At 39.1% G+C, this 144179-nt stretch overlaps 2 protein-coding genes, 1 long non-coding RNA gene, 1 other non-coding gene and 2 pseudogenes across 25 annotated transcripts in view; 4 read left to right on the top strand and 2 right to left on the bottom strand.

The window, feature by feature from the left end:
• Positions 1 to 4023, bottom strand: part of LOC102553826 (uncharacterized) — a 9788-nt gene extending 5765 nt beyond the window's left edge. Inside the window, exons 1-2 of one of the 3 annotated variants that reach the window (XR_015622189.1) lie at positions 3211 to 4023; positions 2999 to 3066 (exon numbers count right to left, since the gene is read on the bottom strand). This is a non-coding gene — a long non-coding RNA (uncharacterized LOC102553826). The remainder of the gene's footprint in view (positions 1 to 2998; positions 3067 to 3210) is intronic. The other 2 variants (XR_015622190.1, XR_015622191.1) reach the window with 2 other exon arrangements.
• Positions 4024 to 4440: 417 nt separating this feature from the next.
• On the top strand, positions 4441 to 22371 carry Mtm1 (myotubularin 1). Of its 2 annotated transcripts, none has more exon segments than NM_001399293.1 (15): positions 4441 to 4537; positions 8246 to 8316; positions 8782 to 8854; positions 9171 to 9265; positions 9656 to 9766; positions 12375 to 12476; positions 13836 to 13919; positions 14433 to 14582; positions 15674 to 15862; positions 16730 to 16915; positions 18378 to 18584; positions 18875 to 18967; positions 20038 to 20151; positions 20550 to 20726; positions 21284 to 22371. In NM_001399293.1, coding segments are annotated over 14 exon segments (1809 nt in total). In that variant the 5' UTR covers positions 4441 to 4537; positions 8246 to 8253; the 3' UTR covers positions 21449 to 22371.
• Positions 22372 to 41251: 18880 nt separating this feature from the next.
• Positions 41252 to 44658, bottom strand: LOC134479298 (uncharacterized). The gene is made up of 2 exons (XR_015622187.1): positions 44355 to 44658; positions 41252 to 42259 (listed from the first exon to the last, which is right to left on the bottom strand). It is a non-coding gene; the product is annotated as an uncharacterized LOC134479298 (transcript).
• A 14386-nt stretch (positions 44659 to 59044) lies between these two features.
• Alkbh8 (alkB homolog 8, tRNA methyltransferase) lies at positions 59045 to 137279 on the top strand. Of its 19 annotated transcripts, XM_087554133.1 has the most exons (13): positions 59187 to 59294; positions 59593 to 59650; positions 61873 to 62008; positions 64546 to 64783; positions 65908 to 66039; positions 72717 to 72812; positions 74029 to 74133; positions 82515 to 82585; positions 95562 to 95668; positions 102593 to 102744; positions 113136 to 113392; positions 121982 to 122131; positions 131469 to 137279. In XM_087554133.1, exons 1-13 carry the CDS (start codon positions 59198 to 59200, stop codon positions 132024 to 132026), a joined length of 2157 nt encoding a protein of 718 aa, XP_087410259.1. In that variant the 5' UTR covers positions 59187 to 59197; the 3' UTR covers positions 132027 to 137279.
• LOC148005013 (pantothenate kinase 3 pseudogene) lies at positions 105479 to 106244 on the top strand (annotated as a pseudogene).
• Positions 137280 to 139471: 2192 nt separating the features above from the next.
• Positions 139472 to 139566, top strand: LOC148005012 (U6 spliceosomal RNA; annotated as a pseudogene).
• The last annotated feature ends 4613 nt before the right edge of the window (positions 139567 to 144179 follow it).

Here is a 144179-nt window from a genome sequence, read left to right as displayed (position 1 = left end):
TGTTCTTGTGTTTTTAAAAGGGTAATTAGGCTCTGGACACATTTCAGAGTCATATGGATTAGGTTTGATAGAGGGAGACTGCTTGGAGAACTAAATTCAAGAGAATCATACAAAAAGATATCTCAATTCTAAACATTTGTCTTGAGAATTATATTTTGGAGAACATACCTACTTGGATTCCTGATCTCTAGGACTTTCAGCTGGGTCCAATCAAGAAAGACACATCCAGCTACAACATCTGCTCCAATTCCCTACCACCACCACCACCCCCTGCCCAAGGATGTATCAATGCACAGGTACAACTTGAAGAAGTTATTGATGTGTCATTGCCCTGATTCCCTGGATTTGGATGGGGCTGAAAGTGGTTATTCTAAGTTTGTTTCTATGAGGAATTTAGAAATGGTCATAATTTAACAAGGAGCAATTAGCTAGATGGATTTTTAAAGCCATAAACTCATTTGATAACTAGAGTAAAATCATATCTTTACTTTGGTATAGAATTTATTGTTTACAAAATTTTAAAAATACAAGGTTTGGACCCTTCTATTGATGCCATACCAAATTTCTGAATTGATTAAACATGTGAATTAAGGGCCAAATAGCAAATTTATGGCTCTACGTTTATTGATAGAGTGCTTTCAAGATAATAGATTGGGATAGTTAATGGACAACAGTCCAAATTACTTTATATAAATAGATGGTTTTCAAAAACATGAGAAATCCTCAAATATGACATTTAAAGTTATTTACTTTTGTTGAGACACATCTGCTCCTAACAGATCTCCTTTGGTGGATTTAATGAAGAAGTTGAGCATCTCTACCTTTAGGTGAGGTAGTACTTTGTGGCTAGGTAGCCACTGGGCAGAAACTGCTTATTTCATCTACAAACTAAAACTGTCCAAAAAGGAACACATGCATAATACTTGACTGATAGACTTTGCCAAGCCAGAATTATCAGGCCTTCAAGATTTCGGCATTTCAAGGGTCTGTCAGTTGATCCTAGACCAGAAGGCTGAAGACTTGTGCTCACATGTATCTAGCAGAAGACTGTGCTAGTGGAGATTTGTCTCTACAACCTTTTTCTTTTCTGCAAGTCATGTTAGGCTTCCTATGTTTTTAGATATTTGGTCATTCACAGGTTTCTGACGGGGTTGGAGACTAATTATAGTCTCATAGCCTACTCAGGCTGCTTAACCTTGAAAATACATATTAAGTTGAATAGTTATCAGAGAGTATTCAAGCTAGCCAGGATATAACATAGATATTAAGCCTTTCTTAAGCTGGAATAGATAACTAAATGTTCTGTTTAACTGATAAAATGTAGGACTAGGTGTTAGGTATATTTTATGCTTTTAAATTACAAAATGAGAATAGTTATGCTCAGCTTATATTTTTAAGAAATGTTTTTTCTTTTTTTTTCAATTAGACAGAAAGGGTGAAATATAGGTTGATGTCATTATGCAGATGAAGGCAGTTATAGAATAGATCGAAGCCTGTCATGGGATGAGAAGAAAGGATGGGTGGGAGAAAAGTTTTAGAGGAGGAGGAGACAGGAGTGAGAGGGGGAGCATCTAAGAGAACATGGAGGCAAATGTTAAGATTCTCTCTGCATGTTTACAGGTTGGTATGACTATTCTTAAGGGATGGATATGTACAGGATTTGTATGTCTAGATGAATAAACTATATCTTTACTAGGTGGACAGTTTATATCCTTATCAATTGTCTGTAAGTTAATTGTGTGGATGTATTGCACATTGAGCATGGAACACATAAATCTGGTTGTTGGGCTCCAGTTTGCTGAGTAATGATTGCACAGGGTGTTGGGAGTGTGAGCAGACTCTGTGACAGGAAGCTGTGCTAGGCTATAGAATGCTTAGAGATAGTGTGGTGTGGGGCCATGCTATCACCATCCATGGTAACAGGTGTGGTAACAACTGTCCATGGGGACAGTGTCCATGGGGACAGCTGACAGAGAAACAGAAAGAATGTGCAGATTCATGTGAAATGGGAACTCATGGGATCAGGATGTACAAGCTCTTTTAATTTTACTGCAACATCCAACCACTCCCAGGAAGCTAGTTAGTGTGCAGCTCTATCCTAGTTGGACTGTATGTGTGTGTATATGTATATACTCGTCTTTCTCTCCCAGCGGCCATCGCTGTACCTCTCATCACAAAGGGGGAAAGGCTAATGGAAGGTTGCAGAATGGAACACTTGGAGTCCTATGTGCACTGAGAACTCATTTTAAAGAGAGGTGAATCCACATAGCATAGGATGAACCGTTTAAATGTATGCGATTTGGTGTCATTTACAACAAATATGGCACCGCACTACAAACACGCCCACTCAGGTGTAAAACAGTACTGTCACCCAGAAGGACACCCTGCACCCACTCAGTAGTTACCCCTCACCCTCCAGCTCTTGGCAACCACTCATCTGCCTTCTGCTTCTATAGATTTCCCATTCTGGACATTTCCAATATAATATATATATATGATATATATAAATAATATAAGTATAAATATAAATATATATAATATAAATATAAATATAATATACAAAAATAAATATAAATAAATATATCATATAAATATGTAAATATATAAATATCTGTATAAATATATATTTAAATATAAATTATATGAACAAAATAAACATAAATACAAATATAAATATATATAAATAATATAAATACAAATATATAAAACTATATATAAAATGTATAAATATATTATATAAATATGTAAATATATAAATATATGTATAAATATATTTCTATATAATATATAAATATAAATACAAATACAAATATATAAATAATATAAATATATACAAATATATAATACATAAATAAATATAAAAATATATAAACACATTGTATAAATATGTAAATATATAAATATGTGTAAATATATGTATATATAAAAATATAAATATAAATATATACAAATAATACAAATAATATAAATATATAAATAAATATAAATATATATATACGTTTTGTATCTCGATTCTGTTAGATGGAACCCTGTTCGGAGCATCATCCATTGTCCTGCTTTGGTTTTCTGTGGAAATAAAAAAACACCAAAGCAACTCAAAAAAAAGCATTTAATTATTTATTTAGCACACACTCGTAGATCATGGCACAGGGCTGAAGAAAGCCAAGGCAGGAAGTCGGAAAAGGAACCCAGAGACAGGAAGTGACTTACAGGCCGTGAAGCAACAGTGTTTTCCTGGCTAGATCACCACAGCTTTCTTTCTTGTGCTACTCGGGATCATGTGCCCCTGGGGTGACACCATTCATGGTGCACTCCTGCATCCATCCTTCATTCGGGAAAAGCGTACAACATATTCTACAATACGGACTCTGCGCTGTGTATTGTATTCTATATATTCTATAATATGGACATTGATGTTTTCAACTGAACCTGTGCCTCAATGCTTTGGGTTTAAACTTAGGGGTGCAATTTTTAGCCCGTGCACTATTTTTATGCCTTGCTTTTAAGAAAACAGTAAAACCAATGCCTGTGACTGATTCCTTCAAGCGCTAAGGCCATGTGCAATCGACGCCAAATGACAGAAGCTACATCCGGACCGACCAGGCTGTGTAGGTGGGTGGGTGGCGTTTCCCAACAGGCTTCCAGGAGGAGAACGAAGTAGGACTTGAAATCAGGCATTGGTCTAAGTTCCTTGCATTGGCTGGTGGTAGGGTTTTCAAATACAGGATACCCAAGTTCAATTTGCTAAACAAATATTTTTTCAAACATAAGTAGGCTCCGCGAAACCTTTCATCACTTTGTGAAATTTAAACTCTCTTCTTAAATTCTCACCCGCTCCCGGCTTCGGGTTTCCACTTCCTGTTTCCAGGGTCACCTGACCCAAACCTCACAAACCAGAAGACATTTTGACCCCTTTATTTTAATCTGGAATAGTTTTCCCCTCGACGTTTCTCCCTTTTGTACACCGATGTCCGGACTTGCCTATCTGCCCGACCCGTTCCCAGCACCTCGTTGTGAAACTACAATTCCCAGAGGCCTCTGCGCTCCGGACGCGGCCAACGGACTTTCCCAAAAGCCTTAGGGGTGGCCTACTGAGGTCACCGTGTGCCTAAAATACAATTCCCAGAGGCCTCTACGCTCCGGACGGACGCTGCCCTGGAGGTTTCCCAGCAGCTTCCGGGGTGAAGCGCTGAAAGAGGTTATTACGTCATCCAGCACGCACCTCCCATCACGTGTCCAGGTCCAGCCAATCAGAACCGAGAGCAGGGGAGGCAATGGTAGCCTGCAGTCCTGAAGGGCTCAGAGGCAGGGCGAATATGTCAGGGGCGTGGCCAGCCTGTCGGGGGCGGGGCGAGCGTGGCGAGCGTCTGGGGGACCGCAAGGAGCGTGTCGGGGACCGGACGAGCGTGGCGGGGGCGGGGCGAGCGTGGCGGGGGCGCGGCGAGCGTGGCGGGGGCTCGGCGATCGTGGCGGGGGCGCGGCGATCGTGGCGGGGGCGTGGCGAGCGCGTTGGCACCAGCGGCCCCCGGAGTCTCAGGTGGGTTCTCTTTTTCAGTGGCCCTGGCGTTGCGGGGACCCGGATGGGAGAAGTGGAGACCCCCGATCCCCTGCCGGGCAGCGCGAAGGCCCCGTAGCTGTAGGCAGGCTACTCCTTGTGGGCTCGCTCTGCTCTGCTTTTCACCATTGCGTGCGCTTTGCTTCCCTGCGTGAGGTTTCCCAGTGCGTGGCGCAGCAGAGGTCAAGTATCAGTCGGAGGCCGAGCCTGACCCCGCATTGCGTGCGCTGTGCTTCCCTGCGTGAGGTTGCCCAGTGCGTGGCGCAGCAGAGGTCAAGTATCAGTCGGAGGCCGAGCCTGACCCCGCATTGCGTGCGCTGTGCTTCCTTGTCTGAGGTTGCCCAGTGCGTGGCGCAGCAGAGGTCAAGTTATCAGTCCGAGGCCAAGCCCCCAGGGGCGTTTCCTGAGTTCGGGTGTGTAAATAGACCCGACCGAAAGTGTGCATGGTCAGTAAGAAGCTCTGTTGGGTGAGCTGCACTGTCTTTGGAGCTCAGGAAGTGAAAACTAATTTTAGTAAAATTAGCAAGAAATAAAGCCACTCTCGTGTGAAAAATATACATTATGGGCTCGTGAAAAATATACATTATGGGTTTGATGGACACGTGAGGGACACGAGGCAAGCTGGTTGCAGCTGGTTTCTAAACCAGATCCATCTTAGCCACAGTGCAATCAGAGCCTTTTGCAAATGACCGGGCATTGACAGGGTAGTTCAGTGGTTTCCTCAATGGGGAAACTGAGGCGCGGGAAAGGCTGACTGGACACAGGCTTCAGGCAACTTAAGGACAAAACTGACGTCACAAGTCAGGTCTCTGGGGGTTTCCCGGCATCCGTCAGGCCTGGATCCCTCTTATCACAGGTCATTTAGGGTCACTGTGAAGTGTCCACCCTCAGTACTGACCCAGAAGTTTTACCGCAGTTCAGGCCATGTTGGATCACCCACCCCAAAGGAACCACCCACTTTACTACCGGGCTTTTTATTCCTCATATGCACTGGGAAGGATCTGAGCATTCCTCAGATTCGATGACAGAGGAGTTGAAGCCATTTCTCAGGGTCACAGCGAGGTTTTGGGAGCCTCCGTGTGCGGAGGACGTGGAGACTGGCAGCGGTGCAGCAGGTTTGCGACGTGTGCAAAAGTGTGCAAAAGCAGCTATTTGTTCTTTGGGGTTATAATTGCTCTCATTATATACGATTGGTCTCTTTATGTTAAAGGCCTAACTTATCTCTCTCCAGTCATCAGAGATGCCATGTGTTCCTTAAACGTGGCCTATGCGTGCACCAGGAAGACAAGGAAGCACATCATCAAGGCATAAATACGATGTGATGTGATATTTGACATATATTATATATATTTGATATAAGGGGTGGAGTTGATATAGGGTGTGTCGAACATAAAACAAAAAACCCAACGTCACGTTTACAGGTAGAGGAGCCAACGTTTTAGTTCTTATTCCGGTCAAACTCGCACATTACAAAACAAAACAAAACAAATCTGAGTCCCAGACGCTCACCCTGCGGAGGCTCCATTGGTCCAGCCCGTGCGTACGGTGCTTACATGGTGCTTACATGCTTACAAGCTGCTTACATGGGCGGCTCATTGCTTTTATCTGAAAAATCAGAATAATAAATGATAATAACAAATAACAAACAGTAAATAAATAAGTGATAAACAAATGAATAATAAATATATGATAACAAATTATAACAAATAATAAATAAATAATAAAAAATAAATAAATAATCAAAGGGTTTCCTCTCAGCGCTTCAGACAGTGTTGCGTTCAGTGAGGACTAGAAAATCCTAAATAATTTCTACGAATTGGATGTCAGTCAAATCTGCTTCTCGTTAAATTCCTTAATGCGGAAAATAATTCTCAAAGGGGAATTGTGTGAGGGATATGATATAATTACAATATATATTGTATAACTCCTTTCATAGTTCAGCTTCAGTGCCTGTACATTGTGTATACACTGTCTTTCCATTAAGTGGTGTAGAAATTTCATGCCTGTTGTATGTATAAAATATATTATATATATTATATAATTATATGAGCGATATAATTCTTCCATAGTTCTGCTTCAATGCCTATATATTGTCTATATATTGCATGTATATATCATTTACCTGAGTAAATATATAATAATTATACAATATGTAATATATAATTATATGAGTGATATAATTCTTCCATAGTTCTACTTCAATGCCTATACATTGCCTATACATTAAATGGCGTAGAAACTACATTCATGTTGTACATGGTAAATATTACAGGGTTTTTGTTTATTTGTTTGTTTTCTTTAAGATGGCAACTCGAGCGCCGTGCATACAATTTTTCTAGAATAATCTGATGTCTTCTGCGGGATCTGCCATTTAATATATAAATATTAAATATTTAATATTAATATAAACCAGAGTGAAATGCATAGCCTTGGAGTGATTGCTGTAACTGTCACCTATAGATTACAGAGAAATTGTCGCGACTGTGACCTTTACATTATGGAAGGATCGTTGCAACTGTGACCTGTAGATTATAGAGTACCCTGACCTATAGTTTACACAATAATTGCGGTGACCATAACTTATAGATTATACAGCAATGGCCACGACTGTGACATATAGATTATGGAGTACCCTGACCTATAGATTATGCAGTAATTGCCGTGACTGTAACCTATAGATTATGCAGTAATGGCCGTGACCGTGACCTATATAGATTTTGGAGTGCCCTGACCTATAGGTTATGCAGCAACTGCCGTAACTGTAACCTATAGATTATGGAGTGCCCTGACCTATAGGTTGTGCAGTAATTGCTGTGATCATAACCTATAGATTATGCAGCAATGGCCGCGACTGTGACATATAGATTATGGAGTGCCCTGACCTATAGATTATGCAGTAATTGTCGTGACTGTAACCTATAGATTATGCAGTAATGGCCGTGATCGTGACCTATATAGATTATGGAGTGCCCTGACCTATAGGTTATGCAGCAATTGCCGTGACTGTGACCTATAGATTATGGAGTACCCTAACCTATAGGTTATTAATTAATTATCATGACTGCTACCTATAGACTATGTAGTGGCCTCAAACGCCTTTCTCTTATGGACGTTTCCCGCCTGTGCACATCTGGCCAGATGTTTGTGCTGTTTGCTGTGTTGGCCACGGGATACAAGCAGGGCCTGCGACATCAAGTGCTGTGTGTTCTCGTGAAATAATTAACTCTTTGATGATATAATGATAAATAATAAACAATAAATAATGAATAATAAGTGATAAATAATAAATAATATAATTTAATAATATAATAATAACTGACAGTATAATGATATAATAATTGACTCTCTGGTGATATAATAATAAATAATAATAAACAATAAACAATAAGTAATAAGTAATATAATAATAACTTTTTGATGATATAATAATATAATAGCTTTTCGATGATATAGAAATATAATAACAAAAAACCAGCAATAAATAATAGATAGATAATATAATTTAATAATAACTCTTTGACAATATAATAATAACTCTTGGATGTCGCATGCCTGAAATAGTGATGCAAGTTGATAATAAATAACAAACAATAATAAATAATATAATATAATATAATAATTAACTCTCTGATGTCATGTGTCTAAAATCATGGTGCACGTTTGGCTCATGGAGAATTTTGTTTCCCTTAGGTTCCAGGATGGCGTCCTCGTCAGCCTCTGACTGTGATGCACACCCCGTGGAGCGTGAGTCCATGAGGAAGGTGAGTTTGCGTTTGTGTTTTTCACGCTTCTCTGAATCTTTCCACGTCTCTCTCTCTCTCTCCCAGTATTTGTGTTACGTGGTCATCTGGGTCACATGGAACCGTGAATTTCGTTGCGCGTTCGTACAGCATGAGGCGATAGAGATGCGATTTTATTTATTTTTTATTTTATTTTTATTTCATTTATTTTTATTTTATTTATTTTATTTTTTATTTTATGATTTTATTTTTTTATTTTTTATTTTATCGATTTTTTTATTGTTCATCCCATGATTTTATTGATCACCCAACCTTGTTTTTATTTAATTATCTTTTATTTTATTTAGGAAAGATTTAAATAGAATATTTGTAAAATGGCATTCGCTTTTGCAAACGCTCACCCCAAGCCTTGTTTATACTCTGTTGTCAGCCCTCACACTCAGGTGTGAAGCAGCCACCTCCATCCCATGCTCCTTTCACTTGCAGGTGTCTCAAGATGGAGTCCGTCAGGATATGAGCAAGAGTGGGCCTCGCCTCCCAGGGGAATCAGCCATCACTGGTAAGGAGCTTCTATGCCTGGGGCCACACACCTTTCCTGACCATAGAGTTCTTCGAGAGCGCGCTGCTCAGCAGGCTACCTGTGCACCAAAGTGAGTGAGTGAGCGAGAGCTCAGTGTAAGGAATGTCCTCAGTGTAAGGAAATGACCTCTGTAGCCTAGTGGTTGGTCACGTGTGGTTGGTGGTTGCTAGCCTAGTGGTTAGTGATGCGTGGTTGGTGGTTGTCGACTGTAACACCCAGCCTAGTGGTTAGTCACTCTGTCGTGTATCTCGGTGTCCATTTCCCTTATTTTAGGGCACTTTTCTTATCTTCTCAGACAAGGAAGTCATCTACATTTGTCCCTTCAGCGGCCCCGTAAAGGGACGACTTTACATCACCAATTACCGTCTCTACCTGAGAAGTCTGGAGACGGTGAGTAGATCATGAGAGAGATGGTTAGAGTACAGTGGTTAGCACACATTAGTACAGGACAGTATAGTGGTTAGCGCACATTGTTGCAGGACAGTGGTTCTTAACCAGCCGCACAGATAAACAAACAACTTAGAGATGTTTACCAAGCTACACAGATGCTTCCTCAGAATAAAGGAGAGGTGGTTAGAGTACAGTGGTTAGCGCACATTTTGGGGATGCATTTTGATGATCTATTTGCCTATTTTAATACTCAAACCCTTCCACCCTGAAGTGGTGAATGCACCGATGCAAGGAAAGATACCTTGAAAGCTGATGGTTATTTTTACACATCTTTGATGTGCCCATTACATTGACAGAAATACTGAGTTTTGTGATTTTTATTCACTGCAGGACTTGGCTCCGATTCTTGATGTCCCCCTAGGCGTGATATCGAGAATAGAGAAAATGGGAGGCGTGACGAGTCGAGGAGAGAATTCCTACGGCCTTGATATCACCTGCAAAGTAAGGGATTCAATACATCCTTCCACAAAGAAAAATATACATTAGCATTATATACATTAGCATTGTGTATATTAGCATTGAACGATAGAGAGTCATCTATAGGTAGAGAGTTATCTATGGTTTCAAATCATCAGAATCTCTTATTAATAATGTAAAGTTGTGGACTCATAGTTGGGAGAGAGACTTTGTCAGAGACATAGTCAACCCATGAGCTGGCTGGGGTGGAAAAGAGACATATACATGTTTAGATAATGTATAGATAACATTTTATAAACCTTCATTTTGTTCTCCTCCTCCTCCTCCCCAGACTGTCAGGGCACCATAATCACGGTAGCTTGGTGGTCAGGGTGGCTTTATGGGTCTTTATGTCCTGCACGTCACCGCCTTGACACCCTCGTGTGACGCAAGGAAGGAGACGTAGAGGAGATTTTGCCCTCTGTGAACAGGGTGCATCCTTACTACAGCAAACATTCCAGTGGCAGTGGCTGAGATATTATATATATATTATTTGGGTTGGTGAGCCAGTGGCTTAATAGTTTATTTGGGAGTGGCAGTGGCTAAAATATAATAAAAATAATAATAATTTTATACACACACACACACACACATATATATATATAAAATTTGGGATGGTGAGTGGGAAAACCAGTCGCAAACTTCTCGGACACAACATAGAAGCCTCTGGGAAGGGTCAGGGAGCTTGGCTGCTATGGTGCCATGAGTGCCCAAGCCACACTCCAAATGCGAGGACGCTAACCATTGTGCAAACAGCACAGTTAGCTCGCCCGTCAGACATCTTGGCAGTACACGACTCATCATGCTTATTTCAGAACACACTTGTCCATATAGCAGATGTTTTAGGGTCACAGAAGGGTCACGGAAGGCATCTGCTACGTGTTCTCCTGCTGCCAATCAAAGTGATTTGAGACTTGCCCAGATGTGTATAGTTTTCATAACTAGATGTGCTCAGATTTACGTTGACGAAGGGTCTTTGTGTTTCGTGTCAAATGGTTTACGGAAAAAGTCACTGGAGACAGTATAGCTCACAGGTTGGCGACATGGAAGTGACTGTCATACCAGTAAGGAACCTGCCGCCCCATCCATAGGAAAATTTACATTTATATTTATTTATTTATATTCTCATATCAGTTAATGTTTACTACATTGTCAAACATAGTGTTTTTAATATGTTCTATAGTGCTTGCTTCGGCAGCACATATACTAAAATTAATATGTTCTATATATTCTATATTACATATATTGTATTATATATCATACATATTATAAACTATATTATATTCTGATATTCTATATTATACATACTATATTATATATTATATATTATATACTATATTATATTCTATCCTCTCTTCCTCACCCCTATGTTTGACAGGGCCACCGTGGTCACCATTGGTAGACAGAAATCACCCGTGCAAAGTATGGATGTTGTCGTGTGTAAGAATAGCAGGAAGTGAAAAACTCCCACACAACCTATAAATATTCTTAAAAATAAGGTAGAACCCTATGTTTAATGCAAACAGATGTTTGAGGACCCTATGTCATTTAGATTCGGTTTAAAAGTCCTTCTTGCCTATTAAAGACCCGCCATTAAGATCCAGTTCTGACCATTAATTCACAGCTCCTGAGGGTAAAATGATATCCAACGTGGAAGACATTAATGAGGTTTATATAGAACCCTCTGAACATAAAATCGCCAGTAAAAGTTTATCCCTTGTGTGAGAATAAAATAAATAAATAAATAAACAAACAAACAAACAAACCAACCAACCAACCAACCATTTAGGGGGTGGGCATTTGCGTGTTGCAACGACAAGATTATGTTTGGTAGCAGATAGCGCTGTGAGGTGGTATATGATGGCTATTTAATAACTAAGAACTTCGTGCAAAGCAGTGCACATAGAGGTGGGCAGAGAATAAGCTACGATGGTTCTGTATCTGCCTCTCCTTCAAATATGTTATGTCAAGATAGCATATAGAAATATAGTTTAAAATAATTTACCCTTGTACGTAGGTGAATCTTCTCACTTTATTGAAAAGTTTTTTTTGGTTGGGTTTTTTTTTTTTTTTTTTTTTTTTGTTTATTTGTATTTTTTGCTATTTTTCTCTTTTTTTTTTTTTTTTCCGGAGCTGGGGACCGAACCCAGGGCCTTGAGCTTGCTAGGCAAGCACTCTACCACTGAGCTAAATCCCCAGCGCCTGCTATTTTTCATGAAAAGGTTTTTTCTTTTCTTTTTTCTTTTTTTTTTTTTTTTTTCCCGGAGCTGGGGACTGAACCCAGGGCCTTGCGCTTCCTAGGCAAGCACTCTACCACTGAGCTAAATCCCCAACCCCGAAAAGGTTTTTTCTTTTTTGGTAATTTTCATGTTTGTCACTTAATTGAAAAGTTTTTTATTTTTTATTTTTCATTATTATTATTTAATATTTATTTTTATTATTTATCATTCGTTATTTTTATTACTTACTATTTATTTTTTATTAATTCATTTATTATTTATTTTTTTTGTTGTTGTTTGTTTGCTAATTTACACGTTGCTGATTCTCATGTTTATCCCCAAAGACTCAGCCTTGCCTTCTTCTTCACCTCTAGGACCTGAGGAACCTGAGGTTCGCTCTGAAGCAGGAAGGACACAGCAGGAGGGACATCTTTGACGTCCTCACCAGACACGCCTTCCCCCTGGCTTACAACCTGGTAATGTTCTGGACTCGCCTGAGCATTGGTGTGGCCTGCAACATCTTCTCTAGAACTACATTTGCCCAGGCTAACCCAAAACTCATGATCCTGTCATCACCCCGACCTCCTGAGCGAAAGACACATGTCGCCCAGCATGGCGGACATCCTCTCACCCCCAGCTCTCAACACATACGAGGTCAACACCCACGAGTAGGAGGACAAGGGAAAGAAATCGCTATTGAAAAATCATAAAAAAATCTATAAATCTATAATAAACATATAAATATCAATTATATGTATAATATATTAATATTATAACATAATATAATAATAATAATAATAATAATAATAATAATAATAATAATAATAAAATATATATATAATGGTCTCGAAGTAGCTAAGGCTGGCCTAGAATTCACCATTTAGCCAAGGATGACTTGGAATTTCCAATCCTCATGCTTCCACCTCTGCAGTGTAGGGGTCAGTGTCTAGTTGGTGTGGCAATGAGGATCAAACTCAGGGCTGAATGGAAGCCAGCTTTGGGGTTGAGCACTCCCAAAGGAGCTGTGTCCCAAACCCAGGGCTGAATGGAAGCCGGCGCTGGGGTTGAACCCTCCCAAAGGAGCTGCATACCAAAATGTCAGCAGGGTGAACAGACTGAGGAAGAAGGGTCGCACCCCAAAACCACCCTCCATTTTCTCTCTCTGGCGTTTTGGGTTTTTGCTGTAGTAGGTGGTTGTAGTTCTCATTTTAATGAGGAAGTTAGAGGGTTTTTGGGGTGTGTGGCTTTATCGGTTTTTAGGAGGGGTTCATGAGCGCTTCCTGCCCCGTAGTGACACCGAAGGAAGCTTTTGGAAGAATTGGCTCCAAACCCAGCCCATCAAATAGATTCTATAGATTTTAAAAATCTATATAAATATTTTCTACGTTACTAGGATCAGGCCACATTATTTGTCACACACATAAGTGCAACCTGCTAAGCCCATATACCTATATGTATATACATATGTATGTATGTGTATGGTGTGTGTGTGTGTTTGTGTGTGTGTGTGTACCATCATTTTGGGGGAAAAAAGCACAAAGGTGACTTTCATAGCCATAGGAAAATCAAAGTTTTAAAAGTAATGATTCCTGAAGACGGAAGTTAACATGAGACTCGTCTTAATTTTCCACACTTGTTTTTTGTTGTGACTTTCAGTGTGAGTTGCAATTTCACAGTTAATGAATCTATGGAATCTATTTGTGAAAAATTAAAACAAATTTATTTGTGAAAAATGTGAAAAATTAAAGCATAAATGATTTATATACACCAGAGAATAATTTATAGACTGTCATGGACCACATGGAATTGACTCTCTTGTCTCTGGCCTCTCCTAGCCGTTGTTTGCATTCGTGAACGAGGAGAAGTTTAAAGTGGATGGATGGGCGATTTACAACCCGGTTGAAGAGTACAGAAGGCAGGTGAGTCGGTGAACACATCGTGTGGTGTGCGTTGAGTCGCAAACATGTAACAGGAAATGATAAATAAATCATTAATATTGTTATTAAATGCAAATTGTTGGTAAATAGCTAGGCTGCCAATCATTGACATCCTTGATTGATTGACATCCTCATAGTAATTAGCCAGGCTGCCAATCATTAACATCCATGATTGACATCCCCATCGTGAATAGCTAGACTGTCGATCACGCTGAGGTCAGCACTCGTGTTGTCTGGATTGTTGATTGACATCCTTGATTGATTGGCATCCTCATCGTGAATAGCCAGGCTGCTAATCATGCTGTGGTTAGTACTCATGTTGTCTGGATTCTTGATCGACATCCTTGATTGACATCCCCATTGTAAACAGCCAGGCTGCCAATCACGCTGTGCTCACACACACATGCGCCTGTCATGGCAGAAGGAAATCACACCCTGGACACTGCACACACTGAGTCACTTCCTGCCGACTCCAGGCCTCTCTCTGCCCCGCAGGGCCTCCCCGATCGCCATTGGCGGATAAGTTTCGTCAATCAGCGCTACGAGCTCTGTGACACCTACCCTGCCCTCCTGGTCGTCCCCTACCGTGCGTCCGATGATGACCTCAGAAGAGTTGCAACCTTTAGGTCCAGAAACCGGATTCCCGTGAGTACCATGTCCCAGTTCCCTCAGATGATACCTTAGCGGTTAGAGTACTGAGATGGCTCAGTGGTTAGAGCACTGGCTATGTGCTTCCTGAGGTCCCGAGTTCAGTTCCCCGCAACTGCTTGGTGGTTCACAACCGTGTTTCATGGAATCCGACGCCCTCTTTTGGCGTGCGTGAAAAGAGAACAATCCTATACATAAAATGAATAAATAAATAAATCTTTTTTTTAAAAAAAAAAAGCGGGTTGGGGATTTAGCTCAGTGGTAGAGTGCTTGCCTAGCAAGCGAAAGGCCCTGGATTCGGTCCTTAGCTCCGACAAAAAAAAAAAAAAAATAGCTTCGGTCAGGGACTGGAGAGATGGCACAGTAGTTAGAGCACTGACTGCCCTTCCTGAGGTCCTGTCACAGTTCACAGCCCACCTTGGTGATGGAGGAAGGAAGGGCAGGACAGTGGTTGCCGTCTGCACCGTGGTGCAACACCCGGTGTGGTGCAGGATCTCACTTGACGTTGATTAAGCCATGCTGCAAAGAGGAGACGGGATTTGGAGGACGTGTGTGTGCACAGGGTTTTCTGCAAACCCTCGGCCCATTCACAACCTGCTCAATGAATGAATGAATGAATGAATGAATGAATGTATATTCTGAAAGTAAAAGGTATGACAAACATTTTTAATTTTTTAATTTTTTTTTTAATTGCTTTGGGAAACTGAGAAGCTCAGCACCACTCACTGGGCTTCCCAGCCAATTGCAAACAGTGTCTAAGGATGAGCCACATCAGGAAAGCAGACTGTTTTTCTCTTCGCTTCCTTTGCGTCTTCTTCCTCGTATGTTGCATTGAGGAAGAGCAAAGAATTTTTATTTATTTATTATATATAAGTTTACTTATTTAATGTATATGAGGACACTGTAACTGTCTTCAGACACACCAAAAGAGGGCATCAGATCCCATCACAGATAGTTGTGAGCCACCATGTGGTTGCTGGTATTTGAACTCGGGACCTCTGAGAGGATAGCCCATGCTCTAACCATTGGGCCACCCCCTCAGCCCTCCTAGAGACTCTCCACAGACTGAACTGTCTGACCCGCCTCAGGTGCTGTCGTGGATCCACCCAGAGAACAGGGCGGCGATCATGCGGTGCAGTCAGCCTCTGGTTGGTGTGGGCGGGAAGAGAAGCAGAGATGATGAGAGATACCTGGACATCATCCGGGAAACCAATAAGCAGACCTCGAAGCTCACAATTTACGATGCGCGGCCCGGCGTCAATGCGGTGGCCAACAAGGTGAGCGTGGCCCGTGAACCTCAAGTAGGAACTGCCATGTTAGCCATGACACGCGGATTTATTTTGAATTTTCGTGTCATTATTTTCGAAGTCTCATTGGTTCGAATCCCAGCAATGGGCAGATGGAAGAATAAATAAAAGAATAAATGAACGATAAAATACTGATGCGGTCATCTACAACTGTCAGTCACCTCATGCAAAACACAGTCCCTGGAGCCCGAGCCATCCTGCACGCCCACCCCTGTCCTGTAATGCAGTGGGGCCTCCTCAGGGAATTGTGGGAAGCTGCTGCCATTTAACCTGAAATCTATCGTTTTATCCAAAGATTCCTTTGTACACATTTGTACTCGTAAATGGCCATTGTATAGGATGGTGTGAAAATGAGTGTGAGTATGGAAATGAGTGTGAGCGTGAAAATGAGTGTGAGTGTGAAATGAGTGAGTAGGAAATGAGTGTGAAAATGAGTTTGAGTAGGAAATGGGTGTGAGTGTGAAAATGAGTGTGAGCGTGAAAATTAGTGTAAATAGGAAATGAGTGAATAGGAAATGAGTGTGAGTAGGAAATGAGCGTGAGCGGGTCCACGTATATATTTTATGATCATAGACACGGATCTTGATTTTTTTTTTGAGTAATTTACATTTAATTTACATTAACTACTTTTTTAAATTTTTAAAAAATTTTCACATTAATTGTTCTAAATTTTTAGAAATTTTTTCACATTAACTATTTTTTCTAAATTTTTTTAAAATTTTAATTTTTTTAGAGGTTAGAGATAAAATTTTGAAAATTTTAAAATGAGACGGTGTGGCTCAGTGAGTGACAGATGAACCAGAAAACCCATGTGACTGTAACCTTGTCATCTCCCAGGCAACGGGAGGCGGCTATGAGGGCGAGGACGCGTACCCTCACGCGGAGCTCTCCTTCCTGGACATCCACAACATCCACGTGATGCGGGAATCCTTACGGAGGGTGAGGGACATCGTGTACCCCCACGTGGAGGAAGCTCATTGGCTGTCCAGCTTGGAGTCCACCCATTGGTTAGAGCACATCAAGGTAAGTAAACCTTAAAGGTATAGAATGGTAACTATTTCAGAGGTGATGTTATCATATTATTATTATATATTATTATGTCTTTTAGAGCCTGTAGAGATGTGTCTTCCAGTCTCATCGGTGGTAAATAAGTCTCATGTGGGTTTATTTAGGATTCACCAATTTATTGAATAATGAATAATAATAATAATAATAATAATAGTAAATAATAGTAATAAAAATAATAATAAATAATGATGAGAATAATAGTAAATGATAATAAAAGTGACAATAAGTAATAATAATAAAAATAATACAGTATAATATATATTTTGGAGGTGATATTTTCCCTTAAATATTTAAAAGTTTTGAGTCCTGGGAGAGGCTATAGCGGAAGATTCTACATTCAACAGCTTTACGTTTCTTATAATTGATGGGCCTGAATTGAAGATTCCATACCATCATTGTATCTTATTTTTAGATATTATGTATTATTGTTATTATATTATTATATATTATTATGTCTTATTTTTAGAGCCTGTAGAGATGTGTCTTCCAGTCTCATTAGTGGTAAATAAGTCTCATGTGGGTTTATTTAGGATTCGCCAATTTATTGAATAATGAGCAATAATAATAATAAGTAGTTAATAATAGTAATAATAAATAAGAATAACAATTAATAAATAATAAGTAATAATAATAGAAAACTGTTACCTAGGCTCCTTGTATTGTATTATATTATATATTTTCTATTATATGCTTTTTGGGCTCCTGAGCGCTTCTTCCCATCATCGCCAACAGTAGTACCTGTCTTGTTTTCGGGGATGTGATTTAAAAATAATAATAATAATAACAATAATAATAATATAATAATAATAATATTGCAGGGATATAATCGGAAAGCACAGGATACGTGATATATAATATATAATATAATATTTTCCAAAATAGTCGCCTTTTTGTTGTAAGCAGGCACTGGGACCCGAGCTTTGCTAAACTGGGCTGCGGTGACCCAGGAAGTCAGTGACTCCTCTCAGAGGTGCCTCAGGTCAGACCTGCAGACAGAACGGCAGGGAGGCCTCTCAGGAGCGCTGACCACTGCACATACCTGCCTGCCATGTATGGATCCCCCAACTTTCTTCCTGTTTGTCTCTGGGATTTATGTGAAAAGATGACCTTTCATATGTGTCACACGGTTCACATACAACAAAAGAGTCCACACATGCACCATGCTATGCGCACGTGGGTGAAGTTATGTACAAATATGCACACATGCAGCACAGTATGCACACGTGTGTGAAGTTATGTACAAATATGCACACAAACACTGCATTGTGCACTTGTGTGTGAAGTTGTGTACAAATATGCACACATGCACCATGGTATGCACACGTGTGTAAAGTTAGGTACAAATGTGCACACATGCACCATGGTGTGCACACGTGCGTGAAGTTATGCACACACCTTGCATGTCTTTCCCCACCAGCTTCTCCTCACTGGTGCCATCCGGGTCGCAGACAAGGTGGCATCGGGGCTGAGTTCAGTCCTCGTGCACTGCAGTGACGGCTGGGACCGGACGGCTCAACTGACCACGCTGGCCATGCTGATGCTCGATGGCTTCTACCGCAGCATCGAGGGCTTTGAGATCCTGGTGCAGAAGGAGTGGATCAGCTTCGGACACAAGTTTTCATCTGTGAGTACACGCAAAGAGTGCCGCCCTTTCAATGTTCTAACCATTGGGCCACCCCTCTGGCCCAGTGCTCAGGCAGAAACTGATGGATCTCAATGAGTTCTAAGCCAGCCCAGTGTAAATAGTAACTTCCAAGCGGTGCTCTAACCACTGAACCAGTCGGGATTTTAAAAAGAATTAGTTTCTGTGCTGCATAAGAGGTTGCGGAGCAAGGCGGTGTTGGCCTTTAATCCCAAAACTGACGAGTGAGCCACCTCTCCAGCCTTTAAATTTTCCTCACCCATTTATTTCAGAGAATTGGCCACGGTGACAAGAACCACGCGGATGCCGACCGCTCCCCGATTTTCCTGCAGTTCATCGACTGCGTGTGGCAGATGACGAAGCAGGTGAGGACATACGGGGCTGTCATATGTTACTTGTTTACATAGCGCCATAACATCTGGGGTTCGTGTGCAGAACACAGCAGTGCATAAATAAATAAAGAGGCTCGGGCATGACCAGGAATGAACACGCATTGAATCCGAGTAATGGGTACATAGGATATTATTTCTTTAATTAGCACTGCGTTATTTCACGTCACATGTGACATATCACTATGTTACTTTGCATCATATGTGAACTTATGTCACTGCATTATTTTACGTGACCTTTGACCTTATATCACTACGTTATTTTACTTCATGTCTGCTGACTCACAACATTTTAAAAAGTCAACGTGGCCACTGGTTCTTCTTTATTCCTGGACCTGACAAGCATGCACGTCCGTCTCATAAAATACACAGGAATGAACCGAACCAAAAACAAATCCTCCAGGGTCTGTGCTGATGGCCTATAATTTGCATATTTACATATTCACTGCAAGTAGCCTTCATTTGCATAATATTCACATATGCACAGTGAATCACCCATATTTACATTTTTTCTGTGAATAACTGATATTTACATAATATTTGCATGCTCTCGCCGAATAACCCACATGTGTAATATTTACATATTTGCAGTGAATAACCTACATTTGCATAATATTTGCATACTCACCCTTAACCCACATGTATATAATATTTACATATTAACAGTGAATAATTCACATCTGCAGAATATTTACATATTCGTAGTGAATAGCCAACATTTATATATTTATATATTCACAGTGAATAACCCACATTTACGTAATATTTACATACATGTATCTCCCACATCTACATAATGTTTACATACTCACAGTGAATCACCCATATTTGTATAATTTTTACATATTCTCAGGGAACAGCCCACATTTACATGATATTTACATATTCACCATGAGTAACTAGGGTTGCAGTGCTGCGGATGCACATGTCCTTTCCAGCCATGGTGAGCATGCGTGTCTGTGTGTTTCTCTTAATGTAATGACGCTCATGGTGTACATGCGAGTTTGATTTCCCATGTCCTTCTCACTTGCGTGTTTCCGATCCAGTTCCCCACAGCTTTCGAGTTCAACGAGTGCTTCCTGGTTGCCATCTTGGATCACCTGTACAGCTGCCGGTTCGGGACTTTCTTACTAAACTGTGAGGCGGCACGGGAGAGACAGGTGAGCAGAGCACAGCTACTGTCGTTAGGAGGGTAGGGAAGTTCATGAGATGGCACGGGAGGGACAGGTGAGCAGAACACAGCTGCTGACATAGAAGGTTAGGGAAGTTCATGAAGCTTTTGCGCTCCACAAATAGTGATTTTTTTAAAGTGCACAGGTTCTCCCGTGTGAAGCTCCGTGGAAAGCGACGTGAGGGGGGATTTTAAAATTTAATCTCTGAGAATTTTATTGATTTTATAGGAATTTTAAAATTTATTAGTAACCACTGAGCTATTCCTCTAGCCCCGGTTCAAATATTTCCCACGAACAGAAAATGAATCGGAAACCAGGTATAGTTCAGTGTTCTAACCATGGAGCTGTCTCATCAGCGATGTTTTTTCCGCTCTCTCCCGGCACAGAGACTCGCAGAAAGGACGGTGTCTGTGTGGTCCCTGATCAACAGCAACAAAGACGAATTCACAAACCCGTTCTACGCAAGGGAGAGCAACCGCGTGATCTACCCGGTCACCAGCGTGCGCCACCTGGAACTGTGGGTGAATTACTACATCCGGTGGAACCCCAGGATCCGGCAGCAGGTGAGTGCGAAGACGACCCTCTCACGCGACTACTTGTTTCCCGAGCAGTGTGGTGCAGTGGTATATGTCTAACGATTAGGAGGCGAAGGGTAGGAGAGTCAGGAGTTCGATGCCAGCCTGTGCCACGTGGTCAATCTGAGGCTTGCATGAGACCCTCTCTCAAAAGAAAAGAAAAAGTTCTAGAAGATAGCAGCGTATACCTGTGGTTAGTGAATTTTTTGTGTCATTGATAAGTCAAATCTGAGACTGGGTCTGTATCAGCTGATAAATCCTTAAAGATGCAATGCACATGCGCAGAAGAACTATGTGCACTCCATGTCCGGGCAGCACTCAATGCGCTGTGTATTTTAGGACGGTGGCTGTTTCCCCACCGTGTATGCACACATCGTGGTGTATAAGGAAAGAAGATGCATGTGTCAGTCCTTAGGGGCTTCTTCTGAAGGCAGTGGGCGGATGGATAGCTAGCATCAAACACGGCTCCCATAAAACAACATGGCCACCATAAAACATGGCTACCATCAAACATGGCGACCTGTGTCTGTGATTCTCCCCAGCAGCCCCACCCCATGGAGCAGCGATATAATGAGCTCCTGGCCCTGCGTGACGATTACATCAAGAAGCTGGAGGAGCTGCAGCTGGCCACGCCCACCAAGCTCACTGACTCCTCCACCCCGCCTTCCGGTTCCGCACAGATAGCTCCCCGCATGCAAACTCACTTCTGAGGGGGTTCCGGGCCCCAAACCCTGAATAAGTGACGTCACCAACTTCCGTTCTGTGCGCTTGTGCAAAGGGGATATAAAGTCTCCGCCTCTGTGTAGAAGTCGAACTAACACCCTAGAACCTTGTGTGACACGTGTGAGTGTGCGCCTTTTGTGACGTGTGAGTGTGCGATTTGTGTGACATGTGTGAATGTGTACCCTGTGTGATACGTGCAAGTGTGCGCCTTGTGTAAAGTTCGTGAGTGTGCACCTCCTGTAACATGTTTTGCAAGGAATCTACTGCGCTTGTGTGCCAGTCGTGAGTACAGAGTAGGGGGGGTCCCGGAAAAATCCTCACACTTTTTTACAAAGCGCTTGTGCAAAGATTAAAATTAAATTATATCAATAATTATATAAATTATTATAATTATATTGCAAAGATTAAAAAGTTAAATTTAGTTTACCTCTATATAAATCCAGACATACATAATATGTACTCTGTGCGCTTAATTGAAACGTTATTTTAAATCCAGAGGGGAGATTTTTTTTGTAAAATGGATTTTTCCTCCAGCCACTTATTTTGCAAAGATAAAAAAGTTAAAATAAAAGTTAAATTTAATTATACAAATGATTATATACATTATATAGTTATATTTAATTAAATAAATTCTACGTATATAATGTGTATTTCGTGGGCTTAGTTGAAATGTTATTTTTAAATCCAGAGGGGTTGCTTTGCATTCTCTAAAATCAGTGCAAACATCAGAGATGGGCATGGCTGCCAAAGCTGAGTTGTGCCCGGTGTCCTCCCCAGTGGATCCCAAGAACAGGGCATGGATAAGGAGAAAAAGTAAAGACGAGCTTTGAATTTTCGAAAATAAAAGATTCTCCAATCGTTTCTAAAGAGAAGCGGATTTTTATATTAAAGATATTTTTATATCGAAAAAGCAGCGAGGTTTGATTTTTTTTTTCTTCCCCATCATTCTCAGCCTTGCTTCCTAAATCATCCCCTGAGCGTCTCTTTCTTTACATTAAGGCCCCGGGTGCATGTTTAAATGGTGTTGGGTTCTTTGCCCCACACGAGGGCATAAAACTAGTCCTGCGCATTATTACGTGAAGTACAGGGCAATTTGCTTTTTCGGGTTTTTTTCATTCTGTTTTACGGTGTGAAGTAAAAAATTTTTTTTTCTTTTTTTCGGAGCTGGGGACCAAACCCAGGGCCTTGTGCTGAGCTAAATCCCCAACCCCATGAAGTAAAATTTTTAAATGCGCAGTTCTGTTTGATATCTGAACTGATTTGTTTAGTGAATATATCTTTATTTTAATATATCTATATGATATATTAATCTAGATTATATAATTATCATATGATATATATTAATATATCATATAATATGATATAACATATCATATAGAAATATTAATCTAGATTAATATATCTAGATATATCTATACATCTGTAAAAGCTAAAGTTGAATCAATGTTTCACAGCGATTTGTCAAGGGTTAGTTATGGCTGATGTAGTTTTGTTTTCAGGGAATTAAGAGAGATTAAATTTATCTTTGTAAATTTTTTTATTTCATAGCTTAATGACCCACCAAATAAGACCCACCAAATACTCAGATATAGTAGGATAATGTATGGATTTTGTAAGTATAAAAAAATCATTAGATACTCTTTTGCTTTTTGTAGATGCTGTAAATGCTTCATAAGTTAAAAAGTGTCACTGCGGGGTTGGGGATTTAGCTCAGTGGTAGAGCGCTTGCCTAGGAAGCGCAAGGCCCTGGGTTCGGTCCCCAGCTCCGAAAAAAAGAACCACAAAAAAAAAAAAAAAAAAAAAAAGTGTCACTGCATAAGAGGGAAAAAAACTAACACTGACAGTTCACAGGCATTTGTGAAAACATTTCCATGGTAGTAAATATTAAAAAATAATAAATAAATATAATAATAACAATAATAATAATAATAATAATGAAAATATTTTCATCACAGGAATTTGTGAAAATATCTCCACTGTAATAAATATTAAAAGACCTGCTGTAATAAATGAAATTTCATGAAAATATTTTCATGGTAATAGTAAAAATGATAAATGAATTAATGATAATATAATAATAATAATAATATAATAATAGTAATAAATTAACTAAAACTTGACAGTGTTTCCACGGACACAACTGTGCATGTTTAAGACGCGCACAGCGTCCATCTTATTTGCTTACCTGCTTTTCCAGCTTTTCTTCACTCTTACTCTGTCCGGAGTAGTATCTGTCTTCTTTTGTTATATCTGTTGTTTGACCTGAAGTCTCATGTAGCCCAGGTTAGCTCTCAGCACACTGTGTCACCGAAGCTGGCCTGGAACATCTGATCCTCCTGCACCGGTCTCTCAGTCGTATCCTGCCACACCCTAAGTTAATAATGGAAAGATCTAGAAACATCCTTGGAAGTACACCCTAAACACTCCTTGACGGGTTGGTGCAAAAAAGCCCAAAACAACAACATAGACAACATGTAAATTATTGCACAGGAAAAAGATTCAAGGTCTACATAAAATGCAATAGTGTTGCCCCAAACACGCATTCAAAGGGTGAGAAGGTAAAGAATTTAAAATTAAAAAAAGGAGTCTCAAGTTTCCAGGGTGTCCTCCATGTAGTCGATGACCTTTGGATTCCCGGTCCTCCTCCATCTACTTCCCAAACACTATAATATAAATATATATTTTATATATAAAGATAGGATGACAGTTTGACATATATATTATATTAAGATAGGATGACAGTGTTCTATTTATATATAATTTAAATATAAAGATAAGATGACAGTTTTCTATATTTATGTACATATTTTATATATAAAAATAGGATAACAGTTTTATATATATAAAGATAGGATGACAGTTTTCTAATATTAATATTCTAATATTTTTTTGCATTATTTTTATGCAATGCTGGGGTCGAATGTAGAGCTTCATGCATTCACAGCCTCTACAGAGCAAGGCGCATCCCCTACCAGCAGAGAACTTAGTGACGTGTGTGTGATACATAATCATTCGTGGTGATTAGAAAATAAAAATAGAGGTGCTGGAGAGATTGCTCATTGGTTAGAGCACTGACTACTCTTCCAGAGGTCCTGAGTTCAAATCTCAGCTACCACATGGTGGCTCACAACCATCTGTAATGGAATCTGATGCCCTGTTCTGGTGTGTCTGAAGACAGCTACAGTGTACACACATATATAATAAATAAATTTTAAAAAATAAAATAAACGTGTTGGAGCAAAAAGAAATTAATTCGTAGTGGCCTCTGTGTGATTCATATTCATTCATGGTGATTAAAAAATAAAAATAAAAATAACCAGCCGTGAAGGCCAACATCTAGAGTTTGAAATTAGTTTGCATTCCCACTGCACTAAAGATCCGTAAACAAGTGGAGTGGAGAAATTAAAAAATTAAAAAAACCTCAAGGAACCTCAGTTCAACCTGAGGGCAGTTCAACCTGCCCTGCCCTGCCCTGCCCTGCCCTGCCCCACCCTGCCACCATTTTTTCGATGCAGCTCCTTTGGGTGGGTTCAACCACAGCGCAGGCTTCCATTCAACTATTAAAACATAGTCTGTTTTCTAGCAAAAATCTCGGCTGCTCCATATTTGTTTCTTGAGGGGTTTTTTTGTTTGGTTGGGTTTTTTTTTTTTTTTTTTGGTCTCCTTTGTTTTTTGTTTGTTTGTTTATTTTCGTTGTCTTTTCTAATTTCAGGATTATTTTCACAAATATCTTGAATATTTCCTTAAATATTTTCGTTGTCTTTAATATTTTGAGGATTATTTTCTATAAGAAATCTTCAAATTTTTCCTGAACTATTTTCTGTCTTTTCTATTTTCAGGATTATTTTCCCAATAATCTTGAAATTTTCTGATATACTTTCTGTGTCTTTTATATATTTAGCATTGTTATCTAAAAAGAAAAAATGTTGAATTTTTCTGAAATATTTTCTGTGTTTTTTATATTTTCAGAAATATTTTTCAAAATCTCATCACGTTTATTCCTTAAATGTTGTCTGTGTCTTTAGTATTTTGAAGATTATTTTCCCAAAAAATCTTCATATTTTTTTCTGAAATATTTTCTGTGTCTTTCTATTCTCAGGACAATTCTTCCAAAACTTTTGAATTTTTCTGAAACATTTACTGCGTTTTTTTTTTTAATTTTCAGATTATTATGTAAAGAATCTTGAATTTTTTGAAATATTTTGTCTGTATTCCATGTTTTGAGGATAGTTTTCAAAAAAGTCTTAAAGTATTTTCCAGAAATATTTCCTGCGTCTTTTATAATTTCTGGATTATTAATCTAACAAATCTTGAATTTTTCTGAAATATTATATGTCTTGATATTTTCTAAATTAATTTCCTTAAATATTTTCTGTGACTTTAATATTTTGAGGACTACTTACCAAAAAAATCTTGATTTTTTTCTTAAATATTTTCTGTTTCTTCTATATTTTGAGCATTATTTTCCAAAAATATTGTCAATTTTTTTCCAGAAATATTTTTGGTGTCTTTTATATCTTCATGATTATTTTTTCAAAATTCTTGTGTTTAACTATAAATACTTTCTGAATTTTAATATTTTGAGTATTTTTTCTAAAAAAATGTCAAAATTTTTCAGATATATTTGAAGTATCCTTTCAATTTTTAGGATAATTTTCCCAAAACAACCTTGAATTTTACTGAAATATTTTCTGTGTCTTATATTTTCAGAATTATTATCTATCAATTCTCATTTTTCATTAAATATTTTCAGTGTCTTTATGAGGACTATTTTCCTAAACCATGTTTGATTTTTCTGAAATATATTCTGTGTCTTCTATATTTTAAGGATTATTTTCTAAAGATCATCAATTATTTTTCCAGAAATATTTTTGTTGTCTCTTTTTTTTGGTCAGGATTATTTTCCAAATATCTTGTATTTTTCCTTAAATATTTTCTGTCCTTACTATTTTGAGGATTATTTCCCAAAACAACTTCAAATTTTTCCTGAAATATTTTCTGTGTCTTTTGTCTTATCAGGATTATTTTCCCAAAAATCTTGAAGTATTCTGAAATATTTTCTCTGTCTTTTCTATTTTCAAGATTATTGTCTAAAAGATTTTGAATTTTTTGAATATTTTGTCATATATGTATATATATAATATTATATTTTGGTTCTTTTTTTTTTTTCGGAGCTGGGGACCAAACCCAGGGCCTTGCGCTTCCTAGGCAAGCACTCTACCACTGAGCTAAATCCCCAACCCAGCTTTTATATTTTAAGGGTTATTACTTGGTTTTTTTTTTTTTTCCTTAAATGTTTGCGGTTTCTTTAATACTTTTAGGACTATTTTCCAAAAATTTTTCAAACGTTTTCTTAAATATTTCTTTGTCTTTTATATTTTCAGAATTATTTTACAAAAGATCCTCAGTTTTTCCTTAAAAGTTTTCTGTCTTTAATAGTTTGAGGATTATCTTCCAAACAAAAAATTTTTGAATTTTTTCTGAAATATTTTCTGTGTATTTTCTATTTTCAGAATTATTTCCCAAAAGCCTTGAATATTTTCTGAAATATTTTCTGTGTCTGTTACATTTTCAGGATTATCATCTAAAAACTTTTGAAATTTTCTGAAATATTTTTGTGTCTTTTCTAATTTAAGGATCATTATCTAAACAATTTTTTTCCATCCATCAATTTTTTTCCTTAAATGATTTTGGTTTCTTTAATTTTGAGGATTATTTTCCAAAAAGAAATCTTCAAATGTTTTCATAAATATTTTCTGTCTTTTATATTTTCAGAATTATTTTCCAAAAAATCCTCACTTTAAGCCTTTAAATGTTTTCTGGTTCTTTAATACATTGAGGGTTATCTTACAAAAAGATTTTTGAATTTTTTCTGAAATATTTTCTGTGTATTTTTTGTTTTCAGGATTATTTTCCCAAAACTCTTGAACGTTTTCTGAAATCTTTTCTGTGTCTTTTATTTTTTCCACATTATTATCCAAAAAATCTTGAATTTTTCTGAATCATTTTCTGTGTCTTTTATATTTGCAGAATTATTTTCCAAAAAAATCATCAATTTTATTTCTTAAATGCTTTCTGTGTCTTTAATAGTTTGAGGGATATTTTTTTTTAAATATCTTCAAATTTTTTCTGAAATAATTTCTGTCTGTTCTATGATAAGGATTACTTTGGAAAAATCTTGAATTGTTACTGAAATCTTTTCTGTACATTTTATACTTTCAGAACTATTATCTAAATATCTTGAATTTTTCTGAAATTTTTTTGCATCTTTTATAATTTCAGGATTATTTTCAAAATTTTTTTTTCCGTTAATGTTTTGTGTGTCTTTAAAACTTTTAGGATTAATTTCCAAAAACTTCTTGAGTTTTGTTAAAATATTTCTGTGTCTTCTATATATTGAGGATTATGCAAAAAATGTCAAATTTTTTTCATAAATATATTTTGTGTGTTTTATATTTTCAGGATTATTATCTAAATCACCATCTTTTATTAAACATTTTCGGTATCTTTAATATTTTGAAGATTATTTTTCCAAAATCGCTTGAATTTTTCTGACATATTTTCTTTGTCTTTTATATTTTCAGGATTATTATCTAAAAAAATTCTCATCTATTTCATTAATATTTTCAGTATTTTTAATACATTGAGGACTAATTTCCAAAAAAAAGATCTTGAATTTTTCTGAAATATTGTCTGTGTCTTCTATATTTTAATCAATGTTTTCCAAAAATTCTCAATTTCCTTCAAGAAATATTTTCATTGTCTTTTATTTTTCAGGATTATTTTCACAAAAACATTTATTTTTTCTTTAAATATTTTCTGTATCTTTAATATTCTGACTATTATTATGAAAAAATCTTCAAATTATTTATGAAATATTTTCTGAATTTTTTTCTATTTTCAGAATCATTTTCCCAAAAATGTGGAATATTTTCTGAAATTTTTTTATTTTCTTTTGTATTTTCAGGATTATTAACTAAAGAATCTTGAATTCTTCTGAACCAATCTATGTGTCTTTTGTATTGTCAGGATTATTTTTAAAAAAAAAATCATTTTTTTTTTCTTAAATTTTCCTGTGTCATTAATTACTTGATGATTATTTTCCAAAAAAATCTGAGATTTTTCTGAAATACTTTCTGAGTCTTTTCTATATTCAGGATTATTTCCTAAATATTTTCTGTCTTATATTTTCAGGATTATTATCTAAAAAATTTTGAATTTTTCAGAAATATTTTGTGTCTTTTTTATTTTAAGGATTATTATCTAAATAATTATCAATTTTTTCCTTAAATGTTTTCCATTTCTTTAATACTTTGAAAATTATTTTCCAAAAAAAATTTTTGAGTCTTCATTTTCATGATTAATTTCATAAAAATCTTGTATTTTTCCTTAAATATTTTCCCTGTCTTTAATATCTTCAGGATTATTTACCAAAAAAGTCAATGTTTTTTGTACACATTTTGTGCATCTTTAATATTTTGAGGACTATTTTCCAAAAAAAATTTTAATTTCTCTGAAATATTTTCTGTTTCTCTAATATTGTCAGGATTATTTTTCAAAAATTCGACAATTTTTTCCAGATACTTTCGTCGTCTTTTCTATTTTCAAACTTATTTTTACAAAAATATTTATTTTTTCTTAATTATTTTCTGTGTCTTTAATATTTTGAGGATCATTTTCCAAAAAATTTTTCCTTCAAATTTTTGTGAGATGTTTTCTTTGTCTTCCTCTTTCCAGGATTGTTTTCACAAAAATCCTATATTTTTCCTTCAACATTTTTCTGTGTCTTTAATATGTTGAATATTATTTTCCAAAAAAAATCTTCAAATTTTTTCTAAAATATTTGCTGTGTCTTTTATATTTTAAAGATTATTACCTAAAAGTCCTTGTTTTTTTTCTGAAATATTATCTATGGCTTTTATGTTTTCAGGATTATTTTCGAAATAATTGTCAATGTTTTTCCTTAAATGTTTTCCGTGTGCTTAATATTTGAGGAATATTTTCCAAAAAATTTTAAATTTGCTGAGAGATGTTCTGTGTCTTCTACATTTTGAGGATTATTTTCCAGAATTTCATCAATGTTTTCCAGAAACATGTTTGGTATCTTTTCTATTTTCATGAGTGTTTTCATAAAAATCTTGTAATTTTCCTTAAATATTTCCTGTTTCTTTAATTATTTGAGGATTATTTTCCAAAAAAACATCAAATCTTTTTCTGAAACATTTTCTGTGTCTTCTCTATTTTCAGGATGATTTTCTCAAAAATCTTGAAGATTTTCTGAAATGTTTTCTGTCTTATAAATGTCTAGGATAATTAACTCAAAATTCGTGTATTTTTTCCATAACTATTTTTGCTGTCTTTACCATTTTGAGGATTAATTTCCAAAGAAATCTTGAACTTTTTCTGAAATATTTCCTGTCTTCTATACTTCGGTATTATTTATAAAAAAAAATCGTCAATTTTTTCCAGAAATAATTTCGTTTTTTCTCTGTTTTCAAGATTATTTCCACAAAAAACTTTTATTTTTTTCATTAAATATTTTATGTGTTTTTAATATGCTGAGGATTATTTTCAAAATAATTCTTCAAGATTTTCTGAAATATTTTTGTTGTCTTTTCTATTTTCAGGATTATTTTCTCAAAAATCTTGATTTTTTTCTGAAATATTTTATTGTCTGTCTTTTACATTTTCAGGATTATTATCTAAAAACAATCTTGAATTGGTCTGAAATATTTTCTGTGTCTTCTGTATTTTGAGTAATATTTTTAAAAAAATCATCAATTTTTTTCCTGATATATTTTCCGTGTCTTTTCTATTTTCAGGATTATTTTCACAAGCATCTTGTAGTTTTTTAAAATGTTTTCTGTGTCTTTAATATTTTGAAGATTTTCTTCAAAAAAAATCTTCAAATTTTTTCTGAAATATTTTGTATCTTTTATATTTTGAGGATTATTTTCCAACATTTCGTCAAATTTTTTCCAGAAATCTATTTGGTGGCTTTTCTATTTTCAATATTATTTTTAAACAATCTTGTAATTTTCCTTAAATATTTTTGTGTCTTTAATTATTTGAGGATTATTTTCCCAAAAAAATCTTCAAGTATTTTCTGTGTCTTTTCTATTTTCAGTATTGTTTTGAAAGACCCCTGAAGCTGGGAGACCCTCACTCAAATCTCGGGATGACACGACTCCACAAGAACTCATGTAAGGCGAAAGCTCCCTGCACCCAAATCCTGTGGGAGGGAGAGCTAAACCTTCAGAGGGTAGACACACCTGGGAAGCCAGAAGAGACTACACTCTGCTCACATTTCTGACTGCAGAGGAAAACACCTAATGCCATCTGGGACCCTGGTGCAGGGGTTCGGGGGCCAGGAAAAGGCTACGCAAGCCCTCTAGGTTGCAACCTTCATGGAGAGCTCAAAAGCAGCTCCCCAGGAGCAACTTCAGCCACAGGACCACAAGTAAGACCAACTTTTCTGCTTCAAGCAACCTTCCTGGTGGACTCAGGTCACAGGCCCACAGGAACAGCTGAAGACAAGTAGACAGGAAAGACTACACACCCGAAAGCAGAACACTCTGACCCGTAACTGACTGAAAGAAAACAAGAAAATAGGTCTACAGCACTCCTGACACACAGGCCTATAGGAGGGTCTAACCACTGTCAGAAATAGCAGAACAATGTAACACCAGAGACAACCTGATGGTGAGAGGCAAGGGCAGGAACCCAAGCAACAGAAACCAAGGCTACATGGCATCATTGCAGCCAAATTCTCCCACCAAAACAAACACTGAATATCCAAACACACCAGAAAAGCAAGATCTAGATTTAAAATCACATTTGATCATGATGATGGAGGACTTCAAGAAAGACATGAAGAACTCCGTTAGAGAAACGCAGGAAAACATAAATAAACAAATAGAAGCCTATAGAGAGGAAGCACAAAAATCCCTGAAAGAATTCCAGGCAAACACAATCAAACAGGTGAAGGAAATAAAAATGGAAACAGAAGCAATAAAGAGAGCACAAAGGGAGACAACTCTGGATGTAGAAAACCAAAGGAAGAGACAAGGAGCCATAGATACAAGCATCACCAACAGAATGCAAGAGATAGAAGAGAGACTCTCAGGAGAAGAAGATTCCATAGAAATCATTGACACAACTGTCAAAGATAATGTAAAATGGATAAGCTACTGGTCCAAAATATACAGGAAATCCAGGACTCAATGAGAAGATCAAACCTAAGAATAATAGGTATAGAAGAGAGTGAAGACTCCCAGCACAAAGGACCAGTAATATCTTCAACAAAATCATAGAAGAAAACTTCCCTAACCTAAAGAAAGAGATACCCATAGACATACAAGAAGCCTACAGCACTCCAAATAGATTGGACCAGAAAAGAAACTCTTCCCGTCACATAATAATCAAAACACCAAATGCACAAAACAAAGAAAGAATATTAAAAGCAGTAAGGGAAAAAGGTCAAGTAACATATAAAGGCAGACCTATCAGACTTACAGCAGATTTCTCACCAGAGACTATGAAAGCCAGAAAATCCTGGACAGATGTCATATAGACCCTAACAGAACACAAATGCCAACCCAGGTTACTGTATCCTGCAAAACTCTCAATATAGATGAAGAAACCAAGATATTCCATGACAAAACCAAATTTACACAATATCTTTCTAAAAAACCAGCACTACAAAGAGTAATAAATGGCAATACCCAACATAAGGAGGCAAGCTACACCCTAGAAAAAGCAAGAAACAAATTGTCTTGACAACAAAACAAAGAGAAGAAAAGCACACAAACATAACCTCACATCCAAATGTGAATATACCAGGAAGCAACAATCACTATTCCTTAGTATCTCTCAACATCAATGGACTCAACTCCCCAATAAAAAGACATAGATTAACAAACTGGATACGCAATGAGACCCTGCATTCTGCTGCCTACAGGAAACACACCTCAGAGACAAAGACAGACACTACCTCAGAGTGAAAGGCTGGAAAACAACTTTCCAAGCAAATGGTCTGAAGAAGCAAGCTAGAGTAGACATTCTAATATCTAATAAATTCGATTTTCAACTAAAAGTCATTAAAAAAAGATAAGGAAGGACACTTCATAATCATCAAAGGAAAAATCCACCAAGATGAACTCTCAGCCGTAAATATCTATGCTCCAAATACAAAGGCACCTACAAAAATAAAAGAATCCTTACTAAAGCACAAATCACACGTTGCACCTCACACAATAGTAGTAGGAGAATTCAACGCCCCACTCTCATCAATGGACAGATAATGGAAACAGAAATTAAACAGAGACATAGACAGACTAAGAGAAGTCATGAACCAAATGGACTTAACAGATATTTATAGAACATTCTATCCTAAAACCAAAGGATATACCTTCTTCTCACCACCTCATAGTATTTTCTCCAAAATTGACCATATAATTGGTCATAAAACAGGCCTCAATAGATACAGAAAGATAGAAATAATGCCATGTGTCCAATCAGACCACCACACGCTAAAGCTGATCTTCAACAACAATAAGGAAAGAACGCCCACATATACATGGAAGTTGAACAATGCTCTACTCAGTGATAACCTGGTCAAGGAAGAAATAAAGAAATTAAAGACTTCTTAGAATATAATGAAAATGAAGGTACAACATACCCAAAATTAGGGGACACAATGAAAGCCATGCTAAGATGAAAACTCATAGCTCTGTGTACCTGCAGAAAGAAACAAGAGAGAGCATATGTCAGCAGCTTGACAGCACACCTAAAAGCTCTAGAACAAAAAGAAGCAAATACACCCAGGAGGAATAGAAGGCAGGAAATAATCAAATTCAGAGCTGAAATCAAACAAGTAGAAACAAAAAGGAGCATACAAAGAATCAACAGAACCAAAAGTTGGTTCTTTGAGAAAATCAAGATAGATAAACCCTTAGCCAGACTATCGAGAGGACAGAAATTAACAAAATCAGAAATGGAAAGGGAGATATAACTACAGAATCAGAGCAAATACAAAAAATCATCAGATCCTACTACAAAAACCTATATTCAACAAAATTTGAAAATCTTCAGGAAATGGACAATTTCCTACACAGATACCAGGTACCGAAGTTAAATCAGGAACAGATAAACCAGTTAAACAACCCCATAACTCCTAAGGAAATAGAAGCAGTCATTAAAGGTCTCCCAACAAAAAAGAGCCCAGGTCCAGATGGGTTCAGTGCAGAATTCTATCAGACCTTCATAGAAGACCTCATACGAATACGATCCAAACTATTCCACAAAATTGAAACAGATGGAGTGCTACCAAATTCCTTCTATGAAGCCACAATTACACTTATATCTAAACCACACAAAGACCCAACAAAGGGGAGTTGGGGATTTATCTCAGTGGTGGAGCGCTTGCCTAGCAAGTGCAAGGCCCTGGGTTCAGTCCCCAGCTCTGGGAAAAAAAAAAAAAAGACCCAACAAAGAAAGAGAACTTCAGACTAATTTCTCTTATGAATATCGATGCAAAGATAATAAAATTCTGGCAAACTGAATCCAAGAGCACATCAAAAGAATCATCCACCGTGATCAATTAGGCTTCATCCCAGCCATGCAGGGATTGTTTAATATATGGAAAACCATCAACATAATCCATTATATAAACAAACTGAAAGATTAAAAACTACATGATCATTTCATTAGATGCTGAGAAAGCATTTGACAAAATTCAACACCCCTTCATGATAAAAGTCCTGGAAAGAAGAGGAATTCAAGGCCCATACCTTAACATAGTAAAAGCCATATACAGCAAACCAGTAGCTAACATTAAACTAAATGGAGAGAAAATTGAAGCAATCCCACTAAAATCAGGGACTAGACAAGGCTGCCCATTCTCTCCCTACTTATTCAATATACTTCTTGAAGTTCTAGCCAGAGCAATCAGACAACAAAAGGAGATGAAAGGGACACAGATTGGAAAAAAAGAAGTCAAAATATCACTATTTCCAGATGATATGATAGTATATTTAAGTGATCCCAAAAGTTCCACCAGAGAACTACTAAACCTGATAAACACCTTCAGCAAAATGTCTGGGTATAAAACTCAAATCAGTAGCCTTCCTCTACATAAAAGAGAAAAAAGCCGAGAAAGAAATTAGGGAAAGGACACCCTTCATAATAGTCCCAAATAATATAAAACATCTCGATGTGACTTTAACCAAGCAAGTGAAAGATCTGTATGATAAGAACTTCAATCCTCTGAAGAAAGTAAAGAAGAGCTCAGAAGATGGAAAGATCTCCCATGCTCATGGATTGGCAAAATTAATATAGTAAAAATGGCCATTTTACCAAAAGCGATCCACAGATTTAATGCAATCCCCATCAAAATACCAATCTAATTCTTCATAGAGTTAGACAGAACAATTTGCAAATTCATCTGGAATAACAAAAAACCCAGAATAGGTAAATAAAAGGACTTCCGGGGTAATCACTATCCCACTATCCCTAAACTCAAGCAGTATTACAGAGGAATAGTGATAAATACTGTATGGTATTGGTCCTGGGACAGTCAGATAGACCAGTAGAATAGAATTTAAGACCCAGAAATGAACCCACACACCTATGGTCACTTGATTTTTGACAAAGGAGCCAAAACCATCCAATGGAAAAAAGATAGCATTTTCAGCAAATGGTGCTGGTTCAACTGGAGGTCAGCATGTAGAAGAATGCAGATCAATCCATTTTTATGACCCTGTACAAAGCTTAAGTCCAAGTGGATCAAGGACCTCCACATCAAACCAGATACACTCAAACTAATAGAAGAAAAAGTGGGGAAGAATCTAGATCACATGGGCATTGGAGAAAATTTCCTGAACAAAACACCAATGGCTTATGCTTTAAGATCAAGAATCGAACAATGGGATCTCATAAAACTACAAGCTTCTGTAAGGCAAAGGACACTGTTGTTAGGACAAATGGCAACCAACAGATTGGGAAAAGATCTTTACCAATCCTACAACTGATAGAGGGCTCATTTCCAAAATATACAAAGGACTCATGAAGTTAGACTGGAGGGAGACAAATAGCCCTATTAAAAAATGGGGTTTAGAGCTAAACAAAGAATTCATAGCTCAGGAATGCGGAATGGCTGAGAAGCACCTAAAGAAATGTTCAACATCTAGACAAATATCAGGTACCGAAGTTAAATCAGGAACAGATAAACCAGTTAAACAACCCCATAACTCCTAAGGAAATAGAAGCAGTCATTAAAGGTCTCCCAACCAAAAAGAGCCCAGGTCCAGACGGGTTTAGTGCAGAATTCTATCAAACCTTCATAGAAGACCTCATACCAATATTATCCAAACTATTCCACAAAATTGAAACAGATGGATCACTCCCGAATTCCTTCTATGAAGCCACAATTACTCTTATACCTAAACCACACAAAGACCCAACAAAGAAAGAGAACTTCAGACCAATTTCCCTTATGAATATCGATGCAAAAATACTCAATAAAATTCTGGCAAACCGAATCCAAGAGCACATCAAAACAATCATCCACCATGATCAAGTAGGTTTCATCCCAGGCATGCAGGGATGGTTTAATATACGGAAAACCATCAACGTGATCCATTATATAAACAAACTGAAAGAACAAAACCACATGATCATTTCATTAGATGCTGAGAAAGCATTTGACAAAATTCAACACCCCTCCATGATAAAAGTCCTGGAAAGAATAGGAATTCAAGGCCCATACCTAAACATAGTAAAAGCCATATACAGCAAACCAGTAGCTAACATTAAACTAAATGGAGAGAAACTCGAAGCAATCCCACTAAAATCAGGGACTAGACAAGGCTGCCCACTCTCTCCCTACTTATTCAATATAGTTCTTGAAGTTCTAGCCAGAGCAATCAGACAACAAAAGGAGGTCAAGGGGATACAGATCGGAAAAGAAGAAGTCAAAATATCACTATTTGCAGATGATATGATAGTTTATTTAACTGATCCCAAAAGTTCCACCAGAGAACTACTAAAGCTGATAAACAACTTCAGCAAAGTGGCTGGGTATAAAATTAACTCAAATAAATCAGTAGCCTTCCTCTACACAAAAGAGAAACAAGCCGAGAAAGAAATTAGGGAAACGACACCCTTCATAATAGACCCAAATAATATAAAGTACCTCGGTGTGACTTTAACCAAGCAAGTAAAAGATCTGTACAATAAGAACTTCAAGACACTGAAGAAAGAAATTGAAGAAGACCTCAGAAGATGGAAAGATCTCCCATGCTCATGGATTGGCAGGATTAATATAGTAAAAATGGCCATTTTACCAAAAGCGATCTACAGATTCAATGCAATCCCCATCAAAATACCAATCCAATTCTTCAAAGAGTTAGACAGAACAATTTGCAAATTCATCTGGAATAACAAAAAACCCAGGATAGCTAAAACTATCCTCAACAATAAAAGGACTTCAGGGGGAATCGCTATCCCTGAACTCAAGCAGTATTACAGAGCAATAGTGATAAAAACTGCATGGTATTGGTACAGAGACAGACAGATAGACCAATGGAATAGAATTGAAGACCCAGAAATGAACCCACACACCTATGGTCACTTGATTTTTGACAAAGGAGCCAAAACCATCCAATGGAAAAAAGATAGCATTTTCAGCAAATGGTGCTGGTTCAACTGGAGGTCAACATGTAGAAGAATGCAGATCGATCCATGCTTATCACCCTGTACAAAGCTTAAGTCCAAGTGGATCAAGGACCTCCACATCAAACCTGATACACTCAAACTTATAGAAGAAAAACTAGGGAAGCATCTGGAACACATGGGCACTGGAAAAAATTTCCTGAACAAAACACCAATGGCTTATGCTCTAAGATCAAGAATCGACAAATGGGATCTCATAAAACTGCAAAGCTTCTGTAAGGCAAAGGACACCGTGGTTAGGACAAATCGGCAACCAACAGATTGGGAAAAGATCTTTACCAATCCTACAACAGATAGAGGCCTTATATCCAAAATATACAAAGAACTCAAGAAGTTAGACCGCAGGGAGACAAATAACCCTATTAAAAAATGGGGTTCAGAGCTGAACAAAGAATTCACAGCTGAGGAATGCCGAATGGCTGAGAAACACCTAAAGAAATGTTCAACATCTTTAGTCATAAGGGAAATGCAAATCAAAACAACCCTGAGATTTCACCTCACACCAGTGAGAATGGCTAAGATCAAAAACTCAGGTGACAGCAGATGCTGGCGAGGATGCGGAGAAAGAGGAACACTCCTCCATTGTTGGTGGGATTGCAGACTGGTACAACCATTCTGGAAATCAGTCTGGAGGTTCCTCAGAAAATTGGACATTGAACTGCCTGAGGATCCAGCTATACCTCTCTTGGGCATATACCCAAAAGATGCCCCAACATATACAAAAGGCACGTGCTCCACTATGTTCATCGCAGCCTTATTTATAATAGCCAGAAGCTGGAAAGAACCCAGATGCCCTTCAACAGAGGAATGGATACAGAAAATATGGTACATCTACACAATGGAATATTACTCAGCTATCAAAAACAACGGCTTTATGAAATTCGTAGGCAAATGGTTGGAACTGGAAAATATCATCCTGAGTGAGCTAACCCAAACACAGAAAGACATACATGGTATGCACTCACTGATAAGTGGCTATTAGCCCAAATGCTTGAATTACCCTAGATGCCTAGAACAAATGAAACTCGAGACGGATGATCAAAATGTGAATGCTTCACTCCTTCTCTAAAAGGGGAACAAGAATACCCTTGGCAGGGAAGAGAGAGGCAAAGATTAAAACAGAGACTGAAGGAACTCCCATTCAGAGCCTGCCCCACATGTGGCCCATACATATACAGCCACCCAATTAGACAAGATGGATGAAGCAAAGAAGTGCAGACCGACAGGAGACGGATGTAGATCTCTCCTGAGAGACACAGCCAGAATACAGCAAATACAGAGGCGAATGCCAGCAGCAAACCACTAAACTGAGAATAGGACCCCCGTTGAAGGAATCAGAGAAAGAACTGGAAGAGCTTGAAGGGGCTCGAGACCCCATATGTACAACAATGCCAAGCAACCAGAGCTTCCAGGGACTAAGCCACTACCTAAAGACTATGCATGGACTGATCCTGGACTCTGACCTCATAGGTAGCAATGAATATCCTAGTAAGAGCACCAGTGGAAGGGGAAGCCCTGGGTCCTGCTAAGACTGAACCCCCAGTGAACTAGACTGTTGGGGGGAGGGCGGCAATGGGGGGATGGTTGGGAGGGGAAGACCCATAAGGAAGGGGGGGAGGGGGATGTTTACCAGGAAACCAAAGAATTATTATTACGTATTAAATAAATTAAAAAAAATTTTTAAAAAAATTAAAATATAATAAAAGAAAAATGAAATGAAATGAAACAATAAAATTATAAAATAAGCAAGAAAAAAAAAAGAAATGTTCAACATCCTTAGTCATAAGGGAAATGCAAATCAAAACAACCCTGAGATTTCACCTCACACTAGTTAGAATGGCTAAGATCAAAAACTCAGGTGACAGCAGATGCTGGCGAGGATGTGGAGAAAGAGAAACACTCCTCCATCATTGGTGGGATTGCAGACTGATACAACCATTCTGGAAATCAGTCTGGAGGCTCCTCAGAAAATTGGACATTGAACTACCTGAGGACCCAGCCATACCTCTCTTGGGCATATACCCAAAAGATGCCCCAATATGTAACAAAGACACATGCTCCACTATGTTCATAGCAGCCTTATTTATAATAGCCAGAAGCTGGAAAGAACCCAGATGCCCTTCAACAGAGGAATGGATACAGAAAATGTGGTACATCTACACAATGGAATACTACTCAGCTATCAAAAACAATGACTTTATGAAATTTATAGGCAAATGGATGGAACTGGAAAATATCATCCTGAGGTAACCCAATCACAGAAAAACACACATGGTATGCACTCATTGATAAGTGGCTATTAGCCCAAATGCTTGAATTACCCTAAATGCACAGATCACATGAAACTCAAGAAGGATGACCAAAATGCGGATGCTTCACTCCTTCTTTAAAAGGGGAACAAGAATACCCTTGGCAGGGAATAGGGAGGCAAAGTTTAGAGCAGAGGCTGAAGGAACACCCATTCAGAGCCTGCCTCACATGTGGCCCATACATATTCAGCCACCAAAGTAGATAAGATGAATAAAGCAAAGAAGTGCAGGCTGACAGAAACCAGATGTAGATATCACCTGAGAGATGCAGCCAAACAAAGGAACTGAGAACGGGACCCCAGTTGAAGGAATCTTAGGACTGAAAGAGCTTGAAGGGGCTTGAGACCCCATATGAACAACAATGACAACCAACCAGAGCTTCCAGGGACTAAGCCACTACCCAAAGCATGGACTGACCCTGAAGTCCAACTGCATACATAGCAATGAATAGCCTAGTAAGAGCCCCAGTGGAAGGGGAAGCCCTTGTTCCTGCCAAGACTGAACCCCCAGTGAATGTGATTGTTGGGGGAGGGCGGTAATGGGGGGAGGATGGGAAGGGGAACACCCATATAGAAGGGGAGGTGTAGGGGTTAGGGGGATGTTGGCCTGGAAACGGGGAAGGGTAATAACAATCGAAATGTAAATAAGAAATACTCAAGTTAATAAAGATGAGAAAAAGAAAAAAAACTCACATAAGACTGTCCTTGTTGGGGCTGGAGAGATGGCTCAGTGATTAAGAGCATGGACTGCTCTTCCAGAGGTCCTGAGTTCAATTCCCAGCAAGCATATGGTGGCTCACAACCGTCTGTAATGAGATCTGACACCCTCTTCTGGTACGTCTGAAAACAATGACAATGTACTTATATATAATAAATAAATCTTTAAAAAAAAAAAAAGACTGTCCTTGTTGTAATTTACATGAGGTTTATTGATAGTAACCAGTGCACTGGGGTTGAGGCTCGTATCCCACTAGGGGCAGAGGAGTTCGACCACCAGTAGCTAAGAGGAGGGGAATTTAAAGGAAGAAACCACAACCCAAGGGTGTAGGGAGGGTGTCATTGGAAAACATCGAGAATACCAGTGAAAAGTCACAAGGAGGAGCTTCCTGTTTCTCAAGATTGTTTAACTTTATGGTCCACCAGTTCCTGGGAGAAGCTTCCTGCTTCTCAAGATTGTTCTTTAAGATTTTAATTTAACTTTATTGTCAGCTAGTTCCTGGGAGAGAGTTGTCGAACCGGCTGGAGTAATCGCAGTTCCAGGGCTCAACCAGTTTCTTCTTCTGCTCTAAACTTTTGTCTAGGGGGCAACCTTAAAACTTCTACCTTTCAATTTCCTCAAAATTCTTGAAGTTTTTCTGAACTATGTTCTGAGTCTCATGTATTTTCAGGATTGTTATGTAAAAAATTGTCAGTTTTTTTTCCTCAGATATTTTTGGTGTCTTTAAGATTCTGAGGTTTATTTTCCAAAAACTCTTGATCTTTTTCAGAAATATTTTCTGTGTCTTTTATATTTTGAGTATTGTTGCTGTAAAGATAATAAAAAATAAAATGCTGTCTTTTATCCTCCACTACGTCCGTCGCAGTACCCCAAAATACCTGCTAGATATCTTGCCAGAAGCAAACATCCTAATTCACAATGACAGCCCAGTGTTTCTGCCGCCACACACTCTCCCTGAAAAGCTCTCAGGGAGAACTTTCCCTCAGGATGGAGACCCTCCAACTCCAAAGACCAGACCGAGACACCACAGGATGCAATCAGCAAGAGGATTTGGTTTATTGTCGGGATACACAGGCACAGGCACCTGCGGGCGCTTCAGTCACTCGGGGGACTGGCGCGCCCCACGGAACCAAGGATGGGCTTTTATAGGATTTTGGGGAGCAGAAGCAAGCATACAGAAGCAGATGCATGGTTACAGGGATATAATTGGTGGATTCTAATATGGCAAGGGTTTAGCCCGGGGGCAAGTTTCCTAGCTACCTTCCTGAAACATAACGACTGACTCGGCCCCCCCAAGGGTTCAGCCCGGGGGCAAGTTTCTTAGCTACCTTCTTGGAACATAACGACTGACTCGGCCCCCCACCAGGGTGTGGGACCTCTCCCGGGGCTTTTTTTCATTGTCAGGTGCTCAACTGCAGTCGTCCTGTTGCCAGGCCTTCAACCAAACACATCTTGCTTGGCAGCCGCTGTGTACTCAGTGTTCTAACCTTTCTCTGAACCAGTCATCTTAAGTACAGCCTTGTAAAATGGCGTTACTGCTGCTAAGCTGGGGTCTTTCATTTCCCCATTTTTTTTTTGTTAACTTTGAGTGAAATCTTTCACTCGACTTGGTCAAGAAATTTCTGTCTGGTGGGGGCTTATTCCCCCACTGACTCTAAGCCACAAAAGGGCTAGGAGGAGCCACGTAGGAGTTTTAACTTTAAGGGGTTTGGAGTACACTGAACTCTCCATGTCTGGGGTGTAGTGTTGTGATTAGTCAATTCCTCAGACCGGACTGCCTTGACGTGTGGTGCGTGGATCTAAGCCGCGACTCCGTCTACCTTTAGGGCGGTCGGGGTAGTCAGGAGGATGGTGTAGGGTCCTTTCTACCGTGGCTCGAGATTCTTGGTCTGGTGTCTGCGCACCCACACGGTGTCTCCAATCTGGAACGGGTGTGGCACCACCAGATGTTCAAGCTTGTCCTGGTAAGCAGCGGCCAAAGGTCTCCAGACGTCTCTCTGCACAATCTGTAGGGCCTGTAAATGGGCCCTCAGAGAAGGGCTGTCAGCAAAATCAGCAATGTTTGAATCAAAGAAATGGACAAATGGGGGTGGTGTTCCATATATTATTTCAAAAGGAGTTAGACCATGGGGGCCCGGGGTATTCCGGGCCCGATATAGAACTAGGGGAAGGAGGGCCACCCAATCCTTTGAGCCAGTTGCAAGCGTAAGTTTAGATAAAGTCTCCTTAATTGTTTTATTCATGTGTTCTACCTGACCTGAACTCTGGGGTCTATAGGCACAATGTAATTTCCAATCAATCCCCAGCAATTTGGCCACCAACTGACTTACTTGGGAGACGAAAGCGGGCCCGTTGTCCGACCCCAACGCTTGAGGCATGTCATACCTGGGAAAGATTTCCTCGAGGAGCTTCTTGGTGACCATTTTTGTAGTCTCGTGCTTTGTGGGGAAGGCTTCGACCCATCCTGAGAAGGTGTCTATAAACACTAGGAGATACTTGTATCCATATATACCTGGTTTAATTTCAGTAAAATCAATTTCTCAATGGATGTCGGGACGGTGTCCCCTAGGACGAACTCCTTGTCCAATCATGGTCCTTCCCAGGTTAACCTGAGCGCACGCTTTGTAACTCTCAGTCACCTTTTGTATCGCTTTGTCCCAATTAAAAAAAAACACAGATTTATCTCTTCCCAATCTAGTAAGGTTTTTATCTTCTTATGTAAAAAGGAGATCAATTCAAAAGTCCTTTGTAGACCCACTGTTTTAGTTGAGGGTGGTAGATGGCCCCCATTTTTTTAGGAGCTCTATGTCCTCATGGGCATAAACCCAACTAGTTTGTCCCACTGGTGGGGGCGTGGGTTGGTCTGGGCTATTTAAGGTCAAGATTTGTTTGCTCATGGCCGCTTCTCGCGCCGTGGCATCGGCCAGCCGGTTTCTTCGTGCCTCTGGGTTGTGCCCTTTTTGGTGTCCTGGACAATGTATAATACTCAGTCTTTTGGGCAAGAATAGGGCTTCTAAGAGGGCCAGAATTTCAGCCTTATTTTTACCCTCAGATGTGAGCAGCCCCCGCCTCCGGTAGATCTCCCTGTGGATGTGTGCCGTGGCAAAGGCATAACGGCTGTCTGTATATATATTTAGCCTCTTACCTTTTGCCATCTTGAGCGCCTGAGTCAAGGCGATGAGTTCAGCCCGTTGTGCAGAGGTACCAGCAGGCAGGGCTTTCGCCCAAATCACTTTGTCCTCCGTAGTGACCGCAGCTCCAGCCTTTCGCTCTCCCTCTGCCAAGAAGCTGTTGTCATCCGTGTTTTGTCTCCTCTGGTAGAGGAAGCAAGGTGGCAGGATTGAGGGCGACTACGGGCCCAAACTGAACCCGTTCTGCAACAAGGCTTGGTGTGAGAATTAGAGAGCCAGCGGTCTGGGGGCTGCTTTACCAAGGCCTCCACTGCGTGGGGTGCTAGGATGGTGAGTGGCTGTCCCAAAGTCAATTTTCCAGCGTCCTTGATCAGGACAGCAATAGCAGCCACCATCTTTAGGCACGGTGGCCAGCCGGAGGCCACAGGGTCCAATTTCTTAGACAGGTAGGCCACAGGGCGTTTTCAGAGTCCCAACCTTTGTGTTAGGACCCCTTTAGCATACCCCTGTTTCTCATCGATGAACAGTTACTGAGCAAATTGTAAGGGTTTGGAACAGTCGGATGAATATCTTCTATCCTCTTGTTGACCTTTCTCAAGTCTTGTACTGGCCTATAATCTCCAGTGCCGGGTTTCTTAACAGGCAGAAGAGGCGTATTCCAAGGCGACCGGCAGGGGACTAGGATGCCTTGATCCAGAAGCCTCATAATGTGAGGCCTTATACCTTGATAAGCTTCATGTGACAGGGGGTATTGTTTTATGGAGACTGGAGTTGTAATTAAGGGGGGCTGTTGGAGCGCCAACCCCATCCCACCAGTCTCTGCCCAAGCCAGTGTCCTGTCCCGGTTCATAGGGTTAGAACTTGAAGGGGAGTTCCGTGGGGGCCAGTTATTTGGGCCCCTCTTTCTTCAAAATGAATTTGTGCTTTTAGTTTGGTGAGCAGGTCACGGCCCAGCAGAGGGTACGGGCAGTCCAGAACATGTAAGAAGGAATGGGTCACCTTACCGGTAGCCAGCTGAACCCGGCGGTCCGTAGTCCATCGGTATTGTTTCTCACCAGTAGCTCTTTGTACCCAGGCCATCCGGTCGCTGAGTTGTCCTGAAGCTTGGGTGAGGACTGAATGCTGGGCTCCTGTGTCTACCAGGAAAGTAACCAGCTGCCCCCCAACTTTAAGCATTACCCTGGGCTCAGGGGGGGCTCCTGGCCCTGACCTCCCTAATCTTTATCTAGAGCCAAGAGGGAGGTTCGTGGTCGAGGCTTTCGGGGTCCGCCAGGCTTCTTGGGGCACTCTCTGGCCCAGTGCCCTTTCTCTTTGTAATAAGCACATTGATCTTTATCCAGCTTCAGCCCCTTTCGAGCTCCCCCCTATCTCTCTTCTTTTCTTGGCCCTGAACTACGGCGGCCAAGATTCGACTCAATTCTTTGTTTTTTTTTTTTTTATCTCTCTCTTATTAAAAATCTTTTCAGCTTCTTTAAGTAAATCCTGTAATGTATAGCTCTGTAAATTTTCTAACCTCTGTAACTTAGTCCTGATATCTGGAGCAGCCTGCCAGATGAAGGACATAGAGACACTCGTCATTTGTCCTGGGTCATCTGGGTCATAGGGAGTGTACATACGGTAGGCCTCCTTAAGTCTCTCTAGAAAGGCGGAGGGAGTTTCCCCTGCTTCCTGTAATACCTGTTTTACCTGAGCCAAATTAGTAGGGCGTCGTATAGCCCCTCGGAGACCCGCTAGAAGCAACTGGCGATAAAGGCGTAGGTGTCCCTTACCTTCGGCTGTATTAAAATCCCAGTTTGGTCTCTTAAGTGGGAATGCAGCATCAATTTCCTCAGGCAGCTGGGTGGGACGCCCATCATCTCCCAGAACATGCTTTCTGGCCTCTAGGAACACTCTTTGTTTTTCTTCTGAGGTTAAGAGAGCCTGTAAGAGCTGTTGGCAGTCATCCCAAGTAGGCTGGTGGGTAAGTAAAACAGATTCTATTAGGTCGGTGAGTGCCACCGGATCTTTGGAGAAAGAAGGGTTGTGTTGTTTCCAATTGTAAATGTCAGCTGCTGAAAACAGCCAGTATTGGGTCTGGCCACCGGTTCCCTGTCTAAGTGGAAAAGCCTGGGAGGTTGTATCTGGCATCACCTCGCGCTTATTGCGCAATCTCCCTGCGACAGGGGAGAAACCCTTATCAGACTGTGGCCCGGCAACTGATCTGGCCGGCAGCTCTGCCTCCTCCGTTTCAGCCGGGCCTGTAGGTAAACGATATGGGGGAGGAGGATCTTCAGAGAGAAGATCTATGAGAGGGGAGTTTGAGTCTGCCGGGAGGACAGGTTTCTTAGAAGGCTCTGATTTAATTAGAGTGGGGTAGAGAGAGGAAGACGGGGCCAGCAAACCGGGCGGGGCCGAGGGGACAAGCTGGGGGTTGAGGGGAGGCCAATTCGGGTCCACGAAGGGTTCCGCCCAAGGGGGGGGGGGGGTATAAGGCAAGACTCTCCCAAGTGATAATATAAGGAACCTGGTCAGGATGTCCGTGGACGACCCGATCTTTAACCTGTAAAATAATGATCTTATTAAATGTGCCATTCACTGGCCATCCGGCTCCGAAGGTGGGCCACTCGGATGTGCAGAGAGTCTGCCATTTTCCTTTTTTAACCTCGACGGACTGGTTGTGTGCCCGGTCGTGGACGTCTTTCCAATGATCAAGAGTGAGACTTAGGGGCGTTGTTAGGGACTGTCCCATGTTAGTTCTAAGGAAGATTAGAACACAGAGAAAACAAACAACACCAACAGTCAAACAAACAACAGACAGGCGTGCTGCACGGCTTTGGTACCAAACTGAAAGCAAAAAGTCAGATAGAGGTGGCAAAAGTCCGGGGCCCTCTGAAAGCCAAAAATACAGACAGAGGTGCCGTTAGTCCGGATCTTTCTCCTCTCCCAGATTGGGGCCCGAAAAGTCGGGCCCCTAGCACCCTTGGAACGTCTTCCAGGGCTGCGGGGCGAGAAGTCCGAGCTCGTCAGCTCCTTCTTCGTCCCGCCCAAATTCCAAACAACCTGGCTGAGCGCTCACAGAACAGACCTGGCTGAGCGCTCACAGAACAGACCTGGCTGAGCGCTCACAGAACCTGGCTGAGCGCTCACAGAACAGACCTGGCTGAGCGCTCACAGAACAGACAGAATAAGGCAGAACGAGACAAAATCAGACAGACAGACAGACGCCGGCCGGCTTACCTCCCAGTGGGTGGTCGGTGGTCCCTGGGTGGAGGATCTCCTTTCCCGGCCAATGCACCAAATGAAAAGCTCTCAGGGAGAACTTTCCCTCGGGATGGAGACCCTCCAACTCCAAAGACCAGACCGAGACACCACAGGATGCAATCAGCAAGAGGATTTGGTTTATTGTCGGGATACACAGGCACAGGCACCTGCGGGCGCTTCAGTCACTCGGGGGACTGGCGCGCCCCACGGAACCAAGGATGGGCTTTTATAGGATTTTGGGGAGCAGAAGCAAGCATACAGAAGCAGATGCATGGTTACAGGGATATAATTGGTGGATTCTAATATGGCAAGGGTTTAGCCCGGGGGCAAGTTTCCTAGCTACCTTCCTGAAACATAACGACTGACTCGGCCCCCCCAAGGGTTCAGCCCGGGGGCAAGTTTCTTAGCTACCTTCTTGGAACATAACGACTGACTCGGCCCCCCACCAGGGTGTGGGACCTCTCCCGGGGCTTTTTTTCATTGTCAGGTGCTCAACTGCAGTCGTCCTGTTGCCAGGCCTTCAACCAAACACATCTTGCTTGGCAGCCGCTGTGTACTCAGTGTTCTAACCTTTCTCTGAACCAGTCATCTTAAGTACAGCCTTGTAAAATGGCGTTACTGCTGCTAAGCTGGGGTCTTTCATCCCAAACTAAATTCTCCACAAGACAGAACACACAGCCCAGTAACCTCTGATCCAATTGATAAGATACAATGCCTGGTACACATCCATCCTTTAAGAACAGTCATAACAACCTGTAAAGATACAGCATGGAATCTTCCATGTTGTCCCGTGACTACTCTCTTTCTCCTCCCCTCTTCCATTTCTGTCTCCTCCTCTTCCTTCAAACTTTTCTCCCACCCATCCTTCTCATCCAATGACAGGCTTCATTCTATCTTTTACCTGCCTCACCTGTGACATCATCCCACATTTCACCCTATTTGTTAATTAAAAAAAAAAAACTTTTCTCTCACGTCTAAGCTGAGTACAACTATTGTCATTTTGTTATTAAAAGCATAAAATATATCTAACACCCAGTCCAACACTTTATCAGTTAAACAGAACATTTTGTTATCCATTCTAGCTTAAGAAAAGCTTAAAATGTATGTTATATCCTGGCTAGCTTGTATACTATCTGATAACTAATAAAATATGTATTTTCAGAGTTAATCAGCCTGATGGGCTATGAGACTACAATCAGTCTTCAACCCCATCAGAAATCTGAGAATGATCAAATATCTATAGACATAGGAAGCCTAACATGGCTTCTAGAACTAAGAGGTTGTAGAGACAAATCTCCACTAGCATAGTCCTCTGTTAGCAACATGTGAGTGCAAGTCTTCAGCCTTCTGACCCAAAATCAACTGACAGATTCTTGAAATGCAGATTTTGACGGGCTGATCACCCTTGGCAGGTCTTATCAGTCAACTATTCTGCATAATTTGTCCTTTTCTGGACAGTATTAGTCTGCAGATGAAACAGACAGTTTTGTCCAGTGGCTGCCTAGCCACAAAGTACTGCCTCACCTGGAGGTAGAGATGTTTAAATTCTTCATTAAATCTGCCAAAGGGGAACTGTTAGGAGCCGATATGTCTCAACAAAAGATAAATAACCTTAAATCTCATATTCTGTAGTTTTTGAAAACTACCTATATAAGGTAAGCTGGACTTATTATCTTGAAAGTATTCTAACAAACTCAGAGCTATGAATTTGCTATTTGGCCCTTAACTCACATGTGTAATAAACTCAGAAGTTTGTAATGATATCAATAGAAGGACTTGTACTTTTAAACTTTTTTGAAAAATAAATTCTAACCAAAGCAAAGATATGAACCTAGTCTAGCTACCAAATGAGATTATGACTGTACAACTCAATCTAGCTAATTCCTCCCTGCTAAATTACAACCATTTCTAAATTCCTTATAAAAACAACTTTAGAATAACCACTTTCAGCCCCCCAAAAGTCCAAGGAATTGGGGCAACAACTCTGAGAGGCTTTGCTGACTGAGAATTAAGATATCTAGCAGATATCTTGGAACACCGCAGTGCCAGACGAAGAGCAGATAAGAAGACTTTTATTTTTTATAATTTTACAACAACATAAGCATAACCCTAATGAGAAAGGGACATTATTTTAGTAAAATTCTTGTTATTTAAAAAAAACACTTTTAATGCTCATATAAAACCTAACCATAACCATAACTGTAAGTGTAACCCTAACCCTAACCCTAACCCTAATCCTAACCCTAATTAGAAACAATATGTGTGCACTTTTAAGTGTTGCTTGCCAAACATTGATAGTTCAGTCATTTCCTGTCACAGAATAAATACTGACTTAACCTTAACCCTTACCGTAACCCTAATGAGGAACACTAAGTATGCTCTTCTAAGTGTTGTTTGAGAATCGTTGACTTTATAGTCATTTACTGTCACAAAGATACTGCTTTGGTTTCTGAAAATGTTTGTGAAAACTCAAAGAGTAATGATTTTCTTTATTCTTCTACTTGAATAAAGGAGTGCTGAGAGAACTTACAGATTTCATTGAGAAAGTGACATTATTTTAGTAAAATTCTTGTTATTTAAAAAAAACACTTTTAATGCTCATCTAAAACCTAACCCAAGCCCTAACCCTAACCCTAACCCTAACTCTAACCCTTAACCTGACCCTAACCATAATCCTAACCCTAATGAGAAACAATAAGTATGCACTTTTAATTTTTGTTTGCAAATCATTGATTTTATAGTCATTAACTGTCATGGAAAAGATACTGCCTTGGTTTGGGAAAAATATTTGTGGATACTCAAAAGAGTAATGATTTCCTTTGTTGTTCTACTAGAATCAAGCAAGGCCAAGACAGAACTTACAAATTTCACTGAGAAAGTGACATTATTTTTGAAAAATTCGTGTTATTTTCTCTAAAAATCACATTTAATGCTCATATAAAACCTAACCCTAACCCTAACCCTAACCTTAACCCTAATGAGAAACATCAAGTATGCACTACTAAGTGTTCTTTGTGATTCTTTGATTTTACAGTCTTTCACTGTCTCAGAATAGATACTGGCATGCTTTGGGAAAGTATGGGTGAAAACTCAAAACAGTAATGATTTCCTGTGTTGTTCTACTTGAATCAAGGAATGTCAAGAACTTAGAGAATTCATTGAGAAAGTGTCATAATTTTTATAAAATTCTTGTTATTTTTTAAAAATCCACTTTTAATGCTTATATAATACCTAACCCTAACCCTAACCCTAATGAGAAACACTAAGTATGCACTTGTAAGTGTTGTTTTCTTATCATGGATTTTACAGTCATTTACTGTGATGGAAAAGATACTGCCTAATAAACAAGTTCAGTAAAAAGGCTGGGTATAAAATTAACTCAAACAATTCAGTAGGCTTCCTCTACTCAAAGGATAAACAGGCTGAGAAAGAAATGAGGGAAATGACACCCTTCACAATAGTCCTAAATAACATAAAACACCTCATTGTGACACTAACCAAGCAAGTGAAAGATCTGTATGACAAGAACTTCAATTTTCTGAAGAAAGAAATTGAAGAATTCAGAAGATGGAAAGACCGCCCATGCTCATAGATTGGCAGGATTAATATAGTTAAAATGGCCATTTTGCCCAATGTAATCTACAGATTCAATGCAATGCCCATCAAAATTCCAACTCAATTCTTCAAGGAGTTAAAAAGAGCAATTTGCAATTCATTTGGAATAAGAAAAACCCCAGGGTATTTACAGTAAACTATCCTCAACAATAAAAGAACTTCTGGGGGAATCACCATCCCTGCCCTCAAGCAGTATTATAGAGCAATAGTAATAAAACCTGTATGGTCTTGGTACAGAGACAGGCAGATAGATCAATGAATTGAAGTAATGAACATACACACCTATGGTCACTTGACAAAGGAGCTAAAATCGTCCAATGGAAAAAAGATAGCATTTTCAACAAATGGTGCTGGGACAACTGGAGGTCATCATGTAGAAGAGTGCAAATTGATCCATTCTTATCACCCTGTACAAAGTTTAAATCCAAGTGGATCAAGGACCTCCACACAAAACCAAATATACTCAAACTAAAAAAGTGGGAAAGAGCCTCAAACATGGGCACTGGGGAAATTTTCCTGAACAGAACACCAGTAGCTTATGCTTTAAGATCAAGAATTGACAAGTGGGACCTCATAAAACTGCAAAGCTTCTGTCAGGGAAAGGAGACTGTCGTTAAGACAGAATGCCACCCACCAGATTGGGAAAATATCTTTACCAATCCTACATCCAATAGAGGGCTAATATCCAATATATACAAGATCTCAAAAAGTTAGACTCCAGAGAACCAAATAACCCTATTAAGATATGGGGTACAGAGTTAAACAAGGAATTCTCATCTGAGGAATATCGAATGACTGACAAGTACCTAAAGAAATGTTCAACATCCTTAGTCATCAGGGAAATGCAAATCAAAAAAAAACCCCAGAGATTCTCAGAATGGTTAAGATCAAAAACTCAGGTGACAGCAGATGCTGGCAAGAATGGGGAGGAAGAGGAACACTCCTTCATTGTCAGTGCTATTGTAAGCTGGTACAACCACTCTGGAAATCAGTGTGGAGGTTTCTCAGAAAATTGGACAGAGTACTTCCTAAGGACTGAGCTATACCACGCCTGGGTATATACCCAATGATACTGCAACATATAACAAAGACACCTGCTCCACTATGTTCATAGCAGCCTTATTTATAATAGCCAGAAGCTGGAAAGAACCCAGATGCCCTTCAACAGAGGAATGGATACAGAAAATGTGGTACATCTACACAATGGAATACTACTCAGCTATCAAAAACAATGACTTTATGAAATTCATAGGCAAATGGATGGAACTAGAAAATATCATCCTGAGTGAGGTATCCCAATCACAAAAGGACACAAGGCACACACAGATAAGTATACATTAGCCCCAAAGCTCAGAATACTCCAGCTACACTCCACATCCCACATGAAGCTCAAGAAGAAGAAAAACCAAAGTGGGGATGGTCCAGTCCTTCTTAAAAGGGGGAACAAAAATATTCATAGGAGGAGATTTGGAGACAAAGTTGGGAGCAGAGACTGAAGGAATGGCCATTCAGAGCCTGCCCCACCTGTGTATCCAACTCATATATATACAGCCACCAAACCTAGACAATATTGATGAAGCCAAGAAGTGCATACTGATAGGAACCTGATATAGCTGTCTCCTGAGAGGCTCAGCCAGAGCATGACAAATACAGAGGGGAATGCTAACAGCAAACCATTGAACTGAAAATGGGGTCCCCAAAGGAGGAATTCAAGAAAGGATTGAAGGAGCTGAAGGGGCATGCATCACCATAAGAACAACAATACCAACCAACCAGAGCTCCCAGGGACTAAACCACTACCCAAAGAGTACACATGGACAGACCCATGGCTCCAGCTGCATATGTAGCAGAGGATGGCCTTGTTGGGCACCAATGGAAGGAGAAGCCCTTGGTCCTGCCAAGGCTGGAGACCCCAGTTTAGGAGAATGTCAAGGCTGGGAGGTGGGACATAGGGGTAGTTTGGGAGGGGGAGCACCCTTGTAGATGTAGGGGGTTTGGTATATTGTGCTTATGGACAGGGAACTGGAAAATGGAATACTATTTGAAATGTAAATAAAAATATTTATGGTAGCTATTCCTGGTTGTCAACTTGACTATATCTGGAATGAAATACAATCCAGAATTGGAAGGCTCGCCTTTGACCTGATCTTGAGGCTGCAAGATACAAGTTTCTGACCTGGATCTTGGTATGGAGATCTTGAGGCAAAGTGGCTATGAATCCCAGGAGCTTAAGGCAAAGAAATCTCTGAGTTCAACGTCATCTGGAACAAAGCAAGTCCCAGACCCAGGCACAGTGGTACATACCTTTAGTATGGGACACACCTTCTGCTGGAGATTTACATAAGAACATTGGAAGAAGGAAGAGTCTCTCTCTTTTTCGCCTGCCTGCCTTATGGAACAGAGTCACTGTTAGATGCTTGGATTTCCATTCGTAGCTGCTACTGATCATTGTTGGAGAGTTGAACTACAGACTGTAAGTCATCAACCAATTCTCTTACTATATAGAGACTACCCATAAGTTCTGTGACTCTAGAGAACCCCCACTGAGACAAGTTGGTACCAGAAGTGGTTTTAGAGAAGCAGAAGTATAAGAATGAATCTTTTAGGAATCTAGAGTTGGTTTAATAATTCACCAGCACCTTCAACTACTGAAACCTCTCCCAGTGCTCTCTTTCCTGGGAGCTCAGAGAATATTGAAGATCCATGGTTGAAACTATTCTTCAAGCTTAAAGAAGCTAGTGGCTTTGATTATCTTCATGAATTAGATGACATGATGTACAAAACTTTCCATAAGTTGGGGGGGGAGATCGGAAAATGATCTTGGTATCTCTGGAAAAATTGATGAAGGAAAAGAATGAGCTATTTGATAAAATTGAATGGCTTCAGAAGCAAGTAAACAATCTACAGATTTCTAAGTGTGCCCTTGAAGAGAATCTTCTTTCCAGCAGCTAGAGCTGCTAAAAATCAAACTAAAGCCCTCATTATGAGGTTGGCTGAATTGCAGCAAAAATTCAAGTCTCAGCCTCAGACGGTGTCAGCAGTTAAAGTAAGGGCATTAATTGGCAAAGAATGGGATCCTATAATTTGGGATGGGGATATGTGGGAGAACCCTGTTGAAGTTGAGAATTTTTAATCTTCAGTTTCTCAATGGTTTGCCCCACCTGAGGAAGTAGTACCGTCAGCCCCACCCCTTGAAATAATTCCTCTTTCACATTAGAAAATTAATCCCTCAGAGTCTGATAAACGAGCAGTGACTTTTGATGAAGAAAATACCAGACAAGACAATGTTGATGTTTCTCAAGGCCCACCAATAGTTTCTTCTAGACCCATAACCAGACTCAAGGCAAAACAGGCCCCAAGAGGGGAGGTAGAAAGTGTTGTCTGTGAGGAAATGTGCTACACTACTAAGGAGCTTAATGAGTTTGCTAATTCATTCAAACAGTAGTCTAAGAAATATGTGTGGGAATGGATTTTAAGGGTGTGGGATAATGGTAGAAGGAACATAAAACTAGATCAGGCTGAGTTTATTGACATGGGCCCTCTAAGTGGAGAGATTCTAGGTTTAATATGGAAACTCGCACAGTTAAAAAGGTCTCAGAAGGGGTTGGGGATTTAGCTCAGTGGTAGAGCACTTGCCTAGCAAGCGCAAGGCCCTGGGTTCGGTCCCCAGCTCCGAAAAAAAGAAAAGAAAAAAAAAACCAAAAAACAAAAAAAGGTCTCAGAAGTTTGTTTGAATGGTTGGCTGACGCATTTATCAAATGATGCTCTACTGAAAAGGAGTTGGATATGCCTAATATCCCTCAGCTTAGTGTTGAGGAGGGATTTTAAGGCTCAGAGAAATTGCAATGCTAGAGTGGATACGTTGTGTAAATAATCCTCCACAATGGGAAGGCCCAGAAGATATGCCCTTCATGAATCCTATTAGATGCAAACTGGTGAGAGGGGCACCAGCACATTTGAAGGGTTTTGTTGTTACCATTTTCCTTGTGCCAGACCTTAGAGTTGGAGATGCTGCTGCTCCATTAGATGAATTAAATGCAATGGGTTTAATTGGGCCCCCAGATAACAAGAGACAGGTGGCAGGATTGAATCACCAGAGAAAACGTGATCATAGTTATTATAATGGACAGTGTAAACAAAATGTTTATAATGACATAGCCTGTAGTGGCCAGCACAGGAGAGGTGAAATTTATAATGACTGGTTTGGACCTTTGATACTGGCTAATCAGTCCTGGTGTTTCCAGACATGAAACAGAAAGGAAGACAACTGCTTCTCTGTTTAATCTGTATAAGCAGAAAAATTCTCAAACAAATGAAAGAAAGACTACATTGGATCATGGCAAAAGGCAATCTCATTGAATCAGTTTCCAAACTTGAGCCAGTTTGCAGACCTAGAACCCCTTGACTGAAGAGGTGGCTAGGTTCCCCTGACAAAGGATCTTAATAAGACACCTAAAAGTTTTGCTGTTAGCCTTTCTCCAGTTCTTTCCCAGAGGTACCTATGCCCTTTTACAAGGGTAACTGTACACTGGGGGAAAGGAAATAATCAGACTTTCCAGGGTTTATTGGATACTGGTTCTGAATTGACGCTAATCCCAGGAGACTCCAAGAAACACTGTGGCCTTCCAGTTAAAGTAGGCATTTATGGAGGACAGGTGATTAATGGAGTTTTGACTGATGTCCGGCTCACAGGAGGTCCAGGAGGTCCCCAAATACATCCTGTGGACATTTCCTCGGTTCCAGAATGTATATCTATCTTGGGATAGATATGAAAGACCTCCGGGGTGGGGAAGACCCCCACTCAAATCTCGAGACGACGCAACCCCCAAGAACTCACGAGTCTTGATGTAATGAGCAAGAGGTGCATTTGAGGAACCAGAGCTCTGGGGACGACACGTATCTCACGCAGGAGGGAGAGAGGAGTCAACCCCAAGCCCAATTAGGGGAAGGTATTTATAGGGAAAATTACATAGGTAGTTGGCAACAGTTACACAAAGCAAAGCAATTTCACTAGTTTGTTTACATTGGCACACATGATCTAACTTGGGCTCAGTTCAACTCCAGGCCACCCTGCATCTGGGGCGAGCTGACCCCAAATCTTGTTTTTTTCAGGACTGTTGAGTCAGGCCTTATCGAGGATGAATGTTTTATGCTGAGCCAGGCCTTATCGAGGCCAGGTGATCTATGGCTGGACTACTTCCCCATAACATGTGATATTATTCTTTTGTGAGGTGCACTGGCCCTCACAGCAGGGTCAGTAGGGGGTAATTTAAAAATCTTTATTCTTGCACATATACTTAGAAGATGGCAGAATTGTCACATTGGTTCCCTGACCTGTGGAATAAACGCTATTATGGCTGGAAAGGCTAAATGGAAGCCTTTAGAGCTGCCTTTGCCAAAGAAAATAGTGAATCAAAACCAGTATCGTATTCCTGGAGGAACTGCAGAAATTACTGTCACTATCAAGGACTTGAAAGATGCAGGTGTGGTGGTTCCCACATCTCCATTTAACTCTCCTATCTGGCCAGTGCAGAAGACAGATGGATCACAGAGAATGGCAGTTGACTATTGAAAACTAAATCAGGTAGTATCTCCAAATGCAGCTGCTGTACCAGATGTAGTTTCACTACTTGAGCAAATTAACACATCTCTTGGTACCTAGTATGCAGCTATTGAGCTAGCAAATGTTTTCTTCTCAGTTCCCTTCCCTAAGGACCACCAGAAACAATTTGCTTTCAGTTGGCAAGGTCAGCAGTATACTTTTACAGTTTTGCCTCAAGGATATATTAACTCTCCTGCACTGGGTCATAACTAAGTTAGAAGGGATCTTGATCGTTTGTCTCTTCCACAAAATATCACATTTTTGTACTATATTGATGACATGATGCTGATTGGACCACGTAAGCAGGATGTAGTAACTAACCACTTTGGACTCATTGGTAACACATATGTGTATCGGAGGATGGGAAATAAATCCAACCAAAATTCAAGGATCATCTATATCAGTGAAATTCTTATCAGTCCAGTGGGGTGGGGCATGCAGAGATATTCCTTCTAAGGTGGTCCCTCCCACCACCAAGAAAGAAGCACAACCTTTAGTGGATCTATTTGGATTCTGGCACTAGCACATTCCTCACTTGGGTGTGCTACTCAGGCCCATTTACCAAGTGACTGGGAAAGCTGCTAGCTTTGTGTGGGTCCTGGAACAGGAGAAGGCTCTTCATCAGGTCCAGGCTGCTGTGCTGGCTGCTCTACCACTTGGACCATATGATCCAGCCAACCCCATGATACTTGAGGTGTCAGTGGCAGATAGAGATACTGTTTGGAGCCTCTGGCAGGCCCCTGTAGGTGAATCGCAGAAGAGAATTTTAGGATTTAGGAGCAAAGCTCTACCATCCTCTGCAGACAACTATTCTCCCTTTGAAAAGCAGCTCTTGGCCTGCTATTGGGCCTTAGTAGAAACTGAATGTTTGACAAAAGGACACCAAGTTACCATGCAACGTGAACTGCCCATCATGAGCTGGGTGTTATCAGACTCTCCAAGTCATAAAGTAGGACATGCATAGCAGCAGTCTATTATCAAATGGAAGTGGTATATATGTGATCGGGCCCAGGGAGGTCCTGAGGGCACAAGCAAGTTACATGAAGATGCTGCTCAAATGCCTATGGTCTCCACTCCTGTTACGGTGCCATCTGCTGCCAAGCATGCACCTACAGCCTCATGGGGTGTTCCTTATGATTGGCTGACTGAAGAAGAGAAGACTAGGACCTGGTTTACTGATTGCTCTGCATGTTATGCTGGCACCATTTGGAAGTGGACAGCTACAGCTTTACAATCCCTTTCCAGGACAACCCTGAAAGACACAGGTGAAGGAAAATCTTCACAGTGGGCAGAACTTTGGGTAGTACACATGGTATTACAGTTTGTTTGGATGAAGAAATGGCCAGATGCATGATTGTTCACTGACTCATGGGCTGCAGCCAATGTATTGGCTGGATGGTCAGGGACTTGGAAAGATAATGATTGGAAAATTGGTAAGAAAGACATCTGGAGAAGAAGTATGTGGATAGAGCTCTCCAAATGGGCAGAGGATGTGAAGATATTTGTGTCCCTCTTTCTTTGAGACCTAACAATATGGAATTGAGTAAAACCTATGGAAGACTCCCAGAGTGGGGAGACCCTCACTCAAGTCTCAGGATGACACAACCCCCCAAGAACTCACACAAGACCGTCCTTGCGGTAATCACATGAGGTTTATCGATAGGAACCAGTGCACTGGGGTCGAGACTCATATCCCACGCAGGGGCACAGGAGTTCGACGACCAGTAGCTGGGAGAAGGGGTATTTAAAGGAAGAAGCCACAACCCAAGAGGGTAGGGATGGTGTCATGTGAAAAATCACAAGGAGAAGCTTCCTGTCTCTCAAGATTGCTTTTAAGATTGTAATCTAACTTTATAGTCAGCTAGTTCCTGGGAGAAGCTTCCTCTTATCTTTGGATCACCTATCTAAGGGCCTTATCTTAAACTCTTTTACCTGGATCCTGGAAGAGCAGGCTTAAGAAATGTGACCTTTTACTTATGGGGAGAGAGCTGGAATTTGAGGTACTTAGGGCTCCTTAGGGGTAAGATAGCATTTCTAAACTTCTGACTTTTTTTTTTTAAAGATTTATTTACTTAATTTATAAGAAAACACTGTGGCTGTCTTCAGACACACCAGAAGGCATTGGATCCCATTACAGATGGTCTTGAGCCACCATGTGGTTGCTGGGATTTGAACTCAGGACCTCTGGAAAAGCAGTCAGTGCTCTTAACCGCTGAGCCATCTCTCCAGCCCCAACTTCTGACTTTTTGGCTGTATTTTTTATTCTTTCAACTACAAATTTAAAACAATACTGTTACTGTTTTTTTTTTGTTGTTGTTGTTCTGAGTCAACCTCATAATGTACAATTATTGTCTCTAATTTTTCTGCCATTTAAACTTTACTTTGAAATATCTTTGCTGAAGCAGATCTAGTTTCTTCTGTTTTAGAATTTCTACTCTTTCTGGTTTTTTAGATTATATAATTTACTTATTGCATTTCCTCCCTCTAAACCCTCTCCTATACCTATCTTCGTTGCTCTTTCAAATTCATCACCTCTTTTATTATTAATTGTACATATATACATAAATACAAACTGCACAGATTGTATTATAATGTTACTTGTATTTAAGTGTTTTCAGTCTGACCATTCGTTATTGGATAAACAATTGGCTTGCTCTTCCCTGGAGAGGAGTATTTCTCTTGCTCTCAGAATTCCTTATTTGCATATTGTTCTTCTAGTAGGTTTAGGCCTTCTCTATTTTTTGCCTGACCACACACGCATAGCTGTTTTCATTGTCTTTGTTCAAATTAGTTTAGGCAGTCATGCTTCTGATGTTCCCAGGAGACACAATCCATTGTCAGCTTCAATTGCTCCGCCTCCATTTTCTCTGCAATGTTCTGAGCTTTATGGGTAGGAGTTGTGCTGTAAATGTCAGTTGAGACTGGGCTCTACACCTCTGTATTTCGATTGGTAGTGGTTTACAAAGATAAGTTTCCTTAATAAAGGGTGAATGCTACAGTTATCTTTGAGTAAAAGATCAAATGTTTACCATGTAGTTAAGGAGTGTGCTGCTTAGTAACGTGACAATTGTAGGTCCTACTCCGATGATCACTATTCACCCACAAAAAGCAGCCGAATTTTCTGTTTCACGCAACAGTTTACAGACACTTGGTGGAGAAAGGGTTAACAAAGAATCTGAGAGTCGGAGGGGTTTGTGGTAGCCCCGTGGGCTCATGGGAAATGTAGTACGATTGTCCGCAATATGGCGGCGATCAGGTGTGGGTGAGGGGTTGTGAGAGTACTTGCATCACTCGCTAGGCTGCATCGGGGAAGGCTGGCGATTTACAAAGCAGCTAGAAGGTGGAAATTTCTGGTGAGAAGAAAGAAAAGTGTACGCCACCGATTGGGGGATGGGTGTATGGAGGATCGCAAACCATGGCTTACTTCTTTCAGCTCCCTGTCTGCTCTGCCTTGACCACCAGCATGGGCCGACTCAGACCGCGAATGGTGCAGTTTTTGGGCCGGGGATTTGAGGGTGTTGGGAGCCCTGGTAGGATCTAGTGTCCTTATGTTTGGCATATGATGGGTACCCAGCGGTGTCTGTGTTAGCAGGCATAGTAGTCGGGGACTGGCCCTTGCCTTTAGTCGTTTATCAGCCAGCATCAATTCTGTGAAGCACGGATTTGCAAGGGACTCTTGACCCACAGATGGGTCCTTATATTCTTTCTTGATCGGTCCTTCTGCTTCTGGAGTGGAATAGTCACCCTGTGGTTTTGATCGATTTCCTTTTAACGTTTGTCTCCAGCTATATGTCAGGTACCCAAGACTGTAGATGGGAGTCTTTCTAACTCCAACACATGCAGGTAATTGGGGTTAACACTCGGTGAGTTATCGCTGAAGATGGCTGCCAAAGTTAGAGAAATTTAGTAGCTAAAATGGCAAATTCTACTTTGGTTTATTTAAATATATACATTTAATGAGTCACTACTTTATATCACATCCTGTTTAAGTGCTGTGTGCTACTTGGTGAATAATACAGACAAAATCACTGCTTCATATACTTAACTTCTATTCACTTCTAGAAGAAGATAAACAATGAGTGTAAGAAAAAAAATAGATGTGCAATTCAGAAATGGGTAATTTTGGGGTTGGGGATTTAGCTCAGTGGTAGAGCGCTTGCCTAGGAAGCGCAAGGCCCTGGGTTCGGTCCCCAGCTCCGAAAAAAAGAACCAAAAAAAAAAAAAAAAAAAAGAAATGGGTAATTTTTTTCCTAAGTTTTAATGATTAAACTTTTCTCTCTTTTTAAATAGATAATGTAATTTGGATAACTTATAAATTCAAAAGATGTGTGTGGTCTGCATGTGTATCTGTATACCACTTGTATGCCTGGTGTTCAAGGAGATCAGTAGAAGTAATGAGATCTCCTGGAACTGGAGTTGTGAATTGTTTGAGCTATGATTTGGGTGCTAGGATTTGAACCCAGGTCCTCTGGAAGAGCAACTAGTACTTATAACTACTGAGTCACCTCTCTAGCCACAGCTCTACTTTCTAACTCAGACATGGACATAGTACAACTGATACTTGTTGGTACTATCCAACAAGATGTATTGAGAGTTTACTAGTAATAGAGCCATTCTGTCTCTGTTCTCTTCTTATGAACAGAAAATTTGCTCAGACTGGAGGTAATTGAACAACTGCATGGCTAGTATTCTATTTAATAGTGACCTTACTCCTGTGAGATACCTGGTGCATCCAAGCAGCTGTACACTGTCTGGATCCCTCTCTTCTTCACATCTGAGTAATCACTAAGGCTTATTGATCCTGTGAGAACTTTGCTTTCATCCTTGTCCCTTCCTTTCCTTTCCTTTTATGCCTGCGGTGGAAACTAGGTCAACATTTCTGCCTGCTACAGGTGGATTATTGCAGGTTTTCTCATTACACACTGTCCTACCATGATTTACAACAAACCTACATTACTGACTGTACCTCCTAACATGTGCTATATATGTTAAGAAACTAAACTAATGCCATTTTCTACTGTCCTTAAAGTACAACTACTAGAGTTTCAACTGTGCCCTAGTTGTTTTGAAATGTGGTTTTATTGTTTGTTTTATTTGTTAGCTTTGAAATATGCAGCTTTATTCCAGATGGTCAGTAAACATTTGCTACTCAAAAAATTTTATGCCAACTGGACATGATGGTGCACATTTATATTCCCAGCATACAAAGGCTGAGGCAGGATTAACATTATGAATCTGAGGTCAGCTATCGCTACATAGTGAGAAACTGAGCATATACTGGACATGTGGACACTTCAGAGGTAGAGGGCAGGACTATCAGAAATGCAAGGTCATCCTCTGCCTTGTCACAATTTGGAGGCCAGCCTGGGATATACATGGGACTGTCTTTCAAAACAGAACAATAACAAGATGGGGGGGAGAGACCCCTTAAATTATGTCTGTATTTCACTATTGTTGGATATTATAATTTTTCCTTTTTTGTTATTGTCTTACTGAGTACCTACTTTTTAAATGACTTTGTTGTCCTGGTCCTTTTAATTTGAAGTCTTAAAGACTTTTTCAGTAACATTGTTTTTGTGTTTTGGTCTCTAGTTATGCCACAAAAAACAGCAATACTAGTGGCAGTTGATTATATGGAGAAATGTCATAATTTTTCATTGTTTGGTATGTGATTGTTTTGCTCATCTCATTTACAAGTTCCCACAAAGCCATGTGCCATGTTATACTTGTATGATTAGAGCCCTGAAGTTATCATAGGCATATATGCTCACTTAATTAACATTCACTGATTCTTTCCATATGTTTCTTGGCCACATACTATATGCTGACATTGCTACTTTCCCATAGTTTACATCATGATGGAGAACTTAATCTAACAGATGACTTGTTATGAATTGTGTTAAGTTCTGAAGTATTTTTACATTTTTATTGTTTTCCATTTTCTAGATTTTTGAAAGGAAACTAAGGCTTTTTACATAACAGAGAAAAGTGTATGAACTATAGGATGTATGAATAATAACTGTTCAAGACTTTTAAGACGTACTTTTTATACATTTTCTTTATAGTATTACTATGAATATCAATCATGAAGGTGTTTTGAAACTCACTAAAATGGAGAAGAAGTTCTTAAGGAAACAGAGTAAAGCCAGACATGTGTTGCTGAAACATGAAGGCATCCAGGCAGTCTCTTATCCCACTCAGGTGACCTTATATTGTTGTTATCATTTGAATGTCACTGTATCAATATGTTAATGCATATGGGTTTTTTGTCTCTTTTTCCATTAATTAATTTATTTACTTTATATTATAGTCACAGCTCTCCCCTTTTTGCACAGTACCATCATCACATCCCCCTTCCTCTCTTGGAAAAGGAGAGGCCCCACCATGTGTACCAACCCACTCAGGCACATCAAGTTGCAGTAGGACTATGTACCTCTGTCTAGTTCTCTGCCACCAAGGGCAGACAAGGCAAGATAGCTAGGGGAAGGGATCTAAGTACAGGCAACAGAGTCAGAGACAGCTCTGGCTCCAGTTTTTAAGAGATGCACATGAAGATCAAGGTTCACATCAGCTACCTATGTGTAGGGCCACATCTATCCCGTACATGGTGTTCAGTCTCGGGGAGTCCCCGTGTGCCTAGGGTAGTTGACTCTGTAGATCTTCTCGTGGTGATTTTGACTCTTAATCCTTTCCTTCACTCTTCCATAAGACTCCCCGAGTTCAACCTAATGTTAGGCCACGGATCCCTGAATCTGTTTCCATTAGCTGCTGGAGGAAGCCTATGTGCAGATAATTATAGTAGGCTTTTGTTTGCAAGCATAGCAGAGTATCATTTATAGGGTCAACAGTTAGCTTTCTACCATTGGTATTATGTTAATATTAAGTATAGCTCAAAGCTATAAATTGTTCAGTGATGTGTTGCGCCCATATTAAATATACATTGTGGCAAGATATTTCAGTTTTCCATTTATGTAGTAGCCCAGTCTTATGTGGTAGTTTGAATTCCTTTTGCTAATGGAAGTTGAACTACAGCAGTGGTTTTCAATCTGTGGCTCATAACCGTTGGAAAACAAACATTTCCGATGGTCTTAGGAACCCCTAACCATAAATTTATTTTCCTTGCTACTTAATTCATATAACTTTGGTATGGAACAGTGTCTCATTTCCTGATACCATCAGAAGTGTGTGTATTTTAGTGGTTGTGACCCACAGGTTGAGAACTACTGAGAACTACTGCAAACTGTGTGTTGCAGGTACATATTAGTAATAATATTGTATAGTTCTTTATAGTTGATAGAACAAATTCAACATTCATTATTATTTTTAGGTTTTTTTTAAAGTTTATGTGAGCTAGATGGGAAAACTATCTTGAGAGGTTAATTTCCTTTATTATAAATCAGTGTTGAATAGAAACTTGAAGGCAGATCTTTTATAGCCTAATATAATCTTTCTTCTTTTCTTCTCTTTCCTATGTTACAAAGTATTTAGATTATGTAATATAAAATATTTTCATTAGTCCTTATTTATAAAACCTTTCACTGTCTGCTGGCAGTAATTAAGTGAGATGATATGAACTACTGTAAGGTTTTTTTTTGGACTTTAAATTACAGCTCAATTTAACTCCTCACTTTTCTCCTTATTTGGATATGAGGATTAATTTTGACCTGGGCTTTATTTCTAGCTGGGCATAGTATAGCATTTCTAAATCTTTTGGACGCTCAGGAGTAAATCTACTTGTTTTTTATTTATTAATGAAATGACTAATGAGTTCTAAGTAGCCTCTGATCACTGGAGACACGAATGTATGATTGCATAAGTCAACTTAGCTATGCTTTTTTTCTGGGAAAGTAAGTTGAGTTGAGTACTATATTCATTACTCTTAATATAATGTACTTAATATAATATACTGAATATACTCTTAAGATAGGAGGATTCCCTCTTTCACTCCAAATCCCTTGACTAGAGCTTAGTAGTCTTCGAGGTGACAGAAAGTAATCTTGCAACTTACAAAGGAGAGAAAATTACTTAAAATTTGATTGAATTATTTTTGACTGAATTAATTTCCTTGAGCAGAAATCTTTTCATGTTTTATGAACCTGGAATTAATCTTTTGATTCAATTTCTTTGCTTTATCTTTTTGGTAAACATGGCATAATGGTTATATTCATAGAAGACTAACAGCAATAGTATTTAAACCTAGCTCCTTAGTCACTCACTGAACTGTTGGTGAGAGTTCCCTGTTCTATACTGTGGGGCTTATATTCTACAAATAAGTTTACTCTGTTTTAAAGATTATGCTGAATGTGATTAAATGGGTAAAGGAATGTAAGACATTGATTCTCTGGCAAAAAGTATCAAGATGACTGCTGGCTGCATGCTTCTCTCTATATTCTTTCCTTTTATTTTGCTAAAATTTGGATTTCTGAACAATAGGAATTTATGTTTTAACTTATTTCTAGTTGTGAAGAAATGAATATATCAACAATACAAGTATTTAGAAATAAATGTTTATAGCATAGGAATACTTTCCCCCCAAATGTTTAGTAAGTTTACTTGTGTACTAAATTTACTTGTGTACTTTGTATGAAGCTAACAGACCAAATAACACTTTTTATATACAAAGAAATAAACTATTTTTAATACTCTATTCTAAAATAATGCAATTTCATTTTACTTTCAAATAAATAGGTTATATCTATTATATATCCTTTGCTTATTACTTTTTTTTTTTTTTTAAGAGCCTGGTTATTGCCAATGGTGGTCTGGGTAATGCTGTGAGTAGGAAACAACTGCTTTTGACTTTAGAGAAGTGTGGACCTGTGGAAGCCCTCCTCATGCCACCTAATAAGCCATATGCATTTGTCATATTCCAAACTATTGAAGAATCCAAGAAAGCCTATTCTATTCTCAATGGAAAAGAAATCATTGATGATTTGGGGCAGAAGATCTTTCTGTACTTGAATTTTGTTGAAAAAGGTACCTTGAAGTTAGCTTCTTTCAACTTACTTTTTTTGTGTGAATTTTCTTCTTGCAGAGTTTCTCTCAATTATTCTTTGTGTTTGGGAGGTGTGTGCTGATGTGCATGATCATAGTGTGCCTGTGGAGGTCAAAGGTTAATGTGGGAAAAGAAGAGCTCTTACTCACTGCTAGTGAGAATATGGACAACAACTTGAAGTGGAATTTCCATATGATCCACTTTTTCTGCTCCTGGGTATATACCCAAAAGTTTTAATGTTTACTTTTCTGCTAGAATGTTGAACATTCAGAGATTTTTAGTTGTTTCTATTTCTTATTTTGAGGCTTGTCCGCTTTATTCATTTGCCTATGAACAACGACAACAACAACAAAAAACTACCAACAAAAACTTCCCTTTGAATTTCTTTCTTTTGCATATAGAAAAGCTGATTTTTGGACATTGATCTTGTACTCTGTTATTTGTTGAATGTGTTTATTGGGTCTAAGTATTTTGTGGTGGAGTGTTTGTAAACACAAATATAGATAACTTGACGTCTTTCTTGGGGTATACCTCTTTTATTTCTTCTTTCTGTTCAAGCTAAGATTTCAAGCACTGTATTGAATCAGAGTAGAGAGAAGATACCATTGTATTATTACTGTCCGATATTTAGAGGAAATAATTCTCTGTATATAGGTTTGCTGGATATATAGCCTTTATTATGCTGGGGTATAGTACTTTCTAGTTTCAGCAAATCTTTTATCATGAAGAGGTATCATAAAGCCTTCTACATTGTATGAAATGATCATCTGGTTTCTGTTCTCCTTTTGTACTGTCTTATACCTGACTTTTTTTTATAATAATGTATACAATAAGTATTATGAAAACTTTATCCTTCACTGGTGTTTAGGAAGGGATTCAATTATCTATATACAAAGAAAAGACTTGGGTAGCATTCGTTGCTGAAGAGAGCATAACATGCAGTGTGACTGATTTGATCTTTTTTTTTTGCATTTTGTGGGGACCATTTAACATTCTTACTTCTGAAATGACAATTAAGAGCCTTTCATACTATGCTTCTGGGGCAGAATTCTTGGTATAGGGGAGTACAGGTTTTGCATGAAACTATTATTTTATTTTTCTGTAGCACAATGGAAAAAATTGGGACTTCAAGCCTTACCTCCAGGCCTTTTGGTGGTAGAAGAAATTATTTCTTCTGAGGAGGAGAAAATGCTTTTGGAAAGTGTTAATTGGACAGAAGATACAGGTAATCAGCATTGTAAGTAAAAATCTATGGTCCATAAATTAGATTTCTGTAAAGTATCCTGTTTCTGCTCTTGCTTTTGTTATACACTATAGGTTTACTGACATTCTACTATTTCCTCAAGATCACTGGAAACAGCTTGGACTTAGTAATAGGCAAGCTACACTGAGAATGATTAAGCAGAGTGTTATGTATAACATTTGTAAAAGCAACCAGTTCTAAATTCCAGTCTTTTATAAAGCCTAGAGGAATAGCTTTTATCAGCTCTTCCACTGTTCTTTTTTTTCTTTTATTTAATTGCATTTTTAATTTACATTTTAAATGTTATCTGATTTCCTGGTTTCCCCACCAGAAACCCGCAACCTCCACCCCTGCTTCTATGCCAGTGGTCCCTCACCCACCTATCACTCTATCACACCTCCTCACTCTAACATTCCCTTACACTGGGGCATGAGCCTTGTCAGGACCAGGGGCCTCTCCTCCCATTGATGCCCTGCAAGGCCATCCATATTCATATAGAAAATATACCATATATGTATATGTATTCATATAGGGCTGGAGAGATGGCTCAGTGGTTAAGAGCTGACTGCTGCTTCCAGAGGTCCTGAGTTCAATCCCAGCAACCACATGGTGGCTCACGGCCATCTGTAATGGGATCTGATGTGGTACATTTTCTATATCCTTTCTTCTGTTGAAGGGCATCTGGGTTCTTTCTGGCAATAATAATTAAGGCTGCTATGAACATAGTAGAGCAGGTGTCCTTGTTATATGTTAGAGCATCTTTTGGGTATATGCCCAGGAGTGGTATAGCTGGGTCCTCAGGTAGTGCAGTGTTCAATTTAATGAGGAACCTCCAGACTGATTTCCAGAATGGTTGTACCAACTTGCAATCCCACCAACAATGGAGGAGTGTTCCTCTTTCTCCACATCCTCGCCAGCATCTGTCACCTGAGATTTTGATCTTAGCCATTCTGAGAAGTGAGGTGGAATTTCAGGGTTGTTTTGACTTGCATTTCCCTGATGAGTAAGGATGTTGAATATGTCTTTAGGTGCTTCTCTGCCATTCAATATTCCTCAGCTGACAATTCTTTGTTTAGCTCTGTATCCCATTTCTTAAAATGGTTATTTGATTCTCTGGAGTCTAACTTCTTGAGTTCTTTGTATATATTGGGTATTATCCCTCTATAAGATGTAGGATCATTAAAGATCTTTTCCAAATCTGTTGGTTGCTGTTTTGTCCTAATGACAGAGTCCTTTGCCTTATAGAAAATTTGCAATTTTATGAGATCTGATTTGTTGATTCTTGATCTTAGAGCATACGCCATTGGTATTCTGTTCAGGAAAATTTCTCCAATGCCCATTTATTCCAGGATCTTGCCCACTTTTTCTTCTGAGTATATCTGGTTTGATGTGGAGGTCCTTGATCCACTTGGACTTGAGCTTTTTACAGGGTGATAAGAATGGATCGCTTTGCATTCTTCTACATGGTGACCTCTAGTTGAACCAGCACCATTTGTTGAAAATGCTATTTTTTTTTTCCCATTGTATGCTTTTAGCTCCTTTGTCAAAGATCAAGTGACCATATGTGTGTAGGTTCATTCTTGGGTCTTCAATATTATTTTCATTTATCTACTTGCCTGTCTAGCAGTACCATACAGTTTTTATCACAGCTTGAGGTCAGAGATGGTGATTCCCCCAAAAGTTCTTTTATTGTTTTATCCTGGGTTTTTGTTATTCCAAATGAATTTGCAAATTGCTCTTTCTAACTCTGTGAAGAATTGGCTTGGGATTTTGATGGGGTAATCTGTAGATTGCTTTGGGCAAGATGGCCATTTTTACAAAATTAATCCTGCCAATCCATGAGCATGGGAGATCTTTCCATCTTCGGAGTTCTTCTTTGATTTCTTTCTTCAGAGACTTGAAGTTCTTATCATACAGAACTTTCACTGGCTTGGTTAGAGTCACCTCAAGATATTTTATATTATTTGTAATTTTTGTGTAGGGTATCATTTCCCTAATTTCATTGTCAACCTGTATCCTTTGAGTAGAGAAAGGCTACTGATTTGTTTGAGTTAATTTTATGTCCAGCCACTTTGCTAAAGTTGTTTATCAAGTTTAGGAGTTCTCTGGTGGAGTTTTGGAGGTCACTTAAATACACTATCCTATCATTTGCAAATAGTGATAGCTTGACTTCTTTTCCAATTCGTATGCCGTTGACCTCTTTTTGTTGTTTAATTGCCCTGGCTAAGACTTCAAGTACTAAATTGAATAGGTAGGCAAAGAGTGGGCAGACTTGTCTAGTCCCTGATTTTAGTGGGATTGCTTCAAGTTTCTCTCCATTTAGTTTGATGTTGGCTATTGGTTTGCTGTATTTTGCTTTTACTATGTTTAGGTATGAGCTTGATTTCCTGGTCTTTCCAAGACATTTATCATGAAGAGATGTTGAATTTTGTCAAATGCTTTTTCAGTATCTAATGAAATGAATATGTGTCTTTTCCCTTTGAGGTTGTTTATATAGTGGATTATATTGATGGATTTCTGTATATTGAATCATCCCTGCATCCCTGGGATGAACCCTACTTGATCATGATGGTTGATTGTTTAGATATGTTCTTGGATTGGGTTTGTAAGAATCTTCTTGAGTACTTTGGCATTGATATTCATAAGGCAAATTAGTCTGAAGTTCTCTTTCTTTTTTGGGTCTTTGTGTGGTTTAGGTATAAGTGTAATTGTGGCTTCATAGAAGGAATTGGGTAGTGTTCCTTCTGTTTCTATTTGTGAAATAGTTTGGAGAGTATTGGTATTAGGTCCCTATGAAGGTCTGATAGAATTCAGCAGTAAACACATCTGGTCCTGGGCTTTTTTTGATTGGGAATCTTTAAATGACTGCTTCTATTTCTTTAGGAATTATGGGACTGTTTAGATGGTTTATCTGATCCTGATTTAACTTTGGTACCTGATTTCTGTCTAGAAAATTGTTCATTTCATTCAGATTTTTCCAGTCTTGTTGAGTATAGGCTTTTGTAGTAGTATCTGATGATGTTTTGACTTTCCTCAATCTCTGTTTTTATGTCTCCTTTTTCACTTCTGATTTGTTAATTTGGATGCTGTCTCTATGCCCTCTGGTTAGTCTGGCTAAGGGCTTATCTATCTTGTTGATTTTTTTCAAAGAATCAGCTCTGGGTTTTATTGATTCTTTCTGTATTTTTTTATTTTTACTTGGTTGATTTCAGCCCTTAGTTTGATTATTTCTTGCCATCTACTCCTCTTGGATGTATTTGCTTCTTTTTGTTCTAAAGGTGTGCTGTTAAGCTGCTAGTGTATGCTCTCTCCAGTTTCATTTTGGAGGTACCCAGAGCTAAGGGTTTTCTTCTTAGCACTGCTTTTATTGTGTCCCGTAAGTTTGGGTATGTTGTGCCTTCATTTTCATTATATTCTAAAAAGTCTTTAATTTCTGTCTTTACTTCTTCCTTGACCAAGTCATCATTGAGTAGATCTTTGTTCAGCTTCCATGTGTATATGGCCTTTCTGTCGTTTTTTTGTTGTAATTGAAGACCAGTCTTAGTCCATGGTGATCAGATAGGATACATGGGATTATATCTATCATCTTGTATTTGTTGAGGCCTGTTTTGATCGATTATATGTTCAGTTTTGGAGAAGGTACCATGAGGTACTGAGAAGAAGGTATATTCTTTTGTTTTAGGATCAAATGTTCTATAAATATCTGTTAAATCCACTTGGTTAATTCACTGTGTCTCTGTTTAGTTTCTGTTTCCATGATCTGTCCATTGATGTGAATGTGGTGTTGAAGTCACACACTATTATTATGTGAGGTGCAATGTGTGCTTTGAGTTTGAGTAAAGTTTATTTTTTGAATCCAGGTGCCCTTGCAATTGGAGTATACTTATTCAGAATTGAGAGTTCATCTTGGTGGATTTTTACCTTTGATAGGTATGAAGTGTCCTGCCTTATCTTTTTTGATAACTTTTGGTTTTAAATCAATTTTATTTGATTAGAATGGCTATTCCAGCTTGTTTCTTCTGCCATTTGCTTGGAAATTTTTTTTACATTCCTTTTACTCTTGAATAAGTGTCTGTCTTTGTCACTAAAGAGTGTTTTCTATATGCAGTTAAATTCTGGGTCCTTTTTATGTGTTCAGTCTGTTAGTCTTTGTCTTGTTATAGGGGAGTTGAGTCCACTTACGTTGAGAGATATTAGGAACCATTGATTGTTGTTTCCTATTATTTTTGCTGTTAGTGGTGGAATTATGCTTGTGTGTCTCTCCTTTTGGTTTTGTTGCAAGGATATTACTTTCTAGCTTTTTCTAGGTGTTGTTTCCCTACTTGTGTTGGAGTTTTCCATCTATTATCCTTTGTAGGGCTGGATTTGTGGAAAGATATTATGTAAATTTGGTTTTGTCGTCGAATATCTTGGTTTCTCCATCTATATTGAGAGTTTTGCTGGATATAGTGGCCTGTGCTGTCATTTGTGTTCTCTTAGGGTCTCTATGACATCTGCCCAGGATCTTCTAGCTTCCATATTCTCTGTTGAGAAGTCTTGTGTAATTCTGATACGTCTCCCTTCATATGTTACTTGACCTTTTTCCCTTACTGCTTTTAATATTCTTTCTTTGTTTTGTATATTTGGTGTTTTGACTATTATGTGACAGGAAGAATTTCTTTTCTGATCCAATGTGTTTGGAGTTCTGTAGGCTTCTTTCTTGTAAGTTGATTGCTATCTCTTTCTTTAGATTAAGTAAGTTTTCTTCCAAAATTTTGTTGAAGATATTTACTGGCCCTATAAGTTGGGAATCTTCATTTTCTTCTATACCTATTACTTTTAGGTTTTGTCTTCTCATTGTGTCCTTGAATTCCTGGATGTTTTGGGTTAGGGACTTTTTGCTTTTTGCAATTCCTTTGATGGTTGTATCAATGTTTTCTATGGTATCTTCTGCCCCTGAGATTCTTTCTTCTATCTCTTGTATTCTGTTGGTGATGCTTGCATCTGTGACTCCTAATCTCTTTCCTAGGTTTTTTATCTCCAGGGTTTTCTCCCTTTGTGATTTCTTTATTGTTTCTATTTCCATTTTTATAACCTGATGGTTTTGTTCAATACCTTCACCTGTTTTGTTGTGTTTTCCTGTAAATCTTTAAGGGATTTTAGTGTTTCCTTTTCTACATATTTTCCTGTATTTCTTTAAGGGAGATATTTATGTCATTCTTAAAGTCCTCTAACATCATCATGAGATTTGATTTTAAATCAGAATTTTGCTTTTCCAATCTGTTTTGGTATCCTGGACTTGATGTGGTGGGAGAACTGGGTTCTGAAGATGCCAAGTGGCCTTGGTGTCTGTTGCTTATGGTCTTTTACTTGCTTCTCATCATATGGTTATCTCTGGTGTTAGCTGGTCTTGCTGTCTTTGACAGTGGCTTGATCCTCCTGTAAATCTGTTTCTCAACACTCCTGGGAGTCCAGCTCTGTCATGACTGGATCAGAGCACTGTGGGATCATGGCAGAAAACTGTGGCACAGGGTCAAATCTGGGTGTATACAGAAACCTGAAGGATCCTGTCCCAGACTACTACTCAGCTCTTTGGTCAGAGGGCTCCAGGTGGGTCCCTTGAAGCAGAAGTGGTGGTCTCACCCATGCTCCTAACAGTCATTGCAGATCAGTTCTCTCCCAGCAGTATCCAGGCCCAGAGGGCTGTGGTACAGGGTCTATGCCAGCCTCAGACCCCTTCTACTGTTTGAAATCTTCTATGGTCATTGTCTTAGACCAACAGGTTGTTCTTAGTGACAAGTTCTTGAGGATATTGGCCAGGGTATCAGAAATAATAGGCCATAACATTCAGGTCAGCAGTTTTTACAGAAGTATGTTTTATGATAAACAAGTTTATTAAAAAGTAATGCATCTTATATATATACAGTTTATAGGGGGAAATGGAACAAAGCTAGGAGAAAGTTAATCAACAAATGTTGTACAAAAGGACACAGGGTATTTAATATGTGCCACAGTCCAAGTAAGTATTCAGTGTCCCTGGGACTGATAACTACTATCAGTTATCAAAGGAGAATAGTCAGGTTCCTAGAAACTGAAACCTTGACTCTTTTTTTTTTCTTTTCTTTTCTTTTCTTTTCTTTTCTCTTCTTTTTTTACGGAGCTGGGGACCGAACCCAGGGTCTTGCGCTCGCTAGGCAAGCGCTCTACCACTGAGCTAAATCCCCAACCCCGAAACCTTGACTCTTTAAAGGCCCTGGCCCAGTCCTCAGACTGGACCATGCCAGGTCTGCCATAGAGCAAGGATACAGAGTAAGTGTTCCTTTTCTCCTTTTATCATGGCCTCGGAGAAAGCCATAGACTGGTCTGGCTCCCAACAGCTCCTTTCTGCCCTGAGGAATCCTCTAAGTTCTCAGTAGTACAGGATATCCCATAAGTATAAAGCTGCTATGAGAGCTGCTCTGCCTCTTTCCAGATCATTAGCAATCCTATGAGTGGCAGTATATATACACACTTCTGTCCCATTAATAGGTAAAACTCTTGTTTTTAACACAACAAAACAAAATGGCTCATGCTATTCAAATAATTTAGTAACTAACAGAAATTGCTATTACCTATGGCTCCTTATAATGTTAAGTGAAATATGAAAAGTTGCTGTTATTTTTTATCAAAGAGTTTATTTATTTTTTATACAGTTCAAAGGTCCTTAAAACACAGAAGAGTAAAACATTTTGGTTATGAATTTCACTATGAGAACAACACTGTGGATAAAGATAAGCCCTTACCTGGGGGTAAGTACATATTAATACACAGTTATTGCCGCTTTGGAAAGAAAGATGTGATATATTAGAAGTTTATTTTAGTTGAGGTTCATGTCATCTACTGGTGAACTTTTGAGATAACTGGTTAAATTTAGGGCATTTTAATTTTTTAAGTGGCCTGGTTTTTAGATATTCTTAAAAATTGTCTATATAAATTGATTATCTAAATTATACTGGCAGTAATCATGTATTAGACCTCATTTTATTTATTTGTTTATTTATTTATCTATTTGTGTGTGTGTGTGTGTGTGTGTCTGTGTGTATGTGTGTGTGTGTTTGTACAAGTATCTTTGAGAAGGGACAGTCTTCAGTACTGTTCTTCTGAAGCTGTTCAACCTATTTTGAGACAGGTATCACTGGCCTTGAACTCACCAAGCAGACCAGTGTGGTTGGCCAGTGAACCTTAGTGATCTGCCTGTTTCTGCCTAGATTTTACAGGGTTATGTTACCCTGCCCAGCTTTTTCTCTGTGTTATCTAATAGTTCCTTTGTGGGTTGAATCATTTCTCCAATCCTACATATATTTTTTATGATCTTCATCATATTTGAGTCTTTCAAACATGGTAAAATCACATTTATGGCCTCATAAAAGTTTCACTTGGAAACATGATTTTTTTAAATAGTAAAAATTTAAAATCTTTGAGGTAAATGGAATATTTAAAAAACTTTACAAAGTATTCAATTTAATTTCTAACATAACAGGTTAAGCCTCCCTAATCTGAAAATCCAAAATTCAAATTTCTCCAAAATATAAAGGTGTTTGAGAGCTGACATGATGCTACCAGTAGAAAGTCTCCATAATTAAACTCATGTGATGAATCAGTCAAGACACATGAAAAATAAGACATAAAATTACTTTCAGTCTGAGGTGTAAGTTATATATGAAATATTATTAAATGTGGATAAGAGCAATGCAATGTAATGAAGTTTTATTATTTTAAAAGTATCATCATTATTATTAGTAAAATTACTATTGTGCTTTTCACTTGATGGAATCTATGGTGTAATAATTTTAATGGAGTCTTACAGTCTGTTTAACTCATTTTGCCTGTGGATTTATCATTTTTATTTGTTTTGACTCCAACACTAAAAACTTTGGTCACTATCATTGTATTACTGTCTTTTTATTCTTGGTTAAACATGTAGATATTTAAGTGTGTTTTGCTTCTTTTGGTTACTGACTTTAGGTCTTCCTGAGATTTGCAGTAGCATTTTGGAGAAGTTGTTGAAAGAAGGTTATATTAAACATAAGCCAGACCAGTTGACCATAAATCAGTATGAGCCTGGGCATGGTAGGTGTTTCTTTTTAAAAACTTTTTTTTCCTTTTTAGATCATTTATTTTCTTTTATGTGGGTGAGTTTTTTTTTTAACCTGTATTCACATCTGTGAGTCCCATGTGTCCTTAGTGCCCTTAGAGATCAGAAGAGAGCATCAAGTACTGTGGAACTGGAGTTATAGACAGTGTGAGCTGCTGTGTAGATCATCCGATACAACAGCTAGTGCTCTTTTTATTTTTTTTCAGTAATTTTTTCTTTTTTTACTTTATATCCCTATTGCAGTGTCCCCTCTCCTCTCCTTCCAGTCCTACCCTTAGACATTGCCCTTATCCCCTTCTCTTGTCCTCAGAGAAAGAGAAGGCCCTGCTTAGGTATAACCCAATGCTGGGACCCATAGCCCCAGCAGGACTAAGCACATCCTGCTGAGGCCCAACCAGGCAGTCCAGGTGTCTCTAGTCTCAGTTGCTTCTTCTTTAAAATGCTAATTGTGTATTATAGAATGAAAAAGTTTATAAAAATTTTTAAGATCAAAAATTAAAATTCAGTAATTTTTGTTTTACTTCAAACTCACTTTTAGGCTGCTCTGCTCGTATTTGTTGTCTGTATTGCTGCTAATTTCTGTTGCAGTCTGTACCTCCATCCCTCGAGGAGCCTCCATTATAAAACATAATTGAATAAGCATATATTAATGATTTTGGTTTTTGCTTGTTTTTGTTTTTCTGTCAACATGTTAAAGATAGAGTTGGTAGCTTGGGGAAAAAAATGTCAAGTAGAAGAAACTTGTAATCCACAGAAAAGAAGAAGGCTAACTGGGTGCATGATCTCTCTCATTTTCTGTTTTAAAATTTGGAAGACAGCTCTAGGAGTATAGTGCCAGTGAAAGGTATAGATAGGTTTCCTGCATTTTTATCTGTTATTTTTAGTAGTTAAATAATATTTTTGGGAGGGGTGTTTATTATTATTTTTATTTTTTTTATTGTGGTGCTGAGCATTAAACTTTGATCTAATATCAGCTAGTCATAGGCCTTGTGACTGAGCTCCATTGCCACCCCTTAAGGCTGCGTCTTATTGTTTAGCTAGATTGATTCAGACTTGAGCTGCTTTTGTTCCATCTCCCCCAGTGTCAGCATTGCAGGTGTGTGCTGCCATGCACATACTGTAAGTATTTCAACTGCATATATTCCTGTCTATAATCCTTTAAGAGGACGTATATATTTTCTTTGTACTGTTTCTTTGTGTTGCAGTTCCCTTAACAAGGGCTGCTCATTTACCAGAAGTTGTGCCTTAATTATTGATACACTTAGTCCTTACATATATCCTCTGCTCTCCAAGTCCTTGACAATCCCAGTGCTTAAAGGAAGAGAGAGAAAAAGATAGAGGGATAGAGATAGAGAGACAGAGATAAAGAGGGACAGAGAGGGAGAGAGAGAGAAATAGAGACAGAGAGAGACAGAGGAAGAGACAGAGAAAGAGACAGACAGAGTCAGAGAGAGAGACAGAGACAGAGACAGAGAGATAGAGAGAGGCAGGGAGAGAGAGACAGAGAGACACTAATATTTGTCTACCACATTGTCCTTTTATGCTGTGAATGGTCCTATTTAAAAAGTGATTCTTGAACGTGGATTTTATAGTCAAGACTCAGTGTCATTAATGTTGAGATATTTTGTTTCAGATTTAGTTTAAATTTGTTGAGTCATATTTATTATGTTTCCCTTTAACAAAATTATAGTAACTTTTTCTCCATCTTTTTTAAATTGGGTACTTCTTATTTACATTTCAATGGTTATTACCTTTCCTGGTTTCCAGGCCAACATCCCCCTAACTCCAACCCCTCCCCTTCTATATGGGTGTTCCCCTTCCCATCCTCCCCCTATTATTGCCATCCCCCAATAATCCTGTTCACTGGTGGTTCAGTCTTGGCAGGACCAAGGGCTTCCCCTTCCACTGGTGCCCTTACTAGGCTATTCATTGCTACCTGTGAGGTTGGAGCCCAGCGTCAGTCTATGTATAGTCTTTGGGTAGTGGCTTAGTCCCTGGAAGCTCTGATTGGTTGGCATTGTTGTTCATATCGGGTCTCAAGCCCCTTCAAGCACTTTCAGTCCTTTCTCTGAATCCTTCAACGGGAGTCCTGTTCTCAGTTCAGTGGTTTGCTGCTGACATTCGCCTATATATTTGCTGTATGCTGGCTCTGTCTCTCTGGAGAGATCTACATCCGGTTCCTGTCAGCCTGCACTTCTTTGCTTCATCCATCTTATCTACTTTGGTGGCTGTATATGTATGGGTCACATGTGGGGCAGGCCCTGAATGGGTGTTCTTTCAGTCTCTGTTCTAAACCTTGCCTCCCTATCCCATCCCATCCCACGGGTATTCTTGTTACCCTTTTAAAGAAGGAGTGAAGCATCCGCATTTTGGTCAGCCTTCTTGAGTTTCATGTGTTTTGTGCATTTAGGGTAATTCGAGCATTTGGGCTAATATCCAGGTATCAGACGAGATCGGGCGTGTTCAGGGTGGTATGGCCGTAGACAATATCCAGGTATCAATGAGTGCATACCATGTGTGTTTTTCTGTGATTGGGTTACCTCACTCAGGATGATATTTTCCAGTTCCATCCATTTGCCTATGAATTCCATAAAGTCATTGTTTTTGATAGCTGAGTAGTATTCCATTGTGCAGATGTACCACATTTTCTGTATCCATTCCTCTGTTGAAGGGCATCTGGGTTCTTTCCAGCTTCTGGCTATTATAAATAAGGCTGCTATGAACATAGTGGAGCATGTGTCTTTGTTACATATTGGGGCATCTTTTGGGTATATGCCCAAGAGAGGTATAGCTGGGTCCTCAGGAAGTTCAATGTCCAATTTTCTGAGGAACCTCCAGACTGATTTCCAGAATGGTTGTACCAGTCTGCAATCCCACCAACAATGGAGGAGTGTTCCTCTTTCTCCACATCCTCCTCGCCAGCATTTGTTGTCACCTGAGATTTTGATCTTAGCCATTCTGACTAGTGTGAGGTGGAATCTCAGGGTTGTTTTGATTTGCATTTCCCTTATGACTAAAGATATTGAACATTTCTTTAGGTTCCTCTCAGCCATTCGACATTCCTCAGCTGTGAATTCTTTGTTTAGCTCTGAACTCCATTTTTTAAAATAGGGTTATTTGTCTCCCTGCACTCTAACTTCATGAGTTCTTTGTATATTTTGGATATGAGCCCTCTATCTGTTGTAGGAATTGTAAAGATCTTTTCCCAATCTGTTGGTTGCCATTTTGTCTTAACAACAGTGTCCTTTGCCTTACAGAAGCTTTGTACTTTTATCAATGTCTTTTTTTTTTCTTTTTTTTCTTTTTTTTCTTTTTTTCGGAGCTGGGGACCGAACCCAGGACCTTGTGCTTGCTAGGCAAGTGCTCTACCACTGAGCTAAATCCCCAACCCCAGCTTTGTAGTTTTATGAGAGCCCATTTGTCGATTCTTGATCTTAGAGCATAAGCCATTGTTGTTTTGTTCAGGAAGTTTTCTCCAGTGCGCATGTGTTCAAGATGCTTCCCCACTTTTTCTTCTATTAGTTTAAGTGTATCTGGTTTGATGTGGAGGTCCTTGATCCACTTGGACTTAACTTTGTACAAGGTGATAAGAATGGATTGATCTGCATTCTTCTACATGCTGACCTCCAGTTGAACCAGCACCATTTGCTGAAAATGCTATCTTTTTTCCATTGGATGGTTTTGGCTCCTTTGTCAAAAAACAAGTGCCCATAGGTGTGTGGGTTCCTTTCTGGGTCTTCAATTCTATTCCACTGGTCTATCTGCCTTTCTCTGTACCAATACCGTGCAGTTTTTATCACCGTTGTTCTGTAATACTGCTTGAGTTCAGGGATAGTGATTCACTTGGAAGTCCTTTTAGTGTTGAGGATAGTTTTACCTATCCTGGATTTTTTGTTATTCCAGATGAATTTGCAAGTTGTTCTGTATAACTCTATGAAGAATTGGATTGGAATTTTGATGGGGATTGCATTGACTCTGTAGCTTGCTTTTAGTAAAATGGCCATTTTTACTATATTAATCCTGTCAATCCATAAGCATGGGAGATCTTTCCATCTTCTGAGGTCTTCTTCAATTTCTTTCTTCAGAGACTTGAAGTTCTTATCATACAGATCTTTCACTTGCTTGGTTAAGGTCACACTGAGGTATTTTATATTATTTGGGACTATTATGAAGGGTGTCATTTCCCTAATTTCTTTCTCGGCTTGTTTCTCTTTTGTGTAGAGGAAGGCTACTGATTTATTTGAGTTAATTTTATACCCAGCCATTTTGCTGAAGGTGTTTATCAGGTTTAATAGTTCTCTGGTGGAACTTTTGGGATCACTTAAGTATACAATCATATCGTCTGCAAATAGTGATATTTTGACTTCATCCTTTCCAATCTGTATCCCTTTGATCTCCTTTGGTTGTCTGATTGCTCTGGCTAGAACTTCAAGAACTATATTGAATAGGTAGGGAGAGAGTGGGCAGCCTTGTCTAGTCCCTGATTTTAGTGGGATTGCTTCGAGTTTCTCTCCATTTAGTTTAATGTTAGCTACTGGTTTGCTGTATATGGCTTTTACTATGTTTAGGTATGGGCCTTGAATTCCTATTCTTTCCAGGACTTTTATCATGAAGGGGTGTTGAATTTTGTCAAATGCTTTCTCAGTATTTAATGAAATGATCATGTGGTTTTTACATTTCAGTTTGTTTATGTAGTGGATTATGTTGATGGTTTTCCGTATATTAAACCATCCCTGCATCCCTTGAATGAAACCTACTTGATCATGATGAATGATTGTTTTGATGTGCTCTTGGATTTGGTTTGGAAGCATTTTATTTAGTATCTTCGCGTCGATATTCATAAGGGAAATTGGTCTGAAGTTCTCTTTGTTGTGTCTTTGTGTGGTTTAGGTATAAGAGTAATTGTGGCTTCGTAGAAGGAATTCGGTAGTGTTCCATCTGTGTCAATTTTGTGGAATAGTTTGGATAATATTGGTATGAGGTCTTCTATGAAGGTTTGATAGAATTCTGGACTAAACCCGTCTGGACCTGGGCTCTTTTTGGTTGGGAGACCTTTAATGACTGCTTCTATTTCCTTAGGAGTTATGGGGTTATTTAACTGGTTTATCTGTTCCTGATTTAACTTCGGTACCTGGTATCTGTCTAGGAAATTGTCCATTTCCTGAAGATTTTCAAGTTTTGTTGAATATAGGTTTTTTATAGTAAGAGCTGATGATTTTTTGAATTTCCTCTGAATCTGTAGTTATGTCTCCCTTTTCATTTCTGATTTTGTTAATTTGGACGCACTCTCTGTGTCCTCTCGTTAGTCTGGCTAAGGGTTTATCTATCTTGTTGATTTTCTCAAAGAACCAACTTTGGGTTCTGTTCATTCTTTGTATAGTCCGTTTTGTTTCTACTGTGTTGATTTCAGCTCTGAATTTGATTATTTCTTGCCTTCTACTCCTCCTGGGTGTGTTTGCTTCTTTTTGTTCTAGAGCTTTTAGGTGTGCTGTCAAGCTGCTGATATATGCTCTCTCCCGTTTCTTTCTACAGGCACTCAGAGCTATGAGTTTTCCTCTTAGCACAGCTTTCATTCTGTCCCATAAGTTTGGGTATGTTGTACCTTCATTTTCATTAAATTCTAAGAAGTCTTTAATTTCTTTATTTCTTCCTTGTCCAGGTTATCATTGAGTAGAGCATTGTTCAATTTCCATGTATATGTGGCATTTTTCCCTTATTGTTATTGAAGAGCAGCTTTAGCCCGTGGTGGTCTGATAGGACGCATGGGATTATTTCTATCTTTCTGTACCGGTTGAGGCCTGTTTTATGACCAATTATATGGTCAATTTTGGAGAAAGTACCATGAGGTGGTGAGAAGAAGGTATATCCTTTGGTTTTAGGATAGAATGTTCTATAAATATCTGTTAAGTCCATTTGGTTCATGACTTCTTTTAGTCTGTCTATGTCTCTGTTTAATTTCTCTTTCCATGATCTGTTCATTGATGAGAGTGGGGTGTTGAAATCTCCTACTATTATTGTGTGAGGTGCAATGTGTGTTTTGAGCTTTAGTAAGGTTTCTTTTACGTATGTAGGTGCCCTTGTATTTGGGGCATAGATATTTAGGATTGAGAGTTCATCTTGGTTGACTTTTCCTTTGATGAATATGAAGTGTCCTTCCTTATCTTTTTTGATGACTTTTGGCTGAAAATTGATTTTGTTTGATATTAGAATGGCTTCTCCAGCTTGCTTTTTCAGACAATTTGCTTGGAAAATTGTTTCCCAGCCTTTTACTCTGAGGTAGTGTCTGTTTTTGTCTCTGAGGTGTGTTTCCTGTTGAAAACAAAATGTTGGGTCCTCATTTGCATATCCAGTTTGTTAATCTGTGTCTTTTTGTTGGGGGAATTGAGTCCATAGATATTGAGAGATGTTATGGAGTAGTGATTGTTGCTTCTTTGTTTTGTTGCAAAACGATTAGTTTCTTGCTTTTTCTAGGGTGTATCTTGCGTCCTTATGTTGGGTTTTGCCATTTATTATCCTTTGTAGCGCTGGATTTGTACAAAGATATTGTGTAAATTTGGTTTTGTCATGGAATATCTTGGTTTCTCCATCTATGTTAATTGAGAGTTTTGCTGGCTACAGTAACCTGGGCTGGCATTTGTGTACTCTTAGGGTCTGTATGACATCTGTCCAGGATCTTCTGGCTTTCATAGTCTCTGGTGAGAAGTCTGGTGTAATTCTGACAGGTCTGCCTTTATATGTTACTTGACCTTTTTCCCTTACTGCTTTTAATATTTTTTCTTTTTTTTATGTGTTTTTTGTTTTGACTATTATGTGACAGGAGGAGTTTCTTTTCTTGTCCAATCTATTTGTTCTGTAGGTTTCTTGTATGTTTATGATCATTTCTTTCTTTAGACTAGTTCTATGATTTTCTCAAAGATATTTACTGGTTCTTTGATTTGGGAGTCTTCACTCTCTTCTATACCTATTATCTGTAGGTTTGATCTTCTCATTCTGTCCTAGATTTCCTGTGTGTTTTGGGCTAGTAGCTTTTTCCGTTTTACATTATCTTTGACAGTTGTGTTGATGATTTCTATGGAATCTTCTGCTGCTGAAATTCTCTCTACTATCTCTTGTATTCTATCTCTTCTATCTCTCGAAATTCTGTTGGTGATGCTTGTATGTACAGCTCCTTGTCTCTTCCTTTGGTTTTCTATATCTAGGGTTGTCTCCCTTTGAGCTTTCTTCATTGCTTCTATTTCCATTTTTAATTCTTTCACCTGTTTGATTGTGTTTTCCTGTAATTTTTTCAGGGATTTTTGTGTTTCCTCTCTATAGGCTTCCGCTTGTTTATTTGTGTTTTCCTGCCTTTCTCTAAGGGAGTTCTTTATGTCTTTCTTGAAGTCCTCCATCATCATGATCAAATGTGATTTTAAATCTAGATCTTTCTTTTCTGGTTGTTTGGATATTCAGTGTTTGCTTTGGTGGGAAAATTGGGCTCCAATGATGCCATGTAGTCTTGGTTTCTGTTGCTTGGGTTTCTGCACTTGCCTCTAGCCATCAGGTTTTCTCTGGTGTTTCCTTGTTCTACTATTTCTGACAGTGGTTCGACTGTCCTATAGGCCTGTGTGTCAGGAGTGCTGTAGACCTGTTTTCCTCTTTTTTTTTTCAGCCAGTTATGGAAACAGAGTGTTCTGCTTTCAGGCATGTAGTCATTCCTGTCTACTGGTCTTCAGCTGTTCCTGTGGGCCTGTGTCCTGAGTCCACCAGGCAGGTCACTTGGAGCAGAAAAGTTGGTCTTACGTCTGGTCTCGGCCCTCATGTCGCTCCTCGGAGCTGGGTTTCAGCTCTCCATGAGGGCAGCAACCAGAAGTGCCTGCCCTGCCTTTTCTCGGATCCCTGTGCACAAGGAGCCCAGGGGGTCCAGATGGCATTAGGTGTTTTCCTCTAGAATCAGAAATGTGGGTAGAGAGTAGTCTCCTCTGGCTTCCCAGGTGTGTCTGCTCCTCTGAAGGTCTCCCACAGGATTTGGGAGCAGAGAGCTGTTTGACCGGGTCCCTTCAGATCAGGGTGCAGTCTGGACCTCAGCGTTCCTGCAGCTTGAGTGGCCCTATCTTCCTGTTCCCAGAGGCCCTATACAGTTTCCTCTTGGGCCAGGGATATGGGCAAGGGTGGGCAGTACTGGCGGTCTCTGTGCACTGCCGTCTCAGGAGTGCCCACCTGTCTCGGTGATGTGCTCTCTCTTCCACGGGGTTTGGGAGCAGGGATATAGTGACTTTTTAAGAATCAAACAACTTTTTCACTGTACTTACCTGTGTCTAGATGTGCCCAGTCTAAATCTGCATCAGACAATAAAGTGATATCATGTTTTCTGTCTCAGGAATTCCTGCCCATATTGACTCGCATTCTGCTTTTGAACATGAGATTGTTTCCCTCAGTTTGGGGTCAGCGGTAAGTGCATTGTGAAGGTTTTGTTTTGTTTTGTTTTGTTTTGTTTATCAGCATTTAGTATATTTTTACCTTGCATATTTTCTCGCCTTCACCCTTGTGGGAGTATAATATAATTGTGGAAAATAAATTAATTTTTTTAAAAAATAGAATAGGCATTATTAGCACTTGAATTAGTTCTAGAGTAGGAAGTTTTTACATCCTCTCTTTTTAAATGTCTTAAGATTTATCTTATAGTTCATTAGATACTATTAAAAAATCTATACATTTATGTATACATTTTGCATTAACAGGTGAAATCCAGAATTTCTCTAGTGCAGTTTGGCCACCTTTTGACCTGTCTTTGCATCCTTGCCACCTGGTGGCAAAAGATAATAGCTGCAGGAAGTAGGATAATGATAGAACTAAAGTTCACATACCTGGGAATTCTATTATTTATTCCTGCTTTTTAGGCTTGGTCTCTTTGTCTTTGAGCTCCTGCTGTTGACCAGAGTGGCCTTGAACTTACAAAGACCTATCTGCCTTTGCTTCCTGATGAACATTGGAATAAAGGGATGTCATGTGCCACCACATCTACTCACATGGTGGATCTTTTACTTAAGTACCTTGAGTCAGACCTTTTAGAGACTTAAGCAGACGATCATTTCTGCCCTTCTAGGTAAAAGAGAGGCCCATATTATTCAGTGCTTAGTTTCTGTAGTTGGACTTTGCTTGAGCTGCTAACCATGTAGAACCATGATTTAAACTGGTGAATGTAAGCCACTCAAGGTACAGTATGAATGACTGCTCTGACAGCTGGTTCAGCTCCTTGGGACATGTAACTTGTCAGTCAGCCCCCAACCCCATAGTACTACAATGGCCTTAGTGCCCATTTGCAGCTCCTGGAGATACAGGCAGCCAATCTATGCCTTACACAAAAAGAACACAAGATCTGGCCACAAAATCTGATCAATCCCTGGGTTTTTCCCATTATCAGGACACAGAATACCACCTCCCTTCCACCACCCCCAGTCCCTGAACTTTCCCTAAGGTCAGGCCACAGAATATCAGCAGTACCTAAGCATACCCTAAAATCAGTTTACAGAATCCCAGCAATCCCAGGCCTCCCTGGAAAGATCTCCCAAAATTTACAAACCCTATATAAAATCTGCCTCCAGCTCAGTTCTTTGCTGCTTCCTTCCTGAGCAGAGGTAATCACTGTTCTGTGTCTTTCTCAATATCTTGTGTGAAGTTTGTTGTGGGTTATGAGTTTGTGGTATTCTTAACCTCTCAATTGCTAGGATACCCTTCCCCTTAGGACTATAACACAGTATTAGCAACAAGTTACACACGAGATTTCAGACAGAAATAAAAGAAAAGAAATCCAGAATAATTCTTGAAATAATAAGATCTTATCTAACTAGAGGTTGCTTGAAAATCTGATGTCTCCTGGAGGCAAATACTTTTTTTTTTTTATTAACTTGAGTATTTCTTATATACATTTCGAGTGTTATTCCCTTTCCCGGTTTCCGGGCCAACATCCCCCTAATCCCTCCCCCTCCCCTTCCTTATGGGTGTTCCCCTCCCAACCCTCCCCCCATTGCCGCCCTCCCCCCACCAGTCTAGTTCACTGGGGGTTCAGTCTTAGCAGGACCCAGGGCTTCCCCTTCCACTGGTGCTCTTACTAGGATATGCATTGCTACCTATGAGGTCAGAGTCCAGGGTCAGTCAATGTATAGTCTTTAGGTAGTGGCTTAGTCCCTGGAAGCTCTGGTTGCTTGGCATTGTTGTACTTTTGGGGTCTCGAGCCCCTTCAAGCTCTTCCAGTTCTTTCTCTGATTCCTTCAACGGAGGTCCTATTCTCAGTTCAGTGGTTTGCTGCTGGCATTCGCCTCTGTATTTGCTGTATTCTGGCTGTGTCTGTCAGGAGAGATCTACATCCGGCTCCTATTGGCCTGCACTTCTTTGCTTCATCCATCTTGTCTAATTGGGTGGCTGTATATGTATGGGCCACATGTGGGGCAGGCTCTGAATGGGTGTTCTTTCTGTGTCTGTTTTAATCTTAGGCAAATACTTTTTATCTGTCCTCCTTTGTTCTGTTTTTCTTCTTTTGTCTCTTCCCCTATGTAAATACAGTTCCTATATAAATAAGTTATAGCTTAAGCACTTTGGGTTCTTAACCTTTGCTGTATTCTTGTGATTTTCTTGATGCTCTAGTTGAAGAACCAATAAGGTTTATTGGATAAAGTAAAACCATCTTATTTACATATATGATTCATTTTATCTTTTTATTGGATTTTTTAAAATTTACATTTCAAATGTTATCTCCTTTCCTGCTTTCCCATCTATAAATTCCCTTACATGAAGGTGTTCCCCCACATAGCCCCACCCACCCTTTCCTTCCTCCCCATCCTGACATTCCTCTACACTGGGGGATCCAGCCTTGTCAGGACCAAGGGCTTCTTCTTCCATTGGTGCCCAACAAGGTCATTCTCTGCTACATATGCAACTGGAGCCATGGATCTGTCCATGTATACTCTTTCAGTAGTGGTTGAGTCCCTCGGAGCTCTGATATTGTTGTTCTTATGGGTTTCCAAGCCCCTTAGCTCCTTCAGTCCTTTCTCTAACTCCTCCAGTGGGGACCCCGTTCGCAGTTCAATGGTTTGGTGCTAGCATTTGCCTCTGTATTTGTCATGTTCTAGCAGAGCCCCTCAGGAGGCAGCTATGTCAAACTCCTGTCAGCATGCACTTCTTGGCATCAGCAATATTGTCTGTATTTGGTGGTTGTATGTATATGGGCTAGATCTCCAGGAGGGGCAGGCTCTGAATGGCCATTCCTTCAGTCTCTGCTTCAAACTTTGTCTCCATGTCTCCTCCTGTGCATATTTTTTGTCCCCCCCCCCCCCCTTTAAGAAGGACTGAAGCATCTTGACTATGGTCGTGCTTCTTCTTGAGCTTCATGTGGTCTGAAGATTATATCTTGGGTAATCCAAGCTTTTCGGCTAATATCCACTTACAAATAAGTGCATACCATGTGTGTTTTCTTGTGATTAGGTTGCCTCACACAGAAAGATATTTTCTTTTTTTTTTATTATTAACTTGAGTATTTCTTATATACATTTCGAGTGTTATTCCCTTTCCCGGTTTCCGGGCAAAAATCCCCCTCCACCCTACCCCCTCCCCTTCCTTATGGGTATTCCCCTCCCAACCCTCCCCCCATTGCCGCCCTCCCCCCAACAGTCTAGTTCACTGGGGGTTCAGTCTTAGCAGGACCCAGGGCTTCCCCTTCCACTGGTGCTCTTACTAGGATATTCACTGCTACCTATGAGGTCAGAGTCCAGGGTCAGTCCATGTATAGTCTTTAGGTAGTGGCTTAGTCCCTGGAAGCTCTGGTTGCTTGGCATTGTTGTACATATGGGGTCTCGAGCCCCTTCAAGCTCTTCCAGTTCTTTCTCTGATTCCTTCATCGGGGGTTCTATTCTCAGTTCAGTGGTTTGCTGCTGGCATTCGCCTCTGTATTTGCTGTATTCTGGCTGTGTCTCTCAGGAGCGATCTATATCCGGCTCCTGTCGGTCTGCACTTCTTTGCTTCATCCATCTTGTCTAATTGGGTGGCTGTATATGTATGGGCCACATGTGGGGCAGGCTCTGAATGGGTGTTACTTCAGTCTCTGCTTTAATCTTTGCCTCTCTCTTCCCTGCCAAGGGTATTTTTGTTCCCCTTTTAAAGAAGGCATGAAACATTCACATTTTGATCATCCGTCTTGAGTTTCATTTGTTCTAGGCATCTAGGGTAATTCAAGCATTTGGGCTAATAGCCACTTATCAATGAGTGCATACCATGTATGTCTTTCTGTGATTGGGTTAGCTCACTCAGGAGGATATTTTCCAGTTCCAAACATTTGCCTACGAATTTCATAAAGCCGTTGTTTTTGATAGCTGAGTAATATTCCATTGTGTAGATGTACCACATTTTCTGTATCCATTCCTCTGTTGAAGGGCATCTGGGTTCTTTCCAGCTTCTGGCTATTATAAATAAGGCTGCGATGAACATAGTGGAGCACGTGTCTTTTTTATATGTTGGGGCATCTTTTGGGTATATGCCCAAGAGAGGTATAGCTGGATCCTCAGGCAGTTCAATGTCCAATTTTCTGAGGAACCTCCAGACTGATTTCCAGAATGGTTGTACCAGTCTGCAATCCCACCAACAATGGAGGAGTGTTCCTCTTTCTCCACATCCTCGCCAGCATCTGCTGTCACCTGAGTTTTTGATCTTAGCCATTCTCACTGGTGTGAGGTGAAATCTCAGGGTTGTTTTGATTTGCATTTCCGTTATGACTAAAGATGTTGAACATTTCTTTAGGTGTTTCTCAGCCATTCGGCATTCCTCAGCTGTGAATTGCTTGTTTAGCTCTGAACCCCATTTTTTAATAGGGTTATTTGTCTCCCTGCAGTCTAACTTCTTGAGTTCTTTGTATATTTTGGATATAAGGCCTCTATCTGTTGTAGGAATTGTAAAGATCTTTTCCCAATCTGTTGGTTGCCGTTTTGTCCTAACCACAGTGTCCTTTGCCTTACAGAAGCTTTGCAGTTTTATGAGATCCCATTTGTTGATTCTTGATCTTAGAGCATAAGCCATTGGTGTTTTGTTCAGGAAATTTTTTCCAGTGCCCATGTGTTCCAGATGCTTCCCTAGTTTTTCTTCTATTAGTTTGAGTGTGTCTGGTTTGATGTGGAGGTCCTTGATCCACTTGGACTTAAGCTTTGTACAGGGTGATAAGCATGGATCGATCTGCATTCTTCTACATATTGACCTCCAGTTGAACCAGCACCATTTGCTGAAAATGCTATCTTTTTTCCATTGGATGGTTTTGGCTCCTTTGTCAAAAATCAAGTGACCATAGGTGTGTGGGTTCATTTCTGGGTCTTCAATTCTGTTCCATTGGTCTATCTGTCTGTCTCTGTACCAATACCATGCAGTTTTTAATCACTATTGCTCTGCAATACTGCTTGAGTTCAGGGATAGTGATTCCCCCTGAAGTCCTTTTATTGTTGAGGATAGTTTTAGCTATCCTGGGTTTTTTGTTATTCCAGATGAATTTGCAAATTGTTCTGTCTAACTCTTTGAAGAATTGGATTGGTATTTTGATGGGGATTGCATTGAATCTGTAGATCGCTTTTGGTAGAATGGCCATTTTTACTATATTGATCCTGCCAATCCATGAGCATGGGAGATCTTTCCATCTTCTAAGGTCTTCTTCAATTTCTTTCTTCATTGTCTTGAAGTTCTTATTGTACAGATCTTTTACTTGCTTGGTTAAAGTCACACCGAGGTACTTTATATTATTTGGGTCTATTATGAAGGGTGTCGTTTCCCTAATTTCTTTCTCGGCTTGTTTCTCTTTTGTGTAGAGGAAGGCTACTGATTTATTTGAGTTAATTTTATACCCAGCCACTTTGCTGAAGTTGTTTATCAGCTTTAGTAGTTCTCTGGTGGAACTTTTGGGATCACTTAAATATACTATCATATCATCTGCAAACAGTGATATTTTGATTTCTTCTTTTCCAATCTGTATCCCCTTGACCTCCTTTTGTTGTCTGATTGCTCTGGCTAGAACTTCAAGAACTATATTGAATAAGTAGGGAGAGAGTGGGCAGCCTTGTCTAGTCCCTGATTTTAGTGGGATTGCTTCAAGTTTCTCTCCATTTAGTTTAATGTTAGCAACTGGTTTGCTGTATATGGCTTTTACTATGTTTAGGTATGGGCCTTGAATTCCTATTCTTTCCAGGAGTTTTATCATGAAGGGGTGTTGAATTTTGTCAAATGCTTTCTCAGCATCTAATGAAATGATCATGTGGTTTTGTTCTTTCAGTTTGTTTATATAATGGATCACGTTAATGGTTTTCCGTATGTTAAACCATCCCTGCATGCCAGGGATGAAGCCTACTTGATCATGGTGGATGATTGTTTTGATGTGCTAGAAAGATATTTTCTAGTTCCATCCATTTGCCAATGAATTAGATCTTTGCCTGAAAGAAGCTTTGCAGTTTTATGAGGTGCCATTTATTGATTCTTGATTTTAGAGCATAAGCCATTGGTGTTTTGTTCAGGAAATTTCCCCAGTGCCCATGTGATCAAGACTCTTCCCCACTCTTTCATCTATTAGTTTGCGTGTATCTGGTTATACGTGAAGGTCCTTGATCCACTTGGACTAAAGCTTTTTACAGGGTGATAAGAATGGATCGTTATACATTCTTCTACATGCTGACCTCTAGTTGAACCAGCACCAATTCTTGGAAATGCTGGTTTTTTTCTTCCCCATTGGATGGTTTTAGCTCCTTTGTCAAAGATCAAGTGACCATATGTGTGTGGTTTCACTTCTGGGTCTTCAATTCTATTCCACTGATCTACCTGTCTTTCTCCGTACCAATACCATACAGTTTTTATCACTATTTCTCTGTAATACTGCTTGAGGTCAGGGATGGTGATTCCCCCAGAAGTTCTTTTATCGTGGCAGATAGATTTCACTATCCTGGGTTTTTTTTTTTATTTCAAATGAATTTACAAATTGCTCTTTCTAACTCTATAAAGATTTTGGTTGGAATTTTGATGGGGATTGCATTGAATCTATAGATTGCTGTAAATTGCAATATGGCAATTTTTACTATATTAATCCTGCCAATCCTTGAACATGGGAGGTCTTTCCATCTTCTGAGATCTTCTTCTATTTCCTTCTGCAGAAACTTGAAGTTCTTGTCATATACATCTTTCACTTGATTGGTTAGAGTTACTCTGAGGTATTTTATATTATTTGGGACTATTGTGAAGAGTGTCATTTCCCTAATTTCTTTCTCAGCCAGTTTATCCTTTGAGTAGAGGAAGGCTACTGATTTGTTGGAGTTAGTTTTATATCCAGCCAGTTTGCTGAAGTTGTTTATCAGTCATAGTAGTTCTCTGATGGAATTTTTGGGGTCACTTAAGTATACTATCTGCAAATAGCGATATTTTGACTTCTTCCTTTCCAATTTGTATCCCTTTGACCTACTTTTGTTGTCTGATTGCTCTGCTTCTGACTTCGAGTACTATATTGAATAAGTAGGGAGAGAGTGGCAGCCTTGTCTAGTCCCCATTTTAGTGGGAATGCTTCAAGTTTCTCTCCATTTAGTTTGATGTTGGCTACTGGTTTGCTATATATTGCTTTTACTATGTTTAGTTATGGGTCTTGAATTCCTGATCTTTCCAGGACTTTTATCATGAAGGGGTATTGAATTTTGTCAAATGCTTTCTCAGCATCTAGTTGAGAAGATCATGTGTGATTCCCCCCCAACCCCCCCCCCGTTTGAGTTTGTTTACATTGTGGATTACATTAATGGATTTTTGTATATTGAACCATCCCTGAATTCCTAGGATGAAGCCTACTTGATCCTGATGAATGATCGGGTGTTGAGCATTTGTCAAATGCTTTCTCAGCATCTAATGAGACGATCATGTGTTTTTTTCCTTTGAGTTTGTTTACATATTGGATTACATTGATGGGTTTTTGTGTGTTGAATCATCCCTGCATTCCTAGGATGAGGCCTACTTGATCCTGATGGATGATCAGGTGTCGAGCATTTGTCAAATGCTTTCTCAGCATCTAATGAAATTATCATGTAGTTTTTTTCTTTGATTACTTGATCATGATGGATGGTCGTTTTGATGTGTTTGTTCTTGGGTTCAGTTTGAGAGAATTTTATTGAGTATTTTTGCGTCAATGTTCATAAGGGAAATTGGTCTGAAGTTCTCTTTGTTGGATCTTTGTGTGGCTTAGGTATAAGCGTAATTGTGGGTTCATAGAAGGAACTGGGTACTGCTCTGTCTATTTCTATCATTTGGAATAGTTTGGACAGTATTGGTATGAGGTCTTCTATGATGGTCAGATAGAATTCTGCACTAAACCCATCTGGTCCTGGGCTCTTTTTGGTTGGGAGACTTTAAATAACTGCTTCTATTTCTTTAGGAATTATGGGGTTGTTTAGATGGTTTCTCTGTTCCTAATTTAACTTTGGTACCTGATATTTGTTTAGAAAATTGTCCATTTCCTGCAGATTTTCAAGTTTTGTTGAATATAGGCTTTTGTAGTAGGATCTGATGATTTTTTGGATTTCTTCAGATTCTGTTGTTATGTTTCCCTCTTCATTTCTGATTTCTTGAATTTGGATACACTCTCTGTGCCCTCTGGTTAGTCTGCCTAAGGGTTTATCTATCTTGTTGATTTTCTCAAAGAATCAACTCCTGGTTTTGTTGATTCTTTGTATAGTCCTTTTTGTTTCTTTTTTGTTGATTTCAGCCCTACGTTTGGTTACTTCCTGCTTTCTACTCCTCTTGGGTATATTTGCTTCTTTGTGTTGTAGAGCTTTTAGGTGTGCTATCAAGCTGCTAATGTATACATTCTCTCCAGTTTCTTTTTGGAGGCACTGAGAGCTATGCATTTTCCTCATAGCACTACTTTCATTGTGTCCCATAAGTTTGGGTATGTTGTCCCATCATTTTCATGAAATACTAAATAGTCTTTGATTTCTTTGTTTATTTCTTCCTTGAGCAAGTTATCATTGAGTAGAGCATTGTTTAACTTCCTTGTATATGTGGGCATTCTGTCTTTTTTGTTGTTATTGAAGAGCAGCGTTAGTCTGTGGTGATCTAATAGGATGCATGCGATTATTTCTATCTTCTTTTATCTGTTGAGGCCTGTTTTGTGGCTGATTATATGGTCAATTTTGGAGAAGGCACCATGAGGTGCTGAGAAGAAGGTATATCCTTTTGTTTTTGGATGAAATGTTTTATAAATTATCTGTTAAGTCCATTTGGTTCATAACTACTTTTAGTTTCTCTATGTCTCTGTTTAATTTCTGTTTCCATGATCTGTCCATTGATAAGAGTGGGGAGTTGAAATCTCCCATGATCATTGTGTGAGGTGCAATGTGTAATTTGAGTTTTAGGATCGTTTCTTTTATGAGTGTAGGTGTCCTCGCAAGTGAAGCATAGATGTTTAGGATTGAGAGTTTATCCTGGTAGATTTTCCCTTTGAATATGAAGTTTCCTTCCTTATTATTTTTTGATAACTTTTGGTTGAAAGTTGATGTTATTCAGTATTAGAATGGCTATTCCAGCTTGTTTCTTTGGACCATTTGCTTGGAATGTTTTCCAGGCTTTTACTCTGAGATAGTGTCTCTTTTTGTCTCTCAGTTGTGTTTCCTGTATGCAGTAAAATGCTGGGTCCTCTTTATGTATCCAGTCCATTAGTCTATGTCTTTTTATTGGGTAATTGAGACCAGTGATATTATCCTTTGTAGGGCTGAATTTGTAGAAAGATGTTGTGTAAATTTGGTTTTGTCATGGAGTATCTTGGTTTCTCCATCTACATTAATTGAGAATTTTGCTAGATATAGTAGCCTGGGCTACTATATCTTATGGTCTGGATGATATTTTCTCTGGTTCTTCTCATTTCATAGTCTCTGGTGAAAAGTCTGGTGTAGTTCTGATAGGTCTGCTTTTATAGGTTACTTGACCTTTTTCCTTACTGCTTTTAATATTCTTTATTTGTTTTGTGCATTTGGTGTTTTGACCATTATGTGAAAGAAGGAATTTCTTTTCTGGTCCAATCTTTTCAGATTTTTGTAAGCTTCTTGTATGTCTATGGACATCTCATTCTTTAGGTTAGGGAGGTTTTGTTGAAGATATTTACTGGCCCTTAATGTTGGGACTCTTCACTCTCTTCTATACCTATTATCCTTAGGTTTAATCTTCTCATTGTGTCCTGGAGTTCCTGGTAGTTTTGTGGTAGGAGCTTTTGGCATTTTACATTATGCTTGATGGTTGTGTCAATGTTTTCTATGGTATCTTCTGCCCCTGAGATTCTTCTCTCTTCTATCTTGTATTGTGTTGGTGATGCTTTAATCTGTGACTCTTGATCTCTTCCCTAGGTTTTCTATCTCTAGGGTTGTCTCGTTTTGTGCTTTCTTTACTGTTTCTATTTCCATTTTTAAATGGTTTGGTTCAGTTCCTTCACCTATAAATCTTTAAGGGATTTTTGTGTTTCCTCTTTAAGGGCTTCTACTTGTTTACTTGTGTTGTCCTGTATTTCTTTAAGGGAGTTATTTACGTTCTTCCTAAAGTCCTCCATCATCATCATCATAAAATGTGATTTTTCATCTAATCTTGCTTTTCCTGTCTGTTTGGGTATCCAGCATTTGCTTTGGTGGGAGAACTGGGCTCTGATGATGCCAAGTAGTCATGGTTTCGGTAGCTTAGGATCCTTAGCTTGCCTCTCACCATCAGGTTGTCTCTGGTGTTAGCTTGTCTTGCTGTCTCTGAGAATGACTTGACCCTCCTTTAGGCCTGTGTGTCAGCACTCCTGTAGACCCGTTTTCTGTCAGCTTGATCTTGGAACAGAGAGCTCTGCTCTCAGGTGTGTAGGAGACCCTGTTGACTGGCTTTTGATTCTTGCCACAGGCAGAAACCTGAAGGGTCCTGCCCCGGACTGCTCCTAAGTCCCTGTGACCAGTGGACACTGATGTCACTAGGCGATTGCCTCTTGGGTCAGGAAGGTGAGCAGAAAGTAATTGTCTCCTCTAAGTTCTCAGGAGTGTTTGCACTTCTGAAGGTCCAGCTTTCTTCCCCATGAGATTTTGTTGCAGGGAGCTGTTCAATTCAGTTCAGGAGCAAACAGAAACCAGCAGGTTCCTGCTGCTGACTACTCCTATATTCCTGTATCCAGAGGCACTATGCAGTTTTTTGCGGGGCCAGGAATGTAAGCAGAAGTGGGCAGAAGTGGCAGTCTCTCCTGAGGTCTCAGGATTGTCTGTACTTCTAGGAGTTCAACTTTCTCCCCCACGGGATTTGGGTGCAGTGTTGTGGGATCAGTTCAATTCAGTTCCCCGCACAGCCAGAAACAGGAAGTGTCCTGTTCCAGAGGATTTCTGCCTTTGTGTGACCTGGGTCCACTAGGCAAGTCACTTGGAGCAGAAAAGTTGGTCTGACCTCTGCTCTCGGGTTTCTAGACACTCCTGGTGACTGGTTTTCAGCTCTTGGTGCTGGCAAAAACCTGAAGGGTCCTGCCCCTGACTGCTCCTTGGTCCCTGTGCCCAGAGGGCATAGATGGCAGTAATCGATTTCTTCTTGCTTTAGGAATATGGGCAGAAAGTAGTTGTCTTCTCTGAGTTCTCAGGAGTGTCTGCACTTTTCATCTTATTATATGTGTCTGTAGTGTACATTGCAATATTATGTGAAATGTAAGAGCTGCATATGGATGATGGAACCAACCACTCAAGTGTCATGCTAGTGAAAACAAACTTTGACCAGTGGGGGGAAAAAGAAATTTTTTATAAACACTTTTCATACAAAAGAGGAATTGTAAATATCCCCAAACCTGTTCCATAGATCCTGCAGTTAACATTTATTATATTTACTTTACTCAAATATCACTACCTCTCCATCAGTTTGTTAGTCCTTTTTTATATTTATACATCTCAAGCCAATCACAAATAAGCATGCTTCATCTATACAAACAAGATTTATGTATTGTTTATAAACAGTGATTTTAGAATATGACTAAATGAAATTATTTGTAGACATTTGGGAAAAATACGTTTGTAAAAATTTACTCAGTCTTACTTTACTATATTTATATTGAAACAAAGTGGAAACAATTGTGTACATTATTATTTAGAGATAGTTTATATATATATTATTTAGTATTGTATGCAGTATTATTATTCAGATATTCAATGTCATTTATTGAATATTTTCTTTTTCCAGCTATTGTGTTATATTCCCCATTTAAGGAGGATACATGCCAAATTCTCTCTATCCTACATATATTTTCTGATCACATTTTATTTTTGAAATAGGTGATTTGTACACATAAAATTTTTGTTTTCAGTTCTATGCTATGCTGTTCAAATTCCAGTTCTTTGGCTGCTGCTGTCTGTAGTCTGAAATCCCTGGTATTTGATGGGTTCCAAAGACAGAAAACACCTTCTTAGCCATTGTATTTTTGCAGGGCCATTTAGGAAATTTGAGTGTAACTCAGAAAATTTTGTTTTTTTATTTATTTATTTATTTATTTATTTTATGTGTAAGTACACTATAATTGTCTTCAGACACACCAGAAGAGGGCATCAGATCTCATTACAGGTGATTGTGAGTCACCATGTGGTTGCTGGGATTTGAACTCAGGACCTCAGGAAGAGCAGTCAGTGCTCTTAACCACTGAGCCATCTCTCCAGCCCCCAGAAAATTTTGTTTTGTTCTCTTTGCTCAATTGTTAGTATCTAATCCCAGTATGTTGTTAAGGTATCGGAATACCACATAGACTCAGAATGTAATAATTATTTTTCCCTTAAATTATTGCTTATTAACATTGATGGATAAGAAAAATACGCTCTTTTTTTAAATTTGCTATGCACCAACCACCCTGGGTTATAATCTTTATTTATTATTTAATCCATGCCAACAGTCATGTAAGGATTAAGAGAAAAACGGATGCAGAGAGGCTCACTGACTATTAAAAATGGCTCCTAAACTGACGAGCCAGATTAGGAGTGTTTCAGCAATGTGATACTGCCTTAGTGTTTCTGATACTCTGATCCTAACACTACTTGCCTTATAATTTACTGGGGGTGATTCTTAGAAATGTGGGTTTCTCTTCTGGTTTCCCAGGCTTGTCTGCCTCTCTGAAGGTTCAGCTCTCCCTCCCACGGGATTTGGGTGCAGAGCGAAATGTGGGTTTCTAAACATCATATTTGCCTAGCCTTGATCTCAATACAAAAGTATGTTACCCCAATGGATCATCTGTCCTTATTGTATTCTGTTAGAGTAGGCTATAGCTTTATTGTCTGTTAATGTAAAACTAAAGTCAGCATAAATGAATTATCCTTAATCCCTGTAGTGTATAAAAGTAGATAGACTCAGTATTAACTTTTCTTGCTGATAACCTTTCCATTTTTGTCTTTGCTCCAAGATTGTTATGGATTTCAAGCACCCAGAGGGTGTCACAGTACAAGTTATGTTACCTCGTCGGAGTTTGCTGGTAATGACGGGAGAGTCTAGATACCTTTGGACTCATGGGTATGTATTAAGGTGAATTTGGTGACTGATGGGATACTTTCTGCTTAGTGAGACTTCTCATTCTTCTTTGTTGTACTGTCTGAGCTGCTGAAACCATGTCCTGTGCTATACATCAAATCATTTGGGTACAAGCCTCCTAGGATATGTACAAGGTTTTTTTTTTTTCTTTTTTTAAAAACACTTTTTAATTTTGAAAAGACTTCAATTTTAAAGAAAACTTGTAAACATGGCTAACTCCCTCCATTTTTCACCTATAGTTCTCAGTTGCAAACACTTTCTATGTCTTTTACTTTTTTTCACATATTATCGTCATTGCTTTTACTTGATCATTTGAGAGTAACCTATCATGATTCTCCATTTTGGTGAAAATGCATGTTTAATTTTTTAGGAAGGAACATTATATTGCTAGAATTTATGTGTCTGAGAAAAAGTATGTTTTTATATGTGTGTATTAAAATAATTAAAATATTGCTGAATTTTAAATGTATCCTTTTTTGCTTATAAATTTTAGCTGATGTATTTAAAAATTCAAGAAAATGATCATATTATTGTATTGGTAACCTCTCTTACATTTTATTTGTTTATTTATTTATTTATTTATTTATTTTAAGTAGATTCTTTTTTTTTTTTTTATTAACTTGAGTATTTCTTATTTACATTTCGAGTGTTATTCCCTTTCCCGGTTTCCGGGCCAACATCCCCCTAATTCCCGCCCCTCTCCTTTCTGGGTGTTCCCCTCCCCATCCTCCCCCATTGCCGCCCTCCCCCCAACAATCACGGTCACTGGGGGTACAGTCTTAGCACGACCAAGGGCTTCCCCTTCCACTGGTGATCTTACTAGGATATTCATTGCTACCTGTGAGGTCAGAGTCCAGGGTCAGTCCATGTATAGTCTTTAGGTAGTGGCTTAGTCCCTGGAAGCTCTGGTTGCTTGGCATTGTTGTTCATAAGGGGTCTCGAGCCCCTTCAAGCTCTTCCAGTTCTTTCTCTGATTCCTTCAACGGGGGTCCTATTCTCAGTTCAGTGGTTTGCTGCTGGCATTCGCCTCTGTATTTGCTGTATTCTGGCTGTGTCTGTCAGGAGAGATCTACATCCGGCTCCTGTCGGTCTGCACTTCTTTGCTTCATCCATCTTGTCTAATTGGGTGGCTGTATATGTATGGGCCACATGTGGGGCAGGCTCTGAATGGGTGTTACTTCAGTCTCTGTTTTAATCTTTGCCTCTCTCTTCCCTGCCAAGGGTATTTTTGTTCCCCTTTTAAAGAAGGCGTGAAACATTCACATTTTGATCATCCGTCTTGAGTTTCATTTGTTCTAGGTATCTAGGGTAATTCAAGCATTTGGGCTAATAGCCACTTATCAATGAGTGCATACCATGTATGTCTTTCTGTGATTGGGTTAGCTCACTCAGAATGATATTTTCCAGTTCCAACCATTTGCCTACGAATTTCATAAAGCCATTGTTTTTGATAGCTGAGTGATATTCCATTGTGTAGATGTACCACATTTTCTGTATCCATTCCTCTATTGAAGGGCATCTGGGTTCTTTCCAGCTTCTGGCTATTATAAATAAGGCTGCGATGAACATAGTGGAGCACGTGTCTTTTTTATATGTTGGGGCATCTTTTGGGTATATGCCCAAAAGAGGCATAGCTGGATCCTCAGGCAGTTCAATGTCCAATTTTCTGAGGAACCTCCAGACTGATTTCCAGAATGGTTGTACCAGTCTGCAATCCCACCAACAATGGAGGAGTGTTCCTCTTTCTCCGCATCCTCGCCAGCATCTGCTGTCACCTGAGTTTTTGATCTTAGCCATTCTCACTGGTGTGAGGTGAAATCTCAGGGTTGTTTTGATTTGCATTTCCCTTATGACTAAAGATGTTGAACATTTCTTTAGGTGTTTCTCAGCCATTCGGCATTCCTCAGCTGTGAATTGCTTGTTTAGCTCTGAACCCCATTTTTTAATAGGGTTATTTGTCTCCCTGCAGTCTAACTTCTTGAGTTCTTTGTATATTTTGGATATAAGGCCTCTATCTGTTGTAGGATTGGTAAAGATCTTTTCCCAATCTGTTGGTTGCCGTTTTGTCCTAACCACAGTGTCCTTTGCCTTACAGAAGCTTTGCAGTTTTATGAGATCCCATTTGTTGATTCTTGATCTTAGAGCATAAGCCATTGGTGTTTTGTTCAGGAAATTTTTTCCAGTGCCCATGTGTTCCAGATGCTTCCCTAGTTTTTCTTCTATTAGTTTGAGTGTGTCTGGTTTGATGTGGAAGTCCTTGATCCACTTGGACTTAAGCTTTGTACAGGGTGATAAGCATGGATCGATTTGCATTCTTCTACATGTTGCCCTCCAGTTGAACCAGCACCATTTGCTGAAAATGCTATCTTTTTTCCATTGGATGGTTTTGGCTCCTTTGTCAAAAATCAAGTGCCCATAGGTGTGTGGGTTCATTTCTGGGTCTTCAATTCTGTTCCATTGGTCTATCTGTCTGTCTCTGTACCAATACCATGCAGTTTTTAATCACTATTGTTCTGTAATACTGCTTGAGTTCAGAGATAGTGATTCCCCCTGAACTCCTTTTATTATTGAGAATAGTTTTCTCTCTCCTGGGTTTTTTGTTATTCCAGATGAATTTGCACATTGTTCTGTCTAACTCTTTGAAGAACTGGATTGGTATTTTGATGGGGATTGCATTGAATCTGTAGATCGCTTTTGGTAGAATGGCCATTTTTACTATATTAATCCTGACAATCCATGAGCATGGGAGATCTTTCCATCTTCTGAGGTCTTCTTCAATTTCGTTCTTCAGAGTCTTGAAGTTCTTATTGTACAGATCTTTTACTTGCTTGGTTAAAGTCACACCGAGATACTTTATATTATTTGGGTCTATTATGAAGGGTGTCATTTCCCTAATTTCTTTCTCGACTTGTTTCTCTTTTGTGTAGAGGAAGGCTACTGATTTATTTGAGTTAATTTTTTTTTTTTTCGGAGCTGGGGACCGAACCCAGGGCCTTGCGCTTCCTAGGCAAGCGCTCTACCGCTGAGCTAAATCCCCAACCCCCTATTTGAGTTAATTTTATACCCAGCCACTTTGCTGAAGTTTTTTTTATCAGCTTTAGTAGTTCTCTGGTGGAACTTTTGGGATCTAAGTAGATTCTTATACAGTAATCCTATCCTCACTTTTCACTCCATCTACTCCTCTCAGCTCTCTTCCATCTCCACTTTTCCCCAGATTCACTTTCCTTCTGTTTCCTCTTTAGAATAGAGCAGACCTCCAAGACAATAGAACAAAACAATATACAATAAGATAAGGCAAAAAAAAAAAAAAAAAAACTTCTATTGGTGTTGTACAGAAGAGTCTCAAGATCAGGCAAAAGAGTCAGAGATAGACTCACTCCCATAGGAGTCCCATAAATACACTTAACTAAAATTCATAATATATGCAGAGAACCTTGTTCAATATCATGCAGGCTCTCCATTCTTGCCATTTCAGAGTCTCTAAGCCCATACAAGCCTGTCAATATCTAGTGCATTGCGATTCCAAGGGTAGAGCCACATTAAGAAGGCACAGGGGGTACACAGCCATAGTCAGCCAAATGCATACTTTATTCAAAGTTTCAGTGTCTTATACAGAAAGCAGCATAAAGATTTCCCACAGTTTCTCATTCCTAACAGGTGCTGTTTACCTAGCAAAGCTTATCACAGTTCCAAGTGACCTAAACCTCTTTGCAGACTGTGAAATCTGTCAGTAGTCCAACTCTTTGGTATGATATCTAATTAAACTATAAACAAAGTTACTTTCTCATGAGAAAATGAACATGAAGGCCCTTTCCTCAGGTTTGCAGCTTATTTGGCAGGACACCAGGATTCTCTGCTTGAGAAAGTATGCTTCCTCAATCTCAGTCTGCTGAGATTGACAAAGCCCCTAAGTTGGCTCAAAGCTAGCAAACTGGGATCAGTCTCCTCATGCTGTTTCTCTACACAAGCCCTGTGTAGTTGATTCAGTGGGCCATATTGGACCATATTCTGATGTCCTCCATCTACTCTGACTCCTAAAATCTTTCCTCCCCCTCTCCACTTCCTTGGGATTCTGGAAACTGAAAAGGGAGGGACCTGATGGAGACCTTCAGTTTAGATTCTGATGTCTGACTGTGGATCTCTGCTCCTTCTTCTCTTTGCTACCAGAGGAGCCTCTCTGATGGCAAATGGATAAGGAAACTATCTAAAGAATAGATATAGAATATCATTAAAGATTATGAAGGTTTTCTTGTTGTTTTTGTTTGTTTGGTTTTGCCTATTCAGGTATATCTAGATCTCTAGTCTATCCTGTATCTGGTTCCTGGCCGTGTAGGAAATGTAGAGCATGGGCTAATTCTTGGTTGGACCTCAAATTAAACCAAACATTGGTTGGCCATCCCACAAGTTCTGTGCCATCTTATAAGCAGGACCAATTGTAGGTCAAGGGTTTTGTGGCTGGGTTGGTGTACAAGTTGTTCTTCCCATAGTCTGCATATTACCTCCTAACACCAAAGAGACTAGAATGTAGGAGTGAGGCCTCCATGCAGACAACCATTTCATGCTCTCTACATCTATGAGCTGTTTGAATTTTGTCCTCAGTAATGGAGCCCTACTGACAGTTTTCCAGGAGCTACCTTCTCTCCTAGATCAGCCTTGTTTAGGAATTTCCATGGGATGAGCTCAGCCAGCAACACAAGCAGATTCAACCCAGCCACACCAGTGGAAGCCTTGGCTAGCTACAAAATATAGCCAGATTAGATTCTATATCCTCCATCCACTGCATTAGGTTTCCACTCCACCTCACAAATACCTCTGAATTTGAGTTGTTTCTCCCTACATTCCCTCCCTCTTTCCTTCCCACTCACCCCAATTGATCACTTCCACTTTCCCTGTTGTTGGTGTGTGTTGTTCCCTACCACCACCACCCAACTCCCTCTCCAAAGAATTTTATTATAGTTAATTTTCCCAATGAGATTCATACTTTCCCCGTAGACTCTTCCTCTTTACTTGAACTCTTTGGGTCTGTGGATTGTAGTTGTTCATTTACTTAATAATTAATATCCACTTATGATGAAAAGATACTGTATTTGTCTGAGTCCAGGTTGTCTCACTCAGGATGACTTTTCCTAGTTCCATCCTTTTCCCTGAAAATTTTATTACATCATTTTTTTAACTGCTAAGTAATACTACATTATATAAATGAACCACATGTAGTTTATCCATTCTTTGGTAGAGAGTCATCCATGTTGTTAGCAATTTCTGGATATTATGAATAAAGCTGCAATCAACATAGTTGAGTAGTGGTCCTGGTGGTAGGATGAAGTGTCTTTTGGGTATATAGCCAAGGGTGATATAGCTGAGTCTTGAGGTAGATTTTTTTCCCAGTTCTCTGAGGAACTGCAATATTGATTTCCATAGTGGCTCTAAAATTTTGCATGTTCAAGAGAAATGGAAAAGTGCTCCTCTTATACAACATCCTCACCAGCATTAGCTGTCACTTGTGTTATTGTTCTTAGCCATACTGAAGGTATAAGAATGTTAAAGTCATTCTCATTTCTGTTTTAGTAATGGCTAAAGATGTTGAATGTTTAAGTGTTTTTCAGCTATTTGAGACTCCTCTGTTGAGAATTCTTTGTTTAGATCTGTACCCCCTGTTTTTAAATTGTTTTATTTGGGGAGTTTTCTGTTTCTTGTTTCTTTGTATTGGGTTTGTTTTTTAAATATCCAGTCTCTTGATTTCTCTATATGTTTTGGATATTAGGAATAAACATTTTTTTCTTTTTCTTATTTATTTATTTATTTATTTATTTATTTATTTATTTATTTATTTTTTGGTCTAGGCTCTTTTTGTTGCCACTCATCCTTAAACATTTAAGAATAATGGCACTTAAAGTAAGTGCAAAATAAGGAGTTATTTTGCATATATTTATAAAAACATTTCAATCTATTCTTGGAAATAGTATAGCATCTCCTGAGATGATTTTTGGTTACGTTTTCCAGCAGAGTACCTTGGCAGGTCAGGACAAAAGTATGCTACAATATCACACTAGAGATTTATTGGTTGGGGAAGTTAGGGGTGCGGAAGTCCATCTCAGTGTTGGGACATATGAGAAACAGACAGAATGACAAACAGAGAAGAGAATGGGCCAGGAGGACAGGGACCTTTTAAAGGGTACACAAGCCACACAAGCAGCTGATGATGACATAGCTGCTGGTCCTAAGTCACTGAAAGTGAGCTGGGATTAACATTTTGATCATTTTTTTTTTTTTTTTTGGTTCTTTTTTTCGGAGCTGGGGACCGAACCCAGGGCCTTGCGCTTCCTAGGTAAGCGCTCTACCGCTGAGCTAAATCCCCAGCCCCTTGATCATTTTTAATTGAAAATTTATCATGCCATTAAATGCTAACAGTAGTTATTTCTGAATATGTATTGTAAGTCACTCCTGCTTAATGCTGCTATAGGATTGTATGTCCTTTATATAATATTTTTAGGAGAAAGAAAAATAAATCTCAAAATTATTTTTGAAGGTTGCTCTTGACATTACTGATTGTTTGTGTGTGTGTGTGTGTGTGTGTGTGTGTGTGTGTGTGTGTGTGTGTGTGCATGTGCTTCAGATAGTCAGAGATAGGCAAGAGAGTGATAGAGAGGAACACAAACAAGATACCAACTATTGAGATGTTAATTAAGATCTTTTGTGAAAGGGAGAAAAAAATGAAATAAGCATGAAAGCATAGGAAATAAACTTGGTAAAAACCTTTTAATGTTTATTTTGGAGAAAACAGAAACAGGATTCCAACTTGCTATGGAGTGTCAGAAATGTTAAAAGATATATTAATGGCAGCATTTGTTATGTTTCTTAAGATATTGGTCTTACTATAATGTCAAATAAGTTATTTATTGTCTACAGAATTACACCTCGAAAATTTGATACCATCCAAGCATCTGAGCAATTCAAAGGTGGAATAATCAACAGTGACATTGGAGACTTGACTTTAAGCAAGAGGGGGATGCGCACATCGTTTACGTTTAGGAAAGTGAGGCGAATACCGTGCAATTGTAGTAAGTCTCTAATTTCATGTGCTGCAACAGAATAAATCTAGTAAGAAAATGCTTTAAGATTACCAGTGCTTAGAGCTTTTTCATAACTTTTCCAGTGATGTCTTCTATATTCTGCTCTGGGTTAAGCTTTCCCATCACTTCTCTGAGCTTCCTTCATTGATGTTTATATTCCTTAAAGGCAGAGGCTATATTTTATCATTAAGTATATGAAATTTCTTTAACATTATTGAGTGCCCAGAAATGCTTGATTTTTTTAAAGTGACAGATAAGAGAGTGTTGGGGTTGTGAGGCAATAAATCATTACTTGTGAAGAAATAGGAATTGAACAAAATAAGGTGCTATTCTGACTTGTTTACATAAGTGTGTTGCTCCCTAGATGTATTTCTTGGACTCAAATTTTTTACTTTGTAAATGATAATTTGCAGTGACAAAGATCAGAGAATGCTTTTTATATTACAAATATTTTGATTTGGGGTAGCCTGCAGCAGTAGCTATTATATTTAGCTGCAATCCTAGAAACATTTTAAATTAAAAATCTTTTATCTCAGGGATGGAGAGATGGTTCAGTTGTAGCTTCTTTCGACTACCCACACTATCAGACTGACATGCCTCTGAGTGCCTCCAAATGAAACAGCTTAACAGCTTGACAACACACCTAAATGCTCTAAAACAAAAAGAAGCAATGGATAAAAATAGCACTTTCAACAAATGATGCTGGTTCAAATTGAAGTCAGCATGAGGAAGAATGCAAATCAGTCCTGTAAAAATCTCAAGTCCCAGTGGATCAAGGACCTTCACATCAAACCAGACACACTCAAACTAATAGATGAAAAAGTTGGGAAGAGTCTCGATCACATGGACACTGGGTACAATTTCCTGAACAAAACTTTGATCACTTATCCTCTAAGATCAAGAATTGGCAAATGGGACCTCAAAAAACTGCAAAGCTTCTTCCAGGCACTGTCATTAGGACAAAACGGCAACCAACAGATTGGGAAAAAATCTTTACCAATCCTACATCTGTCAGAGGGCTAATATCCAAAATATACAAACAACTCACGCAGTTATACTTCAGAGAGCCAAATAACCCTATTAAAAAATGGAGTACCTAACTGAGCAAAGAATTCTCAGCTGAGGAATATTAAATGGCTGAGAAGTACATAAAGAAATACTTAACATCTTTAATCATCAGGGACATGTAATTCCAAACAACCCTGAGATTTCACCTCACACCAGTGAGAATGGCTAAGATCAAAAACTCAGGTTACAGCAGATGCTGTCGAGGATGTGGAGAAAGAAGAACACTCCTCCATTGTTGGTCAGATTGCAAACCAGTACAGCGACTGTGGAAATCAGTCTGGAGGTTCCTCAGAAAAGTGGACATTGCACTTCCTGAGGACCCAGCTATACCTCTTGTAGGCATACACCCAAAAGATGCTCCAACATACAACAAAGACACATGCTTCACTATGATCATAGCAACCGTATTTATTATAGCCAGAAAGAACCCAGATGCCCTTCAACAGAAGAATGGATACAGAAAATGTGGTACATCTACACAATGGAATATTACACAGCTATCAAAAACAATGACTTCATGAAATTCTTAGGCAAATGGATTGAACTAGAAAATATCATCCTGAGTGGGATAACCCAATCACAGAAAAACACACATGATATGCACTCACTGATAAGTGGATATTAGCCCAAAAGTTTGAATTATCCAAGATACAATCTACAGACCACATGAAGCTCCAGAAGAAGGACGATCGAAGTGTGGATGTTTCACCCCTTCTTAGAAGGGAAAACAGAAATATTCATAGGAAGGAATACAGAGGCAAAGTTTGGAGCAGAGACTGAAGGAATGGCCATTTGGAACCTGCCCTCACTTGGGTACACAGCCCATATATATACAGCCACCAAAACTAGATAAGATTGTTGAAGCTAAGAATTGTATACTGACAGGAACAGGATATAAATGTCTCCTGAGAGGCTCAGCCAGAGCATATCAAATAGAGGCAGACGCTAGCAGCAAACTATTGAACTGGGAATGGGACCCCTGTTGTAAGAGTTAGAGAAAGTTTTGAAAGAGTTGAAGGGACTTGCATCCCCATAAGAACAGCAATGCCAACCAACCAGAGCTCCCAGGGACTAAACCACTACCCAAAGACTGTAAATGGACTGATCCATGTCTCCAGCTGCATATGCAGCAGAGGATGGCCTTGTTGGGCACCAATGGAAGGAGAAGCCCTTGGTCCTGCCAAGGCTGGAGCCCCCCCAGTGTAGGAGATTGTCAGCTGGGGGTCTGGTAATGAGATGTGGGTGGGGAGGGAAACATCCTTATAGAAGGGGAGGGGGATGGGATAGGGGGCTTATGTTCGGGAAACCAGGAAATGGAATAACATTTGAAATGTAAATAAAAAAATGTCCAATAAAAGAAAAAAATACAAATAAATCTTAACAAAGCCTCTTACAGCTGAAGATAGTAATCCTGTTTGCTGGATTTGTGAGGCTAAAAATGCTAAGGTTATCAATAAATTTATATAGTGGGGCTATTTCTCAGTGCAATGTTGGCTCAGAGTACTAGGGCCTTTTGTTTGGAGTGGTGTTGGGGAGGGGTAGATGGAGCAGCAAGGGCTGCAAGTCTGGGTCAGTCCCTTGCAGGGGGTGGGGGTGGGGCACCCCATAGGCTTTCAGTGGCCTCATGAGCTGCAGCTGTGCCCTAGGCCTGCCCCACCTGACCTGAGGGCCAACCAGTGGGGCCTGCCAGCTTGGGAGTATTTACCTCTCTTCACTTACCTGCACTGGAGGCTACTACCTTAGGCAGATGCCATGAAGATCAAAGATGATAAAAAAAAACCCTCTTTCCCATGGTTTGGCATGGACATTAGATGAACACTAGTAATGCTTTCATACTTTGGACATATTGATATCACAGCAGAGGAAGAACAAGAGGACATTGAGAGCTTAAGAACTATTCAGAAATATTTGACTTCTAATGTAGCATATGAATCTACTGGCATTTGGGATGTACATCTTGTACTGAAGGACTTAACACTTTTTACACAAAGAAGAAACTTGCTCTTTATCATATTTCCAACTCAGGACCAAATCAGGAGAGAGAAAATTTTCTCAGCCTTACAAATGGTGCTGAGTGCTACAGGTGGTGGTGATTACAAGTTTGAGAAAGATTTTCGAACAATTGGAAACCTCCACCTGTACACACTGGATTAATTTGACTGCCTTGTAAAGGGCTTGGTGTATATAGATTGTCAGTTCCAATGGACAAGCAGAATGCTATTATTGTGCTAATGCCTTAGAACCTGAGCACGGACAGAAGATGACTTTTAACGTGGATGATCCTTATCCATTGCTGGTGGTGAATATTGGCTCAGGGTCAGTATTTTAGCAGTCCATTCCAAAGAGTGACTGGGACAAGCCTTGGAGGGGGGCACCTTTCTAGGTTTATGTAGTTTACTGACTGGCTATGAAAGTTTTGAAGAGGCTCTGGAAAAGCATTCAAAGGAAATGGCACTCAAGCTGATAGACTGATCTGAGATATTTATGCAGGAGATTTTGAAAGATTTGGTCTGCTGGGTTGGGCTGTGGCCTCTAGTTTTGGTAATATGATTTATAAAGAGAAATGAGAAACTGCTAGTAAAGAGGATCTGGCAAGAGCCACGTTAGTTACTATCACCAATATCACTGGTTCCCTGGCATGAATGTTTGCTTGCTGTTAATGAGAAAATAAATCGAGGTGTCTTCGTTGGAAACTTTTTACATGTCAATACTGTCTCTATGAAACATCTGGCACGTGCTTTGGTCAAAATTGAAAGTACTGTTTCTAGAACATGAGGGATACTTTGGAGCTGTCGGTGCACTTCTTGGACTGCCAAATTTCAGCCAAAACATCAGAGATCTTTATTAAGAAATGTCATCAGGAGGAACTGATCCAGAAACTGCATTCATTATTTGTCACTGGCAACCAAAGGATAAAACAGTAATGCTATTTGTGTTCATTATAAATGTCAGAATGGTAAACTTATGTGCTTTGCCTCATGGAAAGACCTGTAATGGGACGTGTCCCTCATGGATGTGCCCTTGTATGTATAGATAGCCAGCGTTACGTCTCAAATGCAATGCAGTCTCTTGGTTGTTGACCTTTTGTCATGATTTTCTATTTATTTGATGCTGTAGTGGTCCAGCGACTATTAAGGTCCAGCAGTGCTCACCCAAAAGGAGGGCTGGAAAGGAAAACAGCAGGGGCACAAGAAACATGGAGCCAAGACAGTGTTCTGATCAAGGCTCAAATAATCAGCAGTGTATATAAAGGGTAAACCACAAAACCCATCCCCAGTACAGTAACTCAGAGTAGCAACAGCACAGCTGCCAATCGATAAGTTTCCATTTCTTTGCAGCTCATTAATTCCAGCACATCAAAGCTCACAGCTGCAGCCAAGGTAGGTGTTTCTGTTCAGGCCAATAAAGCTTATTGCTCAAGGTTTGCTCTTCCTGCCTTTCTTGTCATATGTTCAAGGTCTACATAGCCTGTACAGGCTGAGGAGGCCAGAGATGCAGCCAGCATTGTAGTACTATGTGCTCAGATAGAAGTCTTAAAATCTCAGAAATGTTTGTTTATGCAAAATAATTGATTCTAAGTATTTGTTTGGGTCAGTTTTATGTATATTTGGTTACTATTGAGCAGGAAGTAACACTCATAATTTATTGTACTGGCAATCAAAGATCATTTTCTGTGACTTAGAAATGTTAAGGCAATATTAACTATGTTAGATTTATAACATATCTTCAGAAAAGCATGTCTATAAGACCTCTGCCCATAAGTACAATTTTCCTTCAGATGATACTGTGCTTAAATGTGAACCTGAATTTTTCTATTGAATACCTGAGGTTTTTTGCACATACTTGGTGGCGCTATACTTTTTTTTTATCTCATACATTAATCAGTACATATGTTAAAATGTTTACTATTTTTAAAATTGAGGGCACAATCATATACTTTGGAGTCTATCAAATTAATTAAATTCTTATACTGTTCAAGTGGAGTATGGTTAGAGTGAGTGGCATTCTGTGCTCTTTCTCTACCATATAGATATGCATATAGAAACGTGCATTTCTTTCTTCACATTAGATCTGAACTGTGGAAGCTGATTTTTATCCTGCCATAAATGGTAGCAATGGACAGAATCAGATGCTATCTAAAAGAACTTACATGACTCTGGGGCAGTGTTGCTGAATTACAAATGAATCGATGTTTATGGTTTTTGGTCATAAAAGCAGATCCAGAATTTGCCTTTCTGCTTGGAATTTATTCTTGGGTTTGAATTCCTGTTTTTCATAATGTTAAAATCTCTCAGATTTTACATAGGCAGTAACATTTTGGATGCCATTAGTTCCATAAAGTTGAGTTTGTAAGGGAAATGGACCTGTATTGATTTCTCATATTTCTGAAAATAACCTTAAAGAGGTTGGGGATTGTTTATATTTCAAAGAATATTTCAGTGTAGGTTCTGAGACCCCAGTGTTCAGTGTCTAGCAGACTGTCAAGAGGTGCTTGGTAAAGACAGGTCTCTGTGTAGTTTATGTGCAAGTGTTTAAAATTCAGTTTTCTTTGCCTACAAATACAAACATGCAATAGTATCTGGGGAGGGAAACATGACAATAGTGTTTGCCCCATAAACTGCTAGGAGCCTTGCAGTAGGTCCTTTAAGTAAACATTTTAAGTCTACAGGGATGTCAACGGGTGTTTGCTTGTGGATCTGTGACCACTCGTTTCAGTTAGAATGCTACTGCTTCCTTTGTTTTCAAGGTTTTTGACTTGTGTGTGCAGATAAGAAAATAATTGAATGATAGAAACTGTAAATTACTGTGGAAATTCTATACATCAGCAACTATAGGTTTAGGGCTATCTTTAAAGATTGAATAGTGCTCACATTAATTAAATCACTTTGCTTTGGTTTATATAGAACTAACATTTTGCCATTTGGAACTGAAATTAACTACTAACATCCATGTAAAGTAAGCTAGCTAGTTCACACATTTACCTTTTCCAACTGTAATCTGTAATTACTGAATTTAATGAGAGCACAGAATCACAATTGATAAAGGCTGTCAAGGTTCTAATCTGGTCTATATTGCTCCTGAGAAGTTCCCTGTAACCACCATGCTGTCATAAATAGAGGTTTGCTTCTAGTATCAATCAACCTAATATCTGTATTCTTAAACAGTGCCACTTAATAGATAAAATGTAATCTAGGTATAATTTTGTATTTTCAAGTCAACACATTAAAGCTAACAAGAAATAGGTAAAGGTAATTTTAGTACTTTTTTTTTAACCTTACTAGTATATCTAATGTGTTATTTCAATGTGAAATTGGCACAAAATTGGGAGATGTGTTTTGCCCTCTTTTGTTTATTTTGTTTTTGTTTTTTTGGTCTTCACTTGATATATATTTTATACTTAATGACACATTTCAATTTTGGACTGACCAACTTTCATATTTCATTGTCTCTGCCCCTGCCCCGGCTGCCCCTGCCCCTGCCCCTGCCCCTGCCTGTGCCTCATTGTTATTTTTTATACATACAAAGAGTCTTTATAAAAATTCTGATAACATTCAAATGCTAAGAGTACTGCCAGCCATGGTTTTGGTAGTAAAACACACACACAAATCTAAAACACCACCTTTTCCCCAGAAGGTAGCCTTTTAACTAGATCTCTCCAGGCATCTATATATACACAGGCCATAGAATGGCATTTCCTTCCTCAGCTACCCTGAGTAGGTGGGGGAGTAATGGATTTTTCCTTCGGTTAAAATCATTGTGAAGTCTAGGCCAGTGTGATAATTGAAAGCCAGCCCCCTCAAAGGATTCTCATTATTTTCAAATACTGGACTCTTCAAAAACTCTAAATGGATGGTGCCCTTGAATGCGTGTGATTGCTGTAGGTTAGGTACTCATGCCTAAAGATAAAGCTGTTTTGTGGGTTACATTCCTGAGGGAGAAGAGTTCATCTGGCTATAATTTCTAAATATCCCTTGTAAAATTACTTTGTTAGAAAGAAACTTCTTTCATATTTAGTTTACCATTCCTTCTTTTTTGAGCACTTTATCTTTGTTAGTGTTTTGAATTTTTGAATATAATTCAGAAATTCTAGGTTATGTAAAGAATTGATAAAGCATAATGAAAATGAGTGTATATTACTTTGCATTCAACTTCAGTTTTGTGGTGGATATAAACAAAATAATTGAAATACTTAAAAAAAATACTATCATATTTAAGGTGATTGCCTCTAAATGTCTATATTGTCTTTTCCCACCTAAGCTCCTATGTTACTGAGTGCACTTCTTTCTGACAGCAATGCAGGCCTCCCAGCTTCATCTATGTCACCAGATAATCTCTTGTTTGGTTTTTCGTTTTTGAGACACGGTCTTTCTATGTAGTCCTGGCTGTCCCAGAACTTTGTTATGTAGACCAGTTGGCCTCAAACTCAAGAGATCCTACTATCTCTGCTTTTGAAGTGCTGGTAATAAAAGCATGTACCACCACATCCAGCCTACATCACAGAATTTTTGTCTTACAATCTAACAGGAATTGTCTCACAGTGTCAGTAATATAATGATGTAATCTTTTTTTTTTTAAGTATTAGTTTGGCAGTTCAATACAGCAACATGAAAAAAGGGCCCCAAGTGTTTGCTGACTTTTATCCTACTTGCAAAATTAAAATACTCTTTATTGGACACATGTGCTGTCTTACATATTCAGTACATGGAATTGTACTTTGTTGTAATGGTTTATAGTGTTCTGGTCATCAACCTAGCTTCTTTAAGTGTTCTCTTTATTTGTTAACCAGGAATTCGGTGGCCACCATGGGAAGTGACACCATTGCCAGGGACCTGAGCTCCATTCCTGGCAATGCTTAAGATGACTTACACATTTCAGATGCTATCGTGTTCTAGAGCTAACTTTTAGTGCTTTATAGTATTTAATAATTCCTCTTCCTTTTAGTATGTATTAAATACTTACAAAACTAGAAAAAACGTTATTTTCTCATTAGTGCCTGTGATATTGGAAAGTATGTGTGTACATTCATCTGTAGCGTCTTGAATTTTAACTATTAACTTCAAAATTATATAGGGATTGTTACCACTCTTCATTTATACAAGACAAAAATACCCCTCTAAATTCAGAGATGTTGAAGTATTAGCTATATTTGGGACTTTAGAAGCCCCTCTCTTTGACCTGTTTATTTCTAATCATTGTGTGTGGTCACAGGTGGGGGTGAACACAAAGCTCTTCTGAAATTATTGTATTTGTCGTCACACAGTTCCAGCAACATTTACAAAATGAAAATGTAGTCACCTGCTGGTAGGTTGGAATAGATTATATTATAGTCCTACCTAGTAAGGCAGGTAGAAGATCTTAAGATCTCTTTTCTGAGCTGAATGGGGTAGACCTGTGTCTGACAGCAATGTCCTTCTAAAAGTCAGTGTGGGCTGATGCTGGAATCCTGCTGCTTGGGGATCTGACCATAATTCATAAACAAGTTTGTCTTCTAAACAAAGTTTTAATTTTAGATTCTTTTTACTGCAGCTGCTGTTAATTTAATGCTTAAAAGACTTGAAAAAGAATGTAACTTCCACAGAAAGCATTTTCATTTTTACATAACCTTAAAGTACCTTAAGTGATATAAAATAGGTTGAGATTGCAATTGTTTTTGGTTCTAAGCTTCAAAACTGAGTGTCATTGTGACTGGGTGTCATCAGGATGTCACAGTAGCTCACTTAGTACTTTATTAACCCTGTTACTAAGCCATTTGGAAAGTGGCCAGTTTTTGCTGAGTGAACCCTTAGGGCTTACAACATTTAGAAGGAAAAAAATAACTTTGTAAAATCTAATGTTCATGCTGTAGTGTCCCATTCTTACCTGTAATCCCTGACCCTGCAGTGAGAGGTTCGAATACTTGGTCACTGTTACCCACTGTGTTCGAGTTATGTGAACTCCTGGCATTTTAACTGATGTAATTTTGCCCATTTCTGATGAAGTCATTTCTAGGTGTTTTCTGTCTCAACTTAGGGCATCTTTTACTTACACATGTCACTTCAGTGCAAGTTGCCTGACTCTCTCTTGTGTTCTTGACAGATCTAAGCTTTGCTTATGTTTAGAATTTTCTAATATTAAATTTTATGTGAAAATGTATGAGTTACTACAAACTTTATACATATAAGACTGACTTATTGACTATTTTAACCTATAAAACACTTCTTGAAATTATCTAATTTATTTTTCTGTTTATGTACAGTTTCTTAATGTCAATTTAAAAAGTATTTGTTGTGCCCTGCTCTGTAAACATTCCCTTAATGCTTATTTGCAAGAAAGAATTTGGGGTTCTACTTGTTTGTACTATGTAGCTGTAAGTTGGGTTTGGGTGTCTACCTTTTCTGTGTTCTAACTTTTTTAATTTGTTAATATTCTAAATAAGTGTTAGACTCATGCTTTTTATACCCTCCTTTCTAAATGAATTCTCTTCTTTAAAATAAATAAATAAATAAATAAATAAATAAATAAATAAATAAATAAATAAATGTGATACTTTATAGATTTTTAGTACTGGATGAATTTCACAGGTCTGGCAGCTTAAAAATGTATAGAAAAGTAAAGCAAAGCTTTAAGCTACTTAAATTTTGTTGAAGAGACAAGGTTTCTTATGCAAATGTTTCTTTTTGGGGGATGGTTATTAATTGTAAGGCAAATGTTAAATCCATTGGGCTTTCTATTCAGTTTACAGATTTTTTTCCCCCTTTTTGTCTCCCCTCATCTTTCTTTTTTGACATTTTCATACATGTGTAGTTAATTTTGGTCCTATTAGTCCTCTCCAAGTGACTGCCTTCTTTCCAAAAAACTTCCCATTCCTTACTTACTTTGTTTTATTTTTTGTTTTATGACTCATTGAGTTTATTTAGATTTACTTGTTTGAGTGTAGGTGTAGAATTATTTTCTGGAGCATGGACTATTTATCATTGGCAACATTACCAAAGAAAATGACATCCTTTACCCCCTCAACCATCAATTTCCCTTAGACCTTGTACTATACATGGATTTTCATTTGATACCCTAGTATTTTGCATAAAAGGTAAAAATTTGTATTGCTTTATTTATTTAATGAATGAATTTGTCTATATTTGATTGATTAATTGGGTTCATTCATTGATTGATTGAGATGGGCTTTCACTCTTTAAGCCTAGGCCACATGGAAATCAATATATTATACCGAGTGTCCTCAAATTCTTGTTGGTCTTGCTGCTCAAATTCTCAAATAGTAGGGTGGTGGGTCTGAGCTGCCATACCTGGATGCAGAGCTTTTTCTTTTTATATAGGTTACTCCTCCGTCTGTGACAGACAAAGGAAGGCCACACCTCCATCCCTTTTGGAGAGCAGTAAAGAAGCACTGGAGCTAGAGCAAAAGCATGTCCATCATGTGTACGATGAGATTGCAAGTCACTTCAGCAGCACGAGGCATAGCCCATGGCCACGCATAGTAGAGTTCCTGAAAGCTTTGCCAAGTGGTTCCATAGTGGCAGATATTGGATGTGGAAATGGAAAGTACCTTGGCATCAACAAGGAGTTATATATGGCAAGTAATTGTGCTACTCTTATTTTTTTTTTAACTTAAAAATAAATGGGTAGGGGAGGGTTCATACCTGAGTATTGTACTTAACATCATTTCATTCCTCTACCGTTTCCAATTCCTTCCATGTTTCTTTCATTGTCTTTCAAGTCCATGGCTTTTTTTCAACTGTTATTGTTACATATATATGTGTATGTATGTAACAATAACAGTTGTTACACACACATATATATGTATGTATGTATATGTGCACAAACATATGAAGCCTGTTGAGTCCATTTAGTGGTATTTATGTATGTCTCATAGCAGATGTCTTATTCCTCTAACTCTTAACAATCTTTCTGCTCCTCTTCCAGTTTTTCTGCTTTATGTATCTGCTTTATCTTTCTTCTGTTAGGATGTCCCAATAAGGAAAAGTTCTCTATAAAATCTCTTCTAATCTATAGGTTATAAACATAAAATAGTTTATTCATGATCATGTTACAAATACACATAAGCATAAGAACCTGAGTTCAAGCCCCAAAAAGTTCAACCCCATCAAAAGCTGGGTGTATAGTGGTACAAGATTTTCTTCCCAGTACTGGGGAGGTAGTGACAGTTAGATCCCTAGGGCTCAATGACTAACCAGCATACCTGAGTACCGACTGCAGGTATCATTGAGAGATTTTTATCTCAAAAAACAAGATGGACAACTCCTGAGGAATGACACTTGAAGCTGGTCTATGGCCTTCATAATTATATGCACAAATGTATAATTACCAACATGCGCTTGTGTGCATACTTGTGCGCACACAGACACACATATAAAAAAAGATAAAAAAAAGAATGGGCATATTTGATAACTTTTAGTCTGTTGTAATAACTTTTTACAGGGTCCTTAATAACAGTAATATACTGAGACAAGGAACCACTCCAAGGAGAACACAAAGATAGAAGCACTGCAAGCCCTGTGTCTTAGTTTGGGTTTTATTGCTGTGAAGAGACAACATGACCAAAGCAACTTTTATCATGACCTAAGACAACATTTACTTAGGGCTGCCTTAAAATTTCAGAGGTTCAATCCATTATCATCATGGCAGGAAACATGGTAGCATACATGGTGCTGGAAAAGGAGCTGAGAGTTCTACATCTTGATCTGAAGGCAGCCAGGAGGAAGCTTCCATCCACACTGGGGAGAGCTTGAGCATCGGACCTCAAAGCCCACCACACATTCTTCCAACAAGGCCACACCTATTGCAACAAGGCCATACCCCTTAATAGTTCCACTTCTCATGGGCCAAACATATTCACACCACCATTCCTTGGTTCCAAACGATTCTGTATAAGTGTAACTCTTGCACATCACCAAAGAAGCATTTTTTTTTCTGAGTGGATAAGGACTATTAGAGAAAGCCACAACTAGTCAAAATACAAAGGACAATTGATTATTCATTGCTGAATACCAGCTTCAGCATAGCCATTATACCTGAATAACAGAGACTTGATCCCCACTGCTCATTCATTCATAGTCAGAAAAGGAAAGTATTGCCTCAGATTTAAAATTTTACGAACTTTACCAGGCTAGATCCAGAGCTAAGGCCATTTCCAATTCTGCAATTATCTGCTTTCATTTGTTATCATTTCATTATTTGAGCCACCTCTTTTTTTTTCTATGTGAAGAAAGTTCTTTGTGTGGTAGGCTTACCCATATTATCACTGTTCTGTTTTGACTAGAACTTTTATTTCTCAAGATTAGGGATGAAGAGTGGAGGGAAGGAAAAGAGAGCAATAAAGTCTATGAATGAATGTGTGAATGAATGAGTCAGTCTATATCCAAGTTACTGAATTATCTCAGATTAGTTGTAATCTTGGCTTTCTTCTCCACCCTTGATACTGTGTCCTAACACAAAGGAAATACTACCACTGAAAATAAGGGAATTTAGACGTGTTACTCAGTAGCAGATGAAAAGAACAGTTTCTCATCTAAAATGATACTCATGTCTTGTTCAATTTCAGTTTGTGAAGAATATACTAAATTTGCTCACAGTGAAGACATTATTTTTTTCAATTTGTCATATAATTCCATCCTACAGTTCAAAATAAGATAATAAATTCAGGTTTATAATAAAACATGTATATAATTTCAGTTCATGAGGGGTATATTTGGCCTACCGCAAAAACAAACAAGCAAAACAAAACCATGTGTTAAATCAAGTCTCACTATATAACCTTGGATTCTCTGAAACTCTCTGTGTAGATTAGGATGGCCTAGAATCTAGAGAACTTTCTACCTCTGCCTCCCAAGTACTAGAATTAAAGGCATACAACACAATTCTTGCAGTGTATTAACTTTTTAAAAACTTCTTTAAAAAATATTTCATACTAGATTGTGCTTTTGGAAAAAAGGAAAGATGGCGAAGATAAAAATTTATAAAATTCGATATTAAAATGGCATCATTCACCACATATTCCAATGAAATACAGAATATTATTAGAAATTACTATGAAAACTGATCTTCTAGTAGAAGAAATAGAACTTATAAATGCATACCATCTACCAAGTTGGAGCAAGAAGGTATTGCAGACCCATTATAATTAATGAGATCAAAGCTCTAAATGGCCTTCTCTTGAACTGAAAGAGATTGCCACCCCGTAGGAAGAATAATAGTATCAATTAACTGGACCCCTCAGAGATCCCAGGAACTAACACCAACCAAAGAACATGACTGGGCTGTAACCCATGCTACATATGTAGTGGAAGACTGCCTTGTCTGGTTTCGTTGGGAGTGGGAGTGTATGCTTGGTCCTGTGGAGGATGGATGCCCCAGAGAAGGGGGATACTAGAGGGGTGAGGGGTGAGGTGTGAATGTGTGGGTGGGGGAGCTTTCTCTTAGAGGTAAAAGAAGGGATGCTACGGGGAGATACTTGTGGACAGGGGACTAGGAAGGGGGACAGCATTTGAAATGTAAATAAATAAAATAATTTTTTTAAAAAGACTTTGTCTTGGAGAAATAACTAAGACCAGATAGATTCATTGTTGAATTCTATCAATTTTTTAAGGAAAATTTCATACTATTTCTTTGTAATTTCTACAAAATAGAACATGAAAGAACACTACCAAATCCACTCAGTAAGGCAGTATCATACTGATCTAAAACCTTATAAAGATACAAAAAAAAGTGAAAACTACAGTACAATTTTTTTTAATAAACACAGCTGAACAAATCACAATATCCAACCACAGATTATACTATACTGGAACTAGGTTTCAAATCTAGACTTTAGTATGCCCATTCTTTAACTCTTTAATATGTTTCTCTGCACTTTCTACATTACCAGTGTAATTTCTCTACAATTGAATATTTTCATTTTTAAAACAGCTATTACTTTAAATTGTTAACGTGTGTGTGTGTGTGTGTGTGTGTGTGTGTGTGTGTGTGTGTGTGTGTCTGAATGTGGATTTGTGTATATGAGTGCAGTGCTCATGGAGGTCTGAAAAGGCCATTGGATTACCAGGAGCTGTTGTGAGCCATCGGTCTGATACGGCTGCTGGGAACTGAACTCACCTTCTCTCATTATGTGCTCTTAACCACTAAATCATCTCTCTAGCCATAATGTTTTTTTTTTCATAGTTTTAAAAATCTTGTGTATGTGTTAATGCTTTTTAAAAAGTATCTACTTATTCCATGTGTAGGAATCTGGCTGTGTATGTACATTCATCATGCACAAGCCTGTTGTTATCAGATGCCTGCAAGGGGCGTTGACTCTTCAGGAATTGGAGTTATATAATAGATAATTAAACATCAGTTATGGGTACTAGGGATTCAAACTGATGCCCTCTGCAAGAGTAGCAAGTTTTCTTAATTGCCGAGCCATCTCTCCAGCCCAAATTTTGTATATTTTTTAAGAAAAACAAAGCCCCTATTCAAAATATTATTAAAGGACATTCACCTACTGTTTTCCTATTATCCTATTAACTTGTTTGTAATGAGTTTATTCACTTATTATTTTTTCTGTAAATATTTTATAGTATAGTTTATATAATTTGATAGTGCATATCTCTTAACCTCATTTTTACATCAATTATCTCTTAAAGTTTCTGGATTTTAAATTATATATGATGACATTTTTGTATATATGGTTGTTTTTCACTTAGTGCTGTTATAAATAACTCTGCAGGGCTAATGACTTAGCTCAGTGACCTAGTGCTGTAGTGTGTGCGAGTTATGCATTCTGGGTTTAACCTCTAGCAGCATGTATAAGCAGCTTTTGCACACATACAAGTAGCTTTTTGTGAACTTAGAATTTTTTTTTAGGAGAATAGATTTTGTTTTGAGTATGTATGCAATAATAAAAACACATAAAAAGATCTCATTGTATATATACATGTATATTAAAAGACATTGTGACAAGAATGAAAAATATGGATTTGTGGCATGAGGAAGACCAGGTTTTTATATCCATGGTCTATTCTGCACAAATTACTAACTTTCTTTGCCATTAAATTTCATCATCTCTACTATAGAGATGTTACTAACTCAAAATATTTTAAGAAGAATCTGCCTAGGAAAATTCAAAACAGGGTCTTAACAAGACTAGTTTTTCCATACCTTGTGTTTTAATAATTTATTTTTATTTTATGTACATTGGTGTTTTGACTGCATATGCATGCATGAGGGTGTTGAAAGGTAGTTATAGACCATTGTAAGCTGCCATACTGGGGGCTGGAAACTGAACTTGGGTCTTCTGTAACAACAGCCAGTACTCTTAACCTCTGACCTTTTCTCCAGCACCCTTGTTTTACTTTGTAAAACACATTTTAGAAGAGTGATTATTAAGCAAAGTTGGTTAATATTTTTATCATAATAAATATAGTGAAGTGGTTGTGCCAATTTACACTGCCAACAGCATGGAAGAAGAGATTTATCAAACTTCTATCACTGGGAGATATTTTGATGTTAAAACAGTTTCGGAATCCTTCTCTGCAGTCTACTCTGCATGCTGAAAGGTGTGCTTACTTTCTTTTTATTTTTTCCCCCTTTCTCACTTGTCAATTATTTTCTTGCTTTAAAAGTTGTGTATTTGATAATTTAACAGTAGAAAATGAAACTTTATTTTAATGATTTTTTTTTTGTGTTTTACTTATATTTTCAGAGTCATGTATTTAGGGTTTTGGTTTGCTTAATTTTCTTTTAAATTTTTAAAAAATTATGAAGATACAGTTGGGGAGATAGTCCAGTGTGTCATACAAGTGCTTGTCTACAAGGAAAAGGATCTGAGTTGAAATCCTCAGAACCCACATAAAACCCAGATAGCAGGTAGCAGATGTCTGTAGTAATCCACTCTCTTCTCCATTGAGATGAGCGGTAGAGACAGGAGAATTCTTAGAAGGTGGTGGGCCAACTAGCCGGGTAAGCAAGAGATTCTGAATTAAGCAAGTTGGAATGCAAAGACTAACACCTGGGGTTGTCCTCTGATCTCCACACATGTGCTGTTGCACACACATCTGCATGCCAACATACCCAAGCACAAACATAAAACATGTGTACACACATAGCACATACACAAGTAGGGAAGATTAAAGAAAGTATTTTTAAATCTAATAAGAATATTTAAGTTCTTAAAATCCACACAACACAATGAGTATGTAGCTTTGCAAGTGTTCTTGAGTCATGGTTTTCTTATAAATAGGTCATCTTTGTGCTCAGTTGTAGACATTATGCAGAATTATGAAGAACTTCAAAAATGTGATACTATTTTTGGTATTTATAAAAGAAAGAAAAAAAAACATGATTTAACTCTGATGTGTGGAAGACTCCCAGACTTTGACCACTTCTCTATCAGTGGGATTTGTGTGACACAATGCCTATTCTTTCTTGTTGATGAAAAGCAATGCTATGTCCAAACTGTCAAAAGCATCTTGTCAGAGGAGAGGTATATTTCCTCTGATTTTGCATGGATGCTGTTCTGATTATCTTTGTGATTCTTACCAACTTTCAATCCAATTGGATTTTTTTCTGTTAGCTTTTAGTAAGATGTAGCTGTCAGTCATACCTTGGCATATTTATGGCTTTTTTTTTTAAACTGAATTCAAATGTAGGGAAATGTACCTAATATCAAACTTAGTGTATATTATTAGACTGGAGTTTTGACTCTGAGTTTGGATTAACTGGCTGAGTTGTATAAGAAATGAATTCCAACCAGGCATGGATCTTGAACAAAGAGGAATAATTCTGGCCCTGTTATTAATAGCCCATTGGGATATCCCATATTGAATTATACTAAGGAAAGATTGCTAGTTGGGAACTTTTATACAACTTCATAAATTAAAGCAGCTTTGAGGGTCAAATATAGACATCATTTAATGCTAGTTTTAAACTCAGTACATATATTAAATATAACAAGGATGTCATTGTGATTTAGCTCAACCAAGAATTGTTTTGATAAGAAAATTTGTATTCTTTTAGAGGAAAATCTACAATTCATTTGCATTGTTGCTTTGCACAGGGTTCATTTACTTTAGTTATTACTAGTTGTCATATTTTCTTTAGCAATTTTGTTGTTAGTACTAGTTTCTAGACAAGATACCATTTATCATTTTTTAATTTTTTTAATTTATTTTATTTTATTTTTTAAAAATTGGATTTTTTAAATTTACATTTCAAATATTATTCCTTTTCCTGGTTTCCCATCCATAAGCCCCTTATTCCATACCCTCTCCCCTTTCTTCTGTGAGGGTTTTCTCCCTCCTCAATCACCCCTTCTTCCCCCCTGACACTAGCCGACACTGGGGGGGAGAGGGTCCAGCCTTGGCAGGACCAAGGGCTTCTTCCATTTGTGCCCAACAAGGCCATCCTCTGCTACATATGCAGCTGGAGCCATGTGTCTGTCCATGTGTTTGTACTGTTTGGGCAGTGGTTTAATCCCTGGGAGCTCTGGTTGGTTGGTTTTGTTGTTCTTATGGGGATGCAAGTCCCTTCACATCCTTCAAACCATTCTCTAACTCCTCCATTGGGGACCCTGTTCTCAGTTCAATGGTTTACTGCTAGCCTTCACTTCAGTATTTGTCATGCTCTGGCTGAGCCTCTCAGGAGACAGCTATATCGGGCTTCTGTCAGCGTGCACTTTTAGCATCAGCCATATTGTCTGGGTTTGGTGGCTGTATGTATATGGACTTGATCCCCAGGTAGGGCAGGCTCTGAATGGCCATTCCTTCAGTCTCTGTTCCGAAATTTGTCTCTATATCTCCTCCTATGAATATTTTTATTCCCCCTTTTACCGAGGACTGAAGCATCTGCACTTTGATTATTATTCTTGAATTTCATGTGGTCTGTGGATTGTATCTTGGGTATGCAGTGAGTGCATACCATGTGTGTTATTTTGTGATTGGGTTACCTCACTGAGCATGACATTTTCTAGTTCCATCCATTTGCCTATGAATTTCATGAAGTCATTGTTTTTGATAGCTGAGTAGTACTCCATTGTGTAGATGTACCACATTTTCTGTATCCATTCCTCTGTTGAAGGACATCTGGGTTCTTTCCATCTTCTGGCTATTACTAAACAGGAAAGCTTATACAAAAACAACAAAGCTCTACTGAAAATGGAGCCCTTGTAAATTTTACACAGAATTGAGATGATTATGGTGCTGGCTTACTAGGTTTTACCTTCTTGGAGGAAGTGGAAATGTATACTCTGCTGCCGCCTTTAATGGGACCATTCCCTTACAACGGATTTCTTATACAGGGTTTAAACAAGCACAATTTTTACAAACTGTTAGTTCAGCACGTTGTTCTTTGTAAGGCTAGGTTGTTGGATCCGTGATCAAGGAGGGGATGAGGGAAGTAGAGTTACCTGTGAAACAAGACTCCAGAAACCAATATCAAGGTGCAGATCTACTGGATAGCACAGCAGCGAGCCTTTTTATACAGCCTTTGGACTAATGGGAAATCCACATGAGCTCTGGAGTAGGCAACCACCCCTATGGCACTATGGGGAAATTCCAGGCTGCCAGTACCCAAGGAGTCCTCTGCAGAGACAGGGAAAGCAGCCATGGCCCTGTTCTGGTACCATTCTGAGGTTCCACTAGGGTTGCTGGGATCCTCTGTTTTGTGTCATGTGGTATGCCAGCCAGCAGACAGAGGCACTCGTACTGTTAGAGTGGTATAGAACCCTCCTTCTTCATCGACTGCGCCCTACTCACAGCACCCACATCAGGCGTTTAACAGAAAAAAAGGCTCAATAGTTTTAAAAATTGAAATAATCTTTACCAAAAGTAAAGAAACAACAAAACCAAACCAAACTAACAAACAAAAAAAGCACCCACAACAAAAATAAACAGCTTTTCACTATATAATAATGACTGACCTTGCTTCCCACTACCTCCCACGTGCTAGTATGAATAATTGTGCCACTATGACCTCCACTTTTGGGGGTGGGGTGAGAAGGTAATTGATTTTTCTGACTATAGTCATGACTTTGTACTGACTGTTATTACGAGGAAACTTGTAAATGTTTCGTTATGATTATGAACCTTGTGTGATTAGTCTAAGGTATGAAATAAACTTCTTTCGATATGTAAACCAAGTGTTATGTTTTTGTTTTTTTTAATCACAGATTGGGTGTGATCGTAGCCGGAATCTTGTGGACATTTGTAGAGAGAGGCAGTTCCAAGCCTTAGTGTGCGATGCACTAGCTGTTCCTGTCAGAAGTGGGTCTTGTGATGCTTGTATCTCTATTGCTGTCATTCACCACTTTGCAACTGCAGTAAGTGTTGCTTTTCCCTCTGTAAAAGTAAGTAAAGTGACAGGAAAAGTGTGTGTGTGTGTGTGTGTGTGTGTGTGTGTGTGTGTGTGTGTAAATAAGCCTTTCCTTTCTTAAATTTCTTTTATTTTTATAGTTTTGTCATGGTTTCAACATGGAGTATCCTCCAAAAATAAAAAAATAAAAAAGGCTCATGCACTGAAGTCTTGGCCCCAAGCTTGTGGCTCTGTTTGAAGGGTCATGAGAGTACTAATTCCTTCAGTGGGTCAATTCATCAACTATTTAATATTGTATGCACTATTAAGAGGTAGGGCCTGATTTGAAGAAAAGAGCTCACCAATTGAGTGGCTTTGAATGGCATATCAAAGCCCTTTCTTTCCCTCTGCTACTTGTTGCCATCAGATAAGCAACTCTGCCAGGATCATCTATGATGTTCAGCCCAATATAGCCCTAAAAACAAGAAGCTAAAAGGATACAGACTGAAATCTGAAAGTCCATGAACCAAAATAAATCTACAACTTAGAATGTTTTTCTTGGACATTTTACCGCAGTGACAGAAATCGATAATTCTTTTTGATTGCTTGCTGAATAGCTTTAATGTTTTCCCTCCTCTCTTAGCTTTCTGGATAGATAGTTTTTGGTTATTTTTAATATTTTCCATAGGTGACCAATATCTACCCATGAGATTAGTCTTTGTGCTGTTACCCTTGGCTCTTATAGCAAGATAAGACATCAGAACAACATTTAGGTCCTCTGTCTTCCACGGTAGCATTATTATGTATTATTTTTATTCTTTTAGCTTTGGTATTTATTTATTCTGTTGAATATTTACTCTTATCTAGTACTTTGAAGCACTTTTAAATGCTTCTTTTTTTGCTTAAAGAATTCTCTTTGCTATTTTTAAGTGTAGTTATATTGACAGCATATCCTCTTACATTTTGCATCATTGAACTCTCATTTAAAAATATTATTTTGAATATATTTTGAATTCTAAATTGATAATTATTTTTTATATTTGCAACTTTTTTGACGTCTTCAATCTAGGTCATTTATTCTGGCTTGACTTCTAGCTCAAAAATTCTCTGTGGAGACATGTAATATAATGTTAAATTCATGTGTTGTTTTAGATGATTCTATAACATCTTTTTTTTTTTTTGGATGTAATAACCAAAGGAGAGGTTTATTACGGAGATCTATTACGGGGATCTCCGGGCCGATACGAATCCCACGCAGGAGACAGAGGTGTCAACCCCGAAACTCAAAAATCAGGGGTTTATATAGGGAAAGCCAGGGGGTTTAGCGCGGTTACACACAATTGGCTAATTTCTGGCGTGGCTATAAGTGATTGGCTCATTCAAACACAGCAGTGAGATTATAGCACAGCAGAAGAGTAGGTGCTGACTGGGGCGTTCGGGATTTTAGAAGCTAGGGGCTTATCAGGGTTTGAAGGACATCTGGTTAAAGTGTGACTCTGAGTAAGATGGGGGAGGTGCCCTCCTGCCAAATGGTTTATGAGTCAGTCTTGATAGCTTGGGCTGGTTCCTGCATTCCTTTTCTTTATCTTTATGGCCTGTCAGTCCTGGCTGCAGGGCGGGCCCCCGCCCTGCCTGGACAGTGTTTAGCCCTGAGTCTGTGGATTTTGAAACTTATTCTTTTAATTTTATATTTTTAAACCTTAAATCTGTATAATTTTCCTTTCATTCCCCTCTTCTTCTACTAAGTAATTCTAATCTTAGAATTCTGATATCAAGTCTCGTATTTGGTCTCACCAGTTGTCCAAACTGACTGGTACTATTGTCTCAGAACCATCAACCACACAGCACCCACTCAATTTTTAACAAAAGCAATTAACCTGTTTGTCACGCAGGGTCCAAAAACTAAAACCAAGAAAATTATTAGTAATGGCCCAGCCATATAGCAGAGAGTAGGGTAGTCATCCAGGGAGACTGAGTGAACCAAGACTCAAACCAACCTTGTTAAGTGTCTCTATCTTTTTGTGTCTTACTAAGTCTTTAGCATCAGGATTCTAATCTAGACACTATCTGAACCTACATACAAAGGTCATGACTGTCTTTTAGAACTTTTAAACTTATATAGGTTAGGCACAGTCCCAAGAAGTGTTAGGAGTATTAACATATGCGATGTTACATCATTTGTAATAGAAATCAAGCCTATCCCCACACCTATCTCATGGAACCCAGGGCAAACATGAAATTCTTGTTTCTAAAGCACACTCTTCAAATGAGCATTATAGCAACCTCCCAGTCACGTCTCTGATGTATCCACTTATCTGATGTGTAAGTCTAGGGAGCTTTTTGAAGATCTGAGTTTCCCTCTAGGTCCCAGCTCTCAGCCCCATCAGATAGTACACGGCTGGTGAGGGCTGAGAATTGACGGCTGTCAGGGTGGTCAGCAGCACCAGGTACGGTCCTTTCCAGTGAGGCTCGAGTGTCTGGGCTCAGTGTCGTCGTATGTATCCGTAGTCTCCGACCTGGAACTGATGAGATGTCTCGAGGGTCCCTGGGGCATAGGCTGTTGCCAGCTGTGACCAGATTTCTTTCCATATCACCTGTCTTTTAGCCTGGCATACAAATCATTATTACTATGACACGTTGGTTCAGTAACATCATCTAATACAGTCAGAGGAGCTGAGGCCCCATATAAGATCTCAAAGGGGGTAAGGCTGAATCTGGAAAGGGTATTTCTTGCTCTGAAGAGAGCAAGAGGGAAGGAGTGCCACCCAGTCTGCGCCAGTCTCCATGGTCAATTTGATCAGGGTCTCTTTTAGAGTTTTATTTATTTACTCTACTTGTCCTGAACTTTGAGGTCTGTAAATATAATGTAATTTACAGTCGACCTCTAAATACTTGGCCATACCCTGGCTTACCTTGGCAATGAAAGTAGGGCCATTGTCTGACCAGATTACCTTGGGCACTCCAGACCTGGGGAAGATTTCTTCTAGTATCTTCTTGATGACTACGGAGGCCGTCTCTCATTTGGTGAGGAAAGCTTCTATCTATTCCTGGAAAGGTATCTATAAGCACTAGGAGATACTTGTGATCATATTTTTCTGGTTTTATCTCAGTGAAGTTCACTTTTCACTAAACTCTCTAGGTCTCTTTGCCCTGTTTGCTTACTAAGCATTCACTTACTGACTTATCTTATATCTTTTACTGCCTCTCTGGCTAGAATCTTAAAGCCTATTACATACACCTTAACCACTTGGACAAGCTTCTTATCTAAGTGAGTCCATTTCTGTATTTGGCAAAGTGAGTCTTTTGTTCTCTGAGGAATATAGTTTTCCCTCAAGTGTGCCATTGTCTTTTTTTTGTTTGTTTGTTTTTGGTTTTTTTTTTTTTTTTTTTTTTTTGTTTAAGCAATTTGGGCCTTTTTTTCTATTGTATATTCTAAGTGGGGCCATCCCTTTAGTCCGATCCCAGTTCCCAGTGGCTGTCTCTTGTAGGCCTGTAACCAGGATAGGCTCCTGTATAGCCATTTCCCGAGCCATTTTATCTGCTTTGTTACTGCCCCATGCCACTGAATCTCTTCCTTCCTAATGTCCTGGGCAATGAATAATACTCACAGTTGCTGGCTTCATCAGGGCATCCAAGAGATGGCAAAGGCATCTGCGACACTGATGTGCTGGGGGGTTGGGGTTCAGCCATTCCAGATGACATTGTGTTGTCCACCACGGCAGCACCCACTTATCTCTGACCTTCATGAAGAGAACTGTTCCCATCTGTAGATAAGGTAGCCTCGGCTTTCAGCAGGGGTCAATCAGCCAGTCGAAGAGGTCTTTCCTCCACCCATGGGCTTCTGCCAGTACTTGACACTTGTGCTATGGTGGCTCCAGGTCAGGATTGGGCAGCAAGGTGACCAGATTGCCCCCAGCCGGTGGAGAATCTAGTCTGTGGCAGCTGACCAGTGGTCCCATCTTTTGGGACGTTCTCAAAACATCAGCCACTCTATCACAGTTTAAGTCCTGGATTGGGTGATAATTGTTAGTGCCGGGCTGGCAGGAACAGTGTGTTCCAGGCAGAACAGTACTAAGCCACACATCTCCCAGCATCAGGTACTGGTGCACTGAGACAGGTCTTAAGCTCCACATACACAGTCTGTATGTAGATATGCATATACATGGCCGCACCCAGCCATTTCAGCCCACGCAAGCCATTTCAGAGAGCAAATTTCTCATGAGCAAGGGATAGGGGCAGTCAGGGATGACCATGAACTAGTGGGTTACCCGGCCTACACCAAGGTCCACTGTTCTTTGGGTAGTCCATAAGTATTGTTTGTTGCCAGTAGCCCCCTGTACCCAAGGTCTTTGGATACTGGCCCACTGGGGCATAGGAGCACAGAGTGTTGGGTTCCTGTATCCACAAAACAACTGGGCGGGCTTCCCTTTTATCTCTGCGCATAGCCAGCACTCTAGGACCAAGAGGCTTGCCTTCTGGGCTGCTGGAGAGGCCCCTCTTGTTCTTCCTGGGGCAGTCCCTGACCCAGTGTCCTTTTTCTTTGTATTAGGTACACCGATCTTTAGCCAGGAATTCTCTTCTGTTGCCAGGTACTATCTTCCTAGGTTCCCTAACTACTGTGGCCAGTATATGTTTCTCTCTTGTCTTTTATCTCTCTTTAGCTCTCTAACTTCCTCTTCTTTTTGTCTCTTTTCTTCCCTAGCTTTCTGCTCTTTTTATCCTTTCTTTCTTTTTTTCAGTCTCTCTGTTCAACCTTTCTTTCTCTGCAACTTATACTAACTCTCAGCAACTTAGCTTAACCCTTCAAGTTTCTGGAACTTTCTCTTCATATCTTTTCCTTATCTTAGCCAGATTGGTGGGGCATTTTCCAGCCCCTCGGAGACTGACCCTTGGAGCCTGGCAGCAGACCTGGGGCACTCCCTACCTTCAGGGGTATTCCAAGTCAACAGTCAGGAGTGAGGGTCTTCCATCCATGTCTGGAACATTCTTTCTGGGCTCTAGCAGGATTCTGTCTTTCCTCCGTGGTAAAGAAGACCTGTAACAGTTACTAACAAGCATCTCAAATGGGATGGTGAGAAAACAAGAAGAGAATCTAGAGAATAGAGGTCCACTGAAGAGGACAAATAGCATTTAGTCACACAGCTAAACCAGGAGGCCTTTTTTGGACAAAAAGACCATTGTAAAAATAAGCACAATCTTTGTCTATGAAACAGAAAGGCTAGCAGAGGGGCAGCTGATCTGTTACCGACTGTCTCTGGGCTTAGATTTTCCCTTAAGGAGTACCTCTCTTCAGTGTCAGCTTGGTGGCTTTGCCTCTCAAGAGAACCAGCCTCCAAATGACACTAGGCTTCTAGTAACAACTAATAACAAAAGGATGGAGAGATGGTTAGAACCTGGGTGCTAGATACTAAGCAACTGACAAAAGAATTGTAACCAGTTCACCTGGGGCTATCAGGACTTTAGTAGCAGCCCTTTACCAAACTGTCTCAGTGGGCTAAAGGCCCATGGAAAAGAAAACATTAGTTCTGACCTTGGCCACAGCCAAAGCCTGAATTCTAAATTTTGACTGGCAAAACAAAGTTTTTCACAGTTTGTTGTAGATTCTTTTTGAAACTATTTTAGGGGCTTCTCCGCCCCCCCCCCCCAACCCAGGGCATCTCTCCTTGGGGAGGAGGCTCAAGAGAAAAGATAAAACTCCTGGCAGAAAACAATTTTTCTCAAGCAAATTATTTTTAACTTTTAACTTAAGCACCAAGAGGACCAAGTAAAACTCTTTGACGAACAAAGCAAACAGTTCCATGATTTCAAACACAGTCGTCAGTCCAAGATTTCAAACACAGTCATCAGTCCAAATTCAAAAATGAATCAAAAGCCAAAAAGACACTCGACAATACCACAGAAAACAAACCAGACAAACAAGACCAAGACAAAGCATCCTATAACCAATTTCCACAGATGTCTGGTACTTTCAGTACCTGGCCCAAACTGCAGCTTAACCTTAGCTGCTTCTGGGATGAGACGGACCATCTCATTCCACCTCCCAACAGGATTCCAGAGTGTCCTCTTGCCCTAACGTCCATCCAGTGGTCCACCATCAAAGAAAAAGGGGTTGTCACAGTCTGCCCCATGGCAAAGAAAAAGAACACCAAACACAGAAACAGAATACAGACAACAGACACTAACACGTCCAAGCACACTTGTCCGCACCTATACTTAAATAGGCAGCCGAACACGACCTCTGACGGAGTGGGATTCCTCGTCCACTCCCGCCTAGGTTAAAGGAGCACTCTGACTCCTTTGTTCCAGAAAACCACAGTTAGGTCCTCCTGATTGCCCACAGTCGGGCGCTCCCAACTGCTCTCCGCCCGTGGAATGTCTTCCAGGGCTGCAGCTTGCGGGACCGAGGTGTCCTCCTTCCGCAGCCAGAGGATCTTCACGGACCACAGAGGCAGCTGCACCGAGTGGGGATACACATCCACTCTCCTAGCACAGGGCAGGAATACACATCTACCCTCTTAACACTGACCGGTACTAAGACACACACATATACACACACAGCGGAACCAAAACAGAGACAGACACAGACTGACCAATGTGGCGCCGCTCACACAGAAACACTCAGACAAACATCTAACTCACCTCCAAGGGGTCTTCGGAGTCTGGGGTGGTCGCGAAGATCCTGGACGAACCCCCAAATGAAAGATCCCCGAAGAGAGACCCTTACTCAAGTCTTGGGAAATCGTGGACCCCAGACACAGAGAGACCATTTTGGATGTAATAAGCAAAGGCCGAGGTTTATTACGGAGATCTATTATGGGGATCTCTGGGCCGACACATATCCCACGCAGGAGACAGAGGTGTCGACCCTATAACTTATTTTTATTTATTCAATTTTTTTCTAGTTTTGTGGACATATTAGTTCTAATTATGTTAAAGTCTTTGAGGTTTTTTTAAATGGAAAATAAGTCTTTTGTTTGATTCATAACTAGATACATGTTAATAGTTGCTTTAATATATTCCTTTATAAGTCATAAAATAATTGAAATGATGAGATATAACATATTTAACTTGGCATTTATTTATGTAGTGTGTGTGTGTGTGTGTGTGTGTGTGTGTATGTGTGTGTGTGTACTGATGTGACTTCATTTGCCACAGATTATTGTGTGTATGTCAGAGAACAACTGTAAGATTGAGTACTCTCTATCTGAAATTGATTCTATTCTGGAAATTGATTCAGGTCATCAGGCATTGGCAAGAGGGTTTACCCACTAAGCCATCTCCCTAGTCCAAAATATACAGTGTTTAATTCTTAATCACATTGAATATACCGGTGGTTTTTCTATGACATAACAGAGTTGGTATATTTAATTTTGATTAGCTAAACTTTGTCTCATATACAGAAAATAGTGGGGAATAACTCCAAAGCATTACAATGGAAAGAATTGTATAAATCCAGGTTCACTATAAAGTGGTACATTACTTGTATTTTTATTTGAATTAATAGAAACTGTAGCAAGTAGTAAATCAACTGAAGAAATATGAGAAATTTAAAAAACAATTTAGGGGTTGGGGATTTAGCTCAGTGGTAGAGCGCTTGCCTAGCAAGTGCAAGGCCCTGGGTTCGGTTCCCAGCTCCAAAAAAAAAAAAAAAGAAAAAAGAAAAAAAAATTTAATTGGTTTTAGTCCATATAAAAACTAAAACATCTGAGTGATAGAATGATCATGAAGCCTACTCAGAATTTGAATTCAATCTCAAATATTGAAACAGTTACAGGGTTGAAAACAGTAGACATTTGGAAAGTTGTGATATGTAATTTTACGAATTTTATAAAAACCATGTCATAAGAGTGATAATAGTGAGCAGAGCATTTCTGAACAGACAGAAGCCATACTCAGCAGTTAATTGGTGGTGTGAAAGAATCTAATGAAAATAAGAGATATCTCCTTTTCTGTCAGTAAAAACTGAGAATAAATTTTCTGAGAATGCATAGGCAATTGACAACAGACTTGACAAGAAACCTTTCAATTTTTTTTGCTTCCTTTCTTATATTTCTGAAAGTGATAGTTATAAAGAATCCAATAACTTTGAAAATTGTACTCCAAAATTAAATGAGTCTTCATTTTTCTACTGAAAAGGAGAAACGATCCCATCAAACCCCCCTCTGTTTCTCTCTGTCTCTGTCTGTCTCTCTCTGTCTCTGTCTTTCTGTCTCTGTCTCTCTGTCTCTGTCTCTCTCTTTCTCTGCAGTATACACCTTTTCTTTTATATATACTAAAATATTCTTGGAACTAGAGAGGTGGAGCACGTTCTCTGCAAGCATAAGGTCCAGAGTTCAGGTCCTAGCATGTACACAAAAGCTGGGCGTGACCTTCAGCGACACCTGTAACCCCAATGCTTAGCCTGACAAAGATAAAACTGCTGGAGTTATTACATGATCATCTCTCCGGAAATAGTTCTAGGCAAAGGGAGCAAGATGTAAAATGATAGAGATGGACACTGGCACTTTCTTTTGGCTTGAGCATCTAGTTTTATAGTCTGTCTTTTTGTCTGCTTTTGAAGCTTTGGTCATCAATACTTTTATTCTTGATGTTGTTGTTGTTGTCATTATTGTCATTATTGTTATTGAATTCTATACCTTTTACTAAATGGTGTGAATTCTGTTCTCTTCCAAAGGGGAGTAAATTAAGACCAACAAGTACATATAAGTTTATCATTTTTAGCTCTTTAAGGCTTGGCTTTAAGGCTTTATTTTATTGGGGTTAGTTTATAGTTGCTTATTTCAGTCCCTCTGAAATGTCTCAAGATAAGCTTTGTTTCTGTCTGGGTCATTATACCTTGTAGACCTTAAGGTCATATTCTGTCTCTTCAACATTGCTTGGTTGCTGAAACCACTGCTTTGTTTTCTAACTTCCCGCCTGCTCTTCTGCTGAGTTTCCTGGAATTCCACCCAGTGCTCATGCAGTGTTCTCACTGGAAGATGGCTTTAAAGGACTTTGCATGTAGCTGTTGGAGGCATTTCCTTACAGTTCCTTCTTTATCTGTGATTTTGACCCCTGAATTTCAACTGCTTTGACTTCTCTGTACTAAGAGCCTGGTGTCCTTAGGCCAGTGAATCTTCTGTTTTCTGCTTGTATTATTCCCTCTCACTGTAAATTAAAATTTACTCGGGTCCAGGCTGCAGACGTGATTACCAGTGCCTTAGCCAGGTGTTTTATGTACAGTTTTGAGCACAAGAAACAGTTCTACATTTAATTAGGTCTCTCTATCTTCTCTGGGTTGATAAATTACAGTCATTTCATTTTATCTGTTTTTTTTTTTTTGTTTGTGTGTTTGTTTGCTTGTTTGTTCTTTTGTTTATTTTTAGGAGCGCAGAGTGGAAGCTCTCCAAGAAATTGCCCGTCTCCTGAGATCTGGTGGGCAGGCCCTCATTTATGTCTGGGCAATGGAACAAGAATATAGAGATCAGAAGTCCAAGTATCTTAAAGGAAACAGAATTAGCCAAGGCGATAAAGGTGAACTAAACAGTGCCACATCCATGGAACAATTGCTAGTAAATCAAATGCCTGAGGGAGTCAGTGAAGACCCAGGATTGTCTGTCCACTCCAGTAATAACACCAAGGATGAAGAGTGTAAGTCAAGGAAAGTTCTTAATTCTGAACTTCCTATTCATACAAATAGGACCTGTTTTCATTCCCAAGATGTGCTGGTTCCTTGGCACCTCAAAGGAAAGCCTGGTAAAGACAAAGCTGTTGAACAGTCAGGCCTAGCCAGATGTCCTGACCCACGTCCTGTGTTTCATCGTTATTACCATGTTTTCTGTAATGGAGAGTTGGAAGCTTCCTGCCAGGCTGTGGGTGATGTTAGCATTCTGCAGAGCTTCTATGACCAAGGGAACTGGTGTGTTGTTCTTCAAAAGGTCTGATCATTTATCTCAACATATGTGTAAAGAAAAAAATGCTGATCTGTTTTTGAAAGGAAACTAAATTATCTATTCAAATAATGAGGAAATTTGTGGAATGTTAACAAAGGAGAACTGAGAACAGAGATACTTAGGAAATATTTTGTCTATGTTCATTGTCTGACTTCATAAACATAGGTTCCCTTTACATGCCTTTTAAGTGTGGTGTTTTACATTAACTTGTGAAAAGTCAGTGATATTTGTGTAAACATATGTATAGCATTTTGTTTTAAAATCTTTTTAACCTACGTAGGGCCATAATGAAGCACATATGTGAGCTTTTAATGAAGTGAATACAATAAGAAAGTATCTGGAATTTTATATGAAATTATTTGTTCCAAAAAAATCATACTTTCTCACTGCATCTTTCTATCACATTCTAGATGCCTGCCCAGTAACACTTTAGCCAGATTATTCTCAGAAATTAATTGAAATTTAATTAAATACTAAGTAGTATTGCATACTAGGAATGGACCTGTAAACAAGTAAAAAAGGTTGGGGTGTAGATGAGGTGAAGAACCTATGTTTATCATTAGTTTATCGTTGAGACCCTGGATTTAATACTGGATACCACAAACATATACACAACAGCAGAAACCAAGAATGAAACACCTATTTCTAGAGAGCTTACCTTCTAGAAGTGATGGCAAATAGAAGCAAATAAATAAGTAAATATCGTGTTCATGGTGATCATAAATGCCATGTAAAGAGTATAGAAGGGATATTAGCCTATGAGCAAAAGATTACTTTTTAATGGCTGAAATAACACTAATCCTGACTAATTTATTACCAGAAATTACTATTCCTGATCCATTGGTCTAAGCTCTAAAGGCAACTCTAATAGCTCCCTTTAACGGTTAAATTGCAAAATTTAAAATATTTTCAGTGAAACCAAACTTTATTCTCACAGTCACAATTAGCTGTTTCTTACTCATACTTTGTCCCAATTCAGAACATGGGTTGCATTTTTATATAGTCAGTAACACCAAAAGCATGTTCTTGGAAACTAAAAATGATGAATAACTAGCCAGAATGAGTTGACCAGGAAGAAATTTTTGTGATTTTTTTTTTGTAATTGCTTCAATTTAAAAAAAAATATTAAAAGTAACATTTAAATGTTTGAAAATCCATTATGTTCTTTAGAAAATGTTTATAATTAACATTTTAAAAATTACAGTAGGATTCTTTAAAATTCTATTTGCATATACAATTTTGTTTTCTTTTTTTCCTTTTTCTTTCTTTCTTTTTTTTTTTTATTTGAGAGAATATCTCATACAGTCCAGGTTGACCTCAATCTTCTTATGTAGACAAAGATCATCTTGAATACCTGATTCTCCTACTTCCATCTCTCTAGTCCTGGGACTACATGTACTACCACAGCAGGCCAAAATGAAGATACGAAAAAAATAATATGCTGGTTATATATTAAAGCAGCAGTTCTCAACCTGTGTGTCATGACCCCTTTGTGGGTCAAACGTCCCACAATGGTCTTAAGACCATTGGAAACAATTATTTACATTATGATTCATAATTGTAGTAAAATTATAGTTATGAAGTAGCAACAAAAATAAATTTATGATTGGGGTCACTACAACACTAAAGGGTCACAGCATTAGGAAGATGAAAACTACTGTATTAAATGAACATGTAGACCAGTGAGATGGTTTAATTGGTACAGGAATTTGCCACCAACCCTGATACCCTGAGTTCAGTCCCTATACACGCATATATGCCTGTGCATGTGTGCATAAGCATTGAAACACACACACACACACACATTCACGTACAAATACTCATACAACTAAATAAATACCATTTTTAAGAGAAAGGGTTTCACTTTGTAGTTTTGACTGTCCTGGAACTAGCTAAATTAAACAGGCTGTTCTTGAACCCACAGAAATCTGCCTGCCTCTGCCAAGTGCTGAAATTGAAGACATATGCCACCATGTCCAGCTAAATACATTTAAAAAAAAAAAAAGATGTAAGATTTTTAGCTGTCCTAAATCAAAGTTTGAATACTATGCTTGTGAATTTAAGTTTCCAAGTAAACAAGTTAGCAATGTTGACTGATCATAAGAAGAAAGTCTCTTAAAATATATATTGACTCATTAGGCTAATTTTAATATTTCCTTATTCTTGAATATTTTAGAAATAAACTTTAAGGCAGGCATGAGTCTCTTCTGTTCAGGAGTCTGAGCCCCAGAGTTGAAAAATGGCTAGGGTTACATAATGAAACCCTATCTTTAAAAAAGAGAGAGAAGAAAACCAAGTAAATCAGACAAATTTGTTCCTTGAGTCATTTCCATTATTTTTCTTCTTCTTTTTAGCTTTTTTTATTGTATATTTTATGTATTTACATTTCAAATGTTATCCCCCTTCCCATTTCCCCCTCTTCTATCTTCCCCACTCCTCCTATGAGGATGCTTCCCCACCCACCTACTCCACCCACCCACTCCCACCTTATCGTCCTGGCATTCCCCTACCTGGGGAATCAGGTCTTCACAGCATCAAGAGCTTTTCCTCTTATTGTTGCCCAACAAAGCTGTCCTCTGATACATATGTGCTTGGAGCCATGGGTCCCGCCATGTGTATTCTATGGTTGGTGGTTTAGTCCCTGGGAGTTCTTTTTTTCTGCTTTGAAATGGCATTCTTGGGTGTCAGTCAAAAGTATAGTAAGAAGTAAGTCCATTGACTGTGCAGGGCCTCAATACAACTTACTGTATGTTTTCTACCCATAGAATTAATAAGTGTATGTGGGGTTTTGTTACTAATTTCTAGCACTGTCAGACTGCCTAGCTATACCTCTATGATTAGAGTTTTCTTTTTTTTTTTTGGTTCTTTTTTTTTTTTTCGGAGCTGGGGACCAAACCCAGGGCCTTGCACTTCCTAAGCAAGCGCTCTACCACTGAGCTAAATCCCCAACCCCTAGAGTTTTCTTGAGACTAAATAGGAACTGCCAATGTAAAACCTTCTTAGGCTTCTCCTAAAGTCTTTAGTAGATAGATAGCTATTTAATTTCTTCATACAAAATTGTTCTAAAGCAAGAAAAATATAAACTATAACTGGCAATTACATTTTTTTAGTTATGACTATAATTCTGAAGAATTCCATAGTTAATGAAGGAAAGGATCTCAAGTTTTAATAGAGAGTATCAAGGTATTGTATTATATTGTGTCTCTTAATTCTCTTTTTTACTGTATATCAGTTTTTTAATGAAAGTACATCATAGATGAGAGGAACAGTAGTTAGAAATATTAGCTGTCTTCATACCATATTAAGACTATGATTTTTGGATGTCCTATTCAAAGCAGAACCCTGTGAAATAAAAGGTTAAAAGGTTAAGAAAAAATAATGGGACTATGGCAATGTGATTCATGTTTTACATACTTGAAGAATTTTAACTGACATTTTAAAAATATAGGTTGTCATAATCTGGTGGCAGCTGTGAGCCTCCTTTGACTTTTTAGAACTTGACTTCCCGCACTACTTCATAGCTATGTCTGACCTAAAGTAAATTTGTCTCTAACAATATTGTGGTCTGAATGAGAAATGTCCCACCACAGGTTTGTTTATTTAACTCCTTGGTCCCAGGTTAGTGGTGCGATTTGGGGAGGTAATGGAATGGTTACACTGTAGAGTCTGGCTAGAGGAATTATTGTGGGGAACTTTAAGGATTTCTGACCTTTTCCCACTTCCTGCTTCCTATATGTGAATGAGATGTAATCCCTCAGCTTCCGACTATAGAAATCTAGTGCCATGATGGACTCTTCATTCCTGTGGAACAGTAGGACAAAATAAACTCCTTTTGTAAATTGCTTTTTGTCATAGTATTTTCTCACTGCAATAAAAAGTAACTAGTACACATGTTTTTAAGACAGTATTTTCAAGTCAGATGTTTTTAAAACTTAACTCCACCACATAGTAGAAGGTAGAATTTGGCAAATGCACATCTGAAAGAGAAAAATGATAATACTCAATTGCAGCTTCATTGGATAGATTACATGAGAGAGCACACCTATTTCAAACACTGTGCTTTTTACACAGAGGACAGTAAAAGCCTTCTTGCTCCATCCTCATCTCCTGCCCAAACTATACACCTGGAAGCAATGTAGTTTTACCTTTTCTCATGTATATGTGTATGTAGTCAATTTGATATTGACATTCATTAATACATCTCTATGATTCATTCATTGTTAATTTACTGATTTGCCTGTTGCATGTCAGGCATAATTCTTGTTGGAGAACATGTTGTATTATGCTCAGTGATGGGTTGTAGAAAGGGCAGTAAGAATAAGCATGATTGAAAAACATACATTATTATCTGAAATGACATATATTTCCCATAGAGAAAAAAGATGTTGATCAGGTCTGGAAGCTAAGACACTGAGAAGGCTGATTGGTTTCAGCTTCTAAAAAAGTGCTGACAGTTCTTTGTAAGAAGAGTTTTAAGTGAAGATTTGACGGAGGTTGGAGAGTTAAGTATATGCTTACATGTGGAAATAGAATTTCTGATTGAGAGAAAATTGAGTGTAAAATGCCAAAAAGAAGGCCAAAGTGAAGAACTTGCAAGGAGAATGTGTGTATGTAACAGAAAGTGTATTCTCAGCCATGTGTTCATGGTTTCAACCAACTGTAGACCAAAATAATAGGATAATCATTCTCTTACTATGCCTCCTGCAGCCAAGATAACCGGGCTTGATTGCTACCTTGTAGTGATTTAGAATCACTGACACAGACTTCTGGACATGTTTGTGAGTACCTGCCAGGGTTGGGGGAATGGCACTCATTCTTAAAAGGACCAGCACCTTCCTTTAGACAGCCCAGATGTAAAAAGGTTTGAGGAAAAACAGTTTCACCTCTATGCCTTCCCCTTTCTTTGTGTCTCTTACTGCTGTTACCATTCTCTTCTGACAGCTTCTTTTGCTTTACAATGTGATCTGAATTTGTCATTTTCAGGGGCTGCTGTATCAGCTTGAGGGACTGAGCAACTGATGGATTCTCTCCCTTTCCAATAGGCAGATGACCATTGTTAAACTACAAAGCCTCTGTCATGTATACCAATCTCACAAATACCATTTTATAATAAATATATTCTGTTTGTTATGTTACTCTAGAAAACCCATCTACTACATGAATGCAACGGTGTAACTACTACATAACTAGCATATTTATATTGTGTTTATAAGTAGCTAAAGTTCATTAAAATATACAGGAGTATGTGTGACAGTTTTATTAAAATTTTATTTTATATATAAAAAACTTGAGTATCTTTAGATTTAACCTCTTCTAGAGGTTCTTGAACCACTTTCATCATCCCCACCTGCACCCCAGATACTGAAAAATGATTCGAGTTGGAGACAAGGTCAGAGACAATATAAGATATGCCAAAATTTTGTTGGTTATCATTTTGAGATTGCAAGCTCTTCGGAACAAGTAACATCTTATTTCCACTTTGAGGAAAACATCTGGCTTCTGTGTGAAGATTAGACAGTAAACAGATTAAAGGAATCAGTCAGGAAGTGTTTAATATAATCCAAATGAGAAGTGAGTATTGGTTTGTGTTAGTGAATATGTTGGCATTGGTCATAGAGGAATAGTATGCTTCAGGAGAAATTGGGGTGGTGTGACCGAACATAAGGGTCCCACAATGTCTCTGTGCTTTTTGCAGTCTATTTTCCTAGGGCTGTCATTCTTCGGTCCAAATGCAATTTTGATTTATCCATTGTTTTCCTCTGTGATACAGGCATAGGTCTCTAGTTGTACTGCCCCAAGCAAATCTTGCAGGTAATGCATCTGCAGACCACCACAGCAATTGCTGTGAGCTCAGAAGTTCTACTCATTGCTGAGCAGTCAGTATGTGAAAGTGGAAGTAAACAGAACACAGTGCAACAATTGTGATCACAAATTCATTTAGCAACCATTACACTGAGACAGACACACACATTCAGAGATTCTAAATACTGTAGGCAACAGGATAACAAGCAACTGGTGCTGCTTTATTTTCAGTACACAACAAAAAGAACTTGCTTACCTAAGAAGAGCCTGACATGCTGAGCGTGACATTCAAATCCCCTCTCACCTGATGCCACCTCACCTGATGCAGCTCTATTTATTGGTTTCAGAAACCTTTACAAGAAAAGGGAAAAAAATGTGGAGGAAAAAAAGGAAAAACAAATTATTTTAGACCACAAATCTCATCTTCATTTTGCATAAAAGCAAGTGAAGATTTTATTGATTATGACCCAAAAGGACATGCATGGTATGTACTCACTGACAAGTGGATATTAGCCAAACAGTAGAGAAAACCTTCGATCCACCCCACAGGCCAAAGAAGTTAAACAAGGGGGAAGGGCAAAGTGAGGATGTTTGAATCTCCTTTAGAAGAGGAATCAAAATAATGATGGGAGGCCAAGGGAAAGAGAGAGGGACCTGGGTCAGAGAGGGGAGAGGGGACAGGATCATGTATCGGGGATAGACAGAAGAGAAACCCAGGAGAATGAATGAAAATATGCAGCAGCTGGTGGTGAGTGGTGGTGAAGAATCTCTAGCAAGTCCCAGAGTCCTGCGATGTGAGAGACTTCCAGTACGCAATGTGGGTGACCTTAGCCAAAATGCCCAATAATGGGGAGATGGAACCTGAACAGTACACCTGCAGTATTTAGACAGGCTCCCCAGTGGGCAGAAGGGGTCACCAACCTACCCTCAAAATTTTTAACCCAGATGGTTCCTGTCTAAAAGAAATACAGGGACAAACATGGAGCGGAGACGGAAGGAATGGCTGACCAGCCCAGCTTGGGATCTATCCCATAGACAGGCAACAAACCCTGACACTGTTACTGATGCTATGTTGTGCTTGCAGGAGACTATCATGGCTGTCTTCTGAGAGGCTATACCAGCAGCTGACTGAGACATATGGAAATACTTAGAGCCAACAATTGGACTGAGGCCAGGGACCCCTATGGCAGAATTAGGAGAAGGATTGAAGTAACTGAAGGGGTGACAGCTCTGTAGGAAGACCTATAGTGTCAACCAATGTGAACTCCTGAAAGCTCCTGGAGATTAAGCCACCAACCAAAGAGCATACATGGGCAATTCCGTGGCCTCCAACACATAGGTAGCAGAGGACTGACAGCCTTGTCTGGCCCCAGTGGGAGAGGATGTGCCTAACCCTGTACAGACTTGCCTCACAGAAGGGGAATATCCATCCAGGATGGGTACACTCTCAGAGGTAAAGGAGAGGGGGAATGAAGCAAAGAATTCTTGAGAGGGAGAACCAGGAGAGGAGGGCAACATTTGGGATGTAAATAAATAAAAATAATTGGTTAAAAAAGGAACCAAGGAAAAAATGAGTGTTTATTCTTGCTTTCAGTCTCCAGAGAGGAAATTTGAGCCTTTTAGCAAATGAAACTGGACTCTACAGCACACATACTAAACAATCCAGTGAAGACTAGTATAGCCCCTGTGCAAGGATGATGCTCAAACTTATGAAGCATTCCATAAAACAAAAGAAAGCACCTAAAACACTCTAAAATGAAAATGGGAAGGGAGAGAATTGTGTTTGAGCAGGAAAGTCCTCTTCACCTGCAGTCCATAAATAAGTCATAGAGGGCTTGTGCACATGTAATACTTTTGATGCAGGCTCATGTGTGAAATGACCATGTATCAGCTCCCACCAAGTTAACAGATGTGACCTTCCTATGCTTCTGTTCACAAGATTACATGTAGCAACAGTTGGCAAAAGAAGCACCAGTATCCTTGGATACTAGTTTATATTTTCTAGATGATGGTGCCCCTAGAATATAATTAGATGAGAATATGCTAAATTTATACTTGATTTCTATGAAGCAGGATTCTAATCAAGACAATCACCAAAACAGATGACATAGCTCCTAAAGTTGAACCAGACCCAAGACTGAATGCATGGCCTAAAACCTAACCTCTTAATCTTCGTCTCATAATTCTGGAAAAAGACTATGACTTTCAAGCAGGGTAACTGGATTAGAGAAAGAGACGTAATCAGACATTTGGGCATAACTAGACACTGACTCTTAACTGTGAGTCATTCTAAGAAACTCAAAATGCCACTATCTGTAATTAGGAGCTTGAAAAGGGTAGATCATCAATGGAATTTAGCTCAGGTTCAGCTCACAGTAGGTGGAGTGAATTCCTCAATCCATATTGTAGTACATTCATTAACTGGAATGGAAATATTCAGCAGCTGGCACAGACTCTATGGGGTGTCCAGGGTTACTATTTAAGTAAGGACATCTGGAAGCCACTAATGGAAGTAGTAAGGCTAACACTTATTATTTATCAACAATTATACTTTTAAACCATAATTGGTTACCTGCTAGGATATAAGTTATCAGGAGAAAAATAAGAAAAAGGGAAGACTTATAATTGCATCTTCTTGAAAATTTATAAAACAAATTTTTGCAACATTCTTACATCATCATAGATCTTCTTAATAAACTAGGTACACTGATTATGCCCACCCCCATATTTGTTTTGAGACTATAACAATAGGACAGTTTATTGACTGACTTGATTTCCTATAGAATGTTCTTGTATTCTTCAGGCAATAAATTACATCTTTTATAAAATTGATTTATTGCAGACAATAGGCAGCAGTTATAAAATAAGTATTATTACTTGGAGATAAGTAATAGTTTAATCACAACAATAACCAAAGTAACACTAAGAACAAAGACTTTACAGAACATTAGTGACTGGGTTTGGTGGCTGCATTTGGGTTGGATCCCCAGGTGGGGCAGTCTCTGGATGACCTTTCCTTCCATCTCTTCTCCATTCTTTGTCACTGTATTTCCTTCTGTGAGTATTTTGTTCTCTATTCTAAGAAGGAATGGACCATTTACATTTTGATCTTTCTTCATATGGTCTGGCTAGTGTCCATATCAGTGAGTGCATACCATGTGTGTTCTTTTGTGACTGGATTTCCTCACTCGGGATGGTATTTTCTAGTTCCATCCAGTTGCCCAAGAATTTCAGGTAATCAACAGACACCGCCGGACCCTGAAGGAAACAGACCGGATAAACAGTTCTCTGCACCCAAATCCCGTGGGAGGGAGAGCTAAACCTTCAGAGAGGCAGACAGGCCTGGGAAACCAGAAGAGACAGCTCCCTGCACACACATCTCGGACGCCAGAGGAAAAAGCCAAAGACCATCTGGAACCCTGGTGCACTGAAGCTCCCGGAAGGGGCGGCACAGGTCTTCCTGGTTGCTGCCGCTGCAGAGAGCCCCTGGGCAGCACCCCACGAGCGAACTTGAGCCTCGGGACCACAGGTAAGACCAAATTTTCTGCTGCAAGAAAGCTGCCTGGTGAGCTTGGGACACACGGAAGCAGAATTTCTCTAGAACCGGGCACGTTCTGTGTTTACCGGAAGTCCCACACCCGCGGATCCCGGCCCGCAGCAGCTCTCTGCTCCCAGACCCGGTGAGAGAGAGACCCAACCGCCTGGTCAGGTGGGCACTCCTGAGGCTGCAGAGCGGAAGAGACCACCAACACTGCTCACCCCTGCCCACATCCCTGGCCCAAGAGGAAACTGTATAAGGCCTCTGGGCTCCCGTGGGGGAGGGCCCAGGAGCGGCAGGACCCCTGCCAGAGACACTGCCGGACCCTGAAGGAAACAGACCTGATAAACAGTTCTCTGCACCCAAATCCCGTGGGAGGGAGAGCTAAACCTTCAAAGAGGCAGACAGGCCTGGGAAACCAGAAGAGACTGCTCCCTGCACACACATCTCGGACGCCAGAGGAAAAAGCCAAAGACCATCTGGAACCCTGGTGCACTGAAGCTCCCGGAAGGGGCGGCACAGGTCTTCCTGGTTGCTGCTGCTGCAGAGAGCCCCTGGACAGCACCCCACGAGCAAACCTGAGCCTCGGGACCACAGGTAAGACCAAATTTTCTGCTGCAAGAAAGCTGCCTGGTGAACTCAAGACACAGGCCCACAGGAACAGCTGAAGACCTGTAGAGAGGAAAAACTACACGCCCGAAAGCAGAACACTCTGTCCCCATAACTGACTGAAAGAGAGGAAAACAGGTCTACAGCACTCCTGACACACAGGCTTATAGGACAGTCTAGCCACTGTCAGAAATAGCAGAACAAAGTAACACTAGAGATAATCTGATGGCGAGAGGCAAGCGCAGGAACCCAAGCAACAGAAACCAAGACTACATGCCATCATCGGAGCCCAATTCTCCCACCAAAACAAACATGGAATATCCAAACACACCAGAAAAGCAAGATCTAGTTTCAAAATCATATTTGATCATGATGCTGGAGGACTTCAGGAAAGACCTGAACACACTTAGGGAAGCACAGGAAAACATTAATAAACAAGTAAAAGCCTACAGAGAGGAATCGCAAAAATCCCTGAAAGAATTCCAGGAAAACACAATCAAACAGTTGAAGGAATTAAAAATGGAAATAGAAGCAATCAAGAAAGAACACATGGAAACAACCCTGGATATAGAAAACCAAAAGAAGAGACAAGGAGCTGTAGATACAAGCTTCACCAACAGAATACAAGAGATGGAAGAGAGAATCTCAGGAGCAGAAGATTCCATAGAAATCATTGACTCAACTGTCAAAGATAATGTAAAGCGGAAAAAGCTACTGGTCCAAAACATACAGGAAATCCAGGACTCAATGAGAAGATCAAACCTAAGGATAATAGGTATAGAAGAGAGTGAAGACTCCCAGCTCAAAGGACCAGTAAATATCTTCAACAAAATCATAGAAGAAAACTTCCCTAACCTAAAAAAAGAGATACCCATAGACATACAGGAAGCCTACAGAACTCCAAATAGATTGGACCAGAAAAGAAACACCTCCCGTCACATAATTGTCAAAACACCAAACGCACAAAATAAAGAAAGAATATTAAAAGCAGCAAGGGAAAAAGGTCAAGTAACATATAAAGGGAGACCTATCAGAATCACACCAGACTTCTCGCCAGAAACTATGAAGGCCAGAAGATCCTGGACTGATGTTATACAGACCCTAAGAGAACACAAATGCCAGCCCAGATTACTGTATCCAGCAAAACTCTCAATTAACATTGATGGAGAAACCAAGATATTCCATGACAAAACCAAATTTACACAATATCTTTCTACAAATCCAGCACTACAAAGGATAATAAATGGTAAAGCCCAACATAAGGAGGCAAGCTATACCCTAGAAGAAGCAAGAAACTAATTGTCTTGGCAACAAAACAAAGAGAATGAAAGCACACAAACATAACCTCACATCAAATATGAATATAACGGGAAGCAATAATCACTATTCCTTAATATCTCTCAATATCAATGGGCTCAACTCCCCAATAAAAAGACATAGATTAACAAACTGGATACGCAACGAGGACCCTGCATTCTGCTGCCTACAGGAAACACACCTCAGAGACAAAGACAGACACTACCTCAGAGTGAAAGGCTGGAAAACAACTTTCCAAGCAAATGGTCAGAAGAAGCAAGCTGGAGTAGCCATTCTAATATCAAATAAAATCAATTTCCAACTAAAAGTCATCAAAAAAGATAAGGAAGGACACTTCATATTCATCAAAGGAAAAATCAACCAAGATGAATTCTCAATCCTAAATATCTATGCCCCAAATACAAGGGCACCTACATATGTAAAAGAAACCTTACTAAAGCTCAAAACACACATTGCACCTCACACAATAATAGTGGGAGATTTCAACACCCCACTCTCATCAATGGACAGATCATGGAAACAGAAATTAAACAGTGATGTAGACAGACTAAGAGAAGTCATGAGCCAAATGGACTTAACGGATATTTATAGAACATTCTATCCTAAAGCAAAAGGATATACCTTCTTCTCAGCTCCTCATGGTACTTTCTCCAAAATTGACCATATAATTGGTCAAAAAACGGGCCTCAACAGGTACAGAAAGATAGAAATAATCCCATGCGTGCTATCGGACCACCACGGCCTAAAACTGGTCTTCAATAACAATAAGGGAAGAATGCCCACATATACGTGGAAATTGAACAATGCTCTACTCAATGATAACCTGGTCAAGGAAGAAATAAAGAAAGAAATTAAAAACTTTTTAGAATTTAATGAAA

This window comes from Rattus norvegicus, chromosome 6 (genome assembly GCF_021556685.1).
Source record: "Rattus norvegicus strain SHRSP/BbbUtx chromosome 6, alternate assembly SHRSP_T2T, whole genome shotgun sequence".
Classification (NCBI taxonomy): domain Eukaryota; kingdom Metazoa; phylum Chordata; class Mammalia; order Rodentia; family Muridae; genus Rattus; species Rattus norvegicus.
This window is presented reverse-complemented; position numbering and strand designations above follow the sequence as displayed.

Excerpts from the sequence above, each read along its gene's own strand:
- Alkbh8 (XM_087554133.1), top strand. The coding sequence starts at position 59,198 with ATGGGTGTATGGAGGATCGCAAACCATGGCTTACTTCTTTCAGCTCCC. Across the intron at positions 72,813-74,028 it reads AGATAAGCCCTTACCTGGGG|GTCTTCCTGAGATTTGCAGT; the intron begins GTAAGTACATAT and ends TACTGACTTTAG. Across the intron at positions 113,393-121,981 it reads TCAACAAGGAGTTATATATG|ATTGGGTGTGATCGTAGCCG; the intron begins GCAAGTAATTGT and ends TTTTAATCACAG.